The 131,091-nt window shown below is 37.2% G+C and overlaps 4 protein-coding genes across 7 annotated transcripts; 2 read left to right on the top strand and 2 right to left on the bottom strand.

The window, feature by feature from the left end:
- Positions 1–5,686: 5,686 nt before the first annotated feature.
- Positions 5,687–8,138, bottom strand: RPL6_1 (60S ribosomal protein L6). Its single transcript, XM_051211441.1, has 4 exons — positions 7,887–8,138; positions 7,658–7,850; positions 7,440–7,624; positions 5,687–7,319 (listed from the first exon to the last, which is right to left on the bottom strand). Exons 1-4 carry the CDS (start codon positions 8,061–8,063, stop codon positions 7,158–7,160), a joined length of 717 nt encoding a protein of 238 aa, XP_051071504.1. The 5' UTR covers positions 8,064–8,138; the 3' UTR covers positions 5,687–7,157.
- Positions 8,139–19,652: 11,514 nt separating this feature from the next.
- Positions 19,653–44,953, top strand: KLHL2_3 (Kelch-like protein 2). Of its 2 annotated transcripts, XM_051211439.1 has the most exons (10): positions 19,653–19,817; positions 20,475–20,700; positions 25,037–25,350; positions 34,519–34,612; positions 35,753–35,899; positions 38,392–38,679; positions 39,251–39,746; positions 42,297–42,559; positions 44,174–44,436; positions 44,526–44,953. In XM_051211439.1, exons 2-10 carry the CDS (start codon positions 20,527–20,529, stop codon positions 44,593–44,595), a joined length of 2,109 nt encoding a protein of 702 aa, XP_051071502.1. In that variant the 5' UTR covers positions 19,653–19,817; positions 20,475–20,526; the 3' UTR covers positions 44,596–44,953. The 2 variants fall into 2 exon arrangements, with proteins under 2 accessions (XP_051071502.1, XP_051071503.1); XM_051211440.1 differs by lacking the exons at positions 19,653–19,817; positions 38,392–38,679 and having other exon boundaries at positions 20,474–20,700; positions 44,526–44,946.
- A 14,519-nt stretch (positions 44,954–59,472) lies between these two features.
- MOB2_1 (Maintenance of ploidy protein mob2) lies at positions 59,473–63,950 on the top strand (the record flags this gene model as incomplete). 2 transcript variants are annotated; one of them, XM_051211438.1, is made up of 2 exons in its annotated part: positions 59,473–59,814; positions 59,847–63,950. In XM_051211438.1, exon 2 carries the CDS (start codon positions 60,145–60,147, stop codon positions 60,817–60,819), a length of 675 nt encoding a protein of 224 aa, XP_051071501.1. In that variant the 5' UTR covers positions 59,473–59,814; positions 59,847–60,144. The 2 variants fall into 2 exon arrangements, with proteins under 2 accessions (XP_051071501.1, XP_012800132.2); XM_012944678.3 differs by having other exon boundaries at positions 59,473–60,819.
- Positions 63,951–88,335: 24,385 nt separating this feature from the next.
- CDYL2_1 (Chromodomain Y-like protein 2) lies at positions 88,336–125,825 on the bottom strand. Of its 2 annotated transcripts, XM_035730278.2 has the most exons (8): positions 125,609–125,825; positions 125,376–125,571; positions 120,031–121,801; positions 118,607–118,716; positions 114,789–115,001; positions 95,697–96,308; positions 94,867–95,010; positions 88,336–91,723 (listed from the first exon to the last, which is right to left on the bottom strand). In XM_035730278.2, the coding sequence occupies exons 2-8, from the start codon at positions 125,412–125,414 to the stop codon at positions 91,562–91,564; spliced, it is 3,051 nt and encodes a 1,016-aa protein (XP_035586681.1). In that variant the 5' UTR covers positions 125,415–125,571; positions 125,609–125,825; the 3' UTR covers positions 88,336–91,561. The 2 variants fall into 2 exon arrangements, with proteins under 2 accessions (XP_035586681.1, XP_051071500.1); XM_051211437.1 differs by lacking the exons at positions 114,789–115,001; positions 118,607–118,716; positions 120,031–121,801; positions 125,376–125,571; positions 125,609–125,825 and having other exon boundaries at positions 88,336–95,010; positions 95,697–99,465.
- Positions 125,826–131,091: the final 5,266 nt, after the last annotated feature.

Here is a 131,091-nt window from a genome sequence, read left to right as displayed (position 1 = left end):
AGAATTAAAAAACATGCCAAACGTTTTAGATGGAAAAAGTAAGGAAATAAACAATTTTTCATTCTATTCACTGTCTTAACATTATATCATAATCTAATAAGACATTGATTCGAAAAACAAACATGTCAGTTAGTGAGTGACAGATAATTACTTCGAAATAATGATGAGTGAAATAATAATTTTATGTAATAAATGAACAAAACATTTATTTTAATGGTAAAACATTTATGACAACCACTTTTGATGATTTAATGTATTTTTGCTATCTGTTATCTCGATCAGTTTTGTTGATGTAGAAACATTGTGACTTATTTCTTTATATCAATAAAAAGATAAAAATCTTGAATTAATAAATCTCTTATTCTAGTAGACAATTCAAACTAAAAATGGGATTTAGGGATTTGTTATTGAATTTCGGGTATCAATAATATTGCTTGAGAGGTATGTGGACAAAGTCGTGTACTATTTTTACCATAAAACAAGCACCACAAATTACTGAACCTACTTGATTCTGGTTTTCATATTCGCTTGCTTGACAATCAATCAGTTATACACAACGTGGAGATATACTTGCTTATTCTAATTGAACCATTTTATAAGTAAATCACTTAAGTACCTCATTTTATACATTTACAAGCAGATAATCATAAAATATGTTTAAGACTAAGTGAATGATGGATGTGACCAAGGTAGAATAATCTGTTGCATAAGTCTGATGTCTTGTTAGATGAAAGTTAAATATATAACTGAAACATCTTTTGTTCCATCATGCCTGACTGGTTGATGTGAATGGGAGAAATTAGGACCGATAATTTGATTCTTATTTTATTTACGCATACGCAATCTACAAAATCCATATCCTACAACCATGTGACATTTATTGATTTTTGGATGAAGTATATTAAAAGTGTCGTCACTTTTTTTTGAAAAGACAAACTTTTTCTACTGGTCACAAGTCCTACTTCTTGAAATTACTCCTTGTAGTAGTGATTCGACTTCATGAGCAATTACCAGCCAGCCATATCGTACTATCTACTCACAAATATTTTGTCCATTCTAACAACCCTTGTAAAATTACATTATTAACTCCTCAAGAACGTCCTCCATAACAGACGAAATACAGAACAAGATGATGAAGTATTTACTGAAAAGACTGGCCTGAAAAGATTCAATCTACTTATTTGGGAATTTATTATTAGAAATTTGGAAAGGTTGTTCAAAGAATGACTTCTCCTGCATGTGAAAAACGGTTGAGTTAATGTTGTCGCATATATTAAGAGAGTATCCTAAGTCAACGTGCAGTGAAGAGGAACAAAGGTGAGGACAACCGATCATATTGAGCACAAAATTACAGAGTTACTTGATAAAATAGAAAAACCATACTTCAATACTTCATTTACAAAATGTTCATTAACTATCTCAGACATCACTGTTCCTGTATTTTCATACCAATTGCTTTGTTTCCATTCTTCTCACCTCGATCTTCTCAAACTTTTGCTGCCAGACATCCTATTCCTAACTAGAGTTATATACTACTTATGTTGAAATAAGCAGCACACACCACAAAAGTAATATTTGTAAATAAGGTGTTGGAATACTATAACAGGATGAAATGACTAGACGGACACACCGAAGGTATATCATCAGTTGAAATAAACTAAATGAAGCTCTCCTAGAATGTGTTTTGTAGATATTCAATACCTAAGCATTAGGTTTGGAAGTTCCATCCGACGCCAGTGGCAATGTATATCAAAATCGATTCAATAACGCTTGTCCCCACAGCTATTTCCTTTTACTAATCATACTATGTGAATAGCAGCAGTATCTATACTTTTTGTGGACTTACTATATAAATTTACTTTACTCTCTTATTGAGAATAACATTTCATTAAGAGGGGACTAGTTAAAGTCTAGCAATGTCAAGTATATTTTTGATCACAATGAGTTATTAGTGGCCCGGGATCTGACTCCAGTGAGATCGTTTCTGATTGCTATCGAAAAATACATCTCATCAATTCTCGTATATAGTTATCGATTTATATCGCGTTAATGAATAACGGAGTTAAATAAGTCAAATACGAGAATGGATTTTCCAATACATATATTTCGTACAAATTTTCAATCTGTACCAGTAACTGAAGAGCCCTCAGTTTATTAAAATTTAGACCTAAATATTTCTGTCTAAAACTGCCCAATAATTAATTTAATCATCAAAAAGGACGACCTGAAAAACACCTACAATCTGATCCACGTCTTCGTTGACATAAAATTTACAATGGAAAAGGAGCCACACAACAAACTATCATCTTTGGATGTACTGATCACCAGAACCGACACAGAGAAACTGGAGACTCAATTATTAGGGAGCCGGTATACATAGATCAAGTTCTCAATTACAGTAGCAGCAACCCAATAACTCACAAAATCAACTGCGTACAAGCTTCATTCAAGAGGCCAAGAACACACTCCAGAACTCTGTTAGTGTGGAAGAGTGAAGAAAATATCCAATGGTCATCCTTTAAAAGAACGGCTGCTTATTCAACCTCATCAAAAAATGTCAACCCAATTCATCAACGGAAAGGAAACCAAGCACAGAAACCAACAAACGGATCACCCCACCATGTATAAAAGGTATATCAGAAATTACAGCGAGATTATTGGGGCCGTTTGGAATAGGTGCAGTTTATTTACTTATTTGAACACATAAACGTTGGTACAAAGGAACACCAAATACATACTCGTTACACAATAACACTGAGTTCAGTAGCCGTTATCATTAATTTGTGTGAACTCTGTGATATTGCCCGGGTGACCAGACCGAAGCAGGTGGTTTTCTTAGGTGGCCACACCGGAGCCTTTGACCTAAAGGTCTGATCCACGAGGCAATGGAGTAACGTTAAGAGATTCAGCCACCTGGTAGCCGGTGACCAACAATAAGTTCATACGCCACTTGTTCCCTCAGGATCCTGGAGCCCATGTGCACTATGAGTTTGAAATGGTTTTCCAACTCCCCTAGGTGAATCCTTCATGTCCACCGACCTGGTCAAAACGCTGGATATTCACTTTTCGTCCTCTCAAATTCCTAAACAACCACCCCGCCGCGAGAAGGAAATGAGTAGGACTTCCCTGACAGTGGCTGTATAGGCGTGGCCATGCAAGAGCATTTCCCACCCTCAGCCGTACCAGGGCATTTGAGAGCAGGTGCAGTGCACATAACAGCAGAACCGCTTGAGTCAATCCTATTCAAACCAGTGGACGAAATAACAAAAGAAGAAAAATGGGACGTCTTCAAAATACACTGTTCCAACTGCGAAAAACACTATGTCGGACAAAGTGGACGCTCCCTTCATCTTTGCCTGCACGAGCATCAATTAGCGTTTAAACGTCATGAAATATCTTCGTTTATACCAATGCATGCTGGCAACCATAGACACGCATTCGACTGGGAAAATGTTGAGATCTTGGAGAGAGGTAATACGAAAAGCACCTGGAAATTTTTAGAAGCATGGAACTCAGGTCAATTAGCAGTCAACAAAAACATGGAAATCGATCTGATTTATCAACCACTCAGAAAAAATAATGGACAAATATAGGACTAAAAATAGGATCAAAGGGAGATACAGTCAAAATATGATCGACAAAGACAGCTTAAAAGTCAACAACAACTAATCAAGATCGATGTTGATGGGACGAGATGAGTCATATGTGGAGAGATTCGAGCACTTCACTTCAACCTGAAGTTTGTGCTGCTGATGTTATTCAGAAGAACAATGAATGCTTCACAACCAAACCATTCATATTAGAGAACAAAACCCCACCTAGGACAATGACTTAACTATATTACGGAATTTTACTTATACAATACATAAAATATCGGGAAAAAGTTTAATTCTATGACAGGTTAAAATAACCTATTTTAAAAGCAGTACTTAGGAAACAAAATTACTATCTACTGCTTTCTTTTTCCGTAATGATCTTACTTACTAACACTTGTTACACCTCGTGAAGGAGCATAGGCCACCCACCAGCACTTTCCATCTAACTCTGTCATGGGCAATCTTTTTCAGTTCTTTCCAGACGCTATTCATCCTTCTCATATCTGCTTCTGATTTTCGCAGCAGTTTCTTCCTTGGTCTTCTTCATTTCCATCTCCCCACACAATTTCAAGTCGAAGCTTGCTTCGTGATGCAGTTTGATGATTTCCTCAATGTGTGTCCCATCCACTCTCGGCGTCGTTTCCCAACTCCCTCTTCAACTGGAAGCTGGTTTGTTCCCTCCCACAGTAGGCTGTTGCTGATAGTATCCGGTCAACAGACATTGAGTATCTTGCGTAGACAATTGTTTAGAAATACTTGTACCTTTTGTTGATGGTTGTGATAGTTCTCCAATTTTAAGTTCCGTACAGTAGAACTGTTTTGACGTTCGAATTGAAGATTCTCACTTTGGTGTTGGTTGACAATTGTTTTTAGTTCCATATGTTCTTCAACCGTAGGAACGCCACCCCTACTTTACCAATCCTTGCCTTGACGTCTGCATCGGATCATCCGTATTCATTAACGATGCTGTCCAGGTGCGTTAAAGTTTCCACCTCTTCCACAGTTTCGCCATCAAGTGTGATTGGGTTGATGCTCTCCGTGTTGTTTGAGGATTTTGCTCTTCCTTTGCGTATTTTGATATCTAAAATGATCTAGCGACAGGATAATTCCAAAGGAAATCCTTTGTCATCTTTTTTGACTGACGATCAAATCTGTATCTATACAGACACAAGTACATCATATCGAATATCAGGTAATGGTTATATGTACATAAATATTTTCTTGCACTGAACTCGCCAGTTTTACTATTCCGTATTCATCCAAGTATATAACCACACAATCACGATTTAATTTCAAAGGTTATGTCGTTCTCATACTAAGTAAAACATAAACAACACAATTTTTCAATTCATATAGCTCAAATAATCAAATGAATCAAGTTAAACGTACCAATCGCTCTAACAGAAACAAAACAAAGTGATTAGATTTAGACGAAAAATATGTTTTCAGGAAATTAAATCATTGTAGGAAAATATAAATGCTTGATGCCCAGGATTTATACGGATAATTGATTTTGACTTAGTTTTCCAGTAAAAACGAGCATAGGAATTATGACAAATTTAAATAAGAGCTGGTAAGACGACAAGTGACTGGAAACAAGCAAAAATATACATCAATATTTTAATAGTTAGCATACTAAATGACCACACTTCGTAGTGGGACGCTCATTAATTAAATAAAACTAATCCTTAAATCTAGTAACGTAAATACTGATCATAATACACGACTTCTAATATTTCAATTAAGAAGCCATTAACATCGAATCTCTGTTACGGTTATAAAATTGTGCGATTACTAAAGATCTACGACTTCTGCAACTAAGTTAGGAAGAAACAGTTGCCTTGAGCACCCTGCTTTCCCGAAATTCTCCAAATGCTGACAGTCCGTTAGGATTGATTTCCGCAAACAGGTTTTTCTTTTAATTACTTCACTGCAACCCCTTTCTGTAGAAAACTCTTGACAAACTGAATAAATGATCTAGCTCAGAGAGTACAAAATGATTTATATATTGTAGTGAGCGAGAACACAAGTGGGGACAATCGAATATATTTGAGTACAAAACTACAGAACATATTAGTAAAATATGAGAACCACATAATAAACGTTTCATTTGCAAACTGTCAATATATATTTGAACTTTTAGCAGTCACACCAAACCATCAAGTATGGTGATACAGATCTAAGAAAAAGATGGAATTAGCACATTTAAGTTGTGTTGAAAAGAAGTAACAGTCCTCAAACCCAAACTATGCTATTCAGGTTATTTTTTTAGTAATAAATTTCGCAGTAACTCCTCCTAGATATTCTGTTCATGTCACGCAATTTCTCGGATATCCTTACCGATAAACTAAACAGATCAACAAACTAGGAAATGAATCCACACGGATGTGATAAAACCACCAATCCCTAACCAAATTTCGATTTGAACTTCATAAACCCCGTACTGAAACTTCCCAGTTAGTAAGCATTTACAAAACGACTGAAAATACAAATGTCCAGTTTCTGCAAAAGCCTCTTTGACAACGAACGTGCTTTCCCTTTGGATATTTATACGAAGACTATCTACATTTTTACACGATATTCTGTTTACGCGGATAAATTGGTGGATTGAGACAAGGTTGCTATATGAAATCTTAAGGCTATTCGGTGAATCAGTCGTAAGAACTTTGAACTAATCACAATACTGATATCATAATCTTCTCACCTCACAGAACGATGTAACTACAAGCAGAAATAAGTAAAGAAACCGGGAACTAGTTGCTACGTAACCGAATAATAGAAAAATGAAACATGTAACGTCTTAAGACGGTTTATTCACGAAAAAGATAACAGTAGTATGCAGTCATTAAAGTCCAATAGTAAACCAGACACTAATGGCAGGGTACTACTATAGAGAGGACTTCCACTAGCGCCTTTATGTCAAGACGGAATATACAGGGTGAACACCTAAACCTTTAGGGTACAGCTAAAAGAGACCTCATCCCAGCAATTCGGACTTGTTGCGTCTCCTTGCTGACTCGACGTGGTCACCATGATGATATGTGACCGTAAGTTCTGCATTTCACGGGACAAACCTCGCAAAAAGTCCACAACTACACCAACTCCATTTCAACTAAACGAGACACTTCATTATTTATCAGAGGATAAAAAAGGAATGCCAGACCGCGCAAGTCATGGACCTTCAAATAGAGAAGGTACTGAATACTAGAAAAGGCATGGTGCCTTATTCCAAATCAGGTAAACTCGGAAAATCCCTAAGATGCACAATTATCAGCATACATGAAACCATCGATGCTGCGGGAATGATACGTGTCGTTTCTTGTAGTGCTGAAACTGCCACGAAGTCGAAGTTTATAAAAAAATAGGCTAGAGTTAGTAGAGACTAAGTGTTCGAAACGGCAAACGAATAGCGCATGGGATTTAAATCGCAGAAACATATAAAGTTCGATAATAACAGAAGCCCACAAACTTCCTCGAAATCAAGGCACAAAATACTAAGGATCGAACATAAATCGGTAGACAAAAGAAATTTTCCTGACTAGCATTTATTGTAAAATTACATTAGAAAATCATTTTGTGTGGATAATCCCTTTTGCCTAATGAAAAAAGTGAACGCAGGTAAGCGTGCAAAATCTTCGAATCGAGGTGACTTTTAATCGATGCACGAATTTGCTTGTCCACAATTTTTTGGTCTTCCTTTCGAGTGTCACTAACAGTGTATTTCTGAAAGAGAAGAAAATTTTTAATAAGCCGTACATCCAGAATGTTATTATCAACCCTCAAGTTCTTTTATAGGGTAGAAGGCCAGAATGTGTCAGTATAGAATATTCGGGAATAACTCACCTTTGTCTCAGTACTGAACAGTTTCTCGGCCTCTGTTTTGTGCTCTTTAAGATCGACACGCCGGAAGTATTCATCATCGATGTGCTTGGGTAACTCAAACTCCGAAATATTAATCCGAGTTGATGTTGCAATTACGTAACACTGATCTACTCTCCGAAGTGGAACACCATTATACTTAAAAGGTCCTGGTCGATAATTACAAACATGCCTTAACCCACCTGTGACAAGCAGCAACCCACTCTTTAAAGCTTTTAGGAAGACAACACGCTTGCCTTTGTGCGGTCCGGCAAGCAGGATGAGTATAGTTCCTGGCTGTACGCTGGAACGAATCTTCCGAACGTGCTGAGAAAAGCACTTCGTTTTTCGCAGACGTAGCTTCCGTTTCTCCTGTTGTCTTACATAACTACACGGCTTGAAAAGAAGAGACGTCAAAATAAATTATCTTACAAATCGTGCTTTGGGTTTCTCCGCTAATTTTTCAGGTTTAGGAGTCCTTAATCCAGGCAATGGGTCTTTTCCCTCCTTCTTACGCTGTTTATTTACTTTGGCTATAAACTTCAGATGGTGATACTGACGCTTGGCTGACACGCGTTTTCGCTTAACCACACTCTTCACCAGCGTCATGATTAGCACGAGCTACGAATCCAGAGAGAGCGGGTCGGAACACGACAGTAAATTTAAACACTAGTAACAAACATTCCTATACTGCCGGAAATACTTAGGAAGAACACACCTACTTTTTTTATGGGATTTAAAATTTTGATGTCACAAGCCTGAAGAAGCATTGTCATTTAAATGACATCCCAAAATATAGGACGCAGATGCTAATCATATTCAGATTTGTGTAGTAAGGACAGAATGCCTACGGCCTATGTTATTCCTTTTCCAGTATGCTTCTGTGAGTGTCCAGTCTTCTCTTGAATGAGTCGATTGAAGTTGTGGACACCATTGCTTCGGACGGCTGGTTCCAAGTGTTGATGACTCGATGTGAAAACCTGTATGCCACGGGTATTTTGTTCGTTCTTGGCTTTTCTACTCGCCTTTTATGTCCTCCGAAAGAAGAAAGAGAGAAGAGAAGAAGAAAAAGAGGGAATAAGCTGGTCCAAAATGACTTCTCAGTATTCTGTACATCAAAATTAGATCTCCCCTTAGTCTGCAATCGGACATAGTAAAGAGGTCCAGCTTCTCAAGCTGCTCTTTGTATGGTAAACCTCGGAGTTCTGGAATTGCATGGGTAGCTGCCCTCTGTACTTTTTCTAGTATGTCCGAGTCACATTTTAAGCAGGGGCTTGCAGCCTGAACGCAGTTCTCAAGCTTATTTCTCACTAAGGTTGTGTATACTGTGGTGAACATGGTGGTATCTAACTTTGTGAATGTCCGTTTTAAAGCCCAGAGGGCTCGAAAACACTTTGCTGCGACCTTCAGACAATGGGCCATCGTCTTAAGATCATGACTCGCTGTCACCCCTAGATGCTTATGAGACCGAACCACGGGTAACGGCACTTCCCCTATGTTGTACCCATTAACCTTTAAATCCCCAAATTGCATGTAGACACACTTTGCCGCGTTGATAGGCATCAGCCATTCTTGAGACCAGTTAATCATATTATTTAAGTCTTTCTGAAAATCACATGCGTCTGTGTCTCCAGCCATTACTCGCCAGATCTTCACATCGTCAGCGTATAACAACATTGCAGACTGTACTATACTTGGGAGATCATTTACATACAGTATAAAAAGTAAAGGACCTAGGACGGAACCTTGGGGTACTCCACTAGGTACTGGTTTCGATATGGAGCGTTTGGAATTTACTCATACTTTCTGCATACGACCTATTAGGCAATCCTTAATCCATTTTAAAAGAGGTCCAGCAATACCAATATTTTCTAACTTCAATAGCAGTCTATTAGTAGGCATCCTGTCAAAAGCCTTACTGAAGTCTATATAGACAACATCCACTGAGTTTCCATTGTCTAGTGCCTTTATCCAAAATTCCCTTGCTACAAGGAGGTTCTCTGTACAAGATAAACCCTTTCTAAAACCACGTTGTCTGCTGTATAACAAGTTATTGGTTTCCATAAATGTCATTATGGCCCGTCTGACTATTCTTTACAAAAATAATAACTCGTCAAAATCGGTAAATTAATGTAGTCCCGTTGAGTTTAGTATGTAGTTGAAAGTTGATCTAGTTTGAAACTAGTTGTGTGAAGTCAACCCAAAGAACTCTGAGTCTGTTAGCGTTCTCTTCATGTGACCAAGCTGCCGCTAGGTCTGTTTTCTCTGATAAATTCACTGAATTCGCTATTACTGCCTTCAGTGGTTCACTTTCAATTGTATGTGGTGATTTCAATTCATCTGACTGTAAGTTTCTTTCATCGCTAGGTCACCAAAATGTAGTAGATTGTCTCACTCGTTTAGATACTCATTTAAACTTCGTCTTCACCAATGTGGGTACATATGTGACTCGTAAATGTGCTCCATTGTGTTCTACCTAAAGTATATGGAAAGCATGGGGAGAGTACACTCTTACATCAAACCAAGAAAGTCAAATATCGGAATTACTCAGAAGAAAATATCCGAAATCTGAAAAACGTGTTTCGTACGACTAACTGGGAATTATTTACAGATGATTCACTGAAAAACACTGCTGGTGTTGTCACTTGTTATCTTAAATTCTGTTTTGATATTTGTTGTCTCAGTGAAACCATCTTTCTTAAGTTTCGATTGACTCACATCTCCACAATTAAAAGGACTATGGAAGGTAAAGGAAAAGAATATTCGACGAGAAAAACCCCATTGAAGATCGAAAGCTAAGTGGTCTTACAGACCAAGAGATGAGACGTCTGAACTCAATGTTTTCTCTGAAACTCCCATCTCGTAGAAAGTTTTCAAGTATGTGGAAACTGTTTAAAGAACTTAGAGGTGAGAGGCCCATTAGAAGCAATAACCAGCTGAATGTTTGTGACTAAAATAAGTCTTTTGTACGTCAGTCATCTGATGTCATGCACCCTTTATCCACAGGTCTGAAGAATAGTTGTGTTCCTATTTTCACTGAAATTGATGTCCGAAGATGTCTCCAGTCACTTAATTCATCCCGACGTTTAAGACCTGATGATATCCCAAACCTCATTTTTTTAAAATGTGCTGACGTTCTATGTTATTCATTCTCGAGTATCTTTGACAGATCCTTCTCAACGAATCTCATACCGAAAATGTGGAGAAGGATGAAGATAATCCCTATACCTAAGGAAGTATCTGGCTATAAGAATGTGAAATTGGGACCCATAGCAATAACTTCACTTTTCCTCAAAACAGTAGAAAAATTACTGATACTCCCACTATAACCTGCACTAAAAGAGCACATTGATCCGCATAACTTTGCTTGCAAATGCAAAAGGAGAATACTAGATACTGTTGCTGTTCTGTATCACAATATACTGTTCAGCTTGGAAAAAAGTAAAAAGTATGTTTGATGCGCCTTTCTGGACTATACTTCTGCTTTTGATTCTATCCCAATACAAATTTTACTTGACAATTTATTCAGCGTCAACACTGGCAGCTGGACAATGAACCGGGTATGTTCCTACCTCTTTGGAAGAGAACAATACACCGTGTTATGAGGAAAGTGTTCAACGTCTCTACTGTATCGTAAAAGTGTGCCACGAGGAGCTTTTCTCTTACCTCTTTCTTCCTCTCTTTTTTCTGCACGATCTCCCTTGGTCTCCTCATGTTTTACTGTTGTCAGAGAATGTTGTTCGTCTGACTTACTGCATAAAGAGGTTGCATGCCTCTGGGATTACTCGACATTTACTCTTAATATTTTTCGATTCTTGCATATTACTTACTATTCTTTACTGCTCTCCATTATTCTTCCCCGGGCTTTTGAAAAAAGACTTTGCTATATTGCAGAGAGTGCTGAAGACAGTTAGCAGGGCGTATGGTGAATCTTTTAAGGTCATTATTAATATGGTTGTGGATATATATTTAAAAGTTTTATAATATCTTACCTAGCAAATATACTGTCACGAGTAGGTTGTTAGAGTTGACCTAGTCAAGAACCTGTATTCTTAAACATGTCTCTAAATGACAACTTGAACACACTGATCAGTCTGTATGTTACTATGATCTTCTTACAGCTACACTAGACGTGCACTATGCTACTTGGGCATGACATATCACTACCTTGCATCTCGTTTGTAGATATAAATAAGAGTAGACGTAGATACCGACTACTCGTCCAGACATATGCTCCATTCCTCAACTAAGTATGCACAAGGTGACCACCCGGTAGACACAAGATGTCGGTATGCAGCCATAGAGACCCGAACAATGTTGATATAAATTCCAATAGTCTCACCAGTGGTAGTTTTAAAAGCAGTGATATACAACTTAGCCTCACCCAAACTGTTCAAGATATATTACCGTACAAATATTTAATCAGTGTTCCAGAAAATCCTGATCTCAAAATTATAAAAACACTGAAAAAGTAATTGACCATATATCATCTGAAGTGTTGAAATGACTACAGTGTGTGCAGAATGTTATTTTATATAATATACCAGATAGTGCGAACGTAAAGACTACTAAAAATGCTCTACTACAAGAATATGGATTGTCGCAATCTCAGAGTGTAACAAGAAGATTATGTAAAGCGCAGACTAGAGCCTCTTGTCCAATTCTATTTCAGTTTAGTAGTATAACAGAAGCCAGTCACCTCCCTAATAGTCACTCATTACTAAGGCGTATTCCAACATTTAAAAAGATGAAAATCATCAACGACAGAACTACTATCCAGCGTCGAATCTTCAATGAATTGCAAAACAATCAACCCAGCCTACGTAGTAGCGGCAGTTACAACGTTTGCCATTGCATAAACCCTAAAACACCAGACCCTACATCTCCTGAAAACGAAAGCGCGTCGCATACTGCTGCTAGTTCGAAAAAAGACTGAAAATCAAGCATCAGCAACCATTCATCCTAATCCCAAACACTCAGCCACCCCAAAACGCCAATCCACGTACGTCTCTATAGTGTCAGCATTATCCTAGAGGTTCCGATTAAAAGCCTAAAATTAATCCTCCCAGGAATTGCTCTAATAGCTACAGCCGTTCAGACACTGCAACACAAAATTGTTATGACCTTGATCTGTCCACTCTTGATTAAGACCTTGACGCAATAGGCTGGCCAGTTTAACCTTGAGGCCAGTACGCGTGAGTTCGAGGTGGGGTAGAGAGAAGAAAACTATTCTAGCACCTGATTGTCTGGCAAGCACGGTAATGAGAGAAGACAAGACAGTTGGAACACTACTGGCTGTATTGCGATATCCTGATTTCCTGTGAAATCTCTGAATTCAGATTTGTGCAAAAAGGTAAATGAATAAATAGGTGATTTACCTGACCACAACGCACAATAATTTGGAAAAATACAATTATGTCCAAAACTGGGAATAAGGGTAGAAAATAAAGTGCAAAATATCATGTTTAAATTATAATAGCTTCGGAACAAAAAGGGTTATGGCAATGAATGATACATAGAACGAAAGCCCATGTTCTGTAGAATAAAATAGGGACAAAATAAATACACCTCGACCAATAACCAGTGGTTTTGTGCAGAGTAGTGTCTCGAGCCCATTGTTCTTAACAATCTGCATCAACAATATATGCAAGTGCTCCAGCACAGGTAAGACCTACCTTTACACTGATGACTCAAAGTCACCTATAAAACTGACATTTGCGATGTACGTAGTACTATGCAAACAGCCCAACATGAAAACAACATGGTAGACAACTGGTGCAAACGCTAAGGGTTAGAGCTCAACACAGGGAAGTGCGGCTAGCTATGTATTAAAGACACGTCTCTCAAAGTGAAACTAGCACTTACCAAGAACACACTCCCCAGGCTGATATCAGTAACTGACCTAGGGGTACATTACTCAGATAGTCTAAACTTCTCTGAACAAATCTCAACCAAAGCACCTAAAATGCGGAAATTGAATAGCTTCATTCTTCGTAATTTCCTCCCTAATCTTTTACTTGATGTGGACAGGTAACTCACTGGACCTATGGATACTCGATCTCTAAGAGACACTAACTACTACCGCAAAAACTCCAAAGGTCCACACAGTCGACTGCCCACTACCACTGGTCTTGTACCTATGGAACCAGTTACCCACCAACCAGTTAGGATAAAACAAAATAACATAATCACGAAGTTGATGTGAGTTCCTTCCTGTCTATTCTTTATCAGCGTTTTACTCTCTTGTACGTTATGTTGACTTGCCATTAATATTATTCCACCACTCGGCACCTTATCTATAACTCGTATATTTCTATACTTCGCCTACTTTGGTAAACAACTACTCTACAATGTACTTTTTTTCAAAGCCTATACTCTGATTGGCAACCTATACTATATACCACAGTCAATTAAAGCAATGCATCGATGTCTTACCCATAGTCCATAACTTGTAACTGCCTGATAAGCCTGTAAAGTGGTACTTACAGAAATAGTGTTTTCCAACAGGATTTGAAACAGAGTATTGTGTGACGTATGACATATATCCAAAAAAAGCTTAAATGAGCCCAACATCATAAAAGGGGGATGGTGGAGTTACTGACCAGCAAGCATTGATGGTGAGGGAGATGACTTTAATCCCCCCGTGTTTGTGGGATGGAACATTTTGTTTGTATCAGGCTCTTTATGGTTGAAAAAAGTCAATCAATCTGTGATATTAAGGTTGTTCTCCTACGCTCAATGTTCAGACTTATGTTTCCAATATTATGCTGGATTAGCTATTCTACTAAGATAATCTATAACATGCTAACTCGGACTTTTACACTAGAACTGTGTGGGAGGCGGCGGATGAAAAAAATCGGACAATAAAAGATATAGTTATTGGCGTTCTTAACACTTTACTCTCTATATGCACTCTCTGTCCTAATAAACAGCCCTCCTTATTCCAACCTTGACTTTCCTCCCTTCATTTGAACTTCCTTCACCTTGGTAAATATCACAACCCATTGTTCTTTATTACTGCATTCTCCCATCTGAAGCTTTTGGTGAAATTTTACTCTAGCAACAAGTGCTAGTACGAATTCAATTTAATAATTTATCATACCTCTGTTTGTTCAACTGGAAACTATGAAAAACTGAAGTTCAGTACAATGGATGGAAATCGACTGTATATTTTAAAATTATTGTAATTATCTCTATCGTCACTTCTTGAAATAAGGACTTACGATCAGACGCTAATGGACGGGGCAAAAAAGTATTGGATGACCTGCTTCGCAACGCTGAAAGGTCACTCACAATGCACGCTTAGAGTCATGGTTTATTTCTTCCACTCATAACCTCGTTTTGTCATCACCTAGCTTTCGACTCGATTATTAAACAGTGATTCCACTCTAGGTTTTATAAGCGAGATCTAAGCCACAGCTTTTGTGAGATCCATAAATATCATATCCAATGAAACAATTAAATGTTTGTGGGCAACTTGAATTTCACTTAGGATTACCATACTGGCCAACCATATGTGACCGACATTTAAGTTCGCGGTTCCTTAACTATGAATCAAATCTTACGTAGTCCTGAAAAATCGGTCGCTAACTTTTGTGTAATTATCACACAGTCGTGTGATTGGTGATATGCATTTTATGAGGGAGAGATCTCTATTGATGTTGACAGAGAAACAAGAAGCCTTGACAAACTGCAGAAGTTATTTTTAGGGCGTTGTTTCGTTTAATTCAAAGCTTGTAAAACAGTAATATTGTTGTCACCAGTCTATTACACAGATCATAAGCTTTCGTTTGATGTATGATTCACTGCAATAGCCTTCTTCGTTCAAAAGACACTGTAATTTAAACGTAATATTTTGTACTCTATTTTCTACTCTAATCCCCAGCTTTGGACATAATTATATTTTTCGAGTGTTTTTGCACTGTGGTCTGGTTAGTCATGCATTTATTAATGTATCTTTGTACACTAATCCGAAATCGGAAACGAGATCGGAATTGAGAATAGATTGTGCAGTCGACTTGTCTTTTCTCACTCTCATGTTTTTTAGTCAATCAGGTGATAGAAAAGTTTTCGTCTCTCTACCCCAAGCCGTTGGTCCCACTTCAAACTGATGCATACAAGCCTCAAGGTTAGGCCAGTCAGCAAATCGCGTCAAGGTCTTAATCTAGTTATCCTCTGTACAAAAGTGGGTGGACAGATCAAGGACGTAACATCTGTCTTGACTTCCATAGATTAATGAAAAAGAAAGACAATTCAGTCATTAAGGAAAAGCAAAAATACAATGATGAAGCAAGAAAACAATATGGGGTTTAATTTAAAAGCGAGAATAGCCTCCTGATGTTACGTGGGCAATGCTCCATCTGCCCATTCAACATCCTCACCAACTGAAGTCTAGTATCGTTTGTTTGAGAACTTTCTCTTCAGAAGTGTAAGCACCTAATAAGTTGGAGAGCATTGGGTCCGAATCTATGTTCCCTCCACATCATTAGAGTCAGTGAATACATCTGTTCATTATGAGGTCGAAAGTTTTGTTGAATTAAATTTCGGACACGACCTTAGTCTACCACACCTAAATTATCATCATTAAGTGAGTGAAAATAGGATGTAAAATCCCTTTATAAAATAGGGCAGTAAAACGCTATGAATTTATAACCGGGTGATTTTATATCCAGATTAGTCTACTGATTGGATATTCTGTTTGACAGTGCACTTCTGACTGCCAGTAGAACACCTCCATTAATCCAGGGCGATGGTATTTGTCGCTCTAAGTTTGTGGCATTTGTTTTTCATTGTTCAGCATCCGTGCACTGCCAAGGATTTTTGGACGGTTTTCCGTCTATTGAGTGAGTAAGTGCTTCAGAAACTAGCATAACTTTCAAGGAAGATTAACTTTGATGCTCTGAATTTGATTCTATTTGCCTTATTCATGCAGTAAGTTGAATTAGGCACCAACCAATCACACTTGATGGAGAAACTGTGGAAGAGGTGGAAACTTTAACGCACCTGGACAGCATCGTTAATGAATACGGATGATCCGATGCAGACGTCAAGGCAAGGATTGGTAAAGTAGGGGTGGCGTTCCTACGGTTGAAGAACATATGGAACTAAAAACAATTGTCAACCAACACCAAAGTGAGAATCTTCAATTCGAACGTCAAAACAGTTCTACTGTACGGAACTTAAAATTGGAGAACTATCACAACCATCAACAAAAGGTACAAGTATTTCTAAACAATTGTCTACGCAAGATACTCAATGTCTGTTGACCGGATACTATCAGCAACAGCCTACTGTGGGAGAGAACAAACCAGCTTCCAGTTGGTCCTTGGATAAGTTTAGTACAGATTGATATTTTACATAATTTTGCCAAATCAGGCGTTCCGTAGTTCAGATTAAATCCTTCACATTTTTATGGTACGCCATCATTTTTATCTTATACAGTTTATCAGGCAAGTCGTATTACAGACGTGTTCTAGCAGTTTCATATACACGATAACTAGTTCTGTTGGGTTAGGGAAATGACACTAAACCATGTTTAAATTATTATGCCATTCTATACATGTAGTCGATATTGAAGGTGACCAATAATTTTTGACTGATTTATTGGAACTCAAGCTCCTAAATTAGCAAGCCAATCGTGTCACTGTAAAAGCTTTATGATAGATATAAACAATTGTCCAAATAGTGTCAATGAGCTGATCGCACAATTTATAATATTATTCCATAGCCCTATGGATTAACGAATATAAATAGGCGCCATTCAGGATAGGACATACTACAAATCAGATGATGGCGAATAGCAAAAACATTTAGTAGAAACGTGGCATTAGACTGGAGAGTGCGTAACCCCTTTGTTGATGTTGACGCACCATATAGTATTCTTGACGATGAACAGCGATTCTATTAATAAATGTCTCTTTCGATGACGAGGAAGAAGGAAAGAAACCATAAAAATGGACCAAGCCGCTATGGACTTAAGATTTCACGGGTATTCAAAGTTTTGCGGCGCTTTCATCCGTTTAAACTTTATGATCGAAATATACCAATCCAGTCAAATCAAAAGTTAGGAAAGGAGTACGAAGATATACTCGAAACGTGTATAGTTCGTGCCGGTTACTCGTTAAGAGGACTGAGTAGTACGGCGTACCCAATGATGACCTGATGCGAATCCGTGGTCGAGCCTCTTCAGTTAGGGTTTGTCTAGTAATAACGTCTGCGATTTCGAAAGATTTAATCAAAAAGTGACTGAAAGCGTAAAGAGACGTTTTGGATTTAACCATGTCTTCGGGGAAAAAACCTGAAATCACAAAGATGTAAAATATTGGTGAAATACCTTAGACATGAGACATTCTCTTGCGAAAACACAACTTTCGTTTCACCTACTTCGTCCCTAAGTAGTCTTCCATCTCACTTCTTAGTCTTTTGAGTAGCGTTCGTCGTAAAAGCGTTTTCCACCTGTAATTACACCATAACTACTGGGACGACTAGTAGATGTAGAGGTCTAAGTTCAGAGGGCCAATTTTTTGGCACGTTCACACACAGTGTGGAAAACATTCCCCTAGCGGAACTAACGTAGGAAAAGTATAAGACCTCGTGTAAGCGACTATATCAATCCCCTGTAGTACATCTAAATCGTCTGACACACACTCAACCAGACACACGAATATGGAAGCCACAACCCGAGCTCATATGCTAATAAAATTGTCCACCGTTGCTAATTCATTAGTATCTGTTAACAACAAGCAGCAGCGAGTTCAGTTTGAGACAAAGATGCTGGGCAAAACTACACAATTTTATAGGGTGTACCAGGGTCGTAGAATAGATTGTTAAAAAGTGGGACAGGCTTTGATAAAGAACAGTAGGACAAGTACGGTTCAGTGCTGAGAAACGGTATCGCCTCAGCCAAGCTATGCCACCTGCATAAGTGCCAAAATGTAGCAAACGTTAAGCTCCCTTAAGAAACGTGGTGTACTGGTAAAAAAGCCTGCAGATGCCAGTTCCCGCGGAACCAATAACCCCTTTAAAAACTAGATGACATAGTGCTGTAGGGCGGGTAGCACCAAGTGACTATAAGAACCATAAAATGCCTCTACAGCAACATAAAACAGTTAAATGGTAAACTGGGCGAAATCAGAAACATACCCTTCCGGTCGGATCTGAAGACCATAGCCCCAACTGAAACACGACTATCACCTGACATTATGGGTTAATAAGTGAGCTTGCAAGGCATAAAACTTTAACGATACTATGGAGTATACAAAACAAGTGGGTGGTGATATATACTAAGGGTTGCTTCAAAGCCGTGACACTGGTACCGAACTAGCCGAGGTGACAGAATCGTGCCGACATTGCTTCAGTGAGAACAATACAGAGCACCTAAATGGATGAATATTCTGATCTACCACATGTTTTGACACCCAAAAGGATGAGGTCATCCAAGTGATAGTAAAAGCCGGTAGCACTTCTCCCTATACCCTCAAAAATTATGGGGTCTTCGATATACGGCGGTATACGGGACTATTTATTATCCATAAACTTCTTTTCACCTCAACAGCACGGTTTCAGAAAAGGTAAGTCTTGTATAACCAACATCCTGGCCGCTGTAGACAGATGGAAAACCATCCTTGATCGCAAGAGCAAGGTTGACGTCATTTACCTTGACTTCTCGAAAGCTTTTGATACGGTCAACCATATATGTCTTATCAATAAGCTCAAACAATTAGGTATCGAATTACCTTTAATTGATCGGCCCACTTCATACATAAACAATCGACACTTGAATGTCAGGGTTAACTTCTCTTTCTTTCAGGCTATAAAATGTCTTACTGTGGTCCGTCAGGGTTCAGTACTAGGACCTCTTCTTTTCTTGATTTACATAAACGATCTTCCGCAGCAGGTGTCGTCAGATTTATTACTTTTCTCTGATAATGTGAAACCACGGAGAGAAGTATGCAACCGAGAAGATAAGCTGGCAATTCAGGAGGATCTGACTTGACTTCAAAGTTGAGCAGATGACAACGGACCTACCTTTAAGACTTCAAATTGTCAAGTAGTTCATCTGAGACATGTTGCAGATTACAGCTACAACTTAGTTAACTCCCGTATAGAGGTATTCCAGGTTGAAAATGATCTATAAGTGTTGGTAGTTTGCGACAAAAGTGCTGTGTGATCGAACTTTCTACATAATGCTCAACAGTTATATTCGTCACCATTTAAAGTACGGAAACATAATATCTGAAACTTTGCCGAAACAACATGAAGCGAGAGTGAAGAAATCAATATGTGTGTATACAAACTAGTTTCAAAGATATTGGGTATTGGATTCTATGACCTAAGTTCAAGGTTGCGCTGCCAGCTTTCAGGGTAAAGAGCAGTCGTTGTGTGCTTGTCTGTCTTTTGATCATTCTGAAGATTAAATGGACTGAGTTTTTGGCTGTTTAATTCTCTTTTAAATTTGCAAGTGAAATTTGTAGACTAGCACGTTAATTGCTTAGATTGGTGTGCTTCAATTTAATGTACTGAGTTTACGTTTCGAGACGTATATTGGCTGGAACAACCGTTCCTCAAGGTCCTACCATGCCAGACAGGTCGGTTGAAGAGCGGTAAGACTAAAAGCAACAAACCCAAGGTCCGAAGGCGATGTCGTACTGCTGACTGCACAGAGGTGTGACAGCAATAAGGTGTTTCCTTTATACAACCAGCATGACAGCGATGCTGCCTTCTCACAAGGAGGGGTGGGGCTAGAAAAGGTCGACTCTAAAAATGCACACCTTGCCCTATCCCACGGATATCCGTCTCCGGCGGTAAAGTCTCAACAAGTACGGAGCTAACACAAAAAGGTCTTGTGTGACGACCTTGTTTTTGTGTGGTCCTAGTACTACTGAGCAATTACGATCTGTAGATTAGATTTTTTTTTGTCCTTGTTGATTTCACTATTCATGTACAAACCATTGACAGTTTATTATTGTATTTTATTTGAATGCAAATATAATTGGCTAATATCTCCTCATAAACTTTTAGTGTTCGTAAATTCGCATGATTCAACTTGATTTTCAATGTGGGTTATATACTAATGATGGAGTTCGAGAGACTATCGGAAAATATATCTGAACAGCTTGTTCAGATGACGAAGTCGTTGCGGTCTTTCCGAGATCGTTCACTCTTCACTGATGTTATATTATGTGCTGGTGATGAAGAACTCCCTTGCCACAAGGCAGTACTAGCTGCTAGTTCAACATATTTCTTAGTAAGTTTCGAGGTTTTCGATTTAGAAAAATAGTTGATTGTATGACTCGACTCCTGTTTCATTTGTGTTGGTTATTCAAATCTTTTGATTGATCATGATTGTGTCAAGGGCTTCAACATTTGCGTACAAATAATGTACTTAAGTCCACCTGCCGTAACATCAGCAGCTTCATGTCTCAGTAAAACGAAATTTCGACAACTGCAAGTTCTTCCATTTGGTACATTCGATTCATCATTATTATGACATATTTTCCAATATGGTTTTATAGACTAGGCTGCTTTATTGGATGAATTGTTACTCTCTCAATAAACCACCGTTGAATTCTTTTTTCTATTTATTTGAACACATAAATATTGTTACAAGAGGGCACTAAATATACATGTGCCACACGAAATAATGGGAATTTGAAGAGAAGAGGGAAAAAAGGTTAGGAGCTTTAAAAAAAGCAATAAAGAACAGAATAAGGTAAGGTAGTGTAATAATAATAATGGTGTAAACGAAAAGGTACAATCAGAAGAATTCTTTCAGTTAAGGAAGAAGTAACCACTTTTTATGAAGAAAGTAAAAGGTTACAGCAGGATCGCCACAGGCTTCTATTCTGGGCCATATCTGATAACGTCTCTATCCACTGTGTCGCACCATCTCTCGGACCCCAGCCAGGGAGTCGTGAAGGACCAACACAAGCCAGCCCATTACAGAGTTCTTTCATACACTGACCACCTCTCCGCTTTTTCCAACCAGTCCCAGCGTCGGCAAATAATGCACGACGAGGAATTCTCTAGGACGACATTCGTAGAATATGTCCAAGCCACCGAAGTCGGTGTTTCAAGATGGTGACACCAATTGAATTATCGTCTCTGTGCCCGAACACACGATGCCGAACCTCTGTATTACTAACATGGTGTTGCCACTGGATGTCAGTAATCCTTCGGAGACAGCGATGATCGAACACACAGAGAGTCGTCTAACGTCCTCAACTCGGAGAGGCAAGGTTTCACAAGCATAGAGCAAAACTGCTCTCGCCGACGCGTTGTGGACCCGACCTTTTACAGCTAGAATAACATCACGAAGGCGCCAAAGATGGCCCAGATTGGCATAAGCCTCTCTGGCTTTCACTATTCGTGCATTGGTCTCATCACTCACACCACCACCAGAACTTATGCAGCTACCTAGATACACGAACTTCTCGACTACTTCTATCTGCTCACCATTCAGAGTGAGTACAGGATTAGAATCCTGCCAATCTTGTAGAAGCACTTTGCACTTCGAAGGTGCAAAGCTCATACCATACCTACGGACATTGATTGCCAACTGATTAAGTGCGGATTGCATGGCATGGATTTCATCACACAGGAAGACAATATCATCAGGATGGTCAAGGTCAGAAAGTCTTTCTCCAGGCAACAGATTCACACCACCATTACCTACATCCATCAGAGCTGTTTCCAGAATGTCATCGATGGTATAATTGAAGAGGAATGGTGAGATTGGGTAACCCTGCCTAACCCCACTGCTCGAATGGAACAATGGAGAGAGGTAGTTGTATGCCTTCACTCTACCTGAGGTGTTTGTATATGAAGCTTTTAAGATGTTAATAAACTTCTCAGGCACACCCTTCTTCAATAGACAATCCCAGATAACAGTCCTGTCCAACGAATCGAAGGCAGCCCTCATGTCAAGAAACACTATGATTGTTGGCCTTTGACAAGTATGACGGTGTTCTAACATTTGGTGGAGGGTGAAGATATGACCAATACACCCTCGACCAGAACGAAACCCAGCCTGCTCCTCGCGAATCAATCTTTCTCGGGTTTTGAACAACCTACGAAGTATGACGGAAGCCGATAGCTCGGACTCAATTAGAAGTAGACTTATCCCCCGATAGTTGTTACAGGAACGACGTGAACCTTTTTTAAAGATAGGGATAACTATCGACTCATTCCATGACGTTGGTACACTCTCTAGTTCCCAAACCTTTGTAAACAACGTCGTCAATTCCTTAGTCAGAAAGTCACCACCATCTTTAAAAAGAGCCGGAGGTAAGTCATCTGGTCCAGGTGATTTGTAACGCTTCAAGAGTTGGAGTTCCTTGCGGACTTCCGCCTCATTTGGTGGATCAGTCGTCACCGACCATGGAGGGCAGGACAGTCTGACCGATGTTGCCGGAGCAGCAGGCCAGTTGAACTGCCCTTCGAAGAATTCGGCCTATCGTCCAAGACGTCGATGGATGTTAGTGATTGGCATCCCGTCATCCTCACAGATTGTTTCGCTCACACCAGACTTCTAGCTGCCAGTGGCTTGGATGAGTTGGAAGAGCTTCCAGCAGTTACCAGATGCAGCTGCTGCTTCCAACTCATTAGCACGCTCCGACCACCAGGCTTGTCGGTGCTTACGCAAGCTTTGCCCAATTCCCTTACGTAGCATCCTTCGTTTGCGGTCAAACTCACGGTCACCCGGAGTAGACCGACGGGCTTCAATGAGTTGTAAGGAACCTGAAGAAGCCCAGTGCTTATAAGCGGGACGTTTCGCGAACCCACAACTGACTGTACCCACCATTTTCATGGCGTCATGCAATTGCAACCAATGCTCATCTATACTTTTCGGTGGAATAGTAGCTAGCCTACAAGCTAGCTCGGTTCGATACGTACTAGCAACAGAAGTTGCAACCAGCTTGCTAACATCAGTCCGTTGGTGGCGGTCACTTCGTTGGCCACTGAGAAGTAAGGTAAGATTGGCGCAGACCAAGGCATGATCAGAGTCCAGGTAGGTACTCCAAAAGGAGCGGCAGTCTTGAACACAACCACGCCGGCGGTAGCTGATCGCGATGTGATCAATCTGAGTCCAGGCTTGAGATGCAGAGGGAGGACGCCAGGTGGCACATCGGCGATAACTGTGCCGAAAGTTAGTACTAGCCAGAAACAGGTTGTGGTCTGTTCACAGTTGCAGTAGACGGTCCCCGTTATTTGTCCTGCGACCAACAAGTCCCCATCGGCCACCTAAACGACTCTCTTCTGTGCCTAGACGCCCGACCTGAGCATTCAAGTCTCCGGCTAGTACTACAATATCTATCGAACGCAGTTTCTGGAGAAGAACAGTTAATTGGTGGTAGAATTTATCCTTGATTGCATGACGAAAAGACATCGTTTCTCACGCCAATTTCTTCTCACTTTGATGGGACTTTCCAATCTAACAGCACATAACCGACTGTTAATGAGGATCCAATCGATTAGTGCTGCCTCAGCTCTAGCGCTTAGTGCGACACCAACTATAGCAACACCAGACGAAGATCCCACAGGGTCCCTGGATAAACGCACGTAAAACAATCTTTTGAAGCGACAGATGGAGAGCTTATTTGTAGTACTTCACTAGAGTCTTGAATACGGATCTCGGTTAGACAACAAACGTCGATATTAAGACTTTCCAAAGACATAACCAGCCCTATCTGTTGTCCGACCTGCATAAGTGTGCGGACGTTGAAGGCAGCCAGTTTGAATGGTGCACGTGGTTTCAGAAAAACTGCTTCAGTATTCGTATTTAGTGGTATCATACAATTTTCAATCAGGCAGTGACTCGAGAACGTTTAGATAGAACCGAGTTTCCAGCATAGGCGAGCTGCTGTATAAGTCGAAAAATAAGGATACACAGAGTGGGAATAAAAGAGAGTGGATAAGTGACGTGGTAAATAATAATAATGTGAATCATTTGATTGTTAATCGCAGCAAGAATAGTATTTTCCATAAATATAGATAGTTCATCATAATTGTGCGTGGGCTGTGATACTACTTGGGTGCCCAGACCGAAGCAGGTGGTTTTCTTAGGGGGCCACACCCCGAGCCTTCGACCTGAAGGCCTAATCCACAAGGCAGTGGAGCATCGTGAGGAGATGCAGTTCCATGGTAGCCGGTGATCAACGATTGGTCCATACGCCATTTGTTCCCTCAGGATACTGGAGCCCATGTGCACCATTGGTTTTGGATCCGGTTGAAGCGCCGGACATTCGCTTTTCGTCCTCTCGTTTTCTTAAACAACACCCGTGATGCGAGAAGGCAGTGAGTAGGACTTCCCTGGAAGAGGCTGTATACGCGTGGCCGTGTGAGAGTATTTCGAGAGAGAGAGAGAGAGAGGGCGAGCCCACCCCGCTCTCGGCCATACCAGGGCATTTGGGGGCCTTTTTTCTACATTTTGTAGTCCTTCGTGATTCATATTTCAAAATAAAGTAACAGTAAATTTATAGTGATGATGAAAATCAATGTTGTGAATATTCTGAAATACAGTAGCCATATATTCAGCTGTATTTAAATTCTAATACAGCTTCTATTTCTATTCATTTCTGTAGGCCATGTTTTCATCACCATATAAAGAACAACAAACATCTCGAGTTAAGTTAGATTATATTTCTCCTTGGGCTCTTCGTCGTTTGCTTGATTTTGCATATCTTGGTTGCTTAGAAATTACAGAAGCCACTGTACAAGATATATTTCTTGCTGCTAGTTTACTTGACTATCCAATAGCTATCAAATATTGTGTTGAATTCATGAAGAGTCATTTAGATGTTACAAATTGTTTAGGTATCGAGGCATTGGCTGAAATGCACAATATTACTGATTTAGCTCAATCGTCTCATAAATTGGCGGTAGAAAATTTCTCAAGGTAAAGCATTTTTTTTACTTTTCTATCTTTCGATAATGATATTAGAAGACGAAGATTATCAGAACTATGATATATTAGCGCAACTTTTCTATCTATTGACTAGTTTAAGGCTGTTCTCAAACAAGGGTACATTTACATGCTTTAACGTCTGTTAGGGTCTGATTGGATCTCGCTAATGAGTACAAAGTAGGAAAAAACATTTGCTTGATTCCGTGCATTTCGTAGTGTTAATATGTCTTTTTGAAATGTTGCGCTGAAATATTGAGTAGTTATTTTCAGAAAAAAATGGTTCTTAGGTTTACTTCAACGGCCTTCTCTGTCACATAGTCCTGTTTGGTGAAGACGCTGACAAAATGCAGAGTCTTCTGGTAGCACTGAGCAACAATGCCAGGATGTTTGGAATGCGCTTCTCTCCCTCTAAATGCAAGTTGTTGCTTCAGGACTGGTCTGCGTTAACACCTGAACTAAGGATAGGGAGTGAAGTAGTCGAACGCGTTGACAACTTCACTTATCTTGGAAGTCTGATCAGCCCTAATGGGTTGGTATCGGACGAAATCTCAGCACGGATTCGAAAAGCTCGATTGGCTTTTGCCAACTTGCGTCACCTATGGCGAAGGCGAGATATCCGTCTATCAATAAAAGGACGAGTATACTGCGCGGCAGTCCGTTCTGTTTTAATTTACGGCAGCGAAACATGGCCATTAAGAGTAGAAGACACTCGTAAGCTATTAGTATTTGACCACAGATGCCTTAGAAATATTGCTGGCGTCTGCTGGGATCACCGGGTAAGTAATAGTGAGGTTAGACGCAGGGTACTAGGGAATGATGGTAAATCAGTTGGTGAGATTGTAAATCTTCATCGACTGAGATGGTTGGGCCACGTGTTACGTATGCCTGAACACCGATTACCACGACGTGCAATGCTATCCGGTATTGGAAATGGTTGGAAGAAAGTTAGGGGCGGCCAAACCAAAACGTGGCATCAGTGCTTGAAGTCACTAACTTCTGTTCTGAGCCATGTTGGTAGATGCAGACTACTTGGTTGGGGTCCGCGTGACTATCGTAACCAATGGTTGGAGACTCTTGGTGACATGGCTCAGAATCGATCACAATGGCGTCGGTGTATACACTCCCTGTCTTCCCTTAAACTAAGAGATTAAAATCGCTTCATATCTTTCTTTCTACGAACCAATTCTTTCTTCTTGTACTATATCTCTATATGCAATCTTTCTCCTACATATTACTACCTTTGACCTAACCACTCCTATGAATCCGGTGTTCATCTTGTTGTGCTAATGCGGTATGGCAACCTGGACCGATGCACATATGTGCCTGGTCCTACGTTGTAGCTGACTGACTCATGTATAAATATACTTTCAATATGTCAAACAAATATTTTTCAGTGTATGTACTAAAATATAAACAATGTTGAAGAGTCAAAAGCAAATAGGTATCTGGGACTCTTTTGCGCATTTGTCGTCATTTTCTGAACATGAATTTCGTCTATTATTGCTTTGGTTTTGTGTGGTTTGTCAACCGTTAGTCAGAGCATGGTCATTCACTTTCAGTGCCTACTGGATTTGAGTTTTTACTCTTACTCAATAGCTCAGAATAGAAGCCCATGGGGATCCTGCTGCAACTATCTCTTTCTTCATAAAAGTGAACGTAACTTCTTTGGTTGAAGGAATTATTTCTGGTCGTATTTTTGCCAACTGAACTGTCTCCCCCATTATTATTATTATCATTTCACTCTCATACACTAATTTCTGTTTGTTGTTGTTCTTCTCTTTGTTATACGCACTTTACGTTCTCTATCTCTTTGCAACCTGTTATTGTGTGGCGCATATGTATTTGGTGCCCCCCGACCGTAGCTGCTTTTAACGTCCGAACACTGAGCCGAATAAGACAACAGGGTTCCCTAGCTAGGACTCTAGAATCTCGCACCATCGATGTGTACTGCGTCTACGAAACGCGCATCCTCACCATGCCAAAATAAAGAACCGACTCGATTTACGCTTCGTGTATCTGGAAGCCCTGATTCTGCTTCCCGTGGCCTCGCCGGCGTAGGTATAGCATTGAGTCCTAGGGCAGGACTAGCTCTCTTAGAGTGGATCCCAGTAGACAGTCGTTTGTGCGCTGTCCGACTGAACGGAACAGTAAGAGTCCGAAAAGATAGGGACACTCGTCGTTGCCTCTTCGTCATCTCTGCCTATTCTCCAACTGACTGCAGCTCAGATAATGTAAAAGATGAGTTTTACAGAAAGCTTTCCGACCTTCTTCGAAAAGCTAGACGCTCTGATGTAGTAATAGTGGCTGGTGACTTTAATGCTCAAGTAGGTAAACTAAGCGATGGGGAAAGACACCTAGGTGGATCTTATGGTGTCGTGGCTCAAAGAACAGATAATGGCGACCGTCTGTTGCAGCTATGCTCAGATAACCGCCTGTTTCTTGCAAATACTAACTTCAAGCATAAGGAAAATCATCTTTTAACATGGCGACCCCCTAATTCGTCCCAACGTTGGACCCAAATAGATCACATCGCTATCAGCCACCGATGAAGGGGCTCAATAGAAGACTGTCGCTTCTTCTGGAGCACATGCTTAGATTCAGATCATGCTCTAGTACGAGCGCGTATCTGTCTGCGTCTTACTCGACGTAAGAAAGATGCTGCAGGGAAACCTCTTAGGGTCATATTTTAATGATAGTCAAGCTAAGAGTATATTTCAGGAACAACTAGGAAAACAGTTAGGCAGCCATGTAGGTGATGCCCACCCCGATGCAGCATGAAATGATATCCGAAAAGCTGTGGAAACAGCAGTGATATCTGCTAGTAAGGTAAACCAGAAGGTTAGGGAGCAACACTGGATCTCAACAGCATCTATCTCACTGATAGATGCTCGGAAACTCATTCCACCTGGCTCTGAACATAATGAAGAGCGCAGTCAACTTAAGCGCAAGCTGACAAGAAGTCTACGCAGTGATCGCGAACAGTGGTGGGTAGCGAAAGCAAGAGAGATGGAAAAGGCAGCGGCAATAGGTAATAGCAGACAATTGTTCAGACTCGTTAAGGAAACCGGAATTAGGAACCCGACTGTTAGCGAAACAATCTCAGAGAAAGATGGACATATTATTCATTCTCAATCCAGGAGATTGGATCGATGGGCAGAACACTTTAGGGATCAGTTCAACTGGCCTTCGGCCACATTTCGGTTTCCCACGATCGGTAGTCAACCTGAATGGCAAGTTAATGTAAGTCCTCCGTCCCTTTACGAAGTTGAAAAAGCCATAGGAAATCTGAAACGAGGGAGAGCAGCAGGCCCTGACAGGTTTACCCCTGAGATTCTTAAGGATGGTGGTCCAGTATTAGCAATGAGATTAACTGAGGTCTTAGGTAGAATCTAGGAACTGGACATAATCCCATCTGACTGATCTCAATCACTGATTGTGCCAGTCTATAAGAAAGGACAAAAGTCCTCTTGTGACAATCACAGACGAATCAGTTTGACTAATATAGTGTCTAAAATATTAGCTTGAATAATACTTCGACGCCTAACTAAAGCTCGTGAAGAGCAAACTAGAGTAAACCAGGCTGGTTTAAGACCTGGACGTTGTTGTATAGACCAGATATTCACACTACGTCAGGTCCTAGAACATAGACACACATTCAGACGCCCCGCAAACGTAGTATTTCTCGACCTTAAGATGTCATTTGACTCTTTGATCGTGAGGTTCTATGGCAGTGTTTGCCACTGAAAGGAGTACCAAAGAAGTACACTAACCTTATAAAGGCTCTCTACTCAAACACAACAGGTCGAGTGAGAGGTTATGGCGAACTGTCATTAGAATTGATTGCCTCAAGTGGTGTTTGTTAGGGCTGTTCACTCGCTCCATTTTTATTTAACTTTGTCGTTGACGTGCTTTTAGAGATAACACTCTCCTCATCTAAATTTCCAGGGGTTGAACTTCTACCATGAGATTCACTTGTTGACTTAGAATATAAACGGAATACACTCATTATGACATTAAGAAAGAAAGATTATTTCAGCGAAGAGCTCTCTTTTTTTGGCGAATTCATTTTCAAAGCTGTACGATCGCAAATATATATACTTATTTTTACAGGGTGAAAAATAAGTATATATATTTGCGATTGTACAGCTTTGAAAATGAATTCGCCGAAAAGAGGACTTAGAATATGCCGACGATATAGTTCTATTTGGTGAACACGCTGACAAAATGCAGTCTTCTGACCACCATAAGCAACAATGTAAGATATCCGTCTACCAACCAAAGGACGGGTTTACTGCGCAGCAGTTCGTTCCGTCCTACTTTATGGCAGTGAAACATGGGTTATTTAAAATTGGAGGTTAACACAAGCAAGTGTCCGGTACGCGCAACACATGCTCCATTCGTCTTATATAATTCACATTGTGAATTTCATGAGATAATTCATATACATTCCTTGAAGTCATACATATCACTTCCGTATATCGTACTTTATGATGTTAAAAAATATGTACTAAGTCCACGCAACTAATGATAAAATAATTGAAATCTATTAATCTAGTTCGTTTTCGTTCAATATTTAATTTACATAATGGAATAGTACATTACTATTGTTTGGTATTTTCGAATATGTAAATTGTTGAATACATTCATTAACTTTTACATCCCTATGTCAAATGAAATACCACAAATTCTGCTGATCAATTTTTTTTGCCAATTTTACCACGATTATCAATGTTCTCGGAAATTTTAAAGTTGGTAAAAACTCCCTTTTAGTAGTTTTGTTATATTTGTGTAGAGAATATATGATAATAATTCATTTATCATAATGACAATGTTGTTAAGAAAACAAAGGATTCGGATCAATTGGTACATTTCCTAAACCTAAAAGACTAATTCTTGTTCCACATCTATTAAGCATCATCGAATTCTCAATTGCTCCATGTATTTATTCATGTAGATAATCATAACCTTAAACCGAACAGGTTATTTTTAATAGATTTGTTCGGCCTAGAGCCCTTCTAGGGTTCCAGAATTAATTACTCTTGCTAAATAAACCAAAAATCTAATTAAATAAAGAACCTCTAGTTACTTTAACACGAAAATAGAGGGAAATCACTCTCATTTGACAGGACAAGTTGGTTTTATTGTCTACATATGACCACTGATCCTGATGTAATTAAAAATTTGGAAAAGCGTCTGAAAAAGCTTCACAAAATTTACAAATAGTTACGATGCTTTAAACAAGTTACTTTTCTTTCTACTTCTGAATAAAACGAACTTATTTATGCGAAATAACAGTAATCAGATGGTGAACAGTTTAGTCCAGCTAAAAAAATCAATAGATGTAATTAAGACAATGGTACCTTGGATGCTGACAGTTAATATGATAGACGTAATCCAAAGCTACAGACCCATCCAAATCGTTTAAATCAATAGAATCCAGTGTGTTATAATTTGATTCATCATAGACGGTCCCCCCCAGTCTTCATCGTTATGTGGATCGGTGATGGAGGCTTGAAAACATCATCCTCACCATTAGTTGACTGAATGTGATTATCGTAAGAAAAATTCTGGGTCGATTCAAGTTGTTCTGCTCGAGGTATTTCTGTCATCTTAGGAATTAAAAAATGTTGGATATTAGAATTGTAATCTAAAATTACACATTATCGTTTACTTACTAGACATTTACAACAAGAAAAGTGTCTAACATTGATGCATAAATTTCATGCAAGTTATAAAAAAATCCACTCAGATTACGGAGAGCGCCTGAAGACGAAATCGTCGAACCGAGTAACATATTACCGATTCGCCAGTATAAACTGCTAAGGAGAACCCAGATTACTTACATGTTATCTTTTTTTCTTAAAGAATAATCTCGATGACATTTTTCTAAATTATATTTCAGTAGTGATCTACACTGTTATCAGATTAGTTGTTTTTAATTACAGTCTGCTAGTTGTCTTATGCATCCCAACGTCAATGAGTGTTACTTTGTAAATGGAGTTGTTGAATTTTTGATTTTTGGTTCGAAAGATAACGTTGTCCTAAAACGTCCCTTCTCTATTCGGTGCGTGGATCATTACCGTTGAAGCGTTTTTCTTAGACGTCCAGTCTGTCAAGTTCTCATTAGTCTTGTTAGCATTAAAAGATTCTCAAATTACTGTAGGCCCAGCCTAAAATCAATCACAATTATATTATAAAACTTAAACAAACGACCAACCGACAATTGACAAATACTGATTAAAACAAGTTCGAGATCTACTTTCAGGTTCTAAAGTTCTTTTTATTAGCGAAGTAGGCATATATATATATAATTTCGTTTATTGAATTTATATTCTTCTGCAAGAATGGTTACTGTTGGTTTATTAACTCTTGTAATAATAAAACAACCCTTAGTCTTTTTAAGGTTACTGCCGCTCCCAAGTCCGGATAAAGGAAGACGGTTGAACATGAGGTTAGTAATGACATTCTGTGAAAAGAACTTTGCTAAAAAAAGACGCTGGCCGGAAAAATTCATTTTATTCATTTAGACTCTGCGCCGCAACTTGAAAGGTCTCCATTTATAAGAGTTATGACGCCTCATGATAAAAGCTGAAATTATTCGAAAATCACAAAGCCGATGCCCTTTCTAACAACCAAAGCAATAATTAATATAGACACATGGAGTGTTCATACAGTGTGGGAGACCGGAATTATCATTAGGCAGTTGGGAAAATGAGAGTATACAACCTGGCAGTGCTTGAAATAAGTAACCCCATGGGGAGCAAGCTAAACAGTAAAGATAAGCTTCTGGTGGAGGTGCTATTTTACTCTGGTGATGAAAAAGAAACAGCTCACACAAGGAATTACCCTGATGCTGTTCAAAGAAGTACGAAAAGCACTTGTAGGATGGTACTCTCATGGATCCAGTATCACCAAAGCACCCTCCAAAACAAGAAAGGAATTACAATGAATGTCGTTCAGTGCTATGGGTTCACTAATGACAACAGTGAAAACGATAAAGATTAGTTTTATGAGGGGCTGCAGTCGATTGTGGAGAAATCCCTCGAATATTACCTGACCGTTCTGACAGGAGACCTAGATATCAAGATTGGAAGGGACAATAGTGAGTATGAGGATATCATGGGACGACATGAATTGGAAGAAATTAACGAAATAGTCAGGGATTTGCAGTTATGTACCTCCAACAAAATAGTTATAAATGGCACCATATTTCCCCACAGACGCATATACTAAGCTACATAGATTTCATTGGACGATACCACAGAGAACCAGATTGATCAAATTCTCATCAATGAAAAGTTCGAAAGGTTCATGGAAAACGTAAAAATAAAGAAAGGAGCTAATATAGCTTCAGATCACCACCTAGTGGTGATCCAGATGAAAATAAAGCTAATGAAGCGTTAGACAATTAGGTGGGCAAAACCACGAAAGTTTAATACAGCTTTCCGTCGAGATATTGACAAACCCAACGAGTTCAAGATGGCTCTTATCAACAGGTTCCAAGCCTTATAAAATCTACTTAAAGAAGAGGAAACTAATATGGCGAACAACTGGAAGGGGATTAAGAAAGCACTTTAACGCATGAGAAGGTTCTGGGTCGCAAGAGAAATCATCATAGGGAATGGATCTCTGTGGAAGCCCTGTGTGAGATTCAAGAAAGGAAGAACACAAAGACGGCAATTAACAATAGCCAAACAAGAACGGGGAATGTTAAGGCACAAGCTGAATACACGGAAGCTAACAAGCAAGTAATGTGGAGCATGAAAACCGACAAGCGGAAATACGTGGAAGACCTAATAGTGACAGTGGAAAAAGCTGCAAGAGAGGGAAATATGAAACAACTATATGACACAACGAAGAGACTAGTATGGAAATATAGTAAACCAGAGTGACCAGTCATGAACAAAGAAGACAAACCAATCACTGAGATTCAAGAACAGCTGAACAGGTAGGTAGAACGCTCTGAAGAATTCTTGAGTAAATTAGCCCCACTCACCCATCGAAGAAGCACCTACAAAACTTCCCATAGATGTAACCGTATCAGCAACTGAAGAAATCGGGATGGTTATCAGACAAGTCAAGAATGGCAAAGCAGCAAGACTAGACAGCATACCAGCCGAAGCACTGAAGTCAGATGTAGAGGTAACTACAAAAATGTCCCACATTCTCTTCAAAAGCTGTGGAAGAAAGGACAAGTACCAATAGACTGGAATGGATGATACCTTATCAAGATGCTGAACAAAGGAAGTCTTTGTAAGTGTGAGAACTAAAATGGCAACACTGCTATAATTGCCAAGAAATGTTTTTAAGAGTGTTGTCAAACCAAATGAAAGATTCAGTAGATCCTAAACTTGAGAACCAACAATCTGGCTGTCGTAAGAGTCGATGCTTTACTGACCAAATCGCGACTCTGTGGATCGTTGTTGAACAATAAATGAAATATAATTCATCACTATGCATAAACTTTCTTGACTATGAGGAAACATTTGACAGTGTGGGTGGGAGGACCTTATCGACCCTTCTTCGACATTGTCTTATGCATAAAGTATCATAATCATGCGGAATTCCTACAATGAACTACACTGCAAAATCGTGTATGAACGGCAGTTAACAGATATATTTCAAGTGAAGACCAGTGTCAGACAAGGCTGCTTACTATTTCCTTTTCCCTTTCTCCTGGTTATTGACTAATTTATAAAGATCAAAGCTCAAGGGAAGCATGGAATACAATGAACATCTTGGGTGTAACCTCCGCAACTGGCCTAGCTCTTCTATACCATACACGGCAGGTGAAGACAACTAGTGTAGCAGGAGCATCTGCAGTAGTAGGTCTCAACATTCACAAGGGAAAAAGCAAGATACTAAAATTCAACCAAATCACTTAATGGAGAATCTCTGGAAGCAGTTAAAACTTAAGTACCTGGGCTGTATCATCGGTAAAGGGGGTCTAATGCAGATGTGAAAGCAAGAATCAGGAAAAAGGGCAGCATTTCATCGGTGTTTTGGAATATTAGATTTCTAACTGGTGATGCTCATAGATTTGTGCACATGTACATGTCTAGTCAGTACTACTATGACAAGTATGCAAATTGTACTAAAGAAACTCAGTATTATTGTTTATTATGCTTAAGTTCTTATTTCCTGTGTTTATGATAACAGCTTACTAAGAGAATCTAACGAATGGACCAGTTTGCCTATTTCGACTGTCATTTCATATATCTCTTCAGATGACTTGGATGTACCTTCGGAACAAGTGAGTCCTACGATTGTTGTTAGTTAGAGTAAATATTTAAATACGACCTTTCATATGAATAAAATTTTATCAATTGAGAGATATTAGATATATGTAACTACCAATATATCTTTTATCCTTTAACAATTATTGTACATTGCTAGTTATCCTTGTTCACAATTTTTAAGTACAACAAACTTAAATGCGACTCTACCCAATGGTTTAACAAACACAACAGTTTGATATTCTTAGAGTTTTTACCTACTCCGTTAGATTTTTTTCAGAGGTTTTCTTCACCTTAAATGGATAAAGATAATATCTGGAATTAAGTTGTAATAATCATAAAACTGGATTGGCCGAATGCACATCTTCGTATTTGTTGCTTAATTTATCGGATTTTCAATAGGAAACCCGTAATTTACAAAGCCTAATGATTTTTTGGTAAATAAAACCAATTAATGACTTTGAAGGATTGTTATTCATTGTTATCAATTGTAGAAAGCTAAATTAGTCTTTATAAACCAATGCCGATTCTTATCCTATGACCTGGAGCCAATGTGAATTATTTTTTAAGGTGTCAAGATTGGATACTACTAATAAATCTTAAGTGTCCAATCAGAGAAGAATAACATTTGTTAATAGTTGTTCTTTAATGTAAAGTGGCCGTAAACTAACCAATCTTTTAGAATTACATATCAAATTAACAATGTATTTCTTGAATATTGGGGAAAATAGACTTGGTAATGTAAATTCTAACCTACCATTACTAGAAAAGCTTCGAATTATCCTGTTTTTGATATTCTGGGTTGAATTTCGATCAGTCTTTGTTGGTGTATGTGCATCACATCTCAGCCCTGAATATTACTATGTGATGATATAAGCATCATACCCGTTGAACAAGTTAGTGGATATCTAAACTCAGTAGCTCAGTGGACAGCACGTTGGTGTCTGAAGCGAAATTTACTACATTCGGGTCTCAATGTAAATATCAATACTGGGATGCACGTACATTCAGCTAATGAGTCCTAAATAGGACGAAGTGTGGATCCTGGAGTTAACTGCTAGCCGCAGTCCATTTATTCCATAGAAATACTGTTATAATTGCTACTACTTTTATATATTCAAGCGTTTTCATTCATATCTTCTTGAATCGTATTTTAGTTTGTATGGGATGCTTGTATTAATTGGGTCGACCAGTCTTCTGAAACACGAATTGTCTACCTCCCTCAACTACTGTCACATATTCGTTTGAAATATTTGGAAAAAGAAATGTTGGAAATTCAATTACAAGAAAATCCTTTAATTATTGTAAGAATACTTTACTTATATACAGCGAATGATGTATATAATTGAGTTCACAAAGCAGAATGTCATCTATATACTCAAAGATTTTTTTTTTGAAAAGGAAGCTAAATAACTAACGAGCTCAAGAAAACCAGAGACTATTAGTCGACTGCTATGCTATTCTTTAGAACTTAGTATTGCTCAATTGTTGGATTCCGGAATTAAGATCAGGACCTTAATTTTCGTTTGTAGACAGTATAACGTTAAATCACTGAGAGGAAATCCATTTTACTTCACTGCTCTCACAGTCAATCTCGTCATACTGCCAACCTCCTGTAATTTACAGATTCGGATTTATTATTAAAACATAGTGGGTTTTTATCCTCTAATGAATGTTTCAAAGAATCCGAACAAACCCAAATAACACTTTTGCTGCTCTGAGAAAAAGTAAAACTGTACGATCAACTGAATTTTTTCAAAGTCATAATTTAATCATTCGATGTCTCCCAGTAGCGACTGTTGGTTATCTTGGGCTATCTAGCTTGCGTATATCCGATTTATACATAAATTCATAAGAAAAAGTATATAAAGCGGAATTATTCCTCTGTAATGTTCTATCATGTCATACTGGGATGTTAAGTTCTTAATATGTATGTTTATAATAATAAATATATTCTTTTCATCTTTTTGGCTTAAAGTCCTCATTCTTACCTCGTATTATTGATAAAGTAAATTGTGACACAAGTTTGCATATGTAGTTATGCTAATATTGGAGTTCGGGCTACACACATCCTGATCTCAAGTGATCAGTCATACGTCTTTGCATACTAATGAATGTTTTTCACTTCAACCTAGTAGATAATCCTTTTTCATTTAACGCAATGAGTGCTTAGTTCAAATCTCAATGAGAATACAATCACTCACCGCGTTATAGGTACATATATATATCAATGAGTTCCAAATATGGAGAAGTGCAGGTTACTGTGTTTCAGTTCTAATCGTTAAATGTACAATGAAGATGAAAATACAGTCGACATCAAGGCTGATTGACTGATCCACGCCAATGAGATAACTGTATTCTATATATGAATAATTTAGGTGATACAGTTGAAAATTGATTACGATGGTTCTGACCCATCGTTTATCTCTTTCTAATCCTAAAATTTACATTTGTCTAATTCTTTTTCTTCTCACATTTTATCAGTCTTTTTAAAACTTATGAATGTTCAATTCTTGCTTCTAAACTTACTTTAGGGCTTGGTATCACTGTCCATCCTTTACTTTTCCTCTTGTTGACTTCTATTAGTTATGTTGATGTGTAGAGTATAACAACTCAGGTTGATACTAATTTGTGCCAAGCCCTACATTTTTAATATTTATCTACCAATAAAACCCGTATGTCAAAAAGGATTGGTCAATTCAATGTTGAATTTCAAGAACGAAAAAAGTACATAGATTTAGTTTGTCTGTTTATTGATCATTCGAGTGAATAATATAAATGACCTTATTTCCCCTTTTCTTTTATTCCACTTACAGTGAATGATTATTTTGCACACAGACATTATTTAAATTTATACGGATTTTTCTCTACATAATTTTCATTCACACCAATTTTGTTAATGGTGAAATATACAATTAGGTCACTGATTACATTCATCAGTCACCTTTCACTTTGGGATGTCCATTATACTTGTTCGTTTCGTAGTGTATAAGTTTTGGTATAAATTTATATCTTGGTGTAAATATATACAAGTTTTAAACAATACACCACATAATTCTTATTGGTATATAAACCTAATAAAACTCAGTAAATCTTTAAATATAGTTTTATAAACTTTTTACAGACTACAACATATATTAGAATGTTTAGATATCCCTATTTTATTAAATGTACAGTTGAGACTCATTTTCTTGTGCATATTTTGACTCGATTACAATTTTAAGCATATAACCTTATAAGCGAACTAGTTTTTATTTAAAAAGGCCACACGAACGCAGATACACTAAGTCTAGGGGGCTGTATAATATTCAAAATGCAAAAATATTTAGAATTGGAATGCTGACAAGTATCACTCACTAATGAAACTAGCGTTAATTTTGATTACAAATAAGTTTTCTAGAAAAAGAAGTGGCAGTTTCCAAGGCGAAGTGACTAGAATCTCTAGATTTAATCGCCCGTTTGTGTAACAATTCTCATAATTATATAGTTTGGAGTGTAAACTACAACCTCAGCTTATCTGGTTTAGTCATGAAATATGGTGTTAAGTTATGTGGACCAAAGCAGTACCTGTCTGTACTTAATATAAATTTATGTGTATTTGGATTCTACCAGATTATGCTACTCCATATATTTACAATCCTTATCACGGTCCTTTTTGTCTGAATATTTCATGTTGCTACTCTTCTCAGAAATATTCTGAAAAACATGTTGATGATTGCCTAGAATAGTTTTGATTTATTAAGCGATTGTAAATTTTTGGAGAAAAGTAATCAAACTTTTAAATGAATCGTTTTAGGAATGCAAAATTGCTCAGAATATCATCAGATATTTTCTTCACAACGCTTATAACGGTGATGATAATCCATCAATGTATGTCAACAATTTACCAGCTCGCCTAGCTACACTGAAACATCCTACGTTAGTTGTTTTAGGTGGTCTCAATACATGCATTTTAAATTGTATGCAGTCATTTTCACCATCTAGAACAGTATGGCATACTTGTCCTTCTATGCCCGTGGATAGTTTAGCGTGGTTCTCTGTGTCTGTCATTGCAAATACTCTATTTGTTATTGGTGGAATTAAAGTGAGTTTTCTATTTGAATTTTTCAAAATAGTCACCAAGCTAGAATATTATTTGAAAAGATTTAGTGTTTTTATATATTTTGATTTTTTTTATGATTGCAAGCAACCACTAGGATGTTGTTTTCGGTCCGAGTTCTAGATGAATTTTTATTCATAAACAAGTTTTCCTGCGGTCTCGAGAACATTCACATTGTCTTCCTGTAACGTTCACTCCTGAGTCGTTAGTAAAGCTCATTAGCGATTGAGGACAATCCTGTATCAGCTACCACCGACTGACTAATTTATATAATTATTTCGCTTTTTATCAAGCAAAATTCTATAAATTTACATAACTTTCGTAGTGTAGTCTAATAATTACTATCTTCCAGTTTCTCTCTCATTGTTATCTATAGTGATAACTGATATTCATCACTTTATCTTTTATGTAACTTTGATTTGGTATTTTAGACACGACTTTTACAGGTTTAAATCCCGTTCTATCTACCAACGGTTAAGCAGTCATATAGTTTGGTTAGCCACCATACACTAGATGTACTTCATAGCCTATTAAATCAGTTTGTTTCTTCCCATAGGCCGGTACACTCATGGATTCAGTGTATGCGTATTCACCCGTTCGATCTTCATGGAGTCAACGCAAATGTATGCCGCAGGCGAGGGCTCGGCATTTTTCTGTTTCTGTTGGTAGCCGGTACATTTTTGTATTCGGTGGTGTAACAATGTCTATAAGCTCTAATCATCGACATCATTCATCAGATCGTGTAATTATGAATCATTTACAAGAAACTAACCCTTCGTCAAACAGGCGGAATTATGTTTCCTCGCGATTGTCAGCATTCAACCCAGTAACTGAATTAGATATTCCTACATTGAATTTTGAAAAATCCATCATTCGATATGATATCTGTAGCGATACATGGCTTAATGTAGGAGAAACGGATAATCCAAGACTAGAGTCACATGTAGTCTTGATTAATGAATCGAATGAGAATGCAAGTTTCAATCTACAACCATCTGATGGAATTCATGAGACGGATAGTGAACAAACTTCATTACGTTCAGATTTATCAGGTAAAGCTTTGTTGTAAAAAATTGAATGCATTACGATCATGATACTACTATTTTATGTCTCATGTTGCTGTCTTAACTAATAGATTTTCTTGTTGCTCGAATCGATCACATTATCATGCATTATATTTATTAATGGCAAATAAAATTCCCTATAATACCATTATATATGTACAACGAATGTAGATTCTGTTCTTGGTTAAGTTTATTTCAAAAACTTGTTCAGATATATCTTATAGTTCTGGAAATTTTATTATCGATACTTTCTTATGTAACATTTGTAACCAACATATTTATAGATTTCCAAATCTCAGTAACAACTGGTTTGTCAAATAGTTTATGGTCTTTAAATAAAAATTTGGAAATTGGTTCATTTTAAGTGTATTTTTTCCATAGACTAATACCAAATGAAATACTTGGTGTAGTGAGATGTTTCGTACTAACTCATCTGGATTACACCTTCATGACTACACACAATATCGAACTCAAAACCTTCAAGCACGATATACTTAGATTACTGAATATTCGTTAACAGAATCACTGAATTCCCAATATTGTACAACCATCATCTGATTTCTTCAATGAGTGATTGGTTCAATCACACTTCTCTATCCATCTCTACTTCACTAAGAATGTCGCGCAAGATATTCAGCCTGCAAATCTAAATTATTTTATGTGAACCTGGTCTCTTGCCTTTCAGTGTTTGACTGCTTAAGTATACTGTTTCATAACGCTCACCGTAGTTTCTGTTCCATAAGTCCAATCGTTATTCTGGAAAATGACTTCATTTCACTACTCCTAATGTGGAATGTTCCATATACATATGTATATGCTAAGTCAGCGGATGATCAATTTGATCCGGTAGTAACACTGGCCATTAAGGGTGAAAGATACTCGTAAGTTACTAATATTTGACCACAGATGCCTTAGAAATATTGCTGACGTCTTCTGGGATCACCGGGTAAGTAATAGTGAGGTTAGACGCAGGGTATTAGGGAATGATGGTAAATCAGTTGGTGAGATTGTAAATCTTCATCGACTGAGATGGTTGGGCCACGTGTCGCGTATGCCTGAACACCGATTACCACGACGCGCAATGCTAACCGATGTTGGGGATGGTTGGAAGAAAGTTAGGGGCGGCCAAACCAAAACGTGGCATCAGTGCTTGAAGTCACTAACTTCTGTTCTGAGCCATGTTGGTAGATGCAGACTACTTGGTTGGGGTCCGCATGACTTTCGTAACCAATGGTTGGCGACTGTGGGTGACATGGCTCAGAATCTATCACAATCGCGTAGGTGTAAACACTCCCTGTCTTCCCTTAAACTAAGAGATTAAAATCGCTTCATATCTTTCTTTCTACGAACTAATTATTTCTTCATGTACTATATCCTTATTGCAATCTTTCTTTTATATATCATCACCTCTGAATTAACTACTTTTATGAATCCGGTGTCCATCTTGTTGTGTTAATTAGGTATGGCAACTTGGACCGATGAATATATGTGCCTGGTCCTACGTTGTAGCTGACTGACCGGCCTAATGTAGTTCCATTTGGTTAAACATAAAATGGAGATGAGGAATGATCCAGAACTGAAGTTAGAATAACTAAAAACAGAAAGTGACCAATGTTGTTTTTGTTACCATTATTATTATTGTGGTGACCACAAAGCACTTGAATGATTGTAGGTCAAGTCAATGGATAAGAATGAAGTGGCTTTTTTTGTAGATAGTGTTCTACAAAATTGTCATCATCCAGGAAGACGTTTCATGTGTTTTAAAATACACTGGTCTCGATGTTGTTACATAGTTGTATCAGTTGGTGTCTACAGTGAACAATGGTAACAAAAATACAGGAATTCGATGAAACGGTTCGATTTTCGATGTGTTGCTACATTCTAGACTAAATTAGATGACTTCAAAATTTAAAACAAAATGCTATATATAGAGACCTGTTTACAGTGAAAGCAAATCTGATGATCTTATTAAAGCCTAATCGTATGTGATATTATAGTTAAGGATCTCTAGTTACATAAGCCACTGTAGTTTCATTCGTTTACGATCTTTTTTACTTACATGTATTACATGCATATATGACAGATGGGGTATAAGTCATTGTTTAGGGAATGGATCTTTACACGTTATATCATAATTTTGAAAACTGGTTAATACCGTAGTGTATGAACTCGTGTATCATTGTTTGTTTATATGAACAATACAAAGTGTAAGTTTAAATCCATATTTTTAGAACAATAGTCGGTTAGTATCATCAAGGTGCATTCCGTATATGATGTGGTTACCGTATTCATTGTGAAATAAGTTATTGAATCTGAGTGTCAGCATTTTTAGGAAATAAAGTAGAAAAGTGATACCATTATTTATGTGTTTGTAGTGGCGAAAAGAATTTGATAAACGATATGATCAATATATCTTCATAATTGTAGGCTAATGGCATCAGTGTTTAGGTTTGGGAATATATTTTTCCATATGTTAATAGTGTTCAATTCCATTTTAACAGTTTATTTAGTAGTTATTCCGATTTCTTATAATATTAGATAACACATCAGTTTCAGAAAATAATATTACCAACAACAGTAATGGTACTAATCAAACCAATAAAACCCGTCGAAGAAATAATTCTATGAATGTAAATTTTGAACGTGTTTTTGTTGAAATCGGTGGAATAACTGAAACACAACCACATGGTACGGATCAGGTTGCTTTTTATCGTTTACGTCCTGATTATACAGTATTTTGCACCGCGGATTACATAAAACTCCCACAACAAGTTCGCTATGTGAACTGTTGTGTGCATCAAGTAAGTTGGTTGTTAACTTTCTTTTTTTCGTATATGAGTAGTTTGTGGATAAACAATAATTCCAACTTTATCGTGACATGCAATTTTTCTGGTTCACAAAACTCCTTCATTTCGTCCGGATAAAATATTCAATTATAACTAGTTAGTCACGATGTTTGCATCTCTTCAATTAATCTTTAGAGTTTTTTCTTAATCTGAGCCATGGAAACAAATTTCACTCTTGTCTATTAAAGTCTATGAGAAAGTTAAGATTAATGTTTAACAACTTCATTTTACATGACTTTAGTGACAAGAATACGACCATTTACTAATAGAAAGTGAAGAACATCTCGCTTTTCCGATACTTTTTAAAATTTTCTTCCTTTTAACTTTTGTCCATAGTATCTTTCACCAATTGATAACCAGTCTCATGTTACCTAGTCATTAATGTTGAATGAGTTTTTTAATGGCAACATATCTGCATATGAAACTGGATGAATGTGGTTCGAACCCTACGGGATAATTGCAGACATGTCTAGTAGATAGGTAGAAACTAAGACGAGCTTTCTCCTACCTACCCTCAACCATCATAGCATCTTTGTCTTTATTCAATCTCTATCTTATTAACATCTATGTTAATATCAAGTTTAGTAACTTTTACTTAATGTTTGAGTTTTAACATTTTTTGTCATCAACAATAGTATTTTAAGTCTTTAGACGTTTCCGAATGTATTACACTTTATACCTTTGGTGTTTTCTATATTTAGGTTTGTAAATTAGGGTTTAACTAGAGATTTATTCATGTTCATATAACACTTTCTGGTTGTTATCCTTATTGATAAAATCGAAATTTCGAACTACTATATTCTCCTTACTTTATTTGTAAAGCGAGCTGGCTTTTTCTTTGTCACAACTACATTAACTCCTCATTGTGACTAAAAAAGCAGCCGTTTGTTTTTATAACCCTCTAAATTTATTAAAAACTAGTGGATTAATAAAGTCGCTAAACCGTATACTGTAGTGAATCCAACGTATATCAGAGATATAATGTGTTTGATGAAGGGATATAAAGTATCGCTTTTGCTAAAATCAGTGTGCTTATAAACGTTTTCTTGTTTAGCCATTCTATAACTTATTTGCTAACTGGTTCTTATTCAGTCAGAGTAAACAATTGGATCTTCACAACGGTCATCAGGTGTGTCTGAAATTTGGTTAAAATAAGTCATAATTTCGATCCCTGAATATTTTCTCCTTATGACACTTTCTGTATATATTTGTGCAGTGATAGGACGTTCACTTAGTAGTTAATGAACTCGATTTGTAACTGTTAGGTAGCAGGTTTTAGTCATTTTTTATTTACTTCGGGTTGTGGTATTGTATCACTATAACTTATGCCTACAGTGTTTCTCAAATACGAGTAATAAATCCGCGCCTAGTAATTAAGTTAATGCTTATCTGTCCAGTGACTAAATAAAAAATGAATTTAGTAGCAATCTTGTGTTTTATAGCTCTACAAAAGTCGTACATATTGCTGGAATCCCCATTTTTATAAACATTAATTTAATGTTGTATAGTCTGTCTTAATGATGATTCGTGGTCGCTTTCCCCACATATACGTCGCCTATTTTTTCTTAGAATACCAACCTGGTGTATATATTTTGGGAATCAACAAGTGAATTGTCAGTTTTGGATCTTCGTCGTCACACACTACGCTCACTAGCTCCCTTGGTTTCTTCCTCCACTTCATCTCCAAACGAAGCGCGGATATATGCTGGGTTATCGTGGGTCGGAGAGCATTTATATGTGGTTGGAGGATTTAGTGAGTTTGTTGGTGATGATCGACGTCCTACTGTTCCACGAGATGATGTCCACTGTTATGATCCGACGACGAACACATGGTATGTTTTGTTTAGTTAACATAATGCTGTATTTCGTTGTTACTGAATTACTGACTAGTGTTTTTCTTTTATTAATTTATTTACTGCAGGTCCTGCATTAAAGTTCTAAATACAACAGTCCCTCGAGCTATCTTCGGTTGTGTTTGTCTCAATATGTGATACACCAATATTAGGGTTGTACGAACTTCCATATCCTATATATATATCATAACAAGAAATATGTTTATTTGTATACCTATTACTATTTTAATGTGATACTTCCTAATCGTAGGACCTAAATATAAGGATATTTTCTGTTCACTTATTTTCATCTGTGATTTTTCTTCCTTTGAATTTTAACTGTGTCCATAATGCGACGACATATATTTGCTCTTTAACTTGCCAAATTATTTCCTCATTTTAATTGTCCCGCTGGTTCGGGTCGCACATTTCTTCTATGAGATATCACTTAGGTATTATAATCATCAGAGTGTTATCCATAAAAATGCATTTATACTGTTGTCAAGTTAATTTCGTTGTTTTTCATTTATCTAATAATGGAAGCATCTATGTACGTCTTGTCAGATTATTTATTTATGGTATAGGACTCAATAGTTTTCTTTAGGAATGACCTTATTTTGTAGTTATTTAATGATGCATGGCACTATCATTCCTATAATTGTCTGCTCATAGTTTGGAGCAGTAGAATTGCGGCTAATTGGTCAAAATATTTGACTTTCAATATCCAGGTAGAAGGTTCAGACCTCACCCCATCTACCTTGGTTTCAGCACTAGATTTTATCATTGCCTCTCATGCTTAAAACGTGACTCATATCCAAATATATAAAGTTGACTCAGTGAACTACTTTACTATTTATATTATCCTGAGAGACTAATAGGGATACGAATCAATTTTTCCGTTCTGATTGAGTTCACGCTAGTTTTGAGCGACGCTCATAACTGGTGAAATGCAGCCATTGATTTTAGTATCTAGCTACCTGATTTGTTCGATATTTTAATGGGCAGAAGACTAAGGAGATATGATTCATTTAAAATTTCACATCACGTAACTAGGATTCGGATTTCATGTGTAAACATTGCAAGGGCTGTAGACATTATAAGTTTTTAGCGGATACTCAGGATTGGTATTTCCAAAGATGTATAATCTTAAATTACATGAAGTGACGGCCCCTAACGTCTCAGGTAGTTGTGCGGTTTGGGAGTATTTTACCGTGTGAAGAAATTCCCTACTAGTATAACACTGAATTACTGCCTAATATTATTACCTTTAAGTAAGTCTAGTACCAGAAGTGGTTTCCGTCCTACGAACTGCCTGAAGCTATATTCGAATGAACTGATTCTACGTTGTAGATGTTCGAAATCCCATAGTCGTGGCCAGTTGTTTCAAACTGCAGATAGGATTTCAAATCCAAGGTGATATCAGTCGTATATATGGCAGATAGTAGTCTTATATCATAGTCGCTTGGTTTTCTACTACAGAGAACAGCAGAAACAAACCAAGGATGAAGTATTGGAATGTATCCTAGGAGAAAACAAGTAAGGTATTGCTGGTAACTTTGAAACACTGCTTAGCCCTCAAGAAGAGATTCCGCATATTTCACAAGATCCAGTATAAGTATACACTTTTTCACTAAAAGCCATTGACATGAGTTTATACTGTCCTTTTTTACCCTTGCATCAAACATTCAAGTTGATGGTGGTTCGGAATGACACAATCTAACCTCTTGTGGCCCGTGTATGCTTACAACATGCCGTACAAAAGTAATTGTTGCCTGGTCTTAAAAACATTCGCTTGATACTTGCCTGAAAGAAATAAACCTTCCAAGCAGTCGTAGGGCAAGTGGCTTTCAAACTTCGAAGAATATGAGGATTATCAACGCAACCTCAGGAAGTGGCCAATTCCGTTGTTTTCAAACTCCGGTTCGGTATGATGTCTGTACAGACTCTTAAAGCTGTTATTTAAGTTAATTAATCTGTGTTCGTCACAAAAGTATCGCTTCTTTACGAAGTTAGCCTGAGACTTTATAGACCATCTGATACCTTGGTCAGTCTAGTCAGTGTTTCGTCAAAACTTGTATCCGCTTCATTCAAGGTCGATTACCATTAAGGCCGAATTTCGGAAGCTGGCGTTGACACCACATCCAGATCTCAGCTATATGAGCGTAAGAAGCAGTTAGTAACTGTGGGTATTACTTATTGTCTTGTCAACTACCTATCTTGAAAACCAACTGTAGACTCATCTTTCTCTGGGATATTTTTTATGTATACGGCAGTTTATGTGCATCTAAACAGCTGATGCTTTTCTATCACTGCTCGCAACCACCAAGGTTTACATTACAGCTGACTTCACTTAGGGTCAACCATAAAGTCGCATCCACTCGTTAGTTCAGATGAAGCTTAGTATAGCATGTGAACCACTGGCGCAATTTGATAACAGACTGGGTTGTTAACAGATAAGCATTCAATGAGTTTATATACAGTGGACCCAAAAAAACAGGTTTCCCCGGTTTACGCATTATGTAAACAAAAGATACCATAGTCCTTCATTTCTTGGAACCCTCGAGGTGCATTCACTTGTTTCAATCCAATACCCGACCAGACCACATTCGTAGACTAAGAAATGACCAGCGGTTCGCTGCTATAATGGATAATATCGACCTATACATGACCGTTGTTGATTTATGACAGAATTCCTGAGCCATGTGCCTCAGTGTTTTAAACTGCTCTTAGTAAAAAGGACTACTGTCAGGAAAAATTTCAACAAGCCATTGCAATCACTTATTCACCAGACGCCTACAAAACATCTCTATATCCTTTCAGTTTCCCGAATTGAGCAATGTTTACGTGAGTGTTTGACAACTGTGATTAGGAGTCCAAATCATCTGCGTCCCAACCGTGATATATGTAATAAGAATAAACAGATATAAACCGGTGTTCTTATTTCCGCCACGTTCATACTGAGCGGTCTATTAATGTAGTATGGTTAACTAACAGATGAGACGTAGTGGATTCGGTATTCCTCCTTAAAATTTCTGAAATACCTAAACTCACAAGTTTAAACGGTCAACGTTCTCTAACCCAGAGTTCTTAGTACGATGAAAGAACATCGTCTGAAACAGTAGGGTGAAGGAAACATCTTGCTATCGTTATATGTAAGGAAAACATATAACTGTGTCTAAACCATTTTGCTGTGGCCCGACTACTCATTCGCTGAAAAAGAATTTCTTTTTGTAAGCATCTCTAAGGCTTATTGGTTTTGTTACTTTGGGCTTAGTTGAAGTGGATCCCGAGTACCCTTCTGAAAGCATATCTTGTTCTTAACAAATGAATCTCCAATTCCTAATTCTGACAAACCTATTTTACGAAGATGAAACGATTGTAAAATAGAACCAAGTTTTCAGGACAATCCCTGAGTATTTTATTTGTGTCTATTAAATAAAGAAATATAATTTAGAGCACTAAGTTTTTCGTATATATATAATTGCATCGGTCGCTAAACAAATGCGGGACTAGAAACACAGGAGTTTCAAAATGGGTTCAGATTGTCATAGGAAAAAAGTTTGTACACTTCGTGTACACAGTTGCTTTCAAATAAATATTAGGAATTGGTTTCATGAAAAAATGGCGAAACAGTTAGTTAGTTACTTTGTACTTATTAATATTGAAAGATATCATCAATATCTGATGGATCAATTTACGTACACTGATACCATAATAAGAATATGACAACAATGTTCACATAAGATGCATTATTGAGTAAGTTTTGATTGGAATAATACACAAAAAAGTAAAAAAGCAAATAAATCAACAAGTTGGATATAATCCCAGAGTAACTTCTGAGAAGTGGCGGATAAAATAAAGATTAGCTACATAATTAAATGAATGTGCAAGACAGAAACAAAACAGTAACTGAGGGCTGTATATCACGCCTGTGTTCTGCAGTGAGCGTTTCCTAAAGAAAAAAACATCATGACGTTACTCCAAAGCAGAGTACATAATGACCTGCTTTAAAACTTTGGTTTGACTTGTCTCACGGATTTCTCCGGCCAGAAACATTTCATCAACAACGCTGTAAACTTTATAGAAGTTAAAGACGAGGTCCAATTCACAAACATTGTGAAACAGTTCGTTCAAGACTTCTACAAAATTATGGATCGCTTCTAGGTATGCGAGACTATTGTCCATTAGGTCTATACACATACAAAAGTACAAGCCAGCATAACGACGATAAACTATCTTGAAATTTCGAAATTCAACAAAGTTAGTATGCTTGGCATCTCGTACAGTGACTAAGGCATGAACTTCTTCAATTAATTTTTGTTTCTCCTCATCTTCAAGATTCATATACCATTTAGCCAAGCGAGTTTTGCCGGCTCTATTTTGTATAAGAATAAACCTAATCATCAGCAGTGTCCTTGAAAATAAAAGTGGCTCTCAATAGTCTTTCGGCACCTTGAAACAATATAAAAAGGTTCAAATGATTATAGACTTCCGCCAATGTTTGTAATTTTGCACAAGTCCTATATGTTGTATTCCGTTTTAGTCCATTCTCACGCTATTGATCACCTTGTATATTTTTTGTTCACAACTCTCAGGTTTACTTATAAACCTTTGTAGCCACGTTTCTTAATAACAGTGAATTGAAAAAATATAACCTATTGAAATGCAGTTGGTATAAAAGGTTGCTCTTGAAAGTAAATATTCGTACAAAACTCACTTTATACGAAAGATGCTCGAAACCTAACTCCCATTGGCTTTTTAGGTTTGGCTGTTTGTGTGTAATATTACTGATCCAGGAGGTGATAGGCGTTTCGGTGTTGACCGGTGAAAATTGACTGTGGCTTCACTGGTTACATGGCTACTGACAACGATGTGTGTTTTAGAGTAGTAACTGTTGTTCAAAAGATGCCTGAATTTAAATCCTGTGGCTTTTGAACAATTTAGCATATATAGTTGCGTGTGAATGGATCAGCAACGCTGCTCCGACACAAACGGCTTTTATCCGAAGCCGTCTCAGTGGTGAATCCTACTGAAAGAAATATTGGCAAGCATAATCGAGGCATATCAAATAGTATTCGTTCGGCCAATACACAAATAGATACGAAGTTACCTCGAATAAACTCCGCCTGTAGCTCTTCTAGAGTTACTGCCGGTCCCAAGCCCGGGTAAAGGAGGAGGGTTGGGCATGGGGTTAGCGTCCCCATCCCGTAGAAAACTAACTCGCTAAAAAAACGCTTACCAGAAAAAATAATTCAAACCATTTTAACTCTGCCCTGAGAGTTAGAAGGTCTTCACTTAGAAGAATTATGACGCTTCATGGTGAAAGCCGAGTTCGTTCGGAAGCCACGAGGCCGATGCCCCTTCTAACAACCAGAGCAAAAATTTTTATAGGTACATGGAACGTTAGAACAATGTGGGAAACCGGGAAGACCAGTCAACTTGCAACGGAAATGAGGAGATACGAGCGGCTGCAGTCAATCATAGAGAAATGCTCAAGAAAGGACCTCACCATTCTGATGGGAGATCTAAATGCCAAGGTCGGAATAGACAACACTGGATATGAAGATATTATGGGACGACATGGACTGGGAGAGAGGAACGAAAATGGAGAAAGATTTGCAAATTTGTGTGCATTCAACAAATTAGTCATAGGAGGCACAATATTTCCACACAAACGTATACACAAGGCTACATGGATCTCACCGGACCACACTACAGAGAACCAGATAGACCATATTTGCATCAACAAAAAATTCCGAAGGACAATGGAAGATGTGAGAACCAGGAGAGGAGCTGACGTAGCTTCAGATCACCACCTAGTTGTAGCCAATTTAAAACTGAAGCTAAAAAAGAACTGGACAAGTGGACAAACAGCACTACAAAGGTTCAATACAGCCTTCCTTCGAGATACTGACAAACTCAATGAATTCAAGATAGCTCTCAACAACAGGTTCCAAACCTTACAAGATCTACTGAAAGAAGAAGAAACTACTATGGAGGAAAACTGGAAAGGCATCAAAGAAACATTGACTTCAACGTGTCAAGAGGTTCTGGGCCTAAAGAAGCAACATCATAAGGAGTGGATCTCTATAGAAACACTGGACAAGATCAAAGAAAGGAAGAACAAGAAGACAGCAATTAACAACAGCCAAACACGAGCAGAGAAAGTCCAAGCACAAGCTGAATACATAGAAGCAAACAAGCAAGTGAAGAGGAGCATTAGAGCCGACAGGAAGAAATACGTGGAAGAATTAGCAACGACGGCAGAAAAAGCTGCTAGAGAAGGAAATATGAAACAGCTCTACGATACAACGAAGAAACTATCAGGGAAATACAGTAAACCAGAGAGGCCGGTCAAAGACAAAGAAGGCAAGCCAATCACTGAAATTCAACAACAGCGAAACAGATGGGTAGAATACTTCGAGGAACTCCTGAATAGGCCGGCTCCAATGAATCCACCGAACATCGAAGTAGCACACACAGATCTTCCTATAGATGTCAACCCACCAACGACGGAAGAAATTAGAATGGCCGTCAGACAAATCAAGAACGGGAAAGCAGCAGGACCCGACAACATACCAGCTGAAGCACTGAAATCAGACGTCGAAGTAACCACAAGCATGCTTTACCCTCTATTCAAAAAGATTTGGGAGGAGGAACAAGTGCCAATGGACTGGAAAGAAGGACACCTCATCAAGATTCCAAAGAAAGGAGATCTGAGCAAATGTGAAAACTACAGAGGCATTACACTACTGTCAATACCAGGGAAAGTCTTCAACAGAGTGTTGCTGAACCGGATGAAGGATGCAGTAGATGCCCAACTTCGAGATCAACAAGCTGGATTCCGAAAGGATCGGTCGTGCACAGACCAAATTGCAACACTACGGATCATCGTCGAACAATCAGTTGAGTGGAACTCGTCACTATACATCAACTTCATTGATTATGAAAAGGCATTCGACAGTGTATATAGGAGGACATTATGGAAACTTCTTCGACACTACGGAGTTCCTGAGAAGATTGTCAATATTATCCGGAACTCATACGACGGACTACAGTGCAAAGTAGTGCATGGAGGACAGCTGACAGATGCATTCCGAGTAAGGACCGGAGTCAGACAAGGCTGTTTACTCTCTCCCTTCCTCTTTCTTCTGGTGGTCGACTGGATTATGAAGACCTCGACATCTGAAGGAAAACACGGAATACAATGGACAGCTCAGAACCAATTAGACGATCTGGACTTCGCAGATGACCTAGCCCTCCCATCACGTACACGTGAACAGATTCAGATAAAGACAGCCAATGTAGCAGCAGTCTCTGCATCAGTAGGCCTCAGTATACACAAAGGGAAAACCAAGGTCCTCAAATTCAAAGCGGAGAACAGCAATCCAATCACCCTTGATGGCGAAACTCTGGAAGATGTAGAATCCTTCACATATCTGGGAAGCATCGTCGATAGACATGGAGGTTCAGATGCAGACGTAAAGGCGAGGATTGGCAAAGCAAGGGTCGCATTCCTACAATTGAAGAACATATGGAACTCAAAACAACTTTCAACCAATATCAAAGTGAGAATCTTCAATACGAACGTCAAGGCAATTCTACTGTATGGAGCTGAAACTTGGAGAACTACAACAACCACAATCAAGAAAGTACAAGTATTTATAAATAGCTGTCTACGCAAGATACTCAACATCCATTGGCCGGATACCATCAGCAATAGCCTTCTGTGGGAGAGAACAAACCAACTTCCAGCTGAAGAGGAAATTAGGAAAAGACGATGGAAATGGATAGGACATACATTACGCAAATCGTCAAACTGCATCACGAGGCAAGCTCTAACTTGGAATCCTGAAGGGAAGCGGAAAAGAGGAAGGCCAAAGAACACGTTACGTCGGATAATAGAAGCAGATATGAAAAGGATGAATTACAACTGGAAGGAGCTGGAAAGGATTGCCCAGGACAGGGTTGGATGGAGAATGCTGGTGAGCGACCTATGCTCCTTCACGAGGAGTAACAGGTGTAAGTAAGTAAGTTAGTACCTCGAATAACCTCAGAATCAATTTACTTACATAAGCCAATGGAGGAAGGACGGATTTCAAAAACGTTTGCCAGAAATAAAGGCTCAAGAAGAGAAGATTCCTACATCTCCGACCCCCAGAACGGCAGCGAGCAGGAAACGCCTAGAAAACTTAGATGCAAGGCTGGGTCTGTTACTGGCAGGAAAAACAGCAACCTGACTACCTAAGTCATCGGCACTCACGGTTCCACAGTGTATGCAAATCGACTGCGATCACCACTCCAATGAACGTTGATCAATAGGCATAGATCATGAATAAAAAACAACGTAGTGTCGCTAAAGAAAAGCTAGTTCCACAAACAATAGCTAATTGTCAGTATATGATATTACTATCGAAAGCCGTAAACACGATTTTCAAAGAAAACAAATCCGAAACTGGTTTAATTATTCGAAATTTGGAGCAGTCTAAAAAAACGATGAACCTGTCGAAATACATGAACACGATTTGGATCTACTTGAATCCGCCATCAGAACTTTATTACCAGAATTAGTCTCATGGGTAAATATCACGAAAATAGGTTCGGCAAGTGGATTGAAGGCGAGGCTCAACAAAGAATGTGGCGGTATATAAATTCCAAAAATCAATAGCTCTGTAGGTCCTCGACATTGGATGCTGACCACATTAGTTTAATGGACTCATCTGACTGAAGGCGCTCGGTTATGCATCCTCACCACATCACGAGTGGGAACGCCGTGCTCAACAACCCCTGCAACTGCTAGCCAGTCTAGATCGGTCGATCCTCGATATATTGATAGCCTATCAGATATATCTTCGAACCTCCTTGCTTCTGACTTTCGATTTCACTAAGTGAGTACGATTCATATTAGGTGTTACTGGTTAAAGCGTTGTCAAACTCCAAATACCTGTGGCATTTTCATTTATGTGCTGGCGTGATCTGGTACATCAACATGCAAACTGTGAGTTTGTTCCTTTCTGGAATTTTATGAACCATTTATTTGTTTTAATTTTTATATACTGTGATATTACCTTTGTGTTTTTAAATATTTTTCCTCGCTCATTCTTGTACTCCATATGCGCCATGACGGAATAAACACTTAAGGTACTTATGTTAAAGACTGTGACTCCACCTTCCTTTCAGCTAAGGCTCTTTTGGCCGGACAAAATCGGAGCCTGGTTCTGCCACTCGGAGGCCGACTTCCACGAGCATGGCGTGAACGACACACCTGCACAATTCCTCGCAGTAGTCAAGGCACTACTGCGCGAATTCAACAGGTACGTAACACCTAGTATGCTTACTAGTGATGGTTCGGAACCCTACAAAACTGTTAAATGATCTATTCTTAAACGAGGAGAATTAACAGGTTGACAAGGGTTGGATCAACTTCTTAATAATATCGATCTGCAACACGGTTCTGCGACAGACATGTTGCTAAGAAAGAGAGAGGTGATTGGCCAAAGAACTTTCGATGACGGCTTATTTAGACAACTTTTCTTATCTAAGCTTCTTCAACAGGTGCAAGCTGTGCTGGTCTCGTTTCAAAACAACACCGTAGACGAGCTGGCTACATCTACCGACCTCATCTTAGAAATCACCAAATCTTCTAACTTTGAGGTTTTTTCAGTCAGTGACATAATAGAGTTATGTCATAAACTTGCGCGTTATCTTATTCTTCGCAACGACCGTAAGCGATCACACACCCCACGTAGAAGCACTCCGCGTAAGTGAGCTGTCTCTAGATCACGAAAGACGGATAAACCCGATTGGTGCTGGTATCATAACCACTATGGAAAGTCTTCCAGAAATTGCAGAAAATCCTGCAATTTTACAAACTCAAGATCGACCGACACGAAAAATAATTCAGGAAACTTCCCAGCCGACACGCGTTAACGGCAACCGTAGCCAGCAAACATGGCCGTCCGATATACGTCACAGATGTGATAACGAAAGTTCTCTACGTTATCGATACTGGCGCAGAAGTTAGCGTTCTTTCAGAAAATTCTAACTTGTGTTACACCTAAATTATTTTCTCAAACTCGTTTTGACTTCACTATGCATATATGACTCATACGTTTTGATATTTCATTATCTTTTTCACTTACTTGACACTTTCATAGTATCACTCCAAACTATGACTGCACTAATATTTATTCTATCGTCATATCTTACTGCAATAATACGTTTTTTTTATTAATTATTTTCGATTTTATTTTTGTTACTAATTTGATGGTACATACATAGTCATTTATTCTTGTTATATGTTCATAAACACGCTTATTAAACAATTTGCGCATTTCACGACTTTTTTATAACTATTCCCTTATTTTCTCCCCTTCCTTCTTTCAAACTAATTCAATATTCTTCTCAATTACACAGAACTAGATTTATTATTATTTTTTTTATTATTTCTTTTCAAATATGGCAAACATAATGCTAACATCATTGCAACTTGTGTATTATTGCATTTCTAAAGAAACCCGAAATGGTTTCTTCACAACACTTATGTACCCATGAGATGTTTGTGGATAATAATAATAGACTTACAGGCGGAAATCGGAAAGCCAGTCGCCACATATGGTAAAAGGTACATTTACCTTAACGTGGAATTACTCAGACCCAATTACTGGATCTTCATCGTTGAAGATGTTTCTATGCCAATCATTGATATAGACCTCCCTCAACAACATATTTTACTCATCGAAACGCGTAGACGGAGGCCAGTAGACGGAAGCTTCTTTTTCCGGTTGCAGATAATCTCCTGCTACAGTTAGACACACGATATACCCTTTCTATCATCCATTACTCGATAAGTACTATGGGATGTACCAGCAACGTTACACATCATATCACGACTAAAAGACCTCTCGTGTTCTCGAAAGCGTGCCGACTGGCTCCCGAAAAGCTGAGGTTGGCCAAAAACGAATTCGATCACATGGTAGAGTTAGGGATCATTCGACAGTCAAGCGGCCCATGGGCATCTCTTGCACATGGTCCCTAAAAACAGCAACGGTTGGCGTCTGACTGGTGACTATCGGCCACTGAATTCAAAAACAACTCCCGATCGTTACCTGTTGCCCCACATTCACGTTTTGACAGCTACCATGAAAGGTACAACCGCCTTTTCAAAATTCGACTTGGTTAAAGCATATAACTAAACTCCCATGGCCACTGACGACATTCCAAAAACCGCTCTCGTTACTCCTTTGAGTGTTTACGAATTTTCGCGCATGCCTTTCGGTTTAAGAAATGCTTCCCAAATATTCCAAAGTTTCATAAATGACGTTTTCTGAGGTCTCGACTTCACCCATGAGCATGTTGATGACAGCCTAATGGCGAGACCAGACAGAGAATCGCACCTCCAGCATCTGGATCTTGTTTGTGAACGACTAAAAATCATGGCATTATTGTAAACATTCAGAAATGTCTAGTCGGAACTGACTCCTTGGACTTCCTAGGACACACTATCGATGCACAAGCAATCCGACTCCTTAGAACCAAAGTGGCGGCCATTCCGGATTACCCAAAACCGACTTCCATAGTGCAGTTACACACGTTTAACAGCTTTGTAAGTTTCTGTAGACGGTTCCTACCGAAATGCGCGTCACTTATGAAACCGCTACCCGACCAACTTCGTGGAAATGCGAAATCCATCAATCTGGACGACACCGATCGGAAAAGAATTCTCCACGGTTAACGAACTTATCGCTAAAGCAACAATGCTTGCACATTAGGACACTCAAGCACCCATTAGTATCGCAGTAGACGCATCCAACTCAGCAATCAGAGGAGTGCTACAAGAATGGGTTAACCACTCCTGGCAACTTTTGGCATTCTTCTCGAGATGGTTGCTAGACTATGAATTCAGGTATAGCATTTTAGTTAGGGAACTCACACCCATGTATTGTGCTGTACGGCACTTTCAACACTCAATTGAAGGCCGAGAAGTCACTTTTTTCACTGATGATAAACCGCTTATGGTCTCTTCAAGGCTCCTCTTCAAACAAGTACTCCCCTCGTGAGTTTCGACAACTGGATTACATTTCACAGTTTAATTCGGATATACAATAAATTTCTGGAGCAAACGATGTAGTTACAGACGCCTTATCTTGTATAACTTCCTTGAACAGTTTCCAAGGCATCAACCTTCTTAAAATCGCCCAGCTTCAAAAATGAGACACTGATCTTCAGCATGAGTTATCTTCAACAACCCTGAAACTGCTCATTAAACAGATGGAAATAGGTACAGAAACCTTACTATGTGACACGTCTACAGTTAGGGATCGCCCAATCGTGCCGAAACATTATCGACGCAACGTCTCCAACGCATTGCTCAAACTTTCTCATCCAGGTGTTTGTGCAAATATCAAGCTTATAACAGAACGTTTTTGATGGCCTGGTATAAATAAAGACGTGAGGAAGAAATCGCTCTCCTGTGTGGGTTGCCAGGAATCTAAGACTATTAGACACAACAACTGAGCCTTAGGCTCATTTAAAACTCTCAATGCTTGTTTCGACCATGTTCAACTTCATTTGGTAGAACCCTTACCAGACTCAAATGGATACTCTTATCTCTTAACCTGCGTAGGCCGTTTCACTCGATGGCCCGAAGCAGTACACATCAAGGACACTGCTGCTGAAACAGTATCCCGCGCCTCCGTCGAACGATGGGTAGGAAACTTCGGCTGCCCCTCAACCACCACTACAGATCGCGGACACCAGTTTGAATCTAGACCACACTTTTAAGAATCACTCGCTTCTGAACGACCGCCCACTACCCATAAGCAAACGTGTTGGTATAACGCCTTCACTGACAGTTGAAGGCTTCATTATCAGCTGCAAACTTCTCACAGTGGACCGACACTCTTCCACTCGTCATACTAGGTATTTTCAATGTAGTGAAAACGTACATTGAATACACTGCAGCTCAATTCGTTTGTGAAACGATACTTAGAATTCCAGGAGAATTCGTGAATCCTTCATCTTCTTCAATGAACATGGATCTAACCTCCCACACGAACAGGCTTACAAACGCGATGAGTTCAGTTAAACCTTTTCCCACTCGACCGCAGTCAACCGATGTTTTCGTTCAGCCTGCATTACGATATAGTACCCACGTCTTCGCACGTTGAGACTCACATCAAAAACCTCTTGAATCAGTATGAGAAAGACCCTTTAAAGTTCTTCAGCGCGAACCTAAGTACTATATAATCGACAAGGACGGAACCAACAATAGCATCAGCACCGACCGCATCGAAGCAGCGCATCTAGAAGTCAGCCCTGCCCACGTCGATTTTTCTTCGGTACAAACGAGGGACACGACTACAACACTCGTGACACCTCACCTGATAGCCAACACGCACGATGGTACTTTGGCAGTGTTTGGAAATAGACTCAAGACAACGCGTTCTGGAAGACGATTAAGGTTTCCAGACCATTTGAACGATTATTTCACGTAAGACACTAGTTGATATATTGTTTCATCTCTATCATTCTTCGTCTTATATGTAATATTAAAAAAAACGATTTTACAGTGCTTACATTTCTATATTTATTAAAACTCTTTTTGCTGATATACGTATATTAAAAACTTTTCGAAAAGAACAGAACAAAAAAGCCATTCTGTGTTAATCGTTTTTACGCTGTCGCGTGTGCATAGGTTTTTCTTTTTTTCGCCCGATTTGTGTCTTTATGTGCGTACGAATGTAATTCCACATGCACTTACATATCCTTTCTTCTCTTTTCCAGGACGGCTGGAAAAGACAAAAAAGACCGACGAAGTTCACGATGAACCGAAATTTTCTTTGTACCTTGTTTCTTTATTCCCATATTGTACTACATGGTCCCTTATAGTAAGGTAAGACGACCAGACGCTGTTAAACACAGCAAGCTATCAGAAGGGTGTTTACCAACGACAAACCTGTGGGTTTTGAACTTCTGATTGGACACGTCCTAGGGTGATCACTACCCCACTAGGGAGGGGAAGTGATCTGTAGCAGTAAATAAATCCCCAAAATAAATAGCTCTGTAGGTCCTCGACATTGGATGCTGACCACATTAGTTTAATGGACTCATCTGACTGAAGGCGCTCGGTTATGCATCCTCACCACATCACGAGTGGGAACGCCGTGCTCAACAACCCCTGCAACTGCTAGCCAGTCTAGATCGGTCGATCCTCGATATATTGATAGCCTATCAGATATATCTTCGAACCTCCTTGCTTCTGACTTTCGATTTCACTAAGTGAGTACGATTCATATTAGGTGTTACTGGTTAAAGCGTTGTCAAACTCCAAATACGTTTGGCATCTTCAAGAGTGTCTAGTGAAACAAATGAGATTTTCATCAATGTTCAAGTCTTAAAGAACTACGTATTTTGTGGATTTATCTACTACCACGATGTACGCTTTTAATTTGATGTAAGGGTTTTTCGTAAGAGTCAGGGCAATGAGAGTGACCTGTAGGCCGTGAGTACAGCGTAGTGAACACTGACTCCGAAAAGCTAAACGGCAACCAAGTGATCTAATACCGAGACCATTAAAGCTAAGTTCTGATCTAGCAGACCAGTCTGAAAACCATATATGATGAGGGAGCTCGAGAAAAAAGATGACCAGTGACACTGAGAATTTAGAATATTAAGTACCCTATAAAGTGTTGGTTGAATGAGCATCATAATGACAAGTATGGTATTCACTAGTAATCGGGGGTCCAGCATGTGTTTTAGCACCAGGATACGCTGGTTAAACGTGTAGGGGGAGTTGAAGGCAAGCTTTGCGAAGGGAGATGTCCGAGATTTCTGCTTGTAGAACATGTAGAGAGCAAGCTGATTTATCGTAGGGTGATTGCCAAAAGACATTTGTTAACTGATAAACTTGAATTCTAATAGTATAATTAAATTCTTCTCTATCTGTAATATTTGGGTAACCTCTTTCTGCATTCCTAATTTTCAACATCCTCACTTGTTTTTTTGTATCATGCTCTGACCTTACTAATTTTTGATGCACTTGTTGAACCGCTTATTTTAATCTCGACTCACTGATAGTCATCTACAAACTTGTTGGTTTCAGCTTCATATAGATATCCTGGATTATCTTCAATGTACACCTTTGTGTTTTGATTTATTGGTTGTTTTCTTCACTGCATATTGATGATACATCCTTTGTGGCTGCTTAGATGTTTGGATGTTACCACTTATATTTCAGATTCATTTACTCGTTAAGTATATTGGAATACACTACATGAAACAAAGTTTTAAGTACAATATTATACTAGAAGAAGGCAAAAACTATTATAAGACCAAGCTCTGAAGTAAATGGACTGGTTGATGGGGAAAGCCAGAGGGGTAAGTCGTGGCTTCATGCATACCCCTCCTAGTATCGTATCTTCCACTGCAACAGAACCTATTCCCATCGTTCATAATAACCATTGTGTCTCTCCGAATGGTACTCCGCCATTGATTACTAACAGTGTAAGTGTTGAAACTGACAGCAGACGTTCTCCTGTTCCTGTGAAAGAGTTTTCTGCAAACGAATCTCGCGGCGGCCTAGCTATAAAGCTACGCGCCCCTTCGCCTCTATCCGTAAACGTCCAAGTTTCTCAGGTGTCGAGTAAGTGTTCGCAATCACCTGGGTTGTCTGTGGAAACAGAAATCCACTCCGATCCTAAAACTCCAATGTATATGAAAAATGTTTATGTTTCCCAGCAACTACCCATATTTTTGGATTCATCTTATCCTGAATTCTGTGATGTTGTAGAGCCATTTCCAGCTATGGATACAAATGAGTGGCTTGCTGCACACACAATTGCCTTGTTTGACAATATTAGTATAATATATGACGCCATATATGAGCTCTGCAGTTGCCGAAGCTTGTGGGAGTCTTTGGAAGATTCAGGAATCCACAACATTGTCTCCTCATTGTTACTGGAAATTTCAAATAGTTCGCTTGGTGTGCAAAGCGAAGACGATCGCGGCAAAAAGAACAAAAGTCTGATTGTGGGCTCCATCTCACAATACAGTAGAATTTCAGCTCGTCAAGCTATTGATGGTGCTCTATCTTCTTGCCATGACCTTATTCAATGCCCTCGTTTATTTCCCATACGAAATGGTGAACCTTTTCCTTCTGATTTGCCCCAATATGTTTCCGTTATCTGCAAAAATATACTGGTCTGTATAGTTCATATGTATGTTGCACATTTCAATCATCTGGATCAACTTGAGTTAATACCTCATATGAATACCCTAGCCAGACATTTCTTCGCATTTAGCAAAAGATTTTCACTTGTTGATGATAAGCAGTTGGATGCTTTGGCATGTTTCAGTCATACAGCATTTAGTTCAAATAATTGAGTAACTGTCGTTATGGGCATCATAAAAGTGCATTTCAAATAGAATCCCTACATGTGCAGTTGGTCGTCTCTCATGTGACGTTAATACCACCGTCATTATAAATAAATTTGGAATAACAAACTGCACTGTGCAAACCAATTTTGGACCCACTATTTATTGTATTGCATTGTCTTGTAATAAAACTGTCCTGGTCTATGAGACCTGTTCGTTGCTTTATTTCATTCCACTAAATGAAAGTCTATTTTAGTTTGTGGCACTAATTCCTGGTTGTGTGTTCATTCTTTTTAAGTTGTAAATGAGTCATTGGTTTTGTGTAATGAATGTAAAATAACAGTTGAATTTCTAATTGCCCATCGCCAAACACCTCCATTGATGTGTAATGCCATTGAATAACTTGTACATTTCTCGTTGTTTTTTAAAGGCTTTGTATCGTTTTATTTCGGTTATATTTGCTTTGGGTTGGATTTCAACAATATTAGACTGATTATGAAATGTAATTCTGTTCAACTGTACTGTTTCGTAGCTTCTCATATGATCTTGAAAATTTGTAATGCATGAAGTCGTTCTGACTTAAAATATAGGTTTTTATGTGTCTTTCGGTTTTTTGTCTTAGTGAAGGAGATGTATTTTAATTATACAAATCAAATAAGTTGAAGTGCGTTTTGTGCTTACATTTCAATGCCCGAACATACGCTCTAAATAAATATGTATTTTTGATAGTTTGACAGTTTGTAGCACCAAGAGCTTTAATGTGGTTTGGCGTGCTGCTGTGAACCTTATCCATCCCTTAGACATTAGATTTAAAAAATGACAAGCCACAGTAGGAAAAGTTTATTCCGTCGTAATTTTTGAATTAACCTGCCTTTTTACGTGTACATCTAGTTATTTTATCTGGACCGAATAGTTTACATGGTACAGTGGCTTGATGGACAAAGTATTGGCTGTGTACATAGTAGTTAGTTTTTCTATGAATGCTCATCAATAGTTTATGATGCACGTGGGGCGTATTTTCAGAGTAAAATGTGTGACGGACAGTTTGTAGCACCAAGGGCTTTAAGTGTGGTTTGGCGTGCTGCTGTTAACCTTATCCGTTCTTTAGACATCAGATTGAATGGGTGAAATGGCGATGCTTATACTTTGCTTCTACCTGGATGTAGTGCTGATGAGGTTTAGGCGTCTCAGTCTATATTCATAGGATGTACCAGAGAAGCCTTTTGCCGTTATTATCAACCACCGTTGAACCAGTTCTGGAATACCCACCTGATATTTGAAGCAAGGACTCACTACTTGAATCTAATATTTCAAATGCTCCCTCACAAACATCGAGTATAATACCTCAAACATTTCTTAGTTCAAGTGATGATGTGATTAAAGAATATACTACTAGACCGTCAAGCATTGGACAGCGGCGACCTTGCAATCACTCGTTATCCATATGACTGGTTCAACGCCGCAGTATTAATCTGCTACACAAAAATGCAAGAATAAAGGATCAGTATTTGGGTAAATTATGCTCAATTTGTCGATATTATGAAGGTTGTTTGTGAATTAGGTTGGATAAAGCTCAATTTTGCCGTTTTAGTGCGATGAACACCGAACGGAAACGCGTTAGGAAGTTGCGTGGGAAGCTGTTTCGTAAACTACTTTTGAGGGAATCAGTTTGTATGTTTTCTGTTTGTTTACTAAACTAATGACTGTTAGTATTTTCATTTTGTTCTGATTGTGAACATTCACTTAACTTGCAATATTTTTCGCCATATATAAATTGCAGTCAGTTATATATCTGTTATTTAACTACGTCACGAATGCCATAACTGTACACCTACTGAAATTTATTATTTACCATGCTTCATGGTCTTCCATCTTATTGAATCATTTACTTGAGTTTTCGAGTTCGGAAAATGCAAGGTACTTGTTCGATTTTTCACTGTTCGGGTTGGTGGTCGGGGAACGGGTAAATCTTGCTTGGACATTCGATTGTCGATTCATGCAGAGGTTGGATTGGTTGATTTTGAGGTTTTTAGCGTAGATGAATTGCAAGCAAAATGCCGTTGAAAAATTTGGATATGGATGTTAGTATTACTAAATAAATCTATGACAAAAGATAAAACATTCTAATTGGGACAGTTATACTCTGGGGATACGCAGTGTTACTTGGTGGAATGCCATCACGTTGAAGAACATTATAGGAAATTATAGGAATGCTATGCTCAACCTTATCGACCAGTTTGTAGGCAAAACGGGATGTCTGTAATGCGAATAACTCAGTGGCTACCATTTACTCATTGAACCAGTCGATAGTTTCACCACGTACAATAATAACGCGAGACAAAAATGCATAGTTCAGTAATTGGTTACTTGTAAATGTCGGCTAAAATCTAATATAAGTGACTGAACAATCTTGATGGTTACACTACTGATAAATGAAATATTAACCAAAAGATCTGGCTGAGGTTACCATGATCTACGGAATCAGATTTCCGAGTATTTATTCGTAAGGAAAGTTGTTTTTGAATATCGAAGTATCCAAAAAGAAGTTCAACTAGTCACAAGTACGACGTATTAAGATATGTAGCCGGGCAATGCAAACTTTTTCAACGTAAATCTCAGGAGTAAGTTTACTAATGAGATGCTTTAGAGCTCCAACTCTAAAGCTCAGCTTTAACACAATCTTATCAACGAATAGATGGCTTATTAACTTAATCGGATTCAATAAGTCTTTTGTTAGTGAGTTAATTGGATTATTTCTTATAGACTATCATGCTTTTGAAACTTATTTTCATCCAATATGAGTAGGTTAACACTTGTGACACTTTCATATCTATAAGCAATGATCATGAGTGTACAAAATAGAAAATAATTGAAGTGAAATTTTTGTAAAATTAATGTTTATTTTTCGGATTGTACTTTATCCGATCACATACTGACTTCAAGTAAATTGTCAAAACCCAAAAAGTACTAGGGAACTATTTCATTTTATTCTAGGACTCACTAGTAGTGCAAGCCTACGACCTCGGAAATAAAAAGACAGGACGATTTAGTCTCGTTTGGAGCGCGTTACATCAAAACCACGAACTCAACCCGAGGATCCATATTTCCAACATTCTTCGTCATTCATTCAATTTATTATATATTCAGCAACATCACGTCATCTAGGCTTTTCTGATTTTATATATATATATATATATATATATATATATATATATATATATATATATATATATATAGAGAGAGAGAGAGAGAGAGAGAGAGTTAAGAAAAGATCTGGCTTGGGAAGATTCATTACCGTTTTTCGGTTTTTATCTAATATTACCTGATGAGTTTTGCCTAAGGATTTACTTGTACTGATAACTAACTTCATCTCATTTCTAAGTTCACAACCGCTATTTAATCATAAACGTCTCTCTGGAAAAAAACATTCATGTATGTTGATTTCGTTTTTAAACGCTCCTAAATGGTATTTATGTGGAATATTTGGTGCGAATGACTGTTAAACTAGTTTGTTGGAATGGATTTTCACAACAGCATTGGGTGATGGAGGCATATTATCATCAATCGACTGAAGTTAAGAATGAAAACCTCTGGATACCAGTTTAGTGGTCTGAGAGTCAGGTGCAATCCGCGAGGTAAAAAGGTCACAAATTTGACCACTTGTGGGGCTAATTTCCAATGGTTGTATGACCAAGTCTTTTCTCTGTGTGAGACTTCGAATTCAAGAATCTTCAGAACCTTATGATAGTAATTGCATCTATGTTTCAATAATTAGCTGATTATAAACGTGTGTATTACCACATCATTACTTATTAAGTCGAAACGTAGTCTACTGAACGGTGTGAATTTTATCACAGAAACGTAATGGATGACCAATCTAAAGCTGGATTTTTGTGTTACCCATTTGTTAATTCAGAAACTGTTTAGATTAGGCCCATGGGATTGGTTAAATTACATTCCAAGAAAGTAATTTCACATACTTGTCGAACTTATTCATAGACGAGCATTTCTGTGATGAAATATAAAGCATTTTACAGGTATATGTATACATATTTCACTATAATTATCAAAGCACCAGTTTATTAGTTCATAATAATCCAAATTTATGCCGAATTCCGCTTTCGTTTGCAATATTTTTCATTTATAATTCCTGTAGAAAGAAATCGGATCCAACCGTAACGTTCAAAGATGGTTAATACTATTGGCTGGATTTCGTCAAACAACAACTGTAAACCAAAGAGTGCTGAACGACTGTTTTTTCCAGGTACGGAGACTGTTACCAGTGCGCCTATGAACCCAATAAGGTCAGGACTCTAGTAATGAAACTTCACGCCACGCACGTTACTTTAAGAGTACCCAGTTAGTAATTAACAGTTCACATTCCCGATTTCAGTAGTTATCTAGATAATGTCATTCAAATTGCGTTCTCTAAGTTGGGTGGTCCAATCGTGAAGCTTCTATGCAAAGTCTGTGCCAATGGCGTTTAGCAAGGAAATAAAAACGTTTAAACCACTTAGTACGGAGAACAGGATTTGAACGGAGCCATCCCTCTAAACTGCAAATATTCTCATTCATCTCTTACTAAAGTCAATTTATGACAAACTACCTTCAGTGTGAAGAACCTCTGTAAGTTTATCATGCTAATTATAAAGATTATGTTATGGTACATTTACTCTCTAGATTCTATCGTTTTTACTTCTACTCTGTAGTTGGACATTTCGTACTTTTAAAGATTTTTCCTGTAGTACATCCAACCATCACTTCTCATCCTGCTCAGAATATAAATGAATTATCTGTAAATGAATAGATATTTATCAGGTAAAGTTAATACTACTGTTTGTAGTGTGGCGTCTAGTCGCGTTTGACTATGAACACCACTATAAGGAGGTTGCGTACCAGAACTCAGAAGGCGGTTGCAGGTTGTAACAAGATATATTCGTTGGCGATCTTGTGGTATCGAAAGAATACCGAGATCGTGCCAAAGAAATACAAGTGGAATCAGTGGGCGAACGTAAGAGCGTACATGGTCACAATCCACGGAAGGATAATGGAAGAATAATGGATGTTTTTCGTACAGTTAAACAAACAAGTACAGTAAAACAATCACTGGTACAGTTGGTTATAATAATAATTGTTTCCATTAAACCAATCGTGTTCTCTTGATAAAAGCAGGTCACTACATGTTCATGATGCGTCTCATTTTACGATTATTGAACCATCGTTTATAAAGACGACTATGCCCTGACATTTACTACATATGGAAACTTATAATTAACTACAAAAATTTGTATGAGTGCTTGTTGAGTTCTGCAGATCGATTCAGTTACTAATGTAATCTTCCAAAAGCCTAACTATCTCATTCCGAAGACGAAAATTTCATGAAAAGCTCTGTTGCCAAGTCCAAACAATCATATTTACACTCATACAGTTACCTTTTTCGGTAAACCACTTGCTCATCCAAAACGGTCCTAACACGTCTGCATCTGTTATCGTGTTCCCCTGTAACAGCTTGTTATGGTTTTCTTGGCATAATGATGATCGTTTTAAAAAAAATTTATCGCTTTGGATTCATCTGTATCAGTCAAGATGGGGCACATATATACTGATTTGGATAAGCTCAGAACTTTTTCTGTTTGCCTGGGTATTTTGTAGAGGTTTATAATATCATTTATTATTTTCTGTACAATTCAAAACATCGCATTCATGTAATCTGAATGTTAATTATTGACACTGGCATTTATGGTTTGTAACACAAAGTACTTAGTACCAGACACAATAAAGTAGAACGAATCGTCGTCAGTTTTTTCATCGACAATTTATTTATGACACATAATACTAGTATGATGTGAAACAAAAACTGTTCTGTCTGTTTATATACACATGAACGTGTTTTGTTTAGAATTATTGATTTAATGGGTACAAAATTGCGTATTTTTATGTTTCAGTCTAAGTTAGTAATAGGTAAAGGAAATCAACCTTCGAACAAGACACTAGCTATGTAACGACTATAAAAATTTTGTAGTTTAAATCACGAACTAATTTAGGTCAGCAAATCGCAAGCAACTAGAAATGGCTGGGCGTTAGCTTTATCATATTATTGGATTCTTCAGCAGTGGACACTAAGGACCTCACGAAGTGCAGTGCACTTCGATAAGCCCTTAACTTTAAATGCCTACTTTCTAAAAGTGACAATCGTTCAATGTTTCCAGGTTTTCACTGATCATCTAATCTAAGTGAGTCAGTGATTTGAACTATAAATTCAATAGTTTACGCAAGGATTTTTAAAATTTATTTATTTCAACACATACTTTGTCGAATTCTGGCAAAAGAAAGCTATGAAATATATATTAAAAACCAACACTTTATTAAACTTCATTTTAAAAACGTTCAGATTAATAACGAGAAACACTAAATATATTTAGTTTCTCCATAATAGAAAAAGAAAACAAGACTCTCAGTCATCGAAATAATCATTGTGTAAAGATAATCCAAATAAAACAAATATTCCGTACGTTTCTTTGTATCTACCACTGAAATGCATCCGTGACTTTGATGTAAAAACTTTTGAAAAATCTATAATAAAAGGTTTAGATTTCAAGCTGGTGTTTTTTAGACAACTATAGGTGCATTACTAATCCATGGAGTAATTTACTTAGTATGTATATCATATAACTTGACCAAATGTAAATTGTGGTTCCTGATGATTTAAGTGTAATTAGTGATTACAATTCATAGATAATAATTATCTTTTTAAGAAGAGTTGAGTAGTGGTCAGTAGTAGAGTCTAAAGTGTCCATTTCGTCCCATTTAGGTCACATCAGTCAGATATGTCCGGATCTCAGTGTTGATTTTCACTCTGATCGTCGAATGCAGTGGCGTTCGTTTGAAATACGAATGAGTTATCCATCTAGTTACTAAGCCTAGATATACATTGGCTTGTGAAACAGGGATGAGTTATAATTTAGTTGTAAAGGTTTGGGTCTCCCCATTGCTGGTCTTATGGAATGCTATTGACCAATCTCTTTTGACGTCTTGAACGGATACTTTTATCAGTCATAGGTAGTTTTTAAAAGTTAACATCTGAAGTGAAAGGAAATGGATTCGAGTTCCAAAGTGAACATCAACATTTGAATGCAGATTTATACGATTGACGAGTCCCAATGAGGTAGAAACGCACGTCCTGGTTCCTAATGCTTGCCACTGCCCAACTGTGTTTAGATATTGCTTGTGACTGATAACGATATAAAGGAAGCTGAAATGTTTCCTAGTCTGAATAACAGAAAGAAACATTTAACTTGAAATACTTGTCTTTCAAATGTTTAATTAAATAAAATACTTATTTATTCACTTGTTAAAGGAAAACTTGATGAGAGTCATTATGATAGTCTTTGATCATTAGTTTGCAAAGGATATACCTGGTTGGCTAATTACATTACTGAGTACGTGTTTATATTCGGAAATAACTTCAGTAAAGGTAAGATTTAATCCAACATTCCATCGATAATTTGGATCTCTCTACTGTCTATACAAGCTTAGAGATGTGAATTTTCAATAGGGGTTTAATTCTAAATAAGAAATTCCCTCCATCTAGCCAACAATCAAATAAGCTTCTGCTCGAACCTGAAGAACAAAACGACCAGTGAACACCCGCTTTGTTGGGGTTTGAGATTTCTCACTATTACGCAAACACGACCCTGCACAAGATTTACAAACTGATGAAAATCATCTAATTATTGTTTCATTATCTCCATACAAATCCCATATTTTTCAACAAAATAAATTAGTTTAAGACACTGGAGTTGTAGCTAAATTCTGGTTGAAATTATGGTTGTATATCCAAGTACTTATTCTACTAATAGTATGTCTCAAGAAAACCATAATAATTTGTTTAATTCGTAGCTGAATCAATCGTTTGAGATAACAAAATACTTTTATTAATGACCACTTGTTTTGTTCAAATCTTATGAAATTAAAATTAGTTTTTAAGGCTATTCGACGTCAGTTACTTATTGAACTGCTAATGATCTAATGACACATGACATCGATTCGGTTCCAGGCAATACCACGAACCTTAGTGTCTTGCAGAAAATACGTTGCCTTGATTTAAGTACAATGGCTAGAATACTCTACTTTCAAATGATTTTTAACTTGACAAAGATTATGAACGGATTATATCAAGCTATTCAAAGAAGAAAATATGGGAAAAGTCTGAGAAATTGCACTGATAATGTCTCAGCACTTCTAATAATGTAAAACTATTCATGAATATTATACTGATATCTTGCTTTGGTCCGTACACAATGAAACTATTCGGATAACATGGCTCTACGTATCTGATAATCAAAACGTAGTTCAGTAATAAGAAGTGATATCAAGATAACGTGAAGTGAATAAAAATTAATCTGGCACTGTTTACTATACTATGAAAATGTCTTATTGACATGCTCAAACTTCTGGATAATCTACATACTGAAATAAAATTCTTTAAAATTTTTTAAACCGTCTAACTATACTTGTGAACCACCAAATCTATTCAAGCACTCAAACGTTTTCCAACTTTTCGTGAATACGGCTACTACTAGGTTCAAGCAAAATCATCACAGTGGTTGTTAAATTTTCCTTCTCGTATGCTCTTTAGAGAAACTAGAGGGATCATGTTTGAGACCGCCCATCAAATATACTGTGTAATGATGTGATAAAATATATTATTGGAGATTATCTGGTCGTAGGGAATTTTCAGAGGAATATGATAGTCAGCAAATCTCGGAGGAAAAAAATTGTTTACCATATATTTTGCATACTCACAAGCTAAATAAGACTTACATTTCACACATACTGCCAAGTCAGTAAATTGCCATTAGAACTCTCTTAAACTAAATACAAACTCTTACTTAAATAGAGTTAAACAGCTTAGCGACATACGTTGAAACCTAACACAGTTAAATGATTGTTAAGCGGGAATTTATGGCAGTATTGCATATTTGTGTTGAGAATTCTTTACTCCAAGGTATCCTTATCATTAAAAATAGAATTTAATTAAAGATAATTCTGCAGCTAATAACAAACATTCAATTAAAAAATAAGATAATTGATTGATTATTCGAAGAGAAGTCTTGAAGCACACTATCTAAAAGAATATTTTGAGAAATATTTTTAGCTATAGCTGCTATCCAATACGGAGCTGAATGTCCTAGTAGCGAACCTTGACATGAATTAAACAACTAATCATTACCCTTTGGTTTCAATAGAACCATATTTGAGAACGATTCACGATGAAAATCATCTTAAGTCTCACAAAAATGTTCATAAACTTTTCAGCTAAAATGTTTCCAAACAAATAAATCTTGTTGTTACATAGAAATACCTAACTGTCCAAACTCATAGAAAAGTGACTGATATTCAAACTATTGAATTTATTGAATATTCAATAACATTAGAACATTACTGCACGTCAATCACGTTTGTCTTTGTTCTATATTTTGTACGGTAGCGTATAATTTTAGTGAGTGAACAACAACCTAGGTCGATGATCAGTTATGTTGGTTTTTGATATTATTATCATTTACCAACTGATTTAATAAAATACTGATATGATCGAAATGTCCAGTGTTAATAATTTGCTAATGGTACAGACTTCCATGTCCTAATTAAATAGATATGAAAACAGCACAAGTAACCCTTGATTGAGTTCGGTGAATAAAGATTGTGGAATTAAAGCTAACATTAGTTATGGGTAAAATATTAAATAAAAACGCCATAACTTCGGTTTATTTTTCTGTTAAAAAGGCTGTTAATGAACAATGAAAATAAAGATTTAAATAACCGAGTTATTCAATTTGGCCATTTGTAAGAAATGTCACTTCATTTGTCGGTTTGTTTTACTAAATGACCATGCCATCACTCAGCCACTTTATATGGACTCAAACAATTGACCACAAATCCACAAACTTTATGACTTGAAAAATGTATTTTTCGATAAAGTATAAATAGCTCATAATGCTACAGTACATTTCAACTGATACAATATAGAACTGGACTAATTAACTGATTGTTGGTGTCAATGGAGAATCCTCATCCTAAAATCACATGTTTTCCCTACTTTTGCATGTCATTTTCAACTACCTATGACCAAACATTTATTTCACGTTTACAATAACATAGTACTTAGTTGCAACAAAAACATGTAACATCCAGTTGTTGATACCTACCCTGAAGTTGCATTGTCTTCACCATTAATGGAAAGCATTCAAAAGTGTTCAGAAGAATTTGAAAAAAAGAAAATAACCCGAAGGATAATTTGACAACTCAGTAAGTCGATGGGATTTCACATAAATTTGGTAATAGTAAAGTCAAGAAAATCTTGTACTTTTCTCCCTAACATTTCATTTTTGTTAAATACATCTACAATGATAATCAATACCTATTTCATATTTCAAGTGCTGCCATATTAAGAAATAAGGTCATGGTCAAAATGATCGAAGATTTAGAAAATATAGTGAAAATAAATTATTTGCCTGCTTGAAGATTGGTAGTTATGGTTATCGTAATTTAAGTGTTTGAGTAATTATTTGAGTGGTTTTGTGGAAATGTTTTTTATAACAAGCTAACAGTTTCTGGATTGTCAAGTGTAAGGATGTCACTCATTTAGTTTACATCCACTAATCCGTCTATTCAACATCGTTCTAAATACTGTGTAAATTGATTATAATATGATGTAATTGCATGATAGCGACATTCAATAACAACTTGTTACTTTCACAGATTAAAGTTAGGTTGTTCCAGGTTCTCAGAAAGTTTTGGTTCATTAGTTTACTTTGGAGTGTTGCCGAGAAATATCTAAATTTATATTGACTTCTTTATTTTACAAACGTTTTGAACGAGCAATAGATTTTATATTTTTTCACGACGTTTAATTTAACAGTTTATAATGGGCTAATTTAAAAGTCAGCATAGGAGTATATGGAGATTTTTAAATGTTATTGATATCATGAATTAACTTTAATTAGACATCAACTGAATACCTGAATGAACTGAGTACCTGTTCCGTCCTACTATGGAACTCCTCAACTAGTATTCCTATATTCATTATCAGGAAAGATTTATTTCTCATTTTGTTTACTAGCAGGCTTTTTATAGCATCGGTTTTACTTATTCACGGATAAACTTGTGGAGATAGTTAGAACAGACTTATTTTATAACTAGTTTTTGCTACTATTTGCATTTCTTTCATTATTTCTCACAATTTGTACATTTACTATGAGTGACTGTAAAATAGTTGTTTAAAAACGCATACCCTTGGATTTTCCGTTTTCGTTTTGAATCCCCCATACTATGACATACTGATTGTTGCTCACAAATACACTGCTGCATACATATGCCTCTTGCTCTCAATTAACTGTTGTTATGATAACAAAACTATAATACATTTACTATCTATGTTTACAGGCCACAGTAGTATTCTCATTATGTGCTTCATCTGGATATACACCTTGAACTATAACTATTGTGATCAGAATTATTAACTACTTATAATTGTGGATTACTAGACCATAAGAAATTCGAATATGCCTATTCCTGACAGTTTAAGTAAAGTCGAGTATATTTTTCTTGTGTGTATAGATTCATAACTTTATCATTATTTTTAGAGTTAATATATTCTTGGTCCACCACAACTATTGCTTATTTGTGATGTGTCTACCATACGTTATTGTAATGTTTTAGGAAACAATTGTGATAATTTATAATTTATCAATACTAATTTTCTTAATGTATATGTAAAATGTTAAACACTTATGAGCATCTTAAATGAGGCGAAAATAATTTTTTAGAAAAACAACAACACCAAACTAGTGTAGAATTTATCTTTATTTCGAGAATCGACATTAGCTGAAGGATTCATAATGGCAAAATGACTCAAAATAAGAATTGCGTTCAGTTCACAATCTTTAAAGTCACACAGTTAACTCCACTTGTAAATTGATAAGTTTTGAAGTTGTATTCTAATATTTCTAACAGAAAAAGTGGATAACTCTGAGCTAACAAGTAAATGAAACACAACTATAAACTCCAGAAATAATAAAATATTATAATAAAGTCATAGTAGCGAAAATCAAAGTGCTCATCGAATCACACAATTTATTTGTGTATTTCTGTAATGAGATGTTTTTGTTGAAAATGTTATACAAATTTCCTTGCTAATTATACCACAGATAGCCTACCAATTTAAATCTGAGTCACCTACAAAACCATTATTTTCAAGTAAATGAGATTGATATGTCTTCACAATCCATTTTACCGGACAATAATCATAAATATACTAAAAACTGACTTTAGGGTGGACCGCACAGGCCACGTCGGAAGTTTTTCAATTACTAGCCGATTTCATTGGGTGAAAGTGTCTCATTGTGTGGTGTCTTATTTTGATACTGAAAAACAAAACCCCTATATGCGTGCCCGACCAGCCGCGTGAGCGAAAAAGTCCAGAGTGGGAAAGAATTTTCTTATCGCCCAAACAAACCCAGAAATAACTTTTTATATATCTTTGAAGTTTAGGCCGTACTTTTCTACAAATGGATTGTGAATGACTTCTTAAAAAGAGAAGTGATATCTCGGATAGTCACATGTATCTAACATTTGATCGGAGTCCAATTTATCCATTGTATCTGACAGTCAAACTATATCATAAATTAACCAATCTAAAAAGCCATTATGTTCCTAGTCAGTGCTTGCAGCCAAGTTTAAAGATTCTTGATTTAATTTCATAGGAAATTATAGGAGTTTATGGATCTTGAATGGTAAACTAAATCAAAACAACCACTAATTACTTTCTGAATTTCAGATGTTTAGGAGCTGATGTCAAGTATTGCTGAAGTCATCGTCAAATGGACACATCAGATATGCGATTGTCTGGATTCAGATTTATCTTTGATACTGTGTAATATCAATTTGTTATAATTAATGTATATTCACAATTAGACATACTCCTTTGTTTTTGGTAGTTGATCAACTGTTGACTATTGGTTTCACATTACCTTGTTCTCAGAGTTAACAGATTTATAAAGACATGTTTGAAACTAGTCCAATACTGTGATTAGCGCTCGCTGATTCTGATAGACAAACATAAGAATTAGACCCCAAAATTTATCCCAAGTGCATACATTTATTCACTAATCATAGTTGTAAAACATGAACTTTTCATATGTAGTTAACTAAATGACCTGTTAAACATTCATACTGTGGTGTATGCGACTTATATTGACATAAGTAGTAGATGATGTTAGTCGTGAACAGAATGTCTGGCAGCAGAGAGACAGAAGGATCGAATAGTAAAGAATGGAAACAGAATGAAATTTGTATGAAAATGCAAGAACAATGAAGTCTGAGTCGTTTTGAGACAATCGATGGACATTTTGCAAACCAAGCATTTACTTTATGATTGTTAGATTTTATTAACAAGTCCTGTAAGTTTGTGTTAGATAAATTCGGTTGTCCCTACTGATGTTCTGTTCACTACAATACCACAGTTGTACTTAAACTATTGATTAGCACGGAAATGGTCTATTTGTTCATAAATACAAGTTTCTACCCGACATGGGTTAGCTCCGCTGGTCACGGCTTCTCATTAGAACTCCGAAAATTCCCTCACGAAGCTAGTCACTAGTGAGCACATGGTAATTATCAGCCGTGACCAGTGGGGCTAATCCGTATCGTGTAGAGACAAGTCTCTACCTCAGTAAAAATAAAAGTTTATTGAACCAGTTACATGAACCATAACAAAGCTTCTCCGACTATAATATATTTACCGGTTCATCTAAAAAAACTGAAAAAAAGTTTTGATGCCGTTCGTTAACATTAAATTCATTTGACTAGAACACCTACAATATAATGACAACGATTTCAAGTAACTTTTCTTAACTACTGATATAATTTCATCAGTACTACGGTTGACATTTTGCCCACGGCAATTAAGATTCCCTACCACCCATTTGTAAAAAAATGTATGGTGTCAAAGAAAAATTTAGCGATCGGTGATTGGTGTATTTGTTTTGCAGGTGTGTGCTCAAGTGATAATGAACAAACATTTTGTCACCTTTAATAATTTTGTAATTGGTCGTAAACTGTTCATCTTTGCAATGTGATTAGTTGAAATTGAAATCGTATCTAGAGCTGTGATTGGATATCAGAATTTTGAATTTTGAATTTGAAATTTAACGATAATAAATAAATCTTTTTGTGTAATGTAAGTCTTGTAAGAAATCTAGACATTTATAGAAAAAAACACCAACTTAAGTGCAATCCTTCTGTCACTGAATGCGTATTGGGATAAATTTTTGATTTCCGATCAAGTGATTTAATGTCACGAGTACTTATATGTATCACATAAAAAGAAAGTTGAGTGAAAAAGGGAACTGAAAATCGGTTTGAATATTTGATAATAGTGATTACTGAATGAGGTCGGTAGTCAAATGTTTAATGCCAAAATAATAAACAAATCATAACCAAAGTGTGTGCATAGGCTTTTTGTAACACATGGTCTGTTAGTTCGAGAAACAAATCAACATATTAATAAATCATCATGATAACTTACTAGTTGCAATATTTATGATTCAGGTGAAGCAACCGTAGACCATCATTGAATGAGCTGACTTTGACAGTATATGAATGTAGTAATAAATTTAACCGAAATAGGCACTTAATATTTAGTGGACGTTTATTTTGTAAATGTTCATTATTAATGAGAATGAGAAGACGTTAGATTTCAATGCGGTTAATTTTAAAAGTCCATTGAAAGGGTTTATTGTGTTTACTTGTAAATTATTTGTAGTTCTGTATTTTAAAATTAATTTTTTGGTCGTAATAAAAACTAGTTTGTTTAATCAGTCATGTGTGAATATTGTTAACCGCCGTAATATGAAACCTGAACTATATTTAGACATTATGAATGTAACCATTTTTGACAAGCATTTGAAATATCAGTTTCATGAAGTGTCAATGAACAAGCCTACGTCGTCTGACTGACTCAGCAAATATCTATCGACATTAAACGTATAAATATGAATAAGGTCAAGTGTATCAATGAACATTTACAATTCTATTATTATTTATTTTCCTTATTATTATTATTATTATTATTATTATTATTATTATGTCAATTGACAAGATTCAATTGTCATACTATGCACTTCATTGACACAAAATTCTTTGCATTTTAAATTTTCCTATAATGCTCTTCCACTTATTGTGACTGAACACTTTACTGCAAATCATCCCGACCTTTAGTGAATGACCTTTTTAATTTGTAAATATATATATCGTTACAGATGTAAACGTTAACCATTGTTAACACATTACATTGTCAAATTCATTAATGCCATGACATATTTTTGGCCTTTATAAAATATGGAAATTATGGACTTATAACTGTATAGTGTGATTGTACCAGTAATTAATAGTTATATGGGTGTGCAAATGAATACGGTGATATAATCAGTAGTTATGAATAACAATGAAGGCTTAGTTGACGATCGGACGTAATTCATACGTACGCTTAGTTCTGGTTTCAGGTACTATTAATATAAAACTGGAATATGAAATTCTTGCATTTTGTATTCATGAAACGGATAATATTCTCATTTCTTTTAACACTTACTATATGACCTTTTAATCGGATTACTAATTTCAATGATGACGGCTTCAACTTGTTTTATAATGTCAGTATCTTATTCATAAGGAAGATATTTTCTCAATTTTGTTTATTTCTCTATGAGCTTTAATCACATTCATCTTTGTAACTATCTTATTATATTCACTACTAAATTTATTCACCTAACGACAAAATAACGATTTTCACTATATTAAAATATTCCTATTAAAATGTACTAGTAATAGATAGTTTACAAATATGTTACTAAGACATGAACGGTAATCACATTATTTTACATCTAAAATTATTAGATAAGTGTTCATAAAATGACAAAATCTTGTCTGCTTTCTTAACCTTTATATGTATTATACATTAGAAACAAGTTTACGAATACATGAGCGATAATCGCTTATCGATTATTAATATCTAAGGTATATCAAAATGCATTCGACATTAAAAAGTGCTTAATCACTTGACCTTTGCCAAAGACAAAAACAATATTGGGAAAAATGCCTTTAAATCAATTTGTGGGTGGCCCTGAAAAGGGCCTTTAATCGTTCTCGCGGTGGGACGTCCAAACTATTAGTTGGTAATGGCGCCACACATCGGACAGTGTACTGCTCGTACGTTCGGTGATGGGTCATAAGCACAGAATCTATGAAACATAGCTTCCAAAGGACAGAAAACCCAACCCACTTCATCACCAGTTTCATAGGGCGGCTGTGCAAGATTACAGATGTCACACAAACGGTTCTCTTCATCTTCTTCATTTTTGATGTCCCGTTCTGTTAACTCTTCTGAGTTTATAGAAACTACGTCATCCTCGTCGTTACTTAACGTTTCATCCAAATCGACATTTCCTCGATGCATCAACGGCGTTGTAAAGTTAGTCGACATGCTTGTTCCACTGTACAACTGCGGTTCAGCCCATAAGAATGGTAAGCATAATTCTTAATGTGGAATGAAGCAGTACCAGATATTAGCAGCGGTCGCACATTTTTCAAACTGGGCCTCTGTTAACCTGCGCACCCATGAATTTCCTTGGTACCTTAGGGAATTGCACTCGTGATTGTGATGCACATTCCCACGTACAACAGTCCAGTAGCCGTCGATAATCTTACAATACATGAAGGCCGGACATTCAGTGTTCATGGAAGCCCTTCATGACAAAAAATGTTAATAACATTTATAAAATTACCTCCTCCGTCTAATCCGCTGTGACGAACCGCTAGATGTTATACGGCCATGTCTCCAGCACACAAATTTAATGTACGAGTTTTCATTTCTGCACAAATGCGAATCTCGAACTACATAATGACAGTAAGTTGATCTTTCATAATTTGTGATAGCGGACTTCAACGCTTCAATCGATGGGAACGCAACGAGAAACAACGTTGTCAAAAAGACTTCCTCTATTTCTGTTACGTGAGAAACAACAGCGCTTGTACTAGGCACGTTACTGTCCTCCATAATGATGATTAAAATGTACTTCGTCGACAAGTACTGATGTTTTATAGCAATCCGACAAAACATAACTAACAAATTAAAAACGAACTTCGAAACTAGCCATTTCATTGGACGAAACGGGATGAAAAATATTGCAATTTTGGGTTGAAAAAACATTTTTAAAAAGGGTGGGTGGGGGTTTTTTAAAAAAAATTGCCGTGGGGCAAATGAATTTCGTATAACTATTCAATAATTATTCTGTTAAGTCCAATGGTGTCCTTGGACTTTAAATGGACATTTCCTATTGGTCAATATTTATTTCACTTGTCAAATATTGTACAAATGTTGTTTTCTATTTTATGGTACGACGTGGTCTGCTTGATTGGTATATAAAAAGAGTATGTTTGAAATGCATGATTTGACTCATATTGCGGAAGCTGGTGTTGTGTTTTGGACTCAAGCAGACGGGCTAGAAGGACCTAGGACCAATAAGGCGCTAGACTGTCCACACCGCTTGAACGTCATTGGTTGGCATAGTGTGAAGGTTCGTATAAGTCGTATTCTGATTGATGGATAATTCGTGTGATAGAAAACCCAGACATCAAGGTCATAACAATCTCAATATATACTGTTTTCTAAAATTGTTAATAATAACAATGAAGATTTTCCTAAACATGATAAAAGTGATAAGGTAGGTAAATAATGGCATAAAAACGTTATTCTTACTAAGGGAACTGATAGTAACTGTGTTGTTGTTGCTGTTGCTGGAATCCTGAACATTCACCATGATGATGAATTAAAAATTGTAATTGAGAATGGAAGGCTCGGCCTGATAAGATAAAATGTTGGAATGGAAACGAATTGTATTCAGGAAGATCAAAGAAATAGAAACAAGTCAGTTGGAGGCAAAAGGTCTATAGCGAAGAAGATAGGAGGGAAGTAGATATCAGTGAATAAGGAAAAGAAAAAAAGTGATACGATATTAAGATCGAGGACGAAGAAGGGACTGTACAAGTTTCTTTTGTGCGCATAACTGTGGTTTTTCAAAATGTTTTGCAAATGCAATGTACGTTTTATGTAAAACATGATGGAAAATCATCAGAAGTCTAGATATAAGGCACTAAGTGGAGATAGTTAACAGAAACTACTTAGTATAGATTGAATTCACTTACCGAGTAGTTTAAATGATATTTTATTTATTGAAAAACGACGAAGGTATACCACAAATTCATATTAATCACAAAATGCACATTTTCTTCATTACTGTTACAGTAACCTGTTAGCAGTTATATAAACTCTTAACTTCTTATTTATGTAAGTGTTTCAAGTTCTGAGTCGAATACTTTTCAATTTTTCTGGCATAGATAATTATATATAACAGAGTAGAGAGGAAATTCCGTCTTGTAAATTTGACCTAGCCACAGAGTTGTGTTGTTTTCAACTCACTGGGTTTCAGAGAATTATCGGTGACTTAGTTTTACTATCCCCTAATGCTTTTATTTTTTCGGAACCTTTATACTAATTATTCGTCCAAAAAAGCACTAAAGACGTTCTGATTTCATTTTCAAGATCTAAGATATGCATATAAATAGGAAATACATTTTGACAGTCATGCTATTTATTCAGTTCATCAACACTTAAGACCAGTTAACATTAAAATTATTTATTGATCATAATAACATTAGTTACAATTTATATTCAACGTACTCTAATCGGATCTCTAATGCCAATAGTAATATTTTGGTTGAAGCATATTTTGACTTGGTCAGAATTGAAATTTAAGTGTTCGTTTATTGATAGGGAATCCATAGAGCTGTTTCATATTTAGTGATATTTACGAAAAGACATTTTGTGAAAAGCGTGTGGACAATGAAACTATAGTGAAAAGACACTTTTCGACAGTCGAATATAGTGTTAAAAAGATGCAGGATTACTCATAATTTTGAACGATTCAAGTACAACCATTTACCTGACTTCATAATGTATATTATAAAATATAATGTCAGTATTATGGTTCTTATCCCAGTACGCAGGTCAATCCGATGAAAAAGTATACTTCAGTAGTTGGGATCATGAGTCAGTTGAAGCTAGACCACCATGAAAAACCTGGAAGCACTGGACGGCCGTTTCGTCCTATTGTGAGATTCCTCAGCAGTGCGCATCCACGACCCCGCCTTGCGGGATTCGAACCTGCAACCTATCAGTCCTATTCTGAAAAAGTATTCATTAGTACACACGTAGCTTCATTTATCAAATTATTTCACTAAGATTTGAACTAGAAATTTCACAGTATTGAATATCGGCAATAAATATTGTTCACTAATCTATAGAAATAATTTACTTCAGACATTTAAATTAAATAAATTCTTTACTATGTCAAACGTTACCCATTTTAAGACGTTATAACTTTAAATCAAGATATGAGATGTTATTACAGTTGACAAACTTCTTTCATTTAACTCTAAAGGATTGATTGATTTGAAGTGAACACTCTTCATATTCATGAATGGATAATAAATACTTAGTTACTTTTTACAAATATAAAAATACTCAGTTATAACAAATCACATACTGAGCATAGTTCATGTCTATGAAATACAAGAATATCATATATTATACAGAATAAAATATCATATGAGAAAACAATACAAATACTACACTGAATGATCATCACATTGAATCAAAATGGAAGTAATGTTGAACAAAACTCATAATGAGTAAATCAATCAAAAATTGGTTTTTCTTTCCATCATATCATCTTTTCTTTTTTTTGAAGACTCAAAGTTTGGATCCCGACTTTAGATCTTCTGACTTTATCCTTCCCCACGAAATAATGTTGGGTCCCCAAGTTACAATCAATATGACTCTATTAAAAAATGTTTCTCACATTGAATAGAAATTCCACTAGAACTGACTAGATGGTGAGGATCAACGACACTTAAAATGAAGTCATGAGGGTTTGATTCTTCTGAAACATTTTCATCGAATTTCTTGAAAATCACTAGGATAATCAGCATCTATCAAACTTTCATTAGGTACTTGATCATCATTTGATATATACATATGTTTCTCATTTTTGTAATAAATATGATCAAAAATGAGTCTCGTCAGCTGCTTACAATCTGTGATATTTAAAAATCATAATTATATAATGGGTTTAAATTGCTTACTGAATATTGTAAATATATACCTAATGTGAAAGAATATTCTACAAGATTAATTGTGACAACCGTTCAAAAGTGGATAAGAACTTTCGTCTAAATTTGAACGAATAGTTTCACAATATTTGGGCGCCGAGTTAAAGTGAGACATTAAAAAGAAGAATATATTTGTAAAATCTCAGCGAATGAATTTTAAGTAAATCCAACGTTTCGCCTGGCAATCCGGTCCAAGCTTTTTCAAGGAAAATATAATCAAACAACAAAATTATCGAATATAAATAGGTACAAGGTTCTTCGGTTTACTGTATACTGAATAAGTCATCTAACCAATGTGAAGGATTTTTTTATAAATAGGTATTTGTATTAATGTGTAAGAGACATGTTTATATAAAAAAAATGAAAATAATAAAGGTCAAACAAATAAAAGTTCATTTGAAAATAACCAAGGGGAGAGAAGGAATAAGAAATTGTCGTGTTATCCTAGGCCATAGAATGACTTAAGGATTACAAGGTAAATTCAAGGTTATGACAAACTGTTTTTATACACATAAGGACAAGGTATGTGTTATGGAACCAAAACGTGTTAAGACAACAGAATGTGTTTATACGCAAGTGCCGTGAGAAGAAATTTCATTCAACTAAATATTGACTTCGGTCTGTGTATATTAGGAAAATCAGATCATTTTTATATATGAAATGAATCAAAAAATGCCACAGCCTGCATTAAATGAAGATAAATAAGTAAACAAAATAAAAGAGGAATGTATATGTAATTGAAAGTGTGTGTTATTTTAATGTTCCAGTCAATTGTTTAACATATTCAGATAAGATAACAGATTTGAATCATTGAACGCATTATCTACCAATTAGTTACTATGGCATAGATATATCAAATTGCAAAAAGGAGATCAGGTTTACTTATTAATTATTAGTTGCCATGGGACAGCTAGTTGTATTCCATCTCTCCTATTAATATTGTTTGAATTAGCCCATATATGTAGGGCTTCGGCTGTTAGTCGTTCTTTGTAAGAATTAAATCCTTTTTGAATGATTCTCGTGCCATTGAAATCAACTGTATGACCCGATTCAATCGAGTGTAATGCTATCGCTGATCTGTTCTCAAGCTTTTTTACATCAGTTGAGGATTTAGGAATGTGCTTTAAGCACAGTTTGTGTTCCTTCACCCTCACATTCAGTTGCCTTGATGTTTCACCTACATACGTTGCATTACAGTCATTACATTTGATTTCATAAACACAATTTGACCCTTATTATTTTCATTTTTTTTATATAAACATGTCTCTTACACATTAATACAAATACCTATTTATAAAAAAATCCTTCACATTGGTTAGATGACTTATTCAGTATACAGTAAACCGAAGAACCTTGTACCTATTTATATTCGATAATTTTGTTGTTTGATTATATTTTCCTTGAAAAAGCTTGGACCGGATTGCCAGGCGAAACGTTGGATTTACTTAAAATTCATTCGCTGAGATTTTACAAATATATTCTTCTTTTTAATGTCTCACTTTAACTCGGCGCCCAAATATTGTGAAACTATTCGTTCAAATTTAGACGAAAGTTCTTATCCACTTTTGAACGGTTGTCACAATTAATCTTGTAGAATATTCTTTCACATTAGGTATATATTTACAATATTCAGTAAGCAATTTAAACCCATTATATAATTATGATTTTTAAATATCACAGATTGTAAGCAGTTGACGAGAACCTACGAGATAAAATGAATTCATGCTAATCTGCTAAAATCTTTGTTCTTGCTCTTTTCAAAATGATAAAGGGAACTATGTGTATCAAAAATGAGTCATTACGATAACTCATATTTGGTAAAACAACTAGAGAATCCTGATAAGCAGATTCATCGGAAACGTTTGTCGTAGAATGATGAGCTGCATTTGATGCAACTGTCTTAATTATGCTGCTCGATTTATTTTGTTTCTTCATAACTATATAACAACACCTCATCTTTCTGTGAGCTGGACAAATCACTGCTTGTATATTGTGTTTTGGGGATAATGGGATTTGAACTCACTGCATGGCATGTTTCTGAAATGAACATTCTTGGATCACTGGGCAGATCATGTATAATTGCTACTGTTTCGTTTAAATCAATGCTTGTCAAGGATTTATGGAGTCCTTCACTGACACATACATTCAGTATGCAATCATTTTCCAGCTCCGTACGCAGTTTAGAAATTAGTTCATTAAGTCCCGTCACATCTCCAAAGTATGGATGATTCAGCAGACATGTGTGTAATTCTTCTATAAATTCCAACAGATACTTTTTAAAATGCTGCTGTTGTCGCTGAAATAGCAACTGCAATTGATCAGAAGGGAGAGCCATTTTCTGTTTCCGTATGAATCAGCACGGTAATGAAAAATGCTGTATGACTAATTAACAACCAATGTCGTTCAAGAACACCGACGACAATTCTGTATGCTGACTGTCATGGTTTTTTCTCCACCCCGTTGCCACTTGTTATATCTAGAGCTTAAATTCTTAATATACCGCATATAACTTGAACACTCGAATGCTAGGACAGTCCCAATTCGGAAATGAGAAAACAGAAGCCAAGTGAAAGGAATGCTATTCCAAACAGTGTCAACTGTGGTACAGAACTGTCAGGTATATATAGTTTTTAGTAAGAACGAGATCATCATTATAGTCCTCTAATCCGCATACAGGGGGTTATTAGCATTTGTCCAATAGGGAAGATACACGTATGGATTCTGGAATATTCTTCCAAAAGATTATTGGATGGAATATCTTTGGATCTTTTTGGGTTCCTTAGAGATTCCTCAAGTTCACCCATGGACCGTCTTCATATTTACTTAGCAGGTAAATGATGACTTAACCATCATTTTGTTAAATTCGCTTTAAATTACGTTATAATTAACAATAGTGATATGGATACTTTTTGGACGAAGTGTAGTGTGGTAACACTTTTTGGTGCTTGTAAAAAAATTGTACTTGTTTTGGACATACCTTGTCACGCAATTCTTAATACAATACACCAAAAAGAATTCACTATATTCTCTGAAGTTGGAACAAACTGTTCATAAGTCTTAAACTAGTTGATATGACGGGATGAAAAGAAAAAATTACAACCTTCTACTCATTGTGACTTCTTGTTCAACATTACTTTCGTGTTTTTAATTCAATGTGATGATTACTCAGTGTAATATTTATTCTGTTTTCCAGTATGAGATTTTATTCGGTATTAAATTAATGTATTTCAGTGTGATGTCATTTTCAGATACAATAGTCTTGTATTAATTTAACATGAACCAGGCTCAGCATGACACGAAGCATGTGATTTGTAATAAGCCTGGGTATTTTTCGTATGTGATTTTATCCAAATCAATAATCAAAATGGATGAACAATCAGTATTTAAATGTGTATTTTCGACGGCGGTCATCTTGTTCGGGGCTTGGCGAATCTTCACTTGTACCAGTCTTGGAGTTCTTACTTCGCGTTATGGGAATTTCAGTGGTTCCTTATTTGACAAGTGTAAGTAATAAGCGTTTCTGGCATAACAATTGGCGACTCAGTCATAAAAATTGACGACCAGTCATGACACTACTAAGGAAAGTTCATCCGGTGGTTTTTACTAGTATATTTTTTACTGATATCAATTATTGGTGAACGCTATTCAGAATACAGTGGAGTTTTGATAAAATGAAACAACCATGGTGTTTATCTTTAAAAAAAATTTATTTAGAATTTTCTATTTAAATTTTATTTTTTAGATTTTGAACTTTTAAAAATGATTTGATTCAAATAAATTTACAGAGCTTATTGAGAGAACTGAATAGTGTGCACTTGTCCGATCAATATTTTTTCAGATTTGGTCACATTAGGATTTTTAATTTCGTCGTTATACAACATTTTTATATTACTTAACATAAGACTAATATATACACACTTCGTAAACTATAATTTACCTTTGAAAGTGTATTCACCATATAGTTCTTAGAATGGTCGCTAGTATCGAGCTTCGAAATAGTTTTCTCGATATTCTAATGAGAAGTCAGGGAAGTCGAAAATCAGATGGTATTTTAATCACTGTTGATACTGGATGATCATCGAGATACATCACACATTGATGAAATCGGGAACTTAGACCACGAGAATTCAATTCCATAGCTTCAAAATATCTTGTTTATTGGAAGATCTGAACTTTCTGAGTTCGATCTCATGCTGGGGTTGTGGGCCGATACTGGTAAGGAATTCTAAACTCACGTGTAAAATCTGTCTGTCCCATAGTTTTGTCTAATTATCAAGCTAATGTCGCCACAAGACAAAATGCATAAACAGTTCTAAATATTTTACTTTATAAAACTGTTTCTCCACTATTGAATATTTCATTAGCCAACATTAGTTTCAACTACTGACAAAAACCTTTTAACTGGTTAAACATTACAGTTATGGTGTGTGCTACTTATACTGACATAAGTAATAGATGATGTTAGTCGTGAACAGAATGTCTGGCAGCAGAGAGAAAAGAGAATCGAATAGTAAAGAATGGAAACAGAATGCAATTTGTATGAAAATGCAAGAACAATGAAGTCTGAGTCATTATGAGACAATCGGTGGATATTTCGCAAATTATGTATTTACTATTTGATTGTTAGATTTTATTAACAAGTCCTGTAAGTTTGTGCTAAGTACATTCGATTGTCCCTGCTGGTGTCCAGTTCACTACACAGTGACTTCTAGTCGTAAACTTCGTAACGATTTGCTACCTAGTTTTTCTATGTAGGGATAACTTTAATTTTGTTAAACTATTGTCTGTCAGCAAACACTTATATGTTTCCAAGATAAGTAGATCAATAAAAGTTTCTACGAAATTTGTTTATCTTCAATTGGTCTATACAACAACCTTTAGAAATAAATTGATGAATCGCTGTTTCACTACCTAAAATTTAATGACGTATTATTGATTAAAAATTAGTCATTTTTTATAAACAGGTGTATGTACAACACTTTTATTTAACAAGTCAAGATGTCTCAGTCATATATTTACACTACTTTTATACGTCAACCATTAACAGCGTAGAAGTTGCAAATCAAGTGAACTTTCTGCAAATGTGTATTCAAGCTCCACAACAACCAGATGAAGGAAAATGAAATTAAAATAATACTATTTAAAGTAGCGAATGCTAAACGTAAATAATATAGTTAGAAAAAAAAAGAATAATAACAAACAATGAAGTATATTAAGTCTTATAAGATGTGGAGTGAACAAAACTCCTACATTCGTTCAAATTTATGTCGTCAATTTTCACTGAATACATTTCATTTGATATTGTACATCAGAGGTGGATCCTAATCTCTCTCCAAAATTTAGTATAGAAATTATTTTGTCGATCTCACTGTCACAATCTACCTTGTCATAATCAAATAAATTATTAAGTGTGGGCTTCCAATGGTTGTCTAACTTAGATCGGTTCTTGATTTCCATTTATAACTATTAATATTAACTAACTCTACTTATATACTTGTGTTAAATGTAACTTATTAGTGAAAAGTGGCAACCGTCAGAGGCCCAATATACAGTATATAGTTGTTATGGCCCAGTTAACTAACAATTTCTTTCAAACATTTAATTGGTCAGAAAGTTATAGGTAATTAGGTATATTCTTATGATAAGTCGTTATCACAAGCGAATATGCCAAAACTTTTCAGCTAATGGATATTCGATTCATCATGTGAATGGAATTTCTGGTCTGACTTCATTAGCCATATAAACGCTTTTGGTGTAACTCTTTAGGAGTTTGCCAAGCTATGAAATTTTCTTGTCTGAATTAGTAAATTCTTTTCTGTGATAGAGCAGTTCGAAAAATTGGTACGGATAAACGTACAAAACCCAAACTTGATTGATAAATCACCAGAAGCACATAAACATATCCACTTCATAATTATTGTTATATTATTTCCGAATATATCTAAATTATATATCTCATAACTAACACACTATTAAAAATCTTTAGTACACAAGAATGGAAAAGAGACTAAACAAGAACATTCTGACGCTTGTGGACAGCAACACGATGCACATTTCCAATTATATGAAGGTAGCGGTACCCTCTCCGATCACCCGTATATATTGTAGTACCCGGCTGCACATATTCCCGTATAATTGGTATTATCGTTGTATCCTGTCGGTTTCTAACCCGCTAGAAGTGTCCCTTTTGAGATGACCTATCGTATATTCCAAGGACCTGTGAGGTATATTTATGGGAGTGTTCCTTACCCAGTCTTCTTTAACACTATGTCCTCTGTTGAGTTTTCCTTTTCTGACAACTGTTTCGTTTATTTCAACGATTCTCGCGACTCCCCCAGACGACTCATGTAAGCTTGTCATTTTCACTGCGTATATAACTCTACAATACTCATACCACTGAACAGCCGAAGCTTCAGTAACATCTGAAAATGTTGCAGCCAGTGTTACTGGTGCTTTTATTATCTACTTTGTAACAATTATCATAATTTACCTTAGCCTCAATCTGGATCGAGCGAAAAAGTTCGTCTTCTGGCAGACTTATTCCTCCAACATATATTACATCGAAAGACAACATCATCACTGCAGTCTGCACAAGATCTACAATCACAAACAAAGGAACTTCTTAGTAGTCCCATTTGTTGTAGACGCTCAATTACAATGTCTTCTCTAAAATCCTCCGTGAACCGATCGTACGTGAGCATCAGGTACTGAAATTGGCGCCGTGACTTTGAAATCCCTCAAACGCTTCTGATTGACTCGTCCATAAATTATAGTCTCGACCGTTTGAGGTTACTTAGAAATGACCACTTACACCAGATCTAGCCTAAAACGTTCGAGTTTCATGATGAAAACCTTACTGAGGTGGAATCCACTAGATCATATATCATCATTAATGAATGTCTCAGTCCTGACATAATCGATTCTATAAATCATAGTTTACCACTAAAAAATTTATCAATAAATTGGTCATTTGTGTAGAAAAACTTCGCCCCAAAACACTTAATTACCAAGTTTACGAAGGTGGATCGTAGCTATCATCAGATTAATTCCACTTGAAGTCCTTCAAGAGCTACTGTCGGCTCAAAGCCTGGTTGAAAGATACTTGAGTGTAGGGTTCACAGTGCAAACTAGAAAGAAAAAATCCAATAGAGAAACAATCCATTAAACTCCGTACTTGTAGCTAAAGAGTCTCCACATGGCGATAAATAAATCCAAACTGAATTTAAGAAAGCATTGAATATTTAGACAAGTACAACCGAAAAAACCTAAATCAGCGTTTATTCAAGACGCTAGCAAGATCCAAGAGTTGAAAATAGACCTCAGCAATTTGTTGCGAGCCTTATGTTGAAACGTGTGTGAGTATAGATTCTGATAAGCTGAATCTCGTCCAATTAGAGGGTTCAAAATTTTTTCTACCCCGTCGCCAATTGTTGTAACGTGTGGACTACAGGTTAGATGCGCAGCGTCTTATTGATCGACTCAGTGACACGTAAACACGTAATGAACGACCAAGAGTCCCGATTGGCCCTGCTGCGCTGTCTATCCCAGCCAGTTGAGTACAGAACGCAAGTCACAGCCTCTGAGATATGAATCATTATATTTCAGACATACTCTATTTATAAACCAATCAACCAGACCACATAGTACCATAAAATAGAAAACAACATTTGTACAATATTTAACAAGTGAAATAAATATCGACCAATAGGGAGTGTACATTTGAAGTCCAAGGCCACCATCAGACTTAACATGATAATTATTGGTATATTTTTCTGAACATCGTAACACCTTACAAGATTATTTCCATTGAGGAAAGCGTTATGGAGAACAACAAGAAAGAAATTAAAAACAGTAGATTCAACATCCCAGATCTCAATTAGCACCAGGATAAACAACGGATCTCTGCACACATTTTGGAGAAGATTAAGGAAATGTAGGTCAACAAGGCAACAATCGAACATGACTGGAGAAAGCCAAGGCACAGAAGCAAACATGCGAGTGAAGAAAAGCACCAAGTTGAAATATGTAAAAGACCTAGCAACTACAATAAAACAAACTGGAAGGAAGGGACATGTCAAGCAACCAAATGATACAATCAAGAAGCTAGTGAGGAAATGTAGTAGACCAGAGCAAACAGTCAGGAACAAACAAGAAAAATCAGTCACTGAGGTTAGAGAGAAGCAGATCAGACTAGTAGAGCACTTTGAAGAGTTCCTGAATAGACCAGTCCCGTTCAACCGATAACACAAAGACCTCCCTACAAATGTTACTGTGCCAGAAATAAAAAACATCAATGCCATCAGACAAATCAAGAATGCCAAAGTAGAGGGACCAGAAAGCATAGCGGTGGAAGCACTGAAGTCAGGTATAGAGGCAACTGCAACATATTCTCTTCAGGAAGCTCTGAACGGGAGGACAAGTTCAAGAGGGATACCCTATCAAAACATTGAAGAAAGGAGATCTTAGTAAGTGACATCATACTACTGTCAGTTCCAGGCAAAGTTATCAACAGAGTGTTACTGGACCAAACGAAAGTTTCAGTAGACACCATACTCTCAAATCAACAAATCGGATTTCGTGAGGATATATCATGTACCGACCAAATTGCGACACAGGACATCGTTGCTGAGCAATCAGCCAAATGAAATTTATCGCCATACAACAACTACCATAATTGTGAAATAGCATGCGACAGTTCAAACTGGAAAGACTTGTGGAATCTTACTTGAAACTATAGAGTGCCCGAGAACATCATCACCATCATACGGAGCTCCTATGACGGACTTTATTACAAAGTCATGTATGGAGGCACCTCACAGATGAATTCCAAGTGAAGACTGGTGTCAAACAACACTTCCCACTTCCGCCTCTCCTCTTTCTTCAGGTTTTTGATTAGATTATGAAGACTTCCATAGCTTAAGAGAAGCACGCAATACAGTAGACACCTTAAGTGTTGCTGGATGATATGGATAACGTAGTCGTCCTTAAGGTTGAAAAGAGGCAAATCAAAGGAAACATGAAGGTGGAATTTGGAGGCAGATAAAAAGACCGTAAATACCTCTCGACAACATGGGAGGAGAGTCCAGAATAGAGTTGCTTGGAGATTCCTGGTTAGTTACTTATGTCCCAAGAGGGGTAGAAGGCATAAGTAAGTAATCATCGGCTTGTTTACCCATTAAAATCCCATCAGCAGCTTCAGTATAAAATTATTCCATTCACATTGAAATCAACATACATTAAATACAATCTTAAAGAAGTATTCCTATAATTGCCAAGGTATTATTAATCATTGATCTACATCACTATGACGATTAGCAGTTTATTTGTTTGAATAAATCAATCACGATAAATGAAAAGAAACAACGATAAAAAACAACCCTTTACAGGTACGGTAGAAACTTTTTTTTACAGGAAAGTCCTCGTTAAGACCAACAGTAACAACTATGATAACCGATAAAATGCCAGAAAATTGATTTTACCCATCCAACTAACCTATTATTCTACAATGTAAAAAAACACTGAAATCCTGAAAATTCAGAATTGGAACGGAAAGTTATGACAAACTGGATGAACACTTCTCTTTTAAAAAATACAGTTTTCTTTTACAAAAAAAGGAATATTGGAAGGAAGTAAACTACAGTATATTTTTCTCGTATCACATGCAAATAAACAAAATATACACAGATACGAAAAAAAAACATGAGCTGCTTCTTTGTGTTTAACATTAAATAATGAATGGATTGTCAAAAAGGTGTAGAGATTGTAGAACATTGATTGATTAAAAGAGTAACAGCAATTTTAATAATAGTAATAATGAGTACAGGTTGACATTCAGAAATGAAATAAGATAGATTGGTGAAGAAAAATAGCCAGACGGAAATGATAAAACTGTCAACTATGACAGTAGCTACCGGAGAGAAGATAAAAATTATTAGTAATAGACTAGGCACTATATATATATGAACATGCATTTCAACGACATTAGTGGAAGATAAAGTACACAAATATGTACACGTCCAGACACATACACGAAGAGAAATGTAAATTTTACAGTCATTAAAATCATCAATGATTTAAAAGGGATAGAATGGCAAGATAAACAGGAAGTATGGGTGAACAGGATGATAGTTTTAAAAGCGAACTACTGTTTCGAAAACGAAGTAGAACGTAAAAGCAGAAAATGTGAAAGACCAAACAAAAATATACAGATATGGTTCTATTATAATAATGATTATATAAAACTGATACATGTTATGTATGATTATATAAAAACGAAAGAATATGGAATGTCATACACGGGAATAACACTAGTGTGTATGATTGCATAAACTTTATTGTATAGAACGTTATATTAACATAGAATAATAAGTTATGACGATGACAATAATTGTTTTAGTAACAATAACAATTTATCGTGTTATATATGAGATAATTGAATACGGAAAAGTAGAACAAGACAGTATATTTACACAAAATCATCCATTTCATTTAAAATGAACTCCATAGCTGTACAACGAAATTCTGCAGTTTGCCAACATTCTAATAGTTTTTTACATTCGGCGTTAATCACATATTCAATACGTTCACGATGTTGCATTTTCATCATACATTTAGTGATTTCCAATGACTAAAATTTGATAAGGAGAGAAAATCGACCACTTCAATTTTTACATAAAGAAATCACTATTAAATTAAGTTTATAATAAGATTAAGGTGAACACAAAACATTTTTAACAGTTCTTAGCAAAGCAAAACTAGATGTTTAACCTCAATGGTGAATGAGTCATCAATAAAGCTCATTTCCTCCAATTGTTTAAATTTCATATGATACCTGATCATATTTACTTTCCGTCTCATATTTCTCACATAAATTTATTCTTTTTTTACTGTAGCTTCTTCTGTTGTTTATTGAAATAATTTTACCGGAGAGCTTCGAAAACGGAAATCTAATTTCGTGAGCAATAATTAGTCCGCTACATTATCCTAGTGTTTCATGAAGTTCTTTTAACAATCCAAATTATATCTCATGAAACCTTGTTTGGGAAATTTCACAAAACATGTTTCACTGATAGAATACACAATCATGTAAAAGTGTAGTACGATGATTTCAACTAATTATCACTAAACTTCTAGAAATTACTAGATCATGAATTCATCCATTTTTCGTTCACAGCGCAAAAAACCACAAGTGAACCGACACAAAACATTTGATAGTCTCTTCAGAAAATGAGAGAAAAAAAACAATAAATATTAGAATTAAAACACTAAAAGATCGTAGCTACGAGCATTGTTCTTTCACCGTTCAAATATACAAATCGGAAAAATTGTAAGACAAAGATCAAACAAAAATACAATCAAACTTAATTACCTTAATATATATATTACTATTTATTAAAAGCAAAAAAAACTATCCTTTGTTTTGCCAGGCCATGTTATAAACTGCTTTTTCTAGATATGTTTTATCACGCCTAAACATGAACAACAGGCGTTAGGGGTATAGAAGCCGCTAACGTGTTTCGAGGTGATATGTTGTTACTGAAAATCGGCTTATGAATGCTGCTTCACTTGCATGTTTTCAAAATCAATCAATGGTTAGATCATGAAATCGCAAGGAGATAAATTCAGTACTTTTATAGGGTCACGTACTAACAGCCTATGGATGTCTAGATCTTTTGGTAGACTGGTACCTCTAATTAAACTTAACATAGCTTGATAATTGGTTGCAACAGTAGATGCAGATAATTTATTCACGCTATTTCTGTTAAGATAATGAATATCGACCATTAAAAAGTAAGAAAACATGCGCACATATCAAAGTGCAATCACAACTTATGCGTATACTTTATTTGAAGAACCTGAACAAATACTAGATATCGGTGATTGACTGTAATATGAAGTAGACGAGCACAGATTTGAATTCCAAGTGGACTTCATAAACCACACCAGTGATAACTGACCTGTAAGTTAATCCTAGTCAAAAATAGATTGCGATCTGCATTGCAACATGGTCGATAGCATTCGATCTACACTAATAAGGACTTGACACACATGACATTGATCACTACCCAGTGATCAATCAATTGTGATTACATCTCAGTCCTACAGGAGGTTAGTCACGGCTCGGATAGCTCAGTGGTAACGTCTCTGACTGTGAAGCTGGGTGACACGAGATCGAATCCGCCAGGGAGCACCAGTTCCCTCAAGATTACAGGTACACCTTGCTAACGAGTGCCAAGTAGCACGAGACCCGGGTCCAGGGTTTCCTGTCGACTACCTCTAACCACCATCTAACTCCGAATGGAAGCCTATTTTAAACGTGCGTATCTGTATGTCAAGAACAGAAATTATGAACAGACAATCTTAACTAAACCTTATTGTTGTGTAATTTGTATCAAGGTACAAAGGATCAAGGCAGGAGGTTTGAATGTCAAGAGTGATCTTACAATACATAGATTACGTTGTATTGAGAGACGGCTTTCTTCAAATAATTATTTGGTATACCAAGGCTATTTAAACAGGTCAGAACAACAAATAGAAATACGTGTCTAAATAAGACAGGAATCAGAAGTGAATGTAAGAGAACTGTGAGGTACGTTGAAATAAGACGGATATGAAAGTTTTTTGCGAATATAACAATTAGTTTGCTTGTTTCCCAAAGAGGTTATTCATATTTTTTATTTTGGAGTAGACGTAAGGGTCGTGAAATTGACATCTGTCCCGAAATTCAAGAGTTTCTGGAGGATTACTACTTTCAAGACTTTAGAGACAACAAATCTAAAACTGAGAAAACAAACAGCCTAGAACGAACATAACGATTAGCATGTCGTAATGGCTGAAAATTAGGAGTTAAATAAGATCCATTACTGGCAACACTGTAAGTCATTACGATAATACTTACAGATTAAAAGCAAAATCAGAATGGGGATTTGTGGTGATCGTAGTAATTTTAATAGCTGAATTTATGAATCGATCTAAGTTTAGTAGTCTTAGATCCCGCACGCGGAATCGTGGATGCGCACTCCTGAGGAATCCGATACTAGGATAAAATGGCCGTTCAGTGCTTTTAGGTTTTCAATGGCGGTCTAGCTTAGATCGACTCATAAATTCAACTATTAAAATCAAAAAGACTGAAAGTCTGTAATCCATATTTCGTAATGAATAGTTTTGGTTAATATTAACTAACTAATTACGAACGGATAGTATTAAAAGTGAGAACTCTACATTGCTTGATAATTCCACAACATTCTACACATACTCATTTGCTTTCCAGATTTTCCATTGTCGCTTTTTTAACGAAAGTTAAAAACATATTAAAGCAGTATGAGATGTGACACGTCACTAACCATGGTCCAATCAAAAGAACTATCGAGACGTTAGACTGAGAGTAATGTTTTCGTAAAAAAGACATTTAAACGAGAACCATTAAACTTCATAGTTAAGAAGTACTGTGCGTTTATAGCTTGATATTCTAGTCAGCAATCGTCTTCTAAAAATTTTCTCTTATTATATATACGAGAAACCAGTAAGTCTCTGCTATATATCTATTTACCATCGGAAAACACAATAACGTGTTTACGAAATCTCATGAGATGAAATATGAGAACAAACTATAAACATTCAAATAAAGACTATATCAGGTTGCTGAAGTGATATGTAAAAAAAATGGGAAAATAAATTCATAACATCATTTTTAAGGTAGTAAATATTTAAACACCTAGAAATCAAGGAATAGATAAATGAAAAAATAATAACAAGTACAAAGATACCCACCATACACGAATTTTCTGCTAATTTTCGACAACGGAGAAGTAGTTCTTGTTTAAAACTTTTGGGGAACAAAAGATCAGAAGCTAAACCTCGTTGTAAAGCTTCACGTGCGGACAATTTACGACCTGCTAATAATAGTTCGTTTGCCTGTACAATAATTTTTATGAAGAGAAATATTCGATATGAATAAACGGATGTTTTTTAATAAAAACAACTTCGGAAATCGAACCGGAAAAAATAAAATCAATTACCACGGAATTAAAGCAAAATAAATGTTGAAAATGTTATTATTTCGTAGACTGTCTGAATTTTAATTATATTATGGATTGATGATTAAAACATTTAACTTCTAATAAGTGAGTTATAGATTAAGACCTGCTTCGCTTACTTCATCTTAGGGAGTCGGTCGACAACCATAACAACAGAAACAAGACTCAAACATTGGTACAATGAGTTAGTTTATAAAATTTATTTTGTTCTGAACAAACGAATATCAAACACTGAGATTCATTTTGGTTCAAAAATTCGTCATATAACAGTTCATATGAAGATCAATGAATATATATATATATGGACTTGGCGAATTGCATTAACAGTTCGTTCTTTCATCACTAACTAAAACAGAACATTTCTTACAGACTCTCAGTTCTGATAGACAATGATTTTGTCGCTGCCTGATGCAAATAGTAACAACATACTGTAAATTCGCGATTATTTTGTCAGTTCTTTTTCATTGCATTCCAATAAGTTATTTCATATATCTTATATTAAGGTAACGAATAATAAGATCAAAATTTGATACATATGAAAGATAAATATTTCATACAACTTACCAAAGGCATACCAACAAGACTGTTTAAAGTGTAAGTTGATGCTCCTTCAGGGATTTGACCAAGTCGAGTATATGGCATATAAAATGTAGCTGAGTCACTTATGTAAACAATGTCACACAAAGGTAATATAGCAACAGCCAGTCCTAATGCTGGACCATTTACACCAACTACAACAGGTTTAGGAAATGAAACTAATGCCAATAAAAATGACCTTAAAGCTGCTGCTAGACGTCCGACATTTGAAGCATTTGGTGAGCAGAAAAATGAATGAACTCTATTTGCATTTCTGTGAGATGATGAATTTAAATTTGAGTCATAGTTAGTTTGAGAAAATGAACAATTTGTATTATCAGAATGATGTGATTTTGAATTATCAGCTCCAATTTTATGATGATTTGAATTACGTGAAGCGAATACATTGGCTGAACTTGAGGATGAACTGCGAGATGAATCACATGAAGATGGACCAATAAATGCACTTCTTAAAAGATCGCCCGTAATTGTTGTCAAGTCTATTCCGGAGCTAAACACAGTTCCTGTCCCAGAAATCATGATTAAACGACTTGTATCATGTGTTGCTCGGTTCAAAACAATGGTTAATTCTTCAAGGACCTTCACAAATGCAAATACATAAGAAAAGTACAGAATTTCCAAAATACAAATAAAATTAAATACTGAAGAGAAATTAACACTGATATTATCAATATGATGATGAAATTTAGGTCAAAAGATGAGTTTAAACCATCTTTTTTACGATATAGATCCAACGAGTTCCAACGAAATATTATAAAACACGTGCTTGGTCTCTATCTTCGTAAAATAACTGAAATTTTCATTTATTGATCATTTGAATGAGAATTAAGCAACTGTTTGTAACCTAATCGAACTGTCTTGCCTCGATTTTAATCAGAAAGAGATACAAGTGATAACTGATGTCTTAATGGTCAGTAGATTATTGATATAATAATTTAGCATGTAGTGACAGTGATTAATAGAACGATAAATATTTTGTTATACTAAACAATACATTACTCTTACCTTGACTGCAATCACGTCTTAAAATTTTTTTCTGAATAATGAGTTCGTTTTTATGCATCTTCTTATAACTGATACAAATCAGTAATTTATTAGTCAGAGACAATCATTTTTGGGTAATTAACGCTGAGTCTGTAGTATTTATTTATTGCCAGTATGTTATAAACGACAGAATTCTCAACACAAATGACAGAAATGTAATATCACAGAGCTTTGCTCAGCTAGAAACTTCTTAAAAGGACGGTTGATAAGGAGAAAAACTCTCACTAAAAACGAAATGAACCTGAGCGACAATCTAGCTGGACGTGATATGAATACCATGAAATGTTACATAATGAATAATACTTTTCCGATTGACAATTCTGAATACAGCAAAGGGAACAAACGTAGCAGAATTGTATTAATCCATTTTATTTCATTGTTTCTTATCAGTTACTTACAACCTAAACACAAATGTTAATCTTTAAACATCAGTGTACATACTTTGCTTCACAGTATAAAAAATGTTCTCATTGATAGAGATTAATAAAGCAGCAATCGATATAGAAGAATTATAAAAGATTTTCAAACGGATGGATACTTATGTTAGTGTGAAAATTCTAGATTTCCTACTGAGATCACGAATTGACCTAAATTAGACAACCGTTGGAATCCTGGAGGCAATGAACGGTCGTTTCGTCGTAAAGTGAGATTCATCAGTAGTGTACATCCACCACTTCGCAACCGGGAATCCAACCCAAGACCTCTGGTATCGTACGCAGATACTTAAACTTCAGACCACTGAACGGGACCGAATAATGTACATGTTCAAGATCTATCAATCTGCGATCTCTTATAAAGTGCATGAAGATAGGTTAATAGAAGAGTTTACATAAAAAGATACATAGTGACAACACAAAGGATTGATTATAATATTTTGGTTAATAAAACTCAGATAAAAATTAATCAAGTTCGAAAAAATCAAACTTTAATTGTTAAAAAAAAGTCCTTACGAAACTAGACATTGAAAATGGGTCACCAGAACAAAATAAAGTTGACAACAGTATGTTTTTGAATCCACAATTATGGTTTAAACCCTTCGATAGTAATGGTTAAGACAAAACGTAGTATATTCAAAGTTCCTTGTTTACCAAAAATTGTGAACGATTTTGAAACCTCAACGTCATATTCACTATCAAGTAATTGACGGGTGATTGAACCGTTAAAGACATACTAACCTCCTATTCTAAACTTCTGAATAATGAACTAAGAAATGAGGACATCAACACTGCTTTTCGTTCTTCCAATGTATATGCTTTGACACGTACATGTAAACCAGTATACATAACTACTTGCCTTATTTATCCGTCAACCGATCAAATGTGTTTACTGCGCAACAGTTCGTCCCGTCCTACTTTATGGCAGTGAAACATGGCCGGTAAGAGTAGAGGATATTCGTGGGTTACTAGTATTCGATCATAGATGTCTTTGAAACATTGCTCGTATATTCTGGGATCATCGAGTAAATAACTCAGTTGTTAGGAAACGGGTACTAGGTAAGGATGGCAAATCAATTGATGAAGTAGCGAAACTTCATCAGTTGAGATGGCTGGGACACGTGTTACGTATGCCCAATCACCGACTGCCTCGACGTGCGATGTTCTATCTGATGTTTGTGCTGATGACGTCGTTCAGAAGAACGATGAAAGCTCTACGACCAAACCATCCAGCTCATAGAACAAAACTCCACCAAAAAAGATGTTCAATAGTGTAGTAGGTTGGAAGAATGTTAGGGGCGGCCAGACCACAATATGGCACAAATCCATGAATTCACTGACAAGTGGATTGAGCTATGTTGGTAGGTGTAGACTACCTGGTTGGGATCCGCGAGATGATAGCAACCGATGGTTAGAGACCCTGAATGACATGGCTCAAAATTGTCTGCAATGGAGCAGATTCATCCACTCTTTATGTTCTCTCAAATTCTAATCTTCTGAGACCTTCATGTCCCTTCTTTTTCTCTTTCCAAATTTATTTCACTGTATTATACTTCTTGAATAACATCTTCAAGCCCTAATCTTTCCGATTACTGCTTATACTTTTACTACCTCTACCACTATGGGATTTGAATCGACAAATGCATCTCTGTGCTAATGTGGTATGGTAACACGAACTGATGTACCTACGTGCGAAGTTCTGCGTTGCTACTGACTGACTGACTGACTGAAGTTTTTTTGATGCAGCTGTTACTCTAGAACCAATCTTGCTAGATATTTCGTCCCTTTTGAAGCCAAGTTTTATGAAGAAAGTTATTTTCTCCACTTTAGCACACTATTACTTTTGTTCTTATCTTCGCATTTTTACTAAAAAATATTTGTGGATTATCATTATTCTTAAGACTTCATTAAAAAAAAGTAGATTTCTTTCCAATCTTTTCCTCAGAACACAATTTTCGTACTCGATTAAATAAAATTCTAACCTAAGCTGATTTGTCAATTACCGGAAAGAAGCTATTTGAATTTAAATAAAGTCCCCTTTAGATATCCTTTCGACGAAACTACCATTTCCATTGTTAAATACTAAGGTCTAAAAATGAAACTTATCACTACGCTCATGCTCCATTGTAAAATGTATATTCGAGTGTGCATTATATTAAAAAGATTCAGCATACTGACAGGATATTTGCGACTACTGCAAGCAACAAATGTGTCATCAACACACATAACTGCTTCATTACGTATTGTTTTCAACTTCGTTTTAATTTGAATATATATATATATATATATATATATATATATATATATATATATACTATCTACATCGGGTCTAACGCCCCCCCCATACCGATATACAGTATTATTACATTAAAATTGTATATCCTCAATACACATCGGTAGAAGCTATTTGAGTGATTTTGCAACCACTGAATTTAAAGCAATTAATTTCTCTGGTAAATTTCGATAATGTAATAATAATAAGATTATTAGAATTATGTGATATATTAGCGCCATACATTCCGAACAATCTGACCACAAATATGCTTCTTAAGAACATTTATATATAAAAATAAAAGGTCAACTAGAGTGAAAATGGGGGTAAGAGGACACAAGGATAGTAATAAGAGTAATAATAATGTGAACACAATTTGAAACGTAATTACTCTGGATAATAAGCCAATATTATCAACATTTCCAGTCTAGTTGACCTTTTATTTTTATATGTATAAATGTTCCTAACAAGCATATGTGTGATCAGATTGTTTGGAATATATCACATAGTTCTGATAATCTTCGTCTTCTTATAACTACTGCATTCTCGAGGTGGTGTTAATTACGGACACAGTAGGAAAAGCAAATTCCCTGAGCTATAACCTGGTTAGTGGATATGGAAAATCCACAAAGGGAGTTGAAAAACCCCGACTTCAAACTAATGGTGTATATGCGCTCCAAAATCCTGAGGGAACGAATGTCATATAAACCCATCCTCGGTCACGGCTACCATGGGATTTTTCGCCTGACGTTTTCCTAGTGCCTTTTGGTTCGAGAAGTGGGTCTCTGAGAAAAACAACTGCTTTGATCTGGGAACCTAGGCAGTATCCCAGCCTTATTATAAATATAGCAATGAAGAATTGTAAAAAAATTTATTCGCTAGCTGCGATTGACTTCTAACTCAAAAGAAAAGTATTACCCACTTAGTTCAAGTGTTTCTAGTTTACCTTACTCCATTTTTCTATCCTTTATTCGATCCCACCCTGTATTTACTTGTATTTTATTGCTTATAAAGCAACTTATCAGTAGTGGGAATTCTGTAGTGTCTAGACAAATCCAAGTTACTGATTAGTATAAAGTTTGAACGCAAATTGAATAACAAATAGGTTCATCTGTGTCTTTGGAAAATCTCATTATTGGCATCTACTGTATGTGTGAGATCCGTATTCAAGACTAGTGAAGCACTGCGAATTCACTCTACATCAACTGATTTGAAAAGCTTAAGGCTGTTTGGTGACCACCAGATGGAACCTTTGATTGTACAATTTTCGATTTTATGTGATGGTTTATGTCGATGGGCCAAGATAATAACCACCATTGATTATCATCATCTACTGATTTTACTTCAGACAAGTGACCTTCGGAAAGAAATTTGTTGTTGTTTCACTGGAATATTTCGAGGGCTTTTCGGAGATGGAAAACAAGGATGACACAGAGTCCTTGAGTAAGGGGGACTTGAGACAAGCTATTCGACTTGAAACGAGAGTGAATTTTCAGTGCTTCACTAGTCTTGGATAGGGATCTCATACACACAGCAAACGTCAATAACAAGATTTTCCAAAGACTTAGACGAACCCTACCCCCAAATGCCCTGATATGGCCGAGAGTGGGATGAGCCCGCTGTCTCTCTCGAAATACTCTCACACGGCCACGCGTATACAGCCTCTGTCAGGGAAGTCCTACTCATTGCCTTTTCGTGCCTTCGTGTTGTTTACGAAAATGAGAGGACGAAAAGCGAATGTCTGGCGCTTTAACCGGATTCAAAACCAATGGTACACATGGGCTCCAGTATCCTGAGGGAACAAATGGCGTATGAACCAATCGTTGGTCACCGGCTACCATGGAACTGCATCTCCTCACGATGCTCCACTGCCTTGTGGATTAGGCCTTCAGGTCGAAGGCTCGGGGTGTGGCCCCCTAAGAAAACCACCTGCTTCGGTCTGGGCACCCAAGTAGTATCACAGCCCACGCACAATTATGATGAACTATCTATATTTATGGAAAATACTATTCTTGCTGCGATTAACAATCAAATGATTCACATTATTATTATTTACCACGTCACTTATCCACTCTCTTTTATTCCCACTCTGTGTATCCTTATTTTTCGACTTATACAGCAGCTCGCCTATGCTGGAAACTCGGTTCTATCTAAACGTTCTCGAGTCACTGCCTGATTGAAAATTGTATGATACCACTAAATACGAATACTGAAGCAGTTTTTCTGAAACCACGTGCACCATTCAAACTGGCTGCCTTCAACGTTCGCACACTTATGCAGGTCGGACAACAGATAGGGCTGGTTATGTCTTTGGAAAGTCTTAATATCGACGTTTGTTGTCTAACCGAGATCCGTATTCAAGACTCTAGTGAAGTACTACAAATAAGCTCTCCATCTGTCGCTTCAAAAAGATTGTTTTACGTGCGTTTATCCAGGGACCCTGTGGGATCTTCGTCTGGTGTTGCTATAGTTGGTGTCGCACTAAGCGCTAGAGCTGAGGCAGCACTAATCGATTGGATCCTCATTAACAGTCGGTTATGTGCTGTTAGATTAGAAAGTCCCATCAAAGTGAGAAGAAATTGGCGTGAGAAACGATGTCTTTTCGTCATGCAATCAAGGATAAATTGTACCACCAATTAACTGTTCTCCAGAAACTGCGTTCGATAGATATTGTAGTACTAGCCGGAGACTTGAATGCTCAGGCCGAGTAAAGCCGCTTGCGGCTTCGCGAAACGTCCCGCTAATAAACACTGAGTTTCTTCAGGTTCCTTACAACTCATTGAAGCCCGTCGGTCTACTCCGGGTGACCGTGAGTTTGACCACAAACGAAGGATGTTACGTAAGGAAATTGGGCAAAGCTTGCGTAAGGACCGACAAGCCTGGTGGTCGGAGCGTGCTAATGAGTTGGAAGCAGCAGCTGCATCTGGTAACTGCTGGAAGCTCTTCCAACTCATCCAAGCCACTGGCAGCTAGAAGTCTGGTGTGAGCGAAACAATCTGTGAGGATGACGGGATGCCAATCACTAACATCCATCGACGTCTTGGACGATAGGCCGAATTCTTCGAAGGGCAGTTCAACTGGCCTGCTGCTCCGGCAACATCGGTCAGACTGTCCTGCCCTCCATGGTCGGTGACGACTGATCCACCAAATGAGGCGGAAGTCCGCAAGGAACTCCAACTCTTGAAGCGTTACAAATCACCTGGACCAGATGACTTACCTCCGGCTCTTTTTAAAGATGGTGGTGACTTTCTGACTAAGGAATTGACGACGTTGTTTACAAAGGTTTGGGAACTAGAGAGTGTACCAACGTCATGGAATGAGTCGATAGTTATCCCTATCTTTAAAAAAGGTTCACGTCGTTCCTGTAACAACTATCGGGGGATAAGTCTACTTCTAATTGAGTCCGAGTTATCGGCTTCCGTCATACTTCGTAGGTTGTTCAAAACCCGAGAAAGATTGATTCGCGAGGAGCAGGCTGGGTTTCGTTCTGGTCGAGGGTGTATTGGTCATATCTTCACCCTCCACCAAATGTTAGAACACCGTCATACTTGTCAAAGGCCAACAATCATAGTGTTTCTTGACATGAGGGCTGCCTTCGATTCGTTGGACAGGACTGTTATCTGGGATTGTCTATTGAAGAAGGGTGTGCCTGAGAAGTTTATTAACATCTTAAAAGCTTCATATACAAACACCTCAGGTAGAGTGAAGGCATACAACTACCTCTCTCCATTGTTCCATTCGAGCAGTGGGGTTAGGCAGGGTTACCCAATCTCACCATTCCTCTTCAATTATACCATCGATGACATTCTGGAAACAGCTCTGATGGATGTAGGTAATGGTGGTGTGAATCTGTTGCCTGGAGAAAGACTTTCTGACCTTGACCATCCTGATGATATTGTCTTCCTGTGTGATGAAATCCATGCCATGCAATCCGCACTTAATCAGTTGGCAATCAATGTCCGTAGGTATGGTATGAGCTTTGCACCTTCGAAGTGCAAAGTGCTTCTGCAAGATTGGCAGGATTCTAATCCTGTACTCACTCTGAATGGTGAGCAGATAGAAGTAGTCGAGAAGTTCGTGTATCTAGGTAGCTGCATAAGTTCTGGTGGTGGTGTGAGTGATGAGACCAATGCACGAATAGTGAAAGCCAGAGAGGCTTATGCCAATCTGGGCCACCTTTGGCGCCTTCGTCATGTTAGTCTAGCTGTAAAAGTTTGGATCTACAACGTGTCGGCGAGCAGTTTTGCTCTATGCTTGTGAAACCTGGCCTCCTCGAGCTGAGAATGTTAGACGACTCTCTGTGTTTAATCATCGCTGTCTCCGAAGGATTACTGACATCCAGTGGCAACACCATGTTAGTAATACAGAGGTTCGGCATCGTGTGTTCGGGCACAGAGATGATAATTCAGTTGGTATCACTATCTTGAGACATCGACTTCGGTGGCTAGGACATGTTCTACGAATGTCGTCCCAGAGAATTCCACGCCGTGCATTATTTGTCGACTCTGGGACTGGTTGGAAAAAGCGGAGAGGTGGTCAGTGTATGACATGGTGTTGTGGTATGAAAGAAAGCTACAAAGGGCTGGCTCCTGTTGGTCTTTTACGACTCCCTGGCTGGGGTCCTAGAGATGGTGTAACACAGTGGCTAGAGACGTTATCAGAAATGGCTCAGAATAGAAGCCAGTGACGATCCTGCTGTAACGTTCTTGTACATTCTTCATACAAATTGGTTGTTCCTTCCTTAACTGAAAGATTTATTCTGGTTGTATCTTTCCGTTTCCTCCATCATTACTATTTTTTTTCATTACTATTACACTACCGTACACTAATCTGTTTGTCATTGTTCTTTTTTTCTCTCTTCGAATTCTCATTGTTTTGTGTGGGGCAGTCAGTCAGTAACAACGTAGAACTTCGTACGTACGTACATCAGTTCGAGTTGCCACACCACATTAGCACAGAGATGCATTTGTCGATTCAAATCCCATAGTGGTAGAGGTAATAAGAGTATAAGCAGTAATCTGGATGATTAGGGTTTGGAGATGTTATTTAAAGAGTATAATACAGTGAAATAAATTTGGAAAGAGAAAAAGAAGGGACATGAAGGTCTCAGAAGATTAGAATTTGAGAGAACACAGAGAGTGGATGCACCCGCGCCATTGCAAACGATTTTGAGCCATGTCATTCAGGGTCTCTAACCATCGGTTGCTATCATCTCGCGGCCCCCAACCAGGTAGTCTACACCTACTAACATAGCTTAATCCACTTATCAGTGACTTCATGGATTTGTGCCATGTTGTGGTCTGGCCACCCCTAACATTCTTCCAACCTAATCCTACACCATTGAACATCGCACGTCGAGGTAGTCGGTCGTTGGGCATACGTAACAGTGTCCCAGCCATCTCAACTGATGAAGTTTCACTACTTCATCAATTGATTTGCCATCCTTACCTAGTACCCGTTTCCTAACAACTGAGTTATTTACTCGATGATCCCAGAATATACGAGCAATATTTCGAAGACACCTATGATCGAATACTAGTAACCTACGAATATCCTCTACTCTTACCGGCCATGTTTCACTGCCATAAAGTAGGACACAACGAACTGCTGCACAGTAAACACGTCCTTTGGTTGATAGATGGATATCTCGCCTACGCCATGAATGACGCAAGTTGGCAAAAGCTACTCGAGCCTACTGTATCCGTGCTGAGATTTCGTCACACACCAGACTACAAGGGCTGATGAGACTCCCAAGATAAGTGAAGCGGTCGACACACTCAATTACTTCATTCCCTATCATTAGTTCGAGTGTTGATGCCACCCAATCCTGAAGTAACATTTTGCATTTCGAGGGGGAGAATCGCATCCCGAACATGCTTGCAATGTTCCTTAGTGTGGTCAGAAGACTCTGCATTTTGTCAGCGTCTTCACCAAACAGAACTATGTCATCGGGATATTCCAAGTCAACAAGTGGATCTCCCGGTAGACGTTCAACCCCTGGAAAGTCAGATGACGAAAGTGTTATCTCTAAAAGTACGTCAATGACACAGTTAAACAAGAATGGAGAGAGTAAACAGCCCTGACGAACAACACTTGAGGTAATCAATTCTGATGACAGTTCGCCATAAGCTCTCTTTCGACCAGTTGTGTTTGAGTAGAGAGCCTTTATAAGGTTAGTGTACTTCTTTGGTACTCCTTTCAGTGACAAACACTGCCATAGAACCTCACGATCAATAGAGTCAAATGACGTCTTAATGTTGAGAAATACTACGATTGTGGGGCGTCTGAATGTGTGTCTATGTTCTAGGACCTGACGTAGTGTGAATATCTGGTCTATACAACAACGTCCAGGTCGAAAACCGGCCTGGTTTTCTCTAGTTTGCTCTTCACGAGCTTTAGTTAGGCGTCGAAGTATTATTCAAGCTAATATTTTAGACACTATATTAGTCAAACTGATTCCTCTGTGATTGTCACAAGAGGACTTTTGTCCTTTCTTATAGACTGGCACAATCGGTGATTGAGATCAGTCAGATGGGATTATGTCCAGTTCCTAGATTCTACCTAAGACCTCGGTTAATCTCATTGCTAATACTGGACCACCATCCTTAAAAATCTCAGGAGTAAACCTGTCAGGGCCTGCTGCTCTCCCTCGTTTCAGATTTCCTATGGCTTTTTCAACTTCGTAAAGGGACGGAGGACCTACATTAACTTGCCATTCAGGTTGACTAGAGATCGTGGGAAACCGAAATGTGGCCGAAGGCCAGTTGAACTGATCCTTAAAGTGTTCTGCCCATCGATCCAATTTCCTGAATTGAGAATGAATAATATGTCCGTCTTTCTCTGAGATTGTTTCGCTAACGGTCGGGTTCCTAATTCCGGTTTCCTTAACGAGTCTGAACAACTGTCTGCTATTACCTATTGCCGCTGCCTTTTCCATCTCTCTTGCTTTCGCTACCCACCACTGTTCGCGATCGTTGCGTAGGCTCCTTATCAGCCTACGTTTAAGCCGACTCCGCTCTTCGTTATGTTCAGATCCAGATGGAGTGAGTTTTTCTAGCATCTATCAGTGAGATAGATGCTGCTGAGATCCAGTGTTGCTCCCTAACCTTCTGGTTTACCTTACTAGCAGATATCACTACTGTTTCCACAGCTTTTCGGATATCATTCCATGCTGCATCGGGGTGGGCATCACCTACATGGCTGCCTAACTGTTTTCCTAGTTGTTCCTGAAATATACTCTTAGCTTGACTATCATTAAGTAGACCCCTAAGAGGTTTTTCTGCAGCATCTTTCTTACGTCGAGTAAGACGCAGACAGATACGCGCTCGTACTAGAGCATGATCTGAATCTAAGCATGTGCTCCAGAATGAGCGACAGTCTTCTATCGAGCCCCTCCATCGGCGGTTATCTAAGCATAACTGCAACAGACGGTCGCCATTATCTGTTCTTTGAGCCACGACACCATAAGTTCCACCTAGGTGTCTTTCCCTATCGCTTAGTTTACCTACTTGAGCATTAAAGTCACCTGCCACTATTACTACATCCGAGCGCTTAGCTTTTCGGAGAAGGTCCGAAAGTTTTCTGTAAAACTCATCTTTTACATCATCTGAGCTGCAGTCAGTGGGAGAATAGGCAGAGACGACGAAGAGGCAACGACGAGTGTCCCTATCTTTTCGGACTCTTACTGTTCCGTTCAGTCGGACAGCGCACAAACGACCGTCTACTGGGATCCACTCTAAGAGAGCTAGTTCTGCCCTAGGACTCAATGCTATACCTACGCCGGCGAGGCCACGGGAAGCAGCATCAGGGCTTCCAGATATACAAAGCGTAAATCGAGTCGGTTCTTTATTTTGGCATGGTGAGGTCAAATGAATGACGCTACTTGGATGCTGTATGCGCGTTTCGGAGACGCAGCACACATCGATGGCGCGAGATTCTAAAGTCCTAGCTAAGGAAGCCTGCTGTCCTATTTGGCACAGTGTTTGTACGTTAAAAGCTCCTACGTGTAGTTTAGAGCGTGGTTTCAGGAGACCAGGAATAGCGTTCCACGTACTCGAATCGTTTGCCCTAGCGGTGCGAGGTGATAAAGAGACGTGAGGAGGGTTGGTCATGGAGATAAGAGAGGTATTAGGAGGTGTAGGAAGGATTTGAATGTGACCAACTTGGTCTCGTGTGCTGTTACGGGTATGAGGGCTGATGTCACTTCCCGGCTGCCCACACCGTGGAAGGGTATTTCTTGAGGAACCTGAAAAGGAAATTGGATTAGTGTTGATCTTAACGACCTGGGAGCGTGACCGCAGAGCCCAAGGGACAACTGCTTGAGGCCGGTCGCGCACGGCCTTTCTGTGGAAGGTTTTGTGGGGCATATATATTTGGTGCCCTCTTGTACCAATATTTATATGTTCAAATAAATGAATAAATAAATAGACGAACCCATCTGTTGTTTAATTTGCATGAGTGTGAGAACGTTGAAAGAGCCTAGTTTGAATGGAAGATAAAGTTTTAGAAAGGTTGATTCAGAATTCATATTTTGTGGTAGCATTTGAACTTTTCACCAATCAATGTGTAGCTATAGAGAAGTGAATTTTTACACAACAAGTGGATGAAAATATTATTTTATGCTACATTATTCTATAAAAGTAGTCTTTGACTATCATAAATATATGGTACAAATATCTGAAAACAAGAATTTATTAATTTCAATGGTTGGTTATTACTTCATTAAATTAAGTAGTAAAGTAACATGACAAAAATGTTGGGGATGAATGGAAACATCTGTCAAGTAATGCTTATGAATGAATAAACTAAGTAGGATGATGTTGTTTACTTAGTTGCAACAATATTCATGAAAGTTACAGCAAAATAACAAACAATTCAAAATGCTTTAAACAATGATAAAGTAAAACTGTGCATTTGGAAAAAGGTGTTCATATTATTTGAGAATCTGTGATGGATTAGCAAAGAAATTTCTCGTAAATACGCAGCATTACGTCGCTTTATATATATATATATATATATATATATATATATATATATATATATATATATATATATATATATATATATATATATATGGAATAGACATCGTTTAAAGAAATTTTGGTAAACAATGCAACTGAAAAAATACTCTCCTATTTCAGTCAAGTTCAAACTACGAAAACTGAATTCGATAGATATTAATGTTTAAAAACAAAGCAATAATGAATAAATAGCGCATAAAATTTGGATGAGATTCAGATATATCGCAAGCTTCATAGGTTACTTGGATTGCTAAAAGTCAAACATGTGTTTGATGCATTAAAATTCTTTTACTTGTTAACAAACAAGGGTTAAAAATAGTTTAAAGTTGAGTGGACTGGGGAGTCTTCTCGATCACTTAACTCTCTAGTATTAAGTTAGGTATCAGCCAAACCACATCTTGAGTGTCAGCTTATTAGACAGGTGCTAAATACATAACTAACATTCTCAGATTTTCACTGAAGTAATTCAAATGGACCCTGAAACTTACCAACATCTTTTTCTGACAAAATTACGTCGTCTGTTTACCTTAGGTCGATCAGAGGATCTGCCCGTAAGAGATTTATTTCTGAGAAGTAAAACGAAAATAGCGGTACATTTAGAGCAAATCCAATAGAGCTATTAACAGCGAAATTGGACAAAAACTGGAAAGATGGACTGTCAAAAAGATCACAGTTAATTTAGATAGTAACATAAAGTATCAATCGATATAAGCACATAATCGAGTAAAAAGCCGACAGTAGGACAACGTACATTCTTAATGGATATACCGCTAGGCTAGAACGACGAAAGCGTACCCAAATGAGCAAAATACGAATTTTAAGGTAGTTCATGGCATGATATTTATAATTACGAAATGAAATGAGAATGATGAAAAATGGATGTTACACAATGTTGGGCATTATCAAGAATATTGTTTCTATCTACAAAGTCTGTACATGTTCATACGAACACGTTCGACAAGCACTTAGTACGATTAACATTATCTATTTAAAATACATAAAAAAAGGTAACATTAGAGTAAAATTATGCATTCAAAACGACAAAAAATTATATTCGCACTACCGCATATAAAACTTAGCAACAATAAAATTAAAAACAACCGAGTTGTGTTAAACAGAAGTGTCACACTTCAGTGATAAATATGATACATTATAAATATGAGAGTACCCTATTAAATATATACATACACATCACTGTTAGACTGTTAGATTTTTATAAAGCTTTAAAACGAAGATAAGACAACCGTAATAACGTCAATTATTTTTACAATAACACGCAACCAGCCAGTTATATACAACGTAGAACCTGGAACATACATGTTTTAACACAACTTCGGCAGAGCGAGGTACCACAACAGTTGAAAACATTAAAGAGATAGATAATATGATCCCGGCAAAAAGACAAAAACCGTGAAATAAAAAAATTTAAAGGCTGGTTAGAACATTTAGGATCTGAGGGAAGAAAAAGAATATAAACATCTGCTCCGTAAAAAAACAATTCTAGGCTACGTCTCCCAACGAATGTAATGTTCTTTGTCTGACATCATGATTGCACACTAAAAAGTCCCAAAAAGCGCGAGCAATGCTTCGGAAGCAACCTCTAATTCTAATTACTAGGATGGCTGGTGATACATTTAAGACAAGTGAAATGGTAGAAGCACTCTACTGCTTCACTCGTTATCATTAATTTAAGTGTCAACGCAAACCAGTCATGAAGCAACATATCGAATTTAGAGGGAACAAATTACAAACCACACGTGTTTACACTGTTGCTCAAGACGATTGGAAGACTGCATTTTCTCAGAGTTTCTATCAAAACAAGACTGTGTTACTTAAGTATTCTAAGTTAGCAAGCGATATTCTCAGTAAGAAATCAATCCCTGAAGCGTTGAACGATGAGAGCATTATCACTAGACGAATGTCTATGACGAGGTTAGACAAGAATAGGGACACTGGAAAACTTACAAACGCCACTAAATGTTAGCACTTCCAATGACAGTTTGTTATAAGCTCTGACTCAACCAGTAGCATTCGAGTATACAGTCTGCACAAGGATGCTGTACTGTGGTGAGCTTTTAATTGACAGACAGTCCCATAAAATCTTGCAACCAACAGAATCGAACGCTGCCTCAAGGTAGAGAAATAGAACTGTGGTTAGGAATCAGTAGGTTTGTCTGTATTCCAAAATTTGATGAGGAGCGAATATTTGGTATACGTAACTACTCCAACTGCTAAGACCAGACCCCAATCATTAAAGACTTTCTAGACTATTACATCTGGACTATCGTAACTAATGTTTGAAGACTAGGTGACATGGCTCAGAATCGATCACTATGACGTCGGTGTATACACTCTTTGTCTTCCCTTAAACTAAGAGATTAAAATCATTTTATACCTTTCTTTCTAATTCTCTCTTCCTGTACTATATCCTTATACACAATCTTTCTTTTATGTATTACTGCAATTGAAGTAACTACTCCTATGAATTTGATGTTCATCTTGTTGTGTTAATGAGTTATGGCAACTTGGACCGATGCATATATGTGCCTGGTACTACGTTGTAGCTGACTGACTGACATCTGGACCTGCTGCTTTACTCCACTTTAGATAAACCATATATTCTCAACTTTATTACTGTTCAGAGGACTTGTGTTGACATTCCATTGAATTTGCTTGGTAACAGTTAAAAACTGGATGGCAGTTGAAAACCAGTTAACGTGTTCTTCAAAGTGTTTTACACATCGTTTTAGTCTACTGGGTTGAGAGTGGATTACTGCCCTATCTTTGTCAGAAATAGTCTAACTTATAACCTTTTTAATACCAATCTACTTGCATGCCTGAAAAGTAGTCTATCATTGTCCATTGAGCTGCTTTTATAATCTCTCTTGCTTTCACTGACCAATACTGGTTACGATCATTGCATAGACATGTCAGTTTATGTCTATGTTGTCTTCGCTCCGCATTGTGTTCCAAACCTGATAGGACGAGTTTTTGAGCATCTATCAATTCAGTAGATAGTATCAAAGTCCATCAATATTTCTAGATCTTTTGGTTCAAATCACTGGTAGATAATACAGTTGTTTTCACAGCTCTCTGAATATCGTGCCAGTCTACATTAGGGTTATCATTGCTTTTATGATTGCCTAACTGCTTCTCTAGTTTTTCCGGTAATAGATTTTTGACATCTTGTAGAAATGCTGAACACTAATACGTTTTCTTGTTGCAGCTTTCTTGACTTCAGTAAAGCTCAATTTGAAGCATTATCAAATTGAAAACAGCGCAGCAGTTCGTTCCGTCCTACTTTATAGCAGTGAAACATGGCCGGTAAGAGTAGAGGATATTCGTGGGTTACTAGTATTCGATCATAGATGTCTTTGAAACATTGCTCGTATATTCTGGGATCATCGAGTAAATAACTCAGTTGTTAGGAAACGGGTACTAGGTAAGGATGGCAAATCAATTGATGAAGTAGCGAAACTTCATCAGTTGAGATGGCTGGGACACGTGTTACGTATGCCCAATCACCGACTGCCTCGACGTGCGATGTTCTATCTGATGTTTGTGCTGATGACGTCGTTCAGAAGAACGATGAAAGCTCTACGACCAAACCATCCAGCTCATAGAACAAAACTCCACCAAAAAAGATGTTCAATAGTGTAGTAGGTTGGAAGAATGTTAGGGGCGGCCAGACCACAATATGGCACAAATCCATGAATTCACTGACAAGTGGATTGAGCTATGTTGGTAGGTGTAGACTACCTGGTTGGGATCCGCGAGATGATAGCAACCGATGGTTAGAGACCCTGAATGACATGGCTCAAAATTGTCTGCAATGGAGCAGATTCGTCCACTTTTTATGTTCTCTCAAATTCTAATCTTCTGAGACCTTCATGTCCCTTCTTTTTCTCTTTCCAAATTTATTTCACTGTATTATACTTCTTGAATAACATCTTCAAGCCCTAATCTTTCCGATTACTGCTTATACTTTTACTACCTCTACCACTATGGGATTTGAATCGACAAATGCATCTCTGTGCTAATGTGGTATGGTAACACGAACTGATGTACGTACGTGCGAAGTTCTGCGTTGTTACTGACTGACTGGCTCCAAAATGAACGACAGTCTTCTAACAATCTTTCCCGACGATAGGTGATGGTAATATGGTCTATTTGTGTCCATCGATCTGTCGATTTTGAGACTTACGATGTATCTTTGTATGCTCAAACTTAAAACTTACTAAGATCAAATAGTTATATGCTAGGGTTACGCTCGACCCTCCAGTTTTCTAAGAACAGCAGAAAGCTCTATGCAAAACTCATATTTCGTTTCATCTGGACTGCAGCTATTTAAAATTTAGACAGAGAAGACGAAGAGGTGCCACCAAATATATCTAACTTTCTGTGCTCCTAATATCTCTTTTAGTCAGAGAGCGTATAAGAGACTATCTATTGAGATGCAGTCCAGGTGAGTCTATTCTACTTTTGAATTAAGTGGGATGCATACTCCAGCGAGGAAACAGGAAGTAAAAGTCACGTCCAGAGATACACAGAGGATAAGACACTCCAACCCTCCATTTTTGCTACGTGACGTTCATTCAATGACCACACTTGGGTTCCACAGGCATGTTTTGAAGCCACAGCACAAATTGATAGCATGAGATTCTGTAGTACCACCTAAAGAAGCCTGATGTTCGATTAGACATACGGTTAGAACACTGAAACTCCATCATGTAGTCCAAAGCACAGTTCCTAAGAGCGATTTGTTAGCATTAGTGATTCATGGTGATAAAGACAGAGAAGAAAAATTGGTAGTGGGGATTGAAGAAATATTAAAAAGTTACGGGGTTTGATTATTAAAAAGGTGGTCTCGAATGCTGTTAAAGATATAAGGGCAGTTGTCACATTCGGGTTGTACACAGAGTGGAAGGATACTTTTTCTTATAGGCCTGAAAAATAAGCTGAATTAACAGTGACTATAGTGACCCGGGAGTGTAACCACAGAGCCCAGTCAGTCAGTCAGCTACAACGTAGGACCAGGCACATATGTGCATCGGTCCAGGTTGCCATACCTCATTAGCACAGCAAGATGAACACCGGATTCATAGGAGTGGTTAGGTCAAAGGTGGTAATATATAGGAGAAAGATTGCATATAAGGATATAGTATAGGAAGAAAGAATTAGTTAGTAGAAGGAAAGATATGAAGTGATTTTAATCTCTTAGTTTAAGGGAAGACAGGGAGTGTTTACACCTACGCGATTGTGATAGATTCTGAGCCATGTCACCCACAGTCTCCAACCATTGGTTACGAAAGTCATGCGGACCCCAACCAAGTAGTCTGCATCTACCAACATGGCTCAGAACAGAAGTTAGTGACTTCAAGCACTGATGCCACGTTTTGGTTTGGCCGCCCCTAACTTTCTTCCAACCATCCCCAACATCGGTTAGCATTGCGCGTCGTGGTAATCGGTGTTCAGGCATACGCGACACGTGGCTCATGCGTCTCAGTCGATGAAGATTAACAACCTCATCAACTGATTTACCATCATCCCCTAATACCCTGTGTTTAACTTCACTATTACTTACCCGGTGATCCCAGCAGACGCCAGCAATATTTCCAAGGCATCTGTGGTCAAATACTAGTAGCTTACGAGTCTCTTCTACTCTTAAAGGCCATGTTTCGCTGCTGTAAAGTAAAACAGAACGGACTGCCGCGCAGTATACTCGTCCTTTTATTGATAGACGGACATCTCGCCTTCGCCATAGGTGACGTAAGGTGGCAAAAGCCAATCGAGCTTTTCGAATCCGGGCTGAGATTTCGTCCGATACCAACCCATCAGGGCTGATCAGACTTCCAAGACCACAGAGCCCGAAGGACAACAGTTCGAGGTTAGTCGTGCACAAATGTTATTCAAGTTTCTGATGTATCGGCTCCATACTGTAAAAGAGTTACTTACAGAGACGAAAATCTATCGGTAAGGTGAAATATAGGACCTTTAAGAGTGACCATTTATAACCCCTTGCTTCAATTTTAAAAGGCAGCAACGCCATACTGGTTATTTGGAAGAAACTTTACTTCTGTACACTCAGCAGTATGACTTCGCCCTCGAAATTTGGGTTGATACCTTTAGTCTTTAAATAACCTGCCTAGCATGATTTGGATTAATTAAGTTATCATAATAAACAAGCTAAACCACCACGTCATTGTAGCAGCTACGACTGATAACTGAAAAATGACATGGGGTTAAAAATGCCTGGTTCATTTTAAACAATAATAAATTAATGAATTACCTGAATTGTGAATCCATTTTTTAGAAAAGAACCAGGTGATTGTAACCAAACTTCTGTAAATCCACCTTGTACATTTTTCTTTACCCAAATCGATTTGAATTTATAACCATCTACTTGTCGATTACTACGTCTTGAATTTGTTTGTGGAATGCTTGAACTATCGAGATTGGACCCAGATGTAGAACTCAAATTATTACATGAACTTTGATTAGGCTAAACATAAAAAATCGAAAGTCGATGAAATGGGAAAAAGATTATTATTTTTTCACAGGATGAGAGAACAATCTGAGAATATTTTTTAACTAATATAACTCAGTTTACTGGATGGAACTATGTTTTTCCAAGTTTACAATCATCTCGTTTAGTATACCATTAATGTTACTACTATCATTAAGATTGTTTTGCATATTATTTGAATGTTAAAATAACATAAAGAATGGTGATCGACTAAACAACCAAAGCGAAACACAATACATTCGAGTGAGAACTGATCATGAATGCTACCCTACTCAGTCAGTCAGTCAGTCAGCTACAACGTAGGACCATGCACATATATGCATCGGTCCAGGTTGCCAGATGTTGCTTGGAAAGATATACAAACAGCTGTGGAAACAGCAATGAAATCTATTAGTGACTTAAACCACAGAGTTACAAAGAACCAGTGGATTTCTTCAAAGTCTATCACACTGATGGATTCTCGCAAACTCGTCCCATCAGGTTCCGAACATGATGAAGAGCGACAACAAATCAGATCTAGGTTAAGCAAAAGTATAAGGAACGACCGTGAGCAGTGGTGGGCAACGAAAGCAAAAGAGATGGAAAAGGCGGCGGCTATAGGGAACACAAGACAGCTTTACAGACTAATAAAAGAAACTGGAATTAATAAGTCAAGTGTAAGTCAGACTATTTCGGGAAAAGACGACACTCTCATCTGCTCCCAGTCCAGACGTTTAGAACGGTGGGCGGGACATTTTAGAGAACAGTTCAACTGGCCTTCAGCTACTCTACAACTACCCTTCCATTCCCAGACAGTGTGAATGGAACATTGAAGTAGGTCCCCCAACTCTAGCTGAAGTTCAAGAGGCTATGGTTAATCTGAAACGAGGAAGGGCAGCTGGTCCAGATGGATTGGCTCCAGAAGTCTTTAAGAGTGGTGGTCCAATTTTAGCGATTAGGTTGACTAATATTTTAGCTAAGATCTGGGAGTTAGACGTTATTCCATCTGACTGGTCGCAACCACTTATCATCCCAATATATAAGAAAGGGTCAAAATCATCCTGTGACAACCACAGAGGGATTAGTTTAACTAATATAGCATCTGAAATACTAGCCTCGATAATGATCGGACGCCTAACTAAGACTCGTGAACTGCAAACACGAGAAAACCAGGCTGGCTTCAGATCTGATCGTGGTCGCATCGATCAAATAGTCACCATTCATCAGGTTCTCGAACACAGGCATACTTATCGGCGTCCGACAATGGTGGTCTTTCTCGACTTAGAAGCGGCATTTGACTGTAAAGCGAGAGGTGCTGTGGCAGTGTCTGTCATTGAATGGCGTACCTCAGAATTACATAAACCTTGTGAAGGCTCTTCACTCGAACACTACTAGTCGAGTCAGAGCTTATGGCGAACTGTCATCTACTTTTGCAACCTCAAGTGGTGTCCGTCAAGGCTGTCCACTTTCTCCATTTCTGTTTAACTTCATCACAGACCTACTGATAAAAATAACATTCTCATCGACTGAATTCTCGGGTATTGATCTCCTACCAGGAGGTCCACTTATCGACTTAGAATACGCAGATGATATAGTCCTGTTTGGTGAAGACGCTGACAAAATGCAGAGTCTTTTGTTAGCACTAAGCAACAATGCCAGAATATTTGGAATGCGCTTCTCTCCCTCTAAATGCAAGTTGTTGCCTCAGGACTGGCCTACTGAATCGTAATAATTGTGAATATAGGAAACTGGAAGAAATTATCTCAATAAAAACAACAATTTCTACAGACCTATACTGATCATTGTCATGTGCTCATTAGTGAATAGCGTAGAAAGGTAGTTCTAGAAGTTTAACCATGTCGGCCGTGAGGCAGTTACCAACCAAAGACGGTCGCACAACAGGAGATCGTAAATGCGCTCTTCTGATGAGTCCCACATTAGAACAGGATGACCCCCAATGCTTTCAGGTTTTCAATGGCGGTCTAACATTGATTGGTTCATGACCACAACAAAGAATATAGTTCCGCGGAAAACTTTAATTTAGATCATGTCACTTACTTAAACCGCAACATTGTATTAAAATTTACTTTTAAAAATGGTAGTCAGAAATAAAACAGATGGTGTTGAGTCATTTAACGAAAGTGTTGTACATAATCAAGTACTGAATATAATGGTTTATAACAACTGGAGAGGCGCTGCATCACTTAAAAAGTAATAAAGACTAATAAATGTTTTGAAGTATTGAGTGAGTTGAAGCTAATATGAAATGATATTTTTACAAGAAATGAAACAGGTAATTACCTAAATTGAGAATGTGTTTGATGACTAACTAACTTGGATACCCCTTTAGACAAAAATGGATAGTGCTCGGATTTGCGTTTGGTAAGTGCATGCTTTGAACAGTCTATATTGCCGGATCCATAATAGCAAGTAAGCCAATAGATACACAGTGAGATGACCCAAAATGCCAATTTATCCTAGACATATCTACAAATGAGGTGTTTACTAGAGGGAAAAGTTCGGAGCTCCACTAAGTAGGTTTAGCTTATAAACCTTGATAATCTGTTGTGCAATATTCCTGTTGTCGCATCCCCTTTGAATTTGGCAGTCATAAATAAAATTTTCAAAACTGTGAATTTACTTTCAGCTGACGTTTTGGCTTCAGATTACTATCAATAAACCTGTGGAGAACCATCGAAGTAGAGGTTTTTGATAGGTTTTAACGAATTCAAAATTGACCGGGTCATTTGTCTAGTCTCAAAGATATTGGATTAGATTTCACTTCCTATTCAATGACTTAGCACGTTAACTACATTTTATCGATTATAAGAAATAGTCAGATCTGTATCAATGAAGAAATAATATACTTTGAGGAATAAAGTGCAATGATGTTTTATTTCACAGGCTTTCACTAATGATGGGCAGTTTAAAGTATCTAAAGTCCGTTTACAAATTTACAAGTGCAAACCACGTACACTATGGGAACAAAGAGAGAGAATTACACTCACTCTTAAATACGTTTCACAGTCAAAAATTAAATTTTCAATAGACTATATATGTGCAATCTCAACTCTTTACTGACTCTAAAATCATGGACAAAATACTTCAATCTTCTTTGTTTTGTTTAGTTCATTCATACCAAACGAATCATCTTTAGTGTTTGTGAGTATAAAACGACAGAGTTCAAATTATCTCAATAGCTTATCCATCCATACGTTTTTAGTTTATATCAGTTACGAATGTCGCACATAAGACTCATTCGTATACAAATTAAAATTTAGAATATTCATTATACATACGTTCAAACAAGTGTAATGTTTTAATTGTGAAAGATATTTACATCCGAAATAACCATGTATTACAAAAACAAAGTTGGTGTGTTATGTGGGATGGTATTTGAATAAAAAATAGTTTTACTGTCCAACCACTGTGATTTTCTATCCTTAAACAAACTCTTGTCTTTTATGATAAATATTACGGAGATAAAAAAAGAATTCTAATAGATTAAACGTAAGTTAGTTTCGAAATCATTTTTTAAAAGCCACTAAACATTAATGTCTGTAATAGATTCCAATCATAATAATTCATGTAAGTTAACTAACTTGCTCAGATCGATGAAATGGTAAGTTATTCATTTGACTTTCAAAAGTTGTTTCATTTAATGGACTAGCCGGAGGTACAATAAATATCTTGGTGCCTTGTTGAAGAATATCTGTATATTAAAAAATGGGGAACTTTAATGTCAAAAGAGTAAAGTACTTAACAAATAATAGAATTCATTAACTTGGCCAATACATATTTGTGTACTCGGCTTTGTTTATGCGACAAATAGCGATATATTGGAGCAGAACAGCTCTTAAACCTACAAAAAGATAACTGAAAGTTACGATTTGATCACTAAGCCGTGAATTTACTTAGAAATGTTGGTAAGTGTTTGTGTATTTACCAAAAATGTTTATTCAACTTTGCTTATTCCATACTGCTGACTAACATAAGTAATTGTAAAACAATCACATCAATCAAACATAATTAATAGTCAGAGGAGGATGATTTAAACTATGAATGTTGATTTTTAATGCCATTTTGTGTTCAAAACATCAGCAGTGAAGCCTGGATCATTAATATAAGTTAGCTACCACAACCATCCTATGGTTGTTAAAACTTACGAACAGTGTTGATGAAAAATACTACAAGGATTCTTAAACAGAACGGTCCTTCTAAATATTTTCTTAATAAGAACGGGTAGAAGTATCTGCCTTTAAGAAGGGGCTATTTGCTATATACCGATGAGAATAATGATTGGCAACTGTCGGGATCTATTTTGGGACTAATAATATACGTATATCTTTATCGTATAATTGTCAAATATCCAAACTATTCATATTCGTGTTCCTCTTATCATAAGCTTTATTTTGACCTATGAACTATTATTATACGATTTACCATTTTTGAGTTATGCCCAGTCTATCAATTACTGTCTCCCACATTCATAGCCACATTTAGCCAAATCTTGTACAAATGCTGTTTTCTATTTTGAGGTACGATGTGGTCTATTTGGTTGGTATATAAACCCAGTATGTTTGAAATAAATTATTCATATCGCAGAGGCTGAGATTAGTGTTCTGGACTTAACAGACAGGGTTAGGCAGAAAGAAGAACCGGTAAAGACTCTAGACTGCTCGTATGGGTTTTATGCGTCATTGGTCCGGTCGATAAATCACTGTTCTCTAATTGGCGGTATCATTACGTTATACATTAATAGGACACAGGGCACAAGTTATAACACTATTCAACCAACTTTTTGAGCACAAATCAAGGGATCGATTACAAACTAACAGCTTTTAAACTGTAAACTCTTTTTAGTTCCAAATAATGGTAACGTTCAAAATTTACTTTTTGCATTCATTCCGTGAGATACAGTGAACTAATGTGTAGGTGTGACTAGACAACGTTCAAATCAATATTTTACCTAACACTAGAATATTGTGGAGAAATTATCCAAGATAGGAAAAAAAGAACTACATACTTGGTGGTGATTTAACACTCATTGAATAATCTCCTCCGTTAAGATGTATGGTATGATCCTGATTTACTTGTACATCATCCACAATAACAGAAGACTGATTGAAATAGATTTTTCCATTGATATCTGAATAACAAGAACAGTGCGTATTGGATTTTTCAGAAGCCACTGATCCATATGTTACAGATCTCCGACTAGAGCGCTGGTGAACATTGGTTGATGGATCAGTTCGTGCAATTTTAGATAAAGAATGGCTTGGTGACTCCACTGAATCCGGTCGTTTAGGCTCAGGTACAGCAGACGTCGTGCACTTGGGTCGTTTTCCATTCACTCCACCATTATATTTGGCTTTAATTTTGGCTGATAGAGATGCAGGTTTCTTTAGGTCCCCCCGAGCCACAACAAAAGGGTTGGAACGATAAGATATACCCTTGGCTGACTCAACACGGTGTAAGTGACCTCGTGTAACTAAGATGTCTAGAGAAGATAAAACGAGGCTTTCAGGAATACTATGGTGCTTTTGGCAAAGTGCCAGGACAATCTCTTGTACAGGGCGTCTTCTTAAGTTTTTCAGATGAACAACGATATTCATGACTTTTGATATGATAGAATCAGATATGAGAGATTGATCTTCACGTGATGGTAGGGATTCGGAAGCGTCAACATCTAGTTCCGGCTTTGAAGTTGCACTAGTAGGCTGAACACGCTTTTTGGAAACCGGTTTAGAGGCAGTAGTAGGAAGAGATTTAGAGTTTGGTGAATTACTGCGGTGGAGAGATCTAGTGCTCTGAAACTCATGTGTGGGAGAAGCCTTTAGCATAATCGTAACAGATTTACGTGTTTGCCCGAGGATAGAATTTTCTTGGGTATCAGAGGTAGTGAAGTTACCTACATTCTTATCTCCCTTCAGGAAGTTTTGAGAGACTTGCTGATTTGCAGATGCTGAATCATTTTGTTTACCAGCACCATCATTGGGCTGCAATTTGCGTTTGCTCGACTTGGGAGTATTACGGTTTGATTGGTCAGGAAGTGATCTTGATGTTTTTTGTAATCGTTGTGAAGTATCTCCGCAGTTATTTTTAGAAAGTCCGGCAACAGGAACTCTATCCATGGGAACTTTACAGTCATCTTCAGCCTGAATTGTATTAGGACTAGATAGTGAACCAGTTGAAGCACCAGAAACTTCACAGGGAACCCAATCATTATCTGGGTGTACCGTATGATCTGAACGGTCAAGTGTTTGGATGTTCAACAACGCACCTGGATCGCAGACTAATGGTGTTTGAGAAACACTGGACTCAGAACTCGGAAGGGATGACGAGTGACCAGAATAAGTTCCCGGTTGTAACGAAAAGAAACTAGTCGAACTTAAGGCTACTGAACTTGGAGCAGAACGACGCGACGTTGGCCGTACAGTATTTCTCTTACCTAACTTAAAAGGAAGTGGAGGTGGTTGGCTTTTGGTAGACGAAATACTGCTCTTGTCTGCAGCTAAGTCGTCATCGCTATCTTTTTCTAATTTTACAGACATGTCATGAAATTCATCTGTTTCACACTTCAAAAGCTTACTACGAGAAACCAAGGGTAGAGAGTAACGCCTTTTTCCATGATGAAGTTGGCGGTAACGGATGTGAAAGTCTTGAATTAATGAAAGGCATGGTTCGCGAAGACTGGTGAAGGGTTCCCAAGAATCTTGCTCCGGAGGAAACCCCTTCCATCTAACACGGTACTCCACGCGACCACGGCGAACTCGTCTGTCTATAATGCTCTCAACCTAAAAACGTGAAGTTCAAAGTTCAATTCACGAAAAGCAATGTAACATTAAGAGAATGAGACGCAATCATGAAACTACGTTATAACTACCAGCTACAAATCACCTTAAGCCTTGGAATTCACTTAAAATAGTATGCCAAAACAGTATCATACGAAATACTTTTAAAAATAACTAAATTCACATATCACTGTTTTATGAAGTCAGATATTTTGCTGCTTTAAGATGGAGGATCTTCAAACTAGCAACCACAGAACATTTTTATATCATATTTAATGACAATATGTTGGTGATGGCATGCTGACCTGGGCAAATTATTTATACCTAGACATTTGAGCACTCCAAATGTCAATTTAAAATTCCAATCAACTACGACGGGATTCTGAAAACTAATTTTCGAAACTGTAACCACCAGAGATAATCAATGACAAATAGATACCAATACCAAAGGACCTGGTGCAAATATGCATTGGTCTCACTTGTTGTATTTCAGAGCAACGGCAAATTAACGAACAGGTAAAACAACGATGGGTGAACGACTTTACCAGCAATAATGAAAACTAGAAAAATAATTAAGAGTCAAGAGAAAAAAATGAAGTGGACAGAACGAATATTGTACATTACTTTGAAAATTTGGCGCAGGAGACGGAATTAATGCGCCAGTATCAGTGAGTTATCACACGCAAAAACTAGAAAACCTCCACATCTCCACATAGCTAAGCAGGGGTCCGAGTGTAGAGACAACAAAGCCAACAATCCCAGTTATAAATTTTAAGCCTCATCAAGACTTACCAGTTCTAACAATTAGTTCGCCCATAAATTCAGCATTACTTGATTATTTTATTATAAACGAGCAATGTTATGAAAAGACTAATCAGTAATCCAGGATTTAAGGATATACTCTTTTCAAAAGTTGTCATAGATTCGCAGTTATGTGGAGCGGATATCTGTTCATGAAGATTATTCATTTATATGATTTCACTGGTGTGGGCCAACGTCTACGCTAACGATAAGCATTGAAGTGGTAGAGTGTAGTGACTACTTAACTCATCTTGGAGGTCTCAAAAGCCCTTGAAATGGATTCAGAAAGCTCGATTAGTCTTTGCCAACTTAAATCATCTCTCGCTTGCTCGAGATCTCCACTTGCTAACCAAAGGTCGAGTATGCTGCACATCAGCTCGCTCTATCTACTTTACGGTTGTGAAACGTGGTCTTTAAAGTAGGCGACTTATTCGTAAAACTGATGATTGTCAAGACCACGGAGTGGGTAGTGCTGAGATTAGACACAAAGAACTAGGTAAGCGTTCAAAGTTCGTTGATGGGATTTGAACATTCCTTAACTTGATTAGTTGAGACATACCATCTGAAATAGTCGTCTATTCTTAACAGATGGACTTACTAATATCTTACCCATAATCTTCTAATTGGACATAATGCCAATTGATTTTAACCACTGATCGTTCCAGTTAACACAAACAAAATCCTCTTGTGTGATAACCACTAGAGTCCGTGAAGATCATACTCAAGAAAACCAGACTGTCTTTAGACCCTAGAGTATTTGCGTATACCAAACAGTTGCTCCTCATCAAATTTTGGAATACAGACAAACCTACTGATTCCTAACCACAGTTCTATTTCTCTACCTTGAGGCAGCGTTCGATTCTGTTGGTTGCAAGATTTTATGGGACTGTCTGTCAATTAAAAGCTCACCACAGTACAGCATCCTTGTGCAGACTGTATACTCGAATGCTACTGGTTGAGTCAGAGCTTATAACAAACTGTCATTGGAAGTGCTAACATTTAGTGGCGTTTGTAAGTTTTCCAGTGTCCCTATTCTTGTCTAACCTCGTCATAGACATTCGTCTAGTGATAATGCTCTCATCGTTCAACGCTTCAGGGATTGATTTCTTACTGAGAATATCGCTTGCTAACTTAGAATACTTAAGTAACACAGTCTTGTTTTGATAGAAACTCTGAGAAAATGCAGTCTTCCAATCGTCTTGAGCAACAGTGTAAACACGTGTGGTTTGTAATTTGTTCCCTCTAAATTCGATATGTTGCTTCATGACTGGTTTGCGTTGACACTTAAATTAATGATAACGAGTGAAGTAGTTGATAATGTTCTACTCTAATATAAACATTGTGTTGTCATTCAAAAAACTGACTGACAACTAAAGATGAAGAGAAGTATCATACAATAAGAGTATGAATAATCTAGTGAGGTCGTTTTTACAAATGAGTGATACTTTTACTGACAACACTATTTAAGCAGTAATAAATATCTAAAACAGATGAATTTTATGAACAACTAATTACTATCACTTTGACATAGTGTATCCGATGAATCATGTATATTCTATGTGTGTGTTTGTAGACTGTTCCATAAAGAGCATTAATTTTCAATTCTGGGAATGTTGCTTCATGACTGGTCTGCAGTAATACTTAAACTGATGATAGACAGTGTAGTCGAGTGCTTCTACTATTTCACTTGTCTTGGAAATATCACCAGCCATCCTAGTAATTAGAAATAGAAGTTTCCTCCGAAGCATTCCTCGCGCTTTTTCGGGCCACTTAGTGTGCAACCGTGATGTCAGACAAAGAGCTCTAGGTATAGGTGGCGAACCAGTTGACGAGATAGTGAACATCAATCAATTTAGGTAGTTTGGACATGTATTACGTGATCCCAGCCATCGTCCACCTCTACGTGCGACATTAGCTATTGTAGGAGTTTATTCGAGGAAATCTGTAGGCGGCCAGACCAAAACGTAGGATCAGTCAGTAAAGTCACTTACTGTTGGAGTGAGGCATGTTAATGAGTGCAGTCTGAAAGGTTGGGGTCCACGCTATTCTCATGACCATTGATTAGAGTCGTAGAGGATAATCCCGAGTCGTTCGTCAGGGAACAAATGTATTCACTGCTGATCTTCGCACCTTAAGAATTTTAACTAGCTTTTAAATCCTTTGGTTCATGAATTTATTCATTTTCTTCAAATCATTTTGCCTATTCTTAATACTTTCAATCACCTACCAGGTTCTGCCATATGTACTACTGAGTGACTCAGATAAGAAACAACTTGGACTAACTAGGCTGACATATAGGCATGAGATATAAAACCACAGCCTATCTAGTCAGCAGTGGAGTGAGATACAAAATGAATATTCCACAACCAATGGAAGATATTTCCAGCACTGGCCGCGTAGTTCCTACCAAAACTAATTTCCACCAAAATAATAAAGTGCATGGTGAGCTAAACCTTTACGGCGAAAAAATTGCCATATGTTAAAAGTGGTTGACTGCTTAAATCTAGTGGGTTAAAGTCCATAAACACAATATACTTTAGGTAACATCGGAAGGACGTCGAGTAGCTAACACGTAGTCAAACTTACAAGAAAAACACTACCAATCTATTGAAACTCTATTCGGAAACATCTTAAGACCATCAAACCTTAAATCCTTTCAGAGAGTCAAAAAGCGGAGGTTACGCAGCTCTCCAAAGTCGCTGAGGTTATGTATCAAAGATTGGATTAAATTAAGTGTTAAACAAAAGCTCTTCAAAATTAAAACAGATACCCTTACTAGGTAAATATTGTGCTCCTCGCTTTCTGACTGTTTCATACCACGTTAGTTAGTATTTTGATAAGCTACCTACTACAAGCGAAGGTTTTGAGAAGTGCGCGTAAAAGTCGGACTTATATTAGCGCATAGCCATGAACAGAAAGGGATAATCATTACATCCTGTTAACATGCTGTCTTTCTAGACTACTATAACTTGCTACGGTGTACATAGAAGTGAATACAACCATACTTACCATCATGTAAGGCACCGAACTTATGCTAGTAGCCAATCGTCTAAGTAATAAAATATCAAACAATATTATCAAGTTCAGTAAACCTCTCTGATCTTAAGCCTTGAGCCTCGAATTTAGACTGTATTTTAATTGATTAAGCAGGTTTTTGAGAGGCTGTAGATGTGTTGACCGTGACTACAAGTATCACGGATGAATAATCTCTAAATCAAATTGTTCAATGGATGCTATGTGAAGTGATAAGTACTGTTTGTTTTAGTGAACTGAAAGAGGAAAGGGTGTACATCGAAGTATCGAATACAATAGTATACTTTACTCCGTTTGTTACCTAATGTATGCATCCTCTCTTTTAATGATCTAACATCTCTGGCTGTTTATTTCCAACGCTCATTTCAGGGAAGAACACGTGTAGGTTCAAGTTTCCATATCGTAAGTCTACTTGAATAGTAGTTTTTAGTACGTAGGAGCCATCATATTGTGTTATCGGACGCTCTTTTATCCTTTTTCATAGGCATTCCAAATAATTTGGGAATGAAAGGAACATCATTTTCGTACCTGTTTAGCGAACATGTTAAAATCGCTAGCTTTCCTTTTTAGCAGGGATATAGCTAGAGTAGTTCATAAGAACTTGAAAGAAAATTGAAATCCGTTTGAAATTTCGCATGATAACTAGAGAATAATGACAGTGATATAGAATAGTAGGTGAATTTAACTACCAACGACTGTAATAATGAATATATCCCCCGAATAGGAAGTCCTGTAAACCTTTCAAATTGATCCGTACTTCATTCGTTTTACTGAGGAAATCCTATCTGAAGGCGCTGTGCCACGCATTCCCCCCGGATAACCATCTGGTATTCCATACCAGGCATCCCTCTTAGCAACTAGCCTGATCAGTTCAAGCACTTTTCGACATAAAGTATACCTTCGGAATGTGTCTTCAAGCCCCCTAAGTCCTAACTTCTGGTACGACTGAGTTTGGGATCCTCCGGTTATTTAAGTGTTAATGACGCAAGTGTTTCCAAGCCCAGAATATCCGTGACAATTTCATGGCCATGAAATAGCTTTTCAAATACTGCTTTGTGTATCAGGTGTAAACGGTTTCGAGAGCTCAACCAAGACGTCATAATCAGAAAGCAGCAATAGAGAAACTAAATCAAGTGTACGACAAGCCCCGCCTATTAGCTTTGCACTCTTTGACGATTTATTGAGACAGATACTCGACATAACTAATATTATTTACTCTCCCTTAATTTCTGAGTAATCGAGAATGGTTTCTACATTCAGTTCTTTAGATATCACCAAACCTGCTAAACCCCTCCAAACTTATTACCAGAATAACACAGAAATCAGTTGTTTTCTTTATTAAAGAAATAATATTGGTCTGAAAGTGATTAGAGAGAATTGGAACTGTATCCTAGTCATCGAGGGGATGAGAAAAGTATCTCAAGTAAAGATCGAGATCTTCAGAAGTGAAGTATATGATTGACCGTGACCCTTTAATGAAAATATCTCGTGAGAATTACCCGAAACGTTATTAATATCGGAAGTATGGATTTGGAAACCTAATAACTATTGCAACTAATAAACGGAGAACCTGTTTTTTTGTACACTTCACCATTAATCAGAGACAAACACATGACTTAAGAGCTTCAGAATGTCTCGTTGCTCTAGTCCTTGCTCCGGAATCTAGTTTTCATATACCCATAATCCCACTTAGAACTGACTCCTCTGAAGTCTTAATTATGTAAAATACTTGAAGGAGGTCAGGTCTGTTTTTCGACTAAGGGATTGCGAAATCTGACTAAGATTTGAGCACAACATATTGGAATATATCAAGAGAAATAGTTATGAGACAAATGAAGCTGTTTTTAATCTGATGAAATAGAATGCGCTAAATCTGGGGCTTTCAATTCACGATCGTCGCATTCTAACTTTTCTGCCTTCGAAACGACTCATTTCATAAATTGTTAATTTTTCAATGAGCTATGAGCATCTTGTCAATTAATAAAATCGAACACTTATATGTTTAACACATTTTCTGCTCATAAAGCAAAGGTGTAAGCTACTCAAGGACAAGTACGTTAGGGAAGGGAGGAAAACGGACACATATATATGTTGTCGCCTTAATCCAGTCGTTCCGTGTTACTTTGATATTTTCAGAAGACCGAACGACCCATCTAGGTCTTTCATATAAACTTATGGTGAAAAAACAATACATTAACAGTATAATTAATTATTTAACGTTGTCTTTAAACTCTCCGTGATAATACAATACCGTTTGTGTTCTTGGTCGTGTTATGTTGAAGTCACAGACTTTTCATAAGTAGTATCATTTTGTCATGTCGTGCTCCGAGATACGGAATGGCCAGTCGTGTACAGACCAAATCACGGCAATACGGATTATTGTTGAACAATCAATGGAATGTAACTCATCACTATATATCAATTTCCTTGACTATGAGAAGGCATTTGACAGTGTGGATAGGAGAACTTCATGGAAACTTCCTAAACACTATGGGATACATGAGAATAACAAACGAACTCTTGACAGGCCTGTAAATCTCCTGTAGTGTAGGTGTATTTACTCGAGTTGGACAAGGGCCTGTAACCTAAGTCACACCCTGCAATCGGTACCCGACCTGAACATTCATGTTATGGTGTAGGGTTGTGTTGGTGAGTAAACAGAACAGCTCAAATCCCACCAACGTGACATGGTTTATTAGTGAGAAAATATCAAAGGGAAACCGAGTATGGACATAATGCAGCATAGCCAGCGCCGTAAAGTCCAAGTGATTATTCTGCACTGACTACACTTGACCGTTTCAGTGTCTTGTGAATTGTCATCTGATATGTTCAAGAAGAAGATTACTGGACCTTTTATCTATGGCTCAGAGACATTTCTCGGGTCTTTCAAACTAACCTCGTCCCTGCAGTTGAACTTGACACATGCAATGGTTGTATATGTTTAGATAATTAATATCTAGTATTTGCACTACAGGTTTAACATCATTGTTAACGGAATCCCGGTGGGTGGTTGCTTGTCGCTCTCGTCATAATATGTGACATCTATAAACCCTCAGCAACTCGGATTTCATCGAAGAATCCCTATTTTCAGCAACTTTTTGGTAGGAATATCATTCCTAAATCCTGAGCATTCATATTTTACAGGAGTAATGTATCCACTTCCTCCATTTTACCGAATGTTATAGTAACAGGTCCGTTAATGCTAGTTTGCAACGTTTTGAAGAGACTGTAACAGCTTAGGTTGATTGGATAAGAGTTGACCTCAAACGACTGAGCATATGTCAAAACAGTAGAGTTCAAGTATTCACTCACTTCCTTATTTTGTCTAGGCGTTATGTTTCCTATTATCTTATATTGAATGTTGAGGGGCTTTGTTTGTCTGAACAGTTGATCCCACGCCCCACCGTGACTATGCGAAGATCTAAATAAAGATCTATTCACTACAACTAGCATGGTTTCTTCTATTAATAGCACGAGGGTTTCCTACAGGCGCGAACAGACTCTTGTCCCACACATAATGCAAGTGTGTCTTGGAGTAGTAAATAAATGTTTGCACCCCACTTCATTCAAGTGAGTGACAACTACACTTACAGCAGGAAATGAATCACTGTACGTTACTGGTGGTGTAGAGATCCCCACGCGGCAGAATGTGTTTACCCGTGCTTGGACTATTAAGTAAGCATTCGACGATGTCATAAAAAAACGGTCGAGATCGCTTGGAGAAAGAGTCTGTGGCAACAAAATCGTAACGTTTGTCAAAACATGGGCCACAAAAATCTGCGAGAATCCTCTACCAGGACTCGACTAAGGCCTTTACAAGTGATTGATCTTCGAATGTTATTCAATACCATGTTTGTAAGTTACTTCTTTATGTTGACTGATTTCTTCCAAACAAACTGCATTGTGGTCACTAGTCTAACTGGTTAAACATTCCTTGTACTATGTTGGGATGCCAGGCAGTTGGAAATAGGCGACTGAATACCCTGGAACAATCGCCCGTGCTGGTTGAGAATTTTCGCCAAGGTGTGCCTGTTAACATAAGGAGAATAATGCTCTTTCTGGTCACCGCCTCAAATCCCACCACAATGCAAGCGATACCAATTGGCTTATAGTGGCCACTTCGCGACTGGGAAGGGGTTGGTACTCGTAAAATTGGTCACCACAAAAAGATCAACTAGTTGCAAATACATTTCAGTCACGTAAGAAATCAGTCATTGCCCGGATAGATCAATGGTAAAGTCTGTCACTGTGAAAATGAGCGAAACAGGATGGTATCCACCAGGGAGAAACATCTCCTGTAGGAGTGCAGATCCACCTCGCTGACGGTGCTTAAAAGCAAGGAAGGCAGGCCCACAGTTTCTTGTCGACTGCTTCGAAAAATCATCTTACATGTCGAAATCCGGCGAAACGACGAATAATGCCCCTGAATTGGTTCCCCTATTGCATTATTATTCAATTGTTGGAAAACAGATGGAGAGCACCTTAGACTAGATGATTGATAGGTGTGTTTCAATAAACCGAAACGAGTACTGACAGTTATTTAATATCAACGTCAAAAAATATACCTCCAGCTTAAACCATGATGCACACTTGTTTCAACAACTACGAATATAGTTTTAAGTTGTGAGCACAACTTCTAGGGGTTCGGCCATCAAATCTTAAAAATATGACAACAGGAATAACCTATGTTGACATCCTATGTTGTACTGGACTGATTCAACTGTCATTTTCTTATATAAATTATCCAGTACTTTGTACGTTGCTTTTGAAAAAAAGGGAGTTTTTATTTTGAGGAACACCGGGTCACTTTGAAAAGTAAAAGTACTGGAACTGTATCTGGTATACTAACTTGGATTACCAATGAATACCCTAGTAGTCATGAATAGACCAGCATTCAATCTACAGAGGAATCCTGAGGATGCTCAAGAGTATTGTATTTTCTGACTCGAAATAGACGCTCAAACATATATAAAGTAATTATCACCATATACAAACAAGTTTGTCATTGCTCTACGACACTCAGCATATGAAACTATCAAATGTTTACGTAAATCAGCATAAGCTTATTTGAAGACTAATGAAAAAATCAACTTTAAGCATCTCTAAATTATTGGATTTATCAGTGACAATCTAGCTTTAGTCACCAGAAACAGAGGAGAGATGAATTATCAAACTAATATCTGTACCAGGAAAAGTTTTTAACAGAGAATGGCTGAACAGGATGAAAGATTCAGTAGACGACCAGCGTCAAGATCAACAGATCGGATTCCGTAAGGATCGATCGTGAACAGACAAAATTGCGTCGATATAGTGTTCTAATTGTCGTATGAATTAGGAATTCCAGGATTAACGCAATTGAATTAAGAAGACACAGGCACAACGAATGTACTGTATTTAGAATTCGAAATCGAGCATTCAACAAGTACAACAGAATCATTAGTTAATTCAAACACCACATC

This window comes from Schistosoma haematobium, chromosome ZW (genome assembly GCF_000699445.3).
Source record: "Schistosoma haematobium chromosome ZW, whole genome shotgun sequence".
Taxonomy (NCBI): domain Eukaryota; kingdom Metazoa; phylum Platyhelminthes; class Trematoda; order Strigeidida; family Schistosomatidae; genus Schistosoma; species Schistosoma haematobium.
This window is presented reverse-complemented; position numbering and strand designations above follow the sequence as displayed.

Bases quoted from the DNA above. Each gene is read 5' to 3' on its own strand.
- CDYL2_1 (XM_035730278.2), bottom strand. From the start codon at position 125,414: ATGAAACAGTCAGAAAGCGAGGAGCACAATATTTACCTA. The intron at 96,309-114,788 runs GTAATTCATTAA...GCATTTGTGAAG, and splicing joins AAAATGGATTCACAATTCAG to GTCCTTGAAGAATTAACCAT. The intron at 91,724-94,866 runs GTGGGTATCTTT...ATCAAATTTTAG, and splicing joins TAGCAGAAAATTCGTGTATG to TCATTGGAAATCACTAAATG.
- RPL6_1 (XM_051211441.1), bottom strand. From the start codon at position 8,063: ATGACGCTGGTGAAGAGTGTGGTTAAGCGAAAACGCGTGTCAGCCAAG. The intron at 7,625-7,657 runs GTGGGTTAAGGC...ATTATCGACCAG, and splicing joins TGGGTTGCTGCTTGTCACAG to GACCTTTTAAGTATAATGGT. The intron at 7,320-7,439 runs GTGAGTTATTCC...CTTCTCTTTCAG, and splicing joins TGTTCAGTACTGAGACAAAG to AAATACACTGTTAGTGACAC.
- KLHL2_3 (XM_051211439.1), top strand. From the start codon at position 20,527: ATGATGGAGTTCGAGAGACTATCGGAAAATATATCTGAACAGCTTGTT. The intron at 35,900-38,391 runs GTAAGAATACTT...GAATCGTTTTAG, and splicing joins AAGAAAATCCTTTAATTATT to GAATGCAAAATTGCTCAGAA. The intron at 42,560-44,173 runs GTAAGTTGGTTG...ATTTTTTCTTAG, and splicing joins TGAACTGTTGTGTGCATCAA to AATACCAACCTGGTGTATAT.